The 144,179-nt window shown below is 33.1% G+C and overlaps 6 protein-coding genes, 1 long non-coding RNA gene and 1 pseudogene across 10 annotated transcripts in view; 4 read left to right on the top strand and 4 right to left on the bottom strand.

Moving 5' to 3' along the window:
• The window catches only part of LOC133180746 (F-actin-monooxygenase mical1-like), a 4,255-nt gene extending 1,474 nt beyond the window's left edge, over positions 1–2,781 (top strand). The window contains exons 3-7 of the mRNA XM_061315216.1: positions 358–471; positions 794–892; positions 1,405–1,919; positions 2,142–2,347; positions 2,436–2,781. Coding sequence (XP_061171200.1) covers positions 358–471; positions 794–892; positions 1,405–1,919; positions 2,142–2,347; positions 2,436–2,511 — 1,010 coding nt within the window. The 3' untranslated portion in view covers positions 2,512–2,781. The remainder of the gene's footprint in view (positions 1–357; positions 472–793; positions 893–1,404; positions 1,920–2,141; positions 2,348–2,435) is intronic.
• A 9,786-nt stretch (positions 2,782–12,567) lies between these two features.
• On the top strand, positions 12,568–20,946 carry LOC133180661 (CARD- and ANK-domain containing inflammasome adapter protein-like). The gene is made up of 6 exons (XM_061315132.1): positions 12,568–12,583; positions 12,971–13,024; positions 13,639–13,665; positions 14,285–14,308; positions 14,476–17,862; positions 20,834–20,946. The coding sequence occupies exons 1-6, from the start codon at positions 12,568–12,570 to the stop codon at positions 20,944–20,946; spliced, it is 3,621 nt and encodes a 1,206-aa protein (XP_061171116.1).
• A 5,161-nt stretch (positions 20,947–26,107) lies between these two features.
• On the bottom strand, positions 26,108–31,701 carry LOC133180751 (phosducin-like protein 3). The gene is made up of 6 exons (XM_061315224.1): positions 31,536–31,701; positions 30,547–30,676; positions 30,185–30,275; positions 29,564–29,707; positions 28,585–28,793; positions 26,108–27,479 (listed from the first exon to the last, which is right to left on the bottom strand). The coding sequence occupies exons 1-6, from the start codon at positions 31,539–31,541 to the stop codon at positions 27,337–27,339; spliced, it is 723 nt and encodes a 240-aa protein (XP_061171208.1). The 5' UTR covers positions 31,542–31,701; the 3' UTR covers positions 26,108–27,336.
• Positions 31,702–31,969: 268 nt separating this feature from the next.
• On the top strand, positions 31,970–52,516 carry LOC133180742 (inhibitor of Bruton tyrosine kinase-like). 3 transcript variants are annotated; one of them, XM_061315213.1, is made up of 27 exons: positions 31,970–32,107; positions 34,371–34,972; positions 35,326–35,422; positions 35,705–35,829; positions 36,717–36,827; positions 37,038–37,123; positions 37,350–37,434; positions 38,480–38,597; positions 38,965–39,136; positions 39,423–39,546; positions 40,622–40,808; positions 41,078–41,243; positions 41,524–41,629; positions 41,993–42,417; positions 42,661–42,750; positions 43,135–43,255; positions 43,686–43,782; positions 45,080–45,181; positions 45,367–45,484; positions 46,039–46,099; positions 47,087–47,401; positions 48,686–48,891; positions 49,181–49,339; positions 50,980–51,062; positions 51,096–51,138; positions 51,279–51,504; positions 52,030–52,516. In XM_061315213.1, exons 2-27 carry the CDS (start codon positions 34,649–34,651, stop codon positions 52,171–52,173), a joined length of 3,891 nt encoding a protein of 1,296 aa, XP_061171197.1. In that variant the 5' UTR covers positions 31,970–32,107; positions 34,371–34,648; the 3' UTR covers positions 52,174–52,516. The 3 variants fall into 3 exon arrangements, with proteins under 3 accessions (XP_061171197.1, XP_061171195.1, XP_061171196.1); XM_061315211.1 differs by having other exon boundaries at positions 50,980–51,138; XM_061315212.1 differs by having other exon boundaries at positions 47,087–47,380; positions 50,980–51,138.
• Positions 52,517–53,755: 1,239 nt separating this feature from the next.
• LOC133180662 (uncharacterized) lies at positions 53,756–77,496 on the bottom strand (annotated as a pseudogene).
• Positions 77,497–79,267: 1,771 nt separating this feature from the next.
• On the bottom strand, positions 79,268–80,998 carry LOC133180663 (uncharacterized). Its single transcript, XM_061315133.1, has one exon. It carries the CDS (start codon positions 80,996–80,998, stop codon positions 79,268–79,270), a length of 1,731 nt encoding a protein of 576 aa, XP_061171117.1.
• A 15,859-nt stretch (positions 80,999–96,857) lies between these two features.
• Positions 96,858–97,552, bottom strand: LOC133180758 (uncharacterized). Its single transcript, XR_009720371.1, has 3 exons — positions 97,487–97,552; positions 97,130–97,226; positions 96,858–96,911 (listed from the first exon to the last, which is right to left on the bottom strand). It is a non-coding gene; the product is annotated as an uncharacterized LOC133180758 (long non-coding RNA).
• Positions 97,553–120,704: 23,152 nt separating this feature from the next.
• LOC133180747 (uncharacterized) lies at positions 120,705–128,095 on the top strand. Of its 2 annotated transcripts, XM_061315220.1 has the most exons (6): positions 120,705–120,807; positions 122,697–122,774; positions 124,933–125,059; positions 126,434–126,588; positions 126,931–127,144; positions 127,514–128,095. In XM_061315220.1, exons 2-6 carry the CDS (start codon positions 122,699–122,701, stop codon positions 128,004–128,006), a joined length of 1,065 nt encoding a protein of 354 aa, XP_061171204.1. In that variant the 5' UTR covers positions 120,705–120,807; positions 122,697–122,698; the 3' UTR covers positions 128,007–128,095. The 2 variants fall into 2 exon arrangements, with proteins under 2 accessions (XP_061171204.1, XP_061171205.1); XM_061315221.1 differs by lacking the exons at positions 120,705–120,807; positions 124,933–125,059 and having other exon boundaries at positions 122,678–122,774.
• Positions 128,096–144,179: the final 16,084 nt, after the last annotated feature.

Raw genomic sequence — 144,179 nt, forward strand, 5'->3', positions numbered from 1 at the left:
CAGGATGATTTATTCGCTTCCTCTACCTTATAAAAGGCCAGAGAGTATTCGAAATAAATAATTTTATGTTACATAGACCATACATAGGGATAGACAGATTTGATTTGTTTTACAGCAAGTAAAAAAAAACGTTTAGTGTGCAACTTTGCCACAATGTAAATGTTTTCAACTGGGAAAGAAGAGGGGGGTGGGGGGGTGTGCGTAATGTATCTATTGAATTCAAAACAAAGAACGGGGTGTATGTAAAAAGGGTAAGGGAGGGGTGTCCACAGTGATCTGTGAAGTTGAAATAATGTTTATTGGTTAATTGCAGTAGTTTAGTTTCGATAAGTCCTAAGATATTGATTTCCCTTTCAGGTATCCGGAGACTACAGAGTATATTACTTAAAGTAGCGCTGTTACTTGGGGTGGAAGTGCACACAAATGTGGCGTATGATGGTCTACTGGATCCGCCCCTAGATAATCCGGACGGTAAGTGTAGAGTCGTGACTAAATTTAAAGATTATGACAAGATAGATGTGTAAACTTTCTTTCCCATTCGCATTAATTACAGATGCAAGCTATGCTCCTATTATGTTCAGATTTAAGAAGAACTTCGTTTGTATGAAATTCTGATGAAATATTGAATGATATACTTAAAACATTCATTAATATGAATATTGTTGGCACCATGTCTGTGGTCTCATCCCCCGCAGGGAAACCGTGTTCAGAAAATTCAAAGTGTAGACATGGTTGTCAAGAAATGCAAACTACGAATAGAAATGAGGAGTATAATTTGTTTATTTCCTTACAGTGGGTTGGCGGTGTCGGTGTACACCTGAAGACCACCCCTTATCTGATTATCAATTCTCCGTCATTATTGGAGCAGACGGAAAAGGCGAAACGCTACCGGGTGAGTTCCCTAAAAAGATATAGTTTACTATAGTTTACTATGGTTAACTATACTTTACTATAGTATCAAAGTTTTGCTATAGTAAATCAAAGGATTTTTTACTATTGATTTCAGATTGTAATATTTTATGTTCTCGAATTCATACATGCACGTTTTTTATATTCAATGATTGAAACTATTACTTTATATTCACGTTTTATTTACAAATTTTTACATCACTGTTACCGAACTTAAGAGATTTGAGGCTTTGAAATCTTGAGAAAAATTCCAAGAGTAAATTTTCATAGTGAATCAAAGTATCAAATTATTTACTACAGTTAACTATAGTAAACTATAGTAAATTTTTGTAACGGTTCTAATAAATATATAAAAGTATATTTTACAAATTCATTGTCTGGATTTATAATCCATTGATATCAAAATACATGTATGTTCCTGAAACATTAGCAATATTTTAGATAACTTTGGTTCAAAACTGTACTTATCTAATTAAATTATTAAATTATCTACAGGTTTTGTTCGAAAAGAAATACGTGGTCCCCTAGCAATAGCAGTTACCATAAATTTTAAACGGAAGTATACCAGTCAGGAAGCCAAGGTTCAGGAACTGGGAGGATTAGCCGTGTGGGGGAAACCCGAGCATTTCCACAATCTAGTAAATAAGAAAGACATTCTGCTGGAGAACTGTGTTTATTATAAAGGAGAAACACATTATTTTGTGATGACTGCTTTAAAACAAAGCTTAATTAAAAATGGCGTTTTAAAATCAAACCAACCAAATGCAAAGGCATTATTAGCTCCGGACAATATAGACAAAGCTAAACTAACGGAGTTCGCCTGTAATGTAGCGGAAGTGTGTACGGACGGTCTACTTCCGGATTTAGAATGTGAAACCAATTATCGAGGTGAACCTGACGTCGCCATCTTTGATTTTACTGCTATGTATTATTCCGAGAGTGCGTCACGTGTTCTGGTGAAGAACGGACACAAACTGTTAATGGGACTTGTAGGGGATAGTTTGTTAGAGGTAAGTAGAATGTTAACTAATTCGATGTTAAGACCTGGGAGAAATTGATTTCTGAAGGTTTCAACGCTAGACATGGAAATCATTCAATCTTGAAATGGGGAAACATTTGTGGGCATCATTTGTTGGAGCTAATTTTCAAGTAATAAGTATATTATTTATCAACTCTTTTATTGTCTTCATATTAATTAATTCACCAAATATTTTTGTATCATTTTATAAAAGCCTTTCTGGCCATTGGGAACCGGATGTGGTCGAGGCTTCCTCTCGTCGTATGACGCTGCATGGATGATTCGTCAATGGACTTCCGGTGAGATGTCGCCACTTGAGGTCTTAGCAGAAAGGGAAACCATATACAGTCTTCTGAGTTCCTGTATGGCTGCCTCCGTGTGCAGTGATTACAACCATATGACGGTGGACCCGAAAACCAGGTTTGTTAAATACGTCCATAAATTATCGATAGTTTATATCATTTTTATGACAGTAATCTATAGACCAGCCTTTTTTGTTGTATTTTAGATATAACAATTGGAGCGATCTTGTAGCCAAAAGAAAAACACCCGAAATGGTTCGCCATTTGTGCAATACAGAATAGAACTATAAAGTACTAGTAAAATTGTGCACAGACGTGTTCGAGTGGAAATCCGTCCAAAGGAGACAAATTTTCCTGCTTGTAATGTTGAAGTGAGCATTATAAATTGAATGGCTTATTCACTTTTTATATCCCCAGCCGACCGGTCACACCTGCCGTGTTCTCCTTGTCCTTATCGGGCAAACGGAAAAATCCGTGGACAATTCAGTGTGAAAATATATGCCTAAAAATTTGTATGAAAAACATTTAACTAAATGATAAATTGTATTTGCTGATAAGGTCATTGTATCGGCCATAACATTTACAAAATATTGACATTAAACTGTTGATATTCTTGTTTCATGAATTTATTTGTCAATAGCTTGCCTCCTTTAAGAAATTGTTCAAACATAGAGCATGCTCTGGAGTATCGAATCAACCGGTAGATACAAACTCCATATGCAGCAGATAATGGTTTATTGCTACTTAAATAAGGGATGTTGACGATAGAAAAGTTGTAGTCATCACGTTTATCTAAAAGTTTTGTTGTTAGGTTGCAATTAACGTCTTTTTCTAGTAAAATATCCAAATATGAAACAAATGTATCAGATTCTGCGGTATCTTTTATTTCGAACTAAAAGGGATATGTCGAATCAACGTAGGAATGAAAATGAATAATGTTAATTAATAAAACGTCGTCGATATATCTAAATGTTGAATTAAAGGCCACGACAAGAGACTTTTTCTTTCCAGGACGTTTTTGTATAATTCTGCTTCATATGAATACAAAAAGAGGTCTGCTGATTATAAGCATGGGCACCATTAGTACCCTTGGGAATTCCGACAGATTATTGGAAGACTTGATCTCCAAAAAGTACATAGATACTGTCAATACGAAACTGGAGCATCTTTTTCAATATCAACTTCGGAGTACTTGTGTGTCAATAAGAATTTTTTTTAACAAAATGATTTTGTAAATAACCAATGACATTGTAAGCAAATTATCGAGTTCCGTTTTTATTAAAAAAGGAGTTGTCTACTGTGTATGATGTTAAAAAAGCCTGGACTTTATTTTATCGAGGGGGGGAATGGTTGCATAAAATGTTAAAAAATTCGTACATTTTAATGTTATTTATTTTGGTAAAATTTTGTGATCTCAATTTTTTAAAGTTTTTGGAGTTTTCAAGAATTCACATCTGATTTTCACCACTTTTCGAATATATTGTTGTACAGTACTCCTGAAGTTTCTCTTTCACTGCTGTTGTCTTTTGAATTATGAAATTGAAAATATATGAAATGTTTTTTTTTTTCTTTATAATTTTTTCCCCATGAAAAAATCCCTACTAGCTCCTCTGCAAACTTTACATATAAATGTTACACATATACAAAGCTTTTTCCAAACACGGAAAGAAACATAATCAGTGCCGCGTTTTGTTGGCCATATACCTTAATTTAGTTGAAACTTTTCCATAAGGCATTTTAGCTCGTCCAATTTCCATAAAATTGACAAAAACTTCAGACCGTCGTCAAAAGGAACAAAAAACTGAGGAGAGTTGCATGGCTAAGAGACAGCGTAATGTAAGGTTGTTATTGCCTCGCAGGAATGTAATACAAAAGATCCACAATCTTTTAAAACATGTTGTTAAACTATACCATTTTTTACATTCCTACATAAAAATACTGGGCCTTTTATAAGGTACACAAAGTGTTTTTATTTGTGTTCAGACAGTGGTTTCTGCTTAGAAAATTTTATATTTTTGTAAATTATGAAAACTACCAAGCTCCATTTTTTTTTTTTTGGAAGAGTCAGTAATTGTTCATATCAAAAAGCCTAATCTTTGATTTTTGTGAGGTAAATGGCTGTACAGTGTTGAAAAGTCATACGTTTTAAAGTTACTGATTTTGAGATTCGAAAAATTCTTTGCCTTTTGTGAAATCCACATTCGATTCACAACACTTCTTGAATAATTTTTGGAACTGTACCTTTACAGTATCTCTTTCACAGAAATAGACATTTTTGTGAATAATAAAGAAAGAATTTGTTAGAATATTGAATGGATCCTGTCTGCGAGTAGCTTTGTTAGGAAGCATTTTTATGTAGATCAGGAATCCAGTATAAGATAGATTGATTGATTGATTGATTGATTGTATGTTGTTTTACGTCCCATTCGAGAATTTTTCACTCATATAGAGACGTCACCATATACCGGTGAAGGGCTTCAAATTTTGACCTTTACTCGGCACTCAGGGCCATTGAGCAGTGAGGGACCTTTATCGTGCCAACGTCCAGTATAAGAAGGATAAATCAAGTATCTGACTGGAATGATAAAAATATTGAAGACTGAAATGGGATTTTGAAGAATTTCATCTTTCGAAAGTAAATTGTGAGTGTAAATTATATTGGGTAGACCTAAAACCAAGTTCTTCTAATACATTGTTGTTATAATAAGCCTCATAAACAAAACGATATTGTTACAAGTTTTGTCAGCTGGAACAATAGATATTGTTCTTGTTGTCTCTATATCACTAATCTCTTCCGGTTTAATAAGATAGAAGGATAGATAGTTCGTATTCGACCCTTTTAACTCTCTAAAACGTTTCCTTATTATACCTCTTAAACATTTTATCCATTCAAAGTGATCAGGGTTTGCCTTTTAAATTTTGCCCATCGTGTGACGTATTCGTCGACAGATATCATACAAGAAAGAACAGGACATCCTACGAAGAGGGTTCAAGGTCGCAAATGTAAATTTACAGCGTGTTTTAATGCTAGCACAGAAGACCTTTAAAGGTATTTTAAATGACTTTTCTGAATAAACGAGCTCCGTCATAATATTACACCGCCATGTTAGCGATTAACCACCAAAAATTAAAATCGGTGAGTACGTATTTTTATTCCATTTTTTATAAATCTGTACACCGAAGCAAACGAAAGTGTGTATGTTTATTTTTTTTAAATATCATATCTGTAAAAATATATAACAAAAGACATGATATTGAGTATCTTCCTGCTACACATACAAATTGCTTGGGCATCTAATCAGACAGGAATAATAGTCTATTTATTTTAAGTCTTAGTGGAATATGATATCCCAAAGTTGTTTTAGTTTACGATCTGTGTGTCGTTCATCGAAAATGAAATAAGTCCTGTAGGATATTTATATACTAATACTCATTTTTGTATGACCTAACTTGTTCATCGGAGACAGGGTCAAAGGAAAAGAATAAAATTCACTGGAAAACGAGATTTGCTTTCAACTTTTAATGAAATAAGCGTATGTAAGATTTTTGCAGCACTTTTAATTGTTTTTCGTGTAATTTGCAAATGGATATTTTTTTTTAAATGATGAATACATTAACTGCTATTCATCATTTATTTGACAGTTAAATATGCAGTTTTATTTGAGCAAATCAATTTTCAATGCTTTAAACATAGAATTTAAGCTGTGCCATATATTTTTTTTCTAAATCGAGTGTTGCGATTTGGTCCTTCAAAGTGTTCGACAATATTTATATATATATTTATATATATTTATATATATTTAAACAAACATTATATATCGATTATCTTCTGATATGTTACGCCCAAATAAGTTTCATTCAAAGTTTGAACATTCTGCACTGGATGCTTTTTTTTAGAGTAAGTTATAACAGTTTTAAAAATTTTTGCTTAATTTTAAAGCATAAATATAATATTTATACACGATGGCCGATGTTTTTAGATGTGCAGGTTCACGTTTGTGTCTTTCAAGATAAGTGCTGAAAAAATTGCTGAGACACTTATGTGACAGGACAATAATGATTTTTCTTTTCCTGATATAATTCTTGCATTCCTTGTTTTGTTTCATTTCAAATTTGTAGAGGTTTTACATGTAATATACTCATATAGCTCCTCGTGTCTCATATTATCAGATATTCAAATGATTGATTGTATCTTGATTTACGCTCCATTCGAGAATTCGTTATTCTTATAGAGACGTCACCATATACCGGCGAAGGGAATCAAATTTAGACCCATAGTTGGCACTCGGGTCTATTGAGCAGTGAAGGTTTTTCATCGTGCCAACGCCTGTCGTAACACGAGGCCTCGGTTTTTAAGGTCTCTTCCTGCGAACGAGATCGAGAATTGAACCCGGTACCTCCGTATCACGAAGCGAACATCCTACAATTAGGCTTCCGGTAATATTCATGTTTGAAAGAAAATGTTTCAAGGTATAAAGCAGTCTCTGATCTTGTAATTAGTAATGCTTTAAAAGAATCATTATTATATATCAAATTCCTAAAACTTTAAATACAAACACAAATTAACGTAAATATTTAAATAAGGTAAAATTCATTTTCATCCTTTCAATTCTTTTACATTTTTTTTATTTCAAAAGGAGTAATAATATCTTTATTTTATAAAAACCAGGTACAAAACCTGAAATCAATGACAATAAGACTGGCGTTTGCTTAACAATATTTACTTATCAAAAATGAGAAATATGATATAGTCATAATTTACAGTGCTTTCTTTTATATATTCCGGTTCTTATAACTATGTTTACACTCTGTATTTTTCTTAAAGTGTTGGCTAAGTGGGAAGACACCCTTTGAGCAAAGCGATTATAAATTGGGCCGTATTTTAAGTACTAATGTTTTTTAACGTTTAATATGGGAACCCCTATTGATTCGTCTGCATAAAGAAATTTGCAGTTCTTTCAATGCTCCATTTGCAAGTCAAATAAGATCTGCTCTAAGTTCGTCTGTTTTGCACCATGGTACACCGTAACTGCTTGATAACGAGATATCTCCCGGTGTTTTAAATGTACACTACATAGCTAACTAACAAAAAAGATCTATATCCATAAACCTTGACAGCATTTATGGGTAATTTGAGCTTCAAAATATCTGTCTTTTTGTGGGTCCTTTACGTCACACCCATTAATATCTTGATCGAACTGAACAATGATAAACAAACATTCTTGGATTGAAAAATTAAACCAAGATAATTGTATGTTAATATCCAAAAGCTTATGCGAAAAATCATGAAAACTCTCCACAAGCAATTTTCAGGTAAATTATAGATATTTTGCATAAAAAGCATACTAGGCTCAAGGATTCCAAATACGAAATATTTTTTCTTGATATCTGAAAGTATGGGGTCATACAAACCGCAACCTTTTTGTTTCTGCTGTCAGGCATATTGATCATTTAAAAAATCAGTTTTAGGCTATTTTTAACGAAAATTACCGCAATTTGATAAGATTTAGAGGATTGGAAAATCTTATATAGGGAAAATAAAAACTTTTGTACCCAAAACATCTTACATTCAAATCTTTAATCCCCCCCCTCCTCCCCCTTATTGGCCATCTGCAATATTGACTTTCCATAAATGGCTGATTTAGCAAGAGTAAAAAGTCTTCTAAAATATAATAAGCGCTTATAATGTCCCTATAATATTTTGTAACCACTATTCTAGGTTAAGGAAATACTAAAATATCAAGCTCGGCAAAAAATAGACCTATAATAATTAAGGTGTTCACAACATAGGCATTCAGCAAATGTTTTCATCCTTAAGACGTAACAAAATGTTTATATGCATGTATCTGATTTACACGGACTTTCACAAAATAATCTTTTATATTCCTTTTAAACATAACACTAATATTTACCGTTCTAACATTTTTTTGAAAGTGCAAGCTTTACAAAGCTCAATAGGAGACTGTCATTTTAATGAGAGAGGTAACAAAGAGGGCGGTGCCCATCCAAATGTTGACAACTATTAGAGGAGAGTTACCAAAGGGGAATAAACTCCTTCTTGTATTGCAGAAAGAAATTAAAAAAGAAAAAAATTATGGCTTCAATTTTTATTATATGTACTATTTATCTTTTAAAAAAAAAATATTTTTATAATATCGGAGCACAATGTCGCCCAACTATGCAATTTAAATTCATTTACAAGTTTCTTAATTTATTTAAAAAAGTTACCAAATTCCGTGTATTTCACCAACATATTCATTACTCCTACTTATTTGTCAAGCTTGAATTTTTAAAATGTAACTAAACCAAGGCTTATCTGAATTATAAAAGCAATTTTTGAACAAAATATTGTATATCTTAAATGAAAAGACATCTGAAAGTTTACCTAAAAATGTCTATCATTTATGTGCAAATGACCGAATGATAAGTTGTATTTACTAATAAGGTCAAACGACCATATTATGTACAAAATGCTGACTTTCAACGACGTTGTTGAAATCCATGTACCATCAACTTATCTGTCAGTAGCCTGCCTCGGTTTAAAAATTGGTCGTACTCAGAGCATGCTCTTGAGTATCGAATAAGTTGGGAGAAGTAAATACCATGTGTATTAGCAGACTATCACTTCATAAATAAGGAAAGCTGATGATGGAAAAGCTGAAGTCATCTCGTGTGTCATACAATTAAGTTGTTTGTTGGTCCTTATCCTCTATAGTCAGTACCTCACGGTAGCTCAGTCGGTAGAGCGCTCACTCCGTGATCGATCGGAAGATCAAACCCCGGCCACGACTGACTTGAGTCGATAAAAAATAGGTAGCATCCGTTCCTTCGCCAAACGCTCTACACTTTGAAGTGAGAAATCTTTTTCTTTGAGGGTCTTTTATATGGGACCTTAAAAACCGAGGCCCCGTGTCACGGCAGGCGTGGGCATGATAAAGGTCCCTCATTGCTCACTGGCCCTGAGTGCCGAGTACAGGTCTAAATTTGAAGCCCTTCACCGGTATATGGTGACGCCTCTATATGAGTAAAAAATTCTCCAATGGAAGGTAAAACAATGCATAATCCCTCAATCAATCTACAGTCAGTAAAAATCCAATATGAATAAGATTTCGCAGACTACGTGGTGTCTTGTCTTTGGAGTTCACTTGGATAAATCAAGTCTAGATATGAATGAAATTACTATTGTTAATTGATAAAACATCGTCGATATATCTTAATCTTCAAATATCTTGAAGGCCACGAAACTTTCTTCTCAAGAAGAAGTTTTTTAATAAAGTCTACTTCATGGAATATAAAAACAGGTCAGCTAATTAGGAAGCACAATTAGCACCCATCGAATTTTCAACACTTGATAGACTTTGTCACCAAATACTATATAAATGTTGCAATTGCAACATTTACACTAAACCCCTGACCCAGGGGCCACGAATTTTACAGCTTTTGATGGGGTATCCTTGCTCATCTTAACCATGCAATTAGTTTGTCTGCTATATACCCATGGACAGAGAAGAGTGTTTTGTACGAATTTGTGCTTTTTACTATATGATCAAGAGAGCCCCACCGTAGCACCAAAAGCCCTGACCCAGCTCAAAATTTTGGAAGAGGTATCCTAGCTCATCATAACCGTGCATAACCATGCACTCAGTCTATCTGTTTAGTACGCACACACAGAGAGGAATGCGGTACAGTTAACGTGCGCAATGGAATTATCGGCGATTTTTTTTTTTATGAAAAATACCTTCTTAATTAGAGTGGCGATTCTTTTTTGTACCTTACTAATGTGGAACAAGATGTAATACGGTTATTAACTATACATCGCGGACGATTACATTTTCTTTTTAGACTCGTCACATGATGTGGCAGTCATGTGATTTTGGTTAATATACTGGAAGTATAGAGGTCATCAATGAATTCCAATAGTTCAAGGGGAAAACTAATTAAAATTTAATTTATAAATATTTTCAACAGCCATTGTAGTTTATTGAAAGTTTTGCGATACTATATAAAATCAACTATTCAATTGTTAAAGTTATATTTATGCATGTTGTATATTTTGCTGGTCAATTGCATTAAATATATAAACAATTTATTCATTTGCAAGATTTCACCAGGTTTGGAGCACTTCTTGAAATAGCTTAATACTCCTAGAGTTTTTATGTAAAAGCTTAACATGAGTGTATGCTCTTGCACCATATTGATTTATTAGGACCCTCACATTACCCATCTATGTATCAGCATACATATTGTACGGGATCAGTTTAACATGGAATGTACGGATATGTGGATATGTGGGAAAAAAATCTTCTAAAAAAAAAATAATCATCGAATCCAAGTTATTGGTCTGTTAAATACCTTCAAATAATATCTTATTTAATTATGTAAATCATATACGGTCCGAATTTTGATGCACCAGATGCGCATTCGACAAATTATGTCCTTCAGTTATGCTCATTCCGAAAGGTTGGAAAACCAAAACATTTAAAAAAAAATTGAAGAGCTGAAAAAAGTGCCAAAAATTGCATGGAGCCAAATACGTCGAAGGATTAGAGTTATGCATGAGGGAGATTATCCTTAATTTTGAAATAAATTTCTAAATTTTACCACAGCAATTAAATATATGTCCGTATTTTTAAACTAGTACCGAAGTACTTAGCTATTGGGCTGTAGAGACCCTCGGGGACTAACAGTCCACCAGCAGATGGACCACCAATGCAATCTTCGTTGTGAAAAATTTACTTTGGTTCACCTCTCTCTCTCTCTCTCTCTCTCTCTCTCTCTCTCTCTCACACAGAGAGAGAGAGAGAGAGAGAGAGAGAGAGAGAGAGAGAGAGAGAGAGAGAGAGAGAGAGAGAAATACAAACTGTTTCAAATTTTACAGAATGGCCTCGCAAGTGAATTGCGATTGGTGCATTGGTTTGAACTATTTACGTGGGGCTAAAAAAAAAAAACGACAAAACAGTACGATATAGGAAGTTTTTATGCAGTTTAATGCAGTTTTATGCAGCTTATTGCTTTCCTACAGTTTAAAGTCATTTAATTTTATGATATTTTTAAGAATTGTTTGTTAGTTGTTGTTAAGAATTGTTAGTGCATCTTCACTATATGAGCTATACAGACGGCCCTGATCCTGTGGCCATGACAAATTTGGTAAAGGGCTCAATGTTTATTACAATTATGTAACATTTTGACTTCTTGATGTCAAGGAGTAAAGAAGAGTTTTAAAGACTGCATTAATTTTGGTAGTATTAGCCCCGACCCTCAGCTCACAGGAAAGGGGAGGACCACAAAATTCATAATTTTTGTTTCCCTTCACCCATGGATGATATATGCCAAAATTGTTTGAAATTGGTTAAGTGGTTACAGAGAAAAGGCTGAAAATGTTCAAAAATGTTCAAATATAAAAATACGAAGACGGACGCAAGCTGCAATAGGTCACTTGAGTGACTCAAATGTCCTAAAAAGATATTTTATATAAACGAAAATTTCGTAGATAATTTTTAAATAATGGCTTAACAACAAGTATATCAGATGGCAAAACGTTACCAATTGTTTACATTTTACACTACATTTTGAGTTTAGTACTTTCACAATGTTGTTTAATTTTCCAGTTAAGCCTGTCATTTGGAAATAAGATCATTAATTTTAATTGTATCATTTCTTTCATTTAATGAAGACAAGCAGCCGTTCAAATTTTCCTCTGACATTCTTGATATAATCATATATTGCGAATATAAGTAATAAACAACGTTATTCAGAGAACATGATGCTATGAACAGCATGCATTTGCTCTTCAAACATATCTAAAATGACTTCCTGGGCGTCATGCAGAGCAAATATTGTGCGTTACACCATGCTCAATATAGCAAAAGCTTTGGCATTCATACGCCATATTATTATACCTCATTATATTTATTCTACACAACGCGTTATCTGATTGGTTCTAGATTATCACGTGATCGGGCCATAAAACTTCACATTTCACGGTCGTCGGCATGCTTTTCATCATATTTCCCCGCTTCGGATACCTAGTGCATTTTCCCGTAATAGTTATCGTTCGTTGAAAGAAAACTCCCGAGAGTAGTAGACGTACGTCACAATAGCCTGGTTTACGTTACAAAATTGATGATAAGTAATGCGTCAAAGAGTTTCAGTAATTTTCGTTAAAAATGATAGTGAATTTGCGAGTAGTGCCGAATTTGAAAGTTTATGTTTATTTCAAAGTTTTTGCTTGTTTCGGTATAATAAACAATTCATTGCATGAATGTTCGGGAAGTATCAAGATTTATTCAGTTTGTTTAAAAATACCAAATTTATGCAATTCAAATTTAGTGTACAGACATGTCCGCCTCAGAAGGTGGAAAGTGCTGCACTGTATGCGTAAATTCAGTTTACGGGCGAAATGCTTGACTTATATTGCACTCTTCTAAACAAAATTTCTGACTTTAATATTTTTCAAAATAGTCTAAGTCTTAATCGGAGATTTTTGTTTTGTTTTATTTTACAAAACATAAGTAAATAGCTTAGTTTATCAATACTTTTAATTCTACTTATTTTTTCCTTTGTCTACACTATTGTACGAGCACAATATATTTACAAGAGTTATGACCCTGATGTGATGCGGGGAGAAAGAGCTCTTATTTGAAAAATGTTCAGATATATGTCTATGTAAATGATATACAATGTTCAAACACAAAGAATTTGATACATGCAATAAATAATGTTGGTACCTTTTTTGGAACAGATTCACTGGCTTCAGATGTAGAACAGCGGAAAGAAGAAATAAACGAACTGAAACGTAAGTCGTCAATCTAAACTTCGAGTTAAACATTACCATTTAACATTTGACTTAGAAATTAGGTGTACAATATGTAGATTTGTGTTCCCCTTTGTAATGTTTGTTTTTAATTGGAGCACCGATCTGCGGGTACGCTGTAGTGATCAATCTGTCTATCCATCTCTCTAATAATTTTGCGTAAAATCTTTGTCCGGAGGACATTTTCTCTCCCCTTGGCAAAGTCCTGCTAGAACGTCAGCACACAGTGTCTATGAATAAAGAGTGTGCAATGACTGTGAACAAAAATTCTTTCGAAGCTCTAGATGAGAGTAAAATCATTGTTACAAGCATGCTTCTTCCCTCGTTGTCCAGTTTGGCTTATACTCTAACCATAGAGTGCTTGTAGTTTGATGGTTTGCAATGAACCGATTTTCTTGATGTGAGGTCAAGGGCATTGTAGATCACTGTATAAAATCTTTGTCTAAAGTATATATTTTGCCAACAGCCCGATCTGCTCATTCTTCATCCATTTAATACCTGCTTGTAGAGGGTGAATATTATACTCAATTAAACTCAAATTAGTATATAATGTATTTATATTTTTTGTTAAATTTGTTCAACTTTGCTCATTTCAGGTAAAGTAGAAAGCATTGAAACTATCGGTAAGTTCAATTCTTATTTAGAAACAAAAACTGATATTATTTCAAAATTATTTGCGATTCTTAATTTCCATTAAGAGTATAAAAAATTATCATTTTTGCTTCCTGAATTAACAAACTGTTCAGAACCAAAACAGTTCATTATATTCAAATAATACTTTACTTTGAATTCCTATCTCCTGCGAGCTCATGCCGACAAGCATCATCATCATGCAGAATCAGAACAGTGGGTGCTTTTACGCTCTTGGATATTATTTTATATATTATTTCTTATTTCCTTTGTACGAGTAAAGTATTTTTCAGTAAACATTTCTGTTACAATGTAAGTAGCAGCCATAAGGAAAAGACTGTTTGACAATGAAATATAACTGAATGAATGTTAAAAAGTTTTCAAGGCATATTAAACCCTACTGCAAAAAAAACAGAGAGAGGAATAAAGGATAAACATTTGAATGAAAGTTTGTTTCCCACTTCGCTGAATTTAAATGTCTCACTCGACGTATTAAAGACTATATTAAACTTGTAATTGAACAGAATATTTAAATCATAAGAAATAATTGAGCAGAATTATAAAATCATAAGAGATAACCATTAAAAATAAAAATATATGTTTTCTTTTTAGATATGAGTATCAAAGCAAAGATAGGTAAGGGTTTGATTTTTATTATTTTGAATTTTATTTTAATACATGTACATACAAAAAGGAGCTTTTTAAAATATCAAAACTTAACAGACAGAAAGTCTGTTTTTGTAAAAGTTTGGCTTATTTGACCTGATACTAGTAAACCAATCTGAACGTTTTTCTTTATTTAGATACAACGAGAGTTGCTTTGGAACGTCAAGAACGTCAGATCAGTAATGTATTCGTTCACACACGTGCAATGAAGAGAGTGTTTGATATTCTAGACACAAATAGGTACGTTGTTATCAAAGGTAACCTGGGAGCCGGAAAGACCACGATTGCCATGCACGTCCTAACAGAATTACAGAAGAAAGGAATGGCTCCACTACAAGTGACTACGGTTCAAGATTTATATGGATCCGTTTCACCATTTTCAAACGTCGCTTTATTTTTAGATAATTTATTTGGAGAGTTCATATTGTCAAATGAAATAGATAACTTTGACTCAAAATTACATTTAATTAGGGCAATTTGCAGTAATGACAACACTGTCAAGGGAAACGTTTTGATTGTAACAATTAGGAGTGATATCTACAATGAAGCAGCGGATAAGCGTTCAATCGGAGATTCATTTTTTACAAATTCTGTGGTTGATATATCTAATGGAGATTTTCAACTCCAAAATTTAGAAATGATTGAATTCTTCACAAAGTATGGTCTTGATAAATTGCTAAAATCCAATACTACGTTGGATATTGTTAAGATTGGGAATACATTTGGAATCCCCCAATGTTGCAGACTTTTGAAGAACAATCCTACTCTTTCTGAAGACATCTTTGGTTTCTTGAAGGATCCAATTCAAAGCTTAGAAATGTATCTTAAAAACATTTTAGATAGAAAGGAATGCAAAACAGCAGTTTTAGTCTATATTCTTCTTTGTGGGGGAAGTGTGGAAGAAAAGGTTTTGCAAACAGCACTACAAGACGTACCTAGAAAAAACAAAGCACTTGAAATTATTGGAGCCAAAAACTCAACCTTAATGGATTTTCAAAATTCTATTTATCATTATCGTGATTCCTTGATGACCTACGACACCATTGAAGAAAAATATAAATTTAGTCATAGCTCAGTACAAGAGAGTTTATTCAAATGTCTAGTCAATTTTTACCCAAAGGAAATTATCAAGAGTTGTGATCATGTCCTTCTAGAGAGGTTAACAACCTGTAAGAATCTGTCCTGGAATTCTGTTGTAATCACAGAAGAATTTTTTCAAGACATAATTAAAAGATTGCTGGAAATGTTAGAAGAAATGTCAATTTCTGCATTTCGGACAATCTCTCGTCTACAAATATGGAAAGATGAGAAGATTTTGTTTGAGTGTGAAAAAAATCAAACCTTGTTAAATGGAATCAAACAAAATACTGATAGTTGTGGGCAAACAATGTTAGTTCATTTTTGTGTATCTGGTAACATTAGATGGGTTAAGTATCTATTGCTCTCATCTTCTCAGGAGCAAAGATATATGTCTTTAAATGAAGCTTGTGCTCACAATCAGAAGGATATTGTTGACTTGATTCTAACTACTGATGTTAATTATGACTTAAAAACTTGCTTTCATGCTGTGCAAAGTGGAGATCTGGATATGCTGTATCGATTTACTGACACTGTAGACCTTAATGAAAAAACATTTTCTAATCATTTTAGATGGAATCAAATAGAATGTGGTTTACTACACGAGATTTGCTTTTTTGGCCAAAATGATTTAATACAGCCAGTTCTAGCACGTTACCCACATTTATTTGATGTGCAAAATGATCAGGGCGAGAACGCTCTACATTCCGTTGCCTTTGCTGGGGATGAAACAATCTTTAAAAATATGATTAAGAGTGGTTGTGACCCTTACAGTAGGTCTAATCATGGTTCCACGGTGCTCCACTATGCGTGTCAAAACGGCAAACTGAACATGGTCAGGTATATTTGTGACACTTTTCCAAATTTACTTTCTCCGGATTATAATGACAACGAAGGTAGGTCTCCTTTACACTGGTCAGCTGAATCAGGAAACATAGAAGTGTATGAATATTTCATAGAAAAGGGTGTAGAGCAAACATTCACTGATGGTCAGAGTACACCATTACACGAAGCTTGTAAAACGGGAAAACTAGATATGTGTAAGTTCTTAGTCATTACTTATCCTCAATTAATAGACCTCAAAGACAATAATGGAGAGAATGCCTTATATGCTGCAGCATGTATGGGTAACATTGAATTATTCAATTTCCTGTTGGGAAAAGGCTTCGATATCGAAACTAAAAGAAATGATGGGAAAACTGTGCTTCACCAATGTTGTATGAACGGAAATTTAGATATGTGTATGTTCTTAGTCAATACTTATCCTCATTTACTAGATATCAAAGACAATGATGGAGAGAATGTCTTACATGCTGCAGCTTGGGAAGGTAACATTGATTTACTCAAATTTCTGTTGGAAAAATCTTTTGATATCAATAGTACAAGAAATGATGGGAAAAATCTGCTACATATGTGTTGCATGAACGGACAACTGGACATGTGTAAATACCTTGTCAGCACTCATCCTCATTTACTTCATGTTAAGGATACTGATGGAAATAATGCCTTACATGATGCAGCCTCGGGTGGAAACATTGATTTATTTAAGTTTCTGTTGGAAAAAGGCTTTGATTTCAAAGTTTCCGCAAATGATGGGAAAACTGTACTTCACATATGCTGTATGAACGGTAAACTAGATATGTGTAAGTACTTAGTCAACACTTATCCTCCTTTACTAGATGCCAAGGATGACTATGGGGGAAATGCCTTACATGCCGCAGCCTGGGGTGGAAACATTGATTTATTCACCTTTCTCTTGGGAAAAGGCTTTGACATCAAAGTCAACGCAAATGACGGTAAAAATGTAATTCTTTTATGTTGTATGAACGGAAACCTGGAAATGTTTAAGTACTTGGTCAACAAATATCCTCATTTATTATATATCAAGGATACTGATGGAAATAATGCCTTACATGCCGCAGCCTGGGGTGGGAACATTGATTTATTCAAGTTTCTGTTGGGAAAAGGCTTTGACATCAAAGTCTCCGCAAATGATGGGAAAACTGTGCTTCACATATGTTGTTTAAACGGACAACTAGATATGTGTAAGTACTTGGTCAACACCTATCCTCATTTACTAGATGTCAAAGACAAGGACGGAATGAATATCTTACACGATGCTGCCCGCGGAGGCAACCTTGCTATGCTAAAGTTCGTGTTGGAAAAAGGTTTTGATATCAAAACCAAAAGAGGCGACGGGAAAACTGTGCTCCACTTTTGTTGTTCGAATGGAAAACTAGATATGTGTAAGTATCTAATGGAAAATTATTCTCATCTATTATACATCAAGGATAGCATTGGAATGAATGTTTTACATTCGGCAGCTTGGGGTGGTAACATTGATTTATTCACCCTCCTGTTGGATAAAGGTTTTGATATCAAAACCACAGGAGGCGACGGGAAAACTGTGCTCCACTTATGTTGTATGAATGGAAAACTAGAGATGTGTAAGTACTTAGTGAACACTTATCCTCATTTACTTCATATCAAGGACAATAAGGGTAACAATGCGTTATATGATGCATCCTGGGGTGGAAACATTGATTTATTCAATTTCCTATTAAGAGAAGGCTTTAAAATTCAAACTACAAGAAATGATGGGAAAACTGTGTTACATCTGTGTTGTATGAACGGAAAATTGGATATGTGTAAATACCTAGTAAACGCCTTTCCTCATTTATTGAATGTCAAAGACATATATCATCGAACAGCATTAAATCTTGCCCATCTGCATAAATCCAATTGTGTATCAAATTTTCTAGAGAGCGCCGTTTCTAAATCCCAAAGAGGACAAAAGCGGAAAGAAATGCATCTTTAAATGTTGCATGCAAAAGAAATGGTTATTTATTTTCATTTTCATTTTTTTTTTACTTAGGAAGAGGTTCTGGGAAAAACAAATTATATCAAACATTTTGATCTAAGGTTTGCATTTATTAAATATCTTTATTTTTAATAATGTTAGATTGACATTTTGCCCTGGCATGTTTTTTTTTTTATACTTACATTCTATTTTCTATATGCTTGTTCACTTCTTGTGACATCATTTTAATTCTTTCATGCAACTCTTTACCAAAAAGTTAACATGTCTTCATGCATTCAAATTGTGAGTAATTCTTGCTTCAATGTTATAATTATTGTCTAAAAAAGCTATTTGAAGTGTTTTGATATACAGTAAAACTTGTTGAATCCGGATGTTGTGCATTCCGGCATGTTGTTCAGTCCGGCGTAATATTTTAGTCCCCTGAATTTTCTTTATAATTTATGTTCAATAATTGTTGTTCAATCCGGATCTTGCCTATTCTGTAAACCGGCCGCTATTTAAAGAACTAACTGATCATAATTAGTACAAATTATCTCCTCTAATCCGGCCACTTATTTTTACCTGTGCCCGCTGGTCATTAGAGAAGTCTCGCGTGGGGTAATTATTGTCCCGTTAATGAACTATCCTGCATCGACAGTTTAGATTTTAACAAACGTGATAAAAAAAATCATTAATGGCTCAAGTAAGGCGAGGAAATTAACTCGCAAAAGAACGAGTGATAGTGATGGTTGCGTGTAGCATGTTTGCAGAAAAACTTGGAGACTTGTTCATGACCTCCTTTCTACTTTCGTTTTGCGTGCACGAAGTGCAATTCGAATTACTTCCCTTTGTGTCGCTAGTTTACAACGACCATAACGACAGAAGATTTTGGTTCAAAATTCATTAAAACATTTGAAATTAAGTGTCTAAATATTCAAACATATTACTTTTAAAAGAAAGAAGTTAATGAGGAATCTGTCCCAAACAAAATAATGTTTACGATGAGGTTTTGGGGTGTGTTTAAAACATTTAACGATTTTCAAATTTAATAAATGACCGAGAGATATTATATTTCGTTACTGAATACAAAAACTTAAACAGAAATGAAAATTCTAAAGAACAAGCAGAGTTTAAAACAACTGGAAATAGACGATTTTTTTTTCAAGTGAAACATCAAAAATGACACATTGGATCAAGTATTTATTTACCACTCTTTGATTTTTAACTTGCTATAATGGTTCAATTTTCTCCAATCCGGATGTTGTCTAATCCGGCCAAAAATTTTGGAACCACTGGTCGCCGGATTAGACAAGTTTTACTGTATATATATATATATATATATATAGAGAGAGAGAGAGAGAGAGAGAGAGAGAGAGAGAGAGAGCAAAGCTTGTTTATTTTATGTACTTATGTATAACTGTCATATTTACTCTTTTCCTAACAAGTATTGATATGAAAAGTATACTGCTAAGTAAAATATAACTTTTCAATATCTAATGCAGAAAATTTGTGTTATAAAATATCGTGAGATTCATAATAAATGATATTCTCCTTACACTGCATACATTTAATTTTTGTTATCAAAGTGTCGGATTCTGTTAACAAGACTGCAACCATCATAGTCTTTGAAACACTTAACTTAGTCCAATTTTTTTTTGCAAATAAAGTAACAAAAAAAAAAAAAAAAAAACAATTCTGTTAAAAGACAAATTATCTCAAAGTAAAACAAGGTATATAATTCTAATTGATGTAGTAATTTGCCGCATCACCTGCATTTAGTGCTTATGTCTCCCAACTTATTAGATACTCAAGAGCATACTTCTAGTACGATCTTTTTTTAATCGAGGCAGGCTACTGACAAATAAGATCATGTTACAGAGATTTCAACGACCTTGTTTAAATCAGAATTCCGTAAATTCTCTGGAAAATTAAATATCTGTAAATACCTAGTAAACACTTCTCATTTATTGAATGTCAAAGACATAAATCATCAAACGTATTTTATACCAATTGTTAGGCCCTTGTTTTTATACTGTACTAGGGTTGTCTGGTAAAATCGTGGACAAAGTGTTTTTATCGAAAGTTAATAGGCGCACCATGCTGAAATTTTCAACAAATGTTAATTTATCATAATTAAGTACATCTTTTTTTTTTTTTTTTTTTTTTTTTTTTTTTTTTTTTTTAATAAAATATAGACAACAATAAAGATTTTATTATGCATGAAAGTGCACAGAGTATGGTCCTATGGCGCACGAAAAAAAAATATCAGGGTTTCATTAAAGAATACACGAGTATTATTTCGAAATAAAAGTATTAAATAGATAACTTTGGGGTAAAAATTATCCTATTTTAAATTCACTATCTACATGTATTATGTCGTCTTTTGGAAAATTTCAAGGCAGTTGCTAAATTTTTGGCAGTTTCCCGAGCATTTGAAATGGGAAAGTGGTAAACACGATACACGAAAAATGGCGACATTTCATGACGTTGCGGCGCACCGGAGAGCATTCAGTTTGATTTTGATGTAGTTTTGATGCACTAAGAGACTTTAAATGACTACAGAAGAAAAAAAGTAAAAATATCACTAAATCTTTAGTATAGAAGTGAAATGTTTCTAGGCGGAAACTTTTTGATCGAGTCCCCACGTAGAACAAAACATACGGAGAAACAGCTACTGGCAATAGCGAAAGACGCTGTCACTGAAGACCCTAACCCTACCCTGTCGACATAAGATTGCCTTTTTAGTTGAATGATAGTGATAGTACTGTCCATAAATTACTAATAAAGCTTCAGAAGGTGTGATCGAGATTGGTTCCTCAATTGTTTATTGAGGAATAAAAGGAAACACAAGTATGTATATCAATGAAATTCACGAAATTAAGGACCCTCTATACACTAGAGGAAAATATTTTTTGGACATTGAGAAAATTATAGTGTGTAAAGGTGTAAGTATTGAGCTTATCTATCACATTTTCAATATAGGGTGCCTTGAATTTACCCCCAGGAAAAATGTTCAAAGACAATGAAGTACTGATGAACATAAATCACTGTTGTTTACTTAAGTGGGCAAAATATCTGCAAATGAAGTGTTCTATCTATTTATCTTGGCTTATTAAAGTGTTATGAATGCTTGATTTCATCAAAAATTAAGTAATAAACTGTACATTCAATTTATTTTATTCTTGATCAAAGGGCAGATCACTCTATCTGCATAAAAATACCACAAAATCAGAACTGTCTAGTGTGCAGTGTATAGAGGGCTCTTAAGTGGGGCTTATCCAACTTTCTTTTAGCAAAGAGGAAACGTGACGCTTCTTTAGATATTTTGACGTTATCATCCTTGCGCCGTAAGGCGATTCCACACGTAATATAAAATCTCATATTTTGTTTATTTGAGAATATATCGACTTGAAATTTGCTATGTATATTGATGAAGAATGTACTAAAGAGTAGTGAAAATTTTAGAACGCAGTAATGATTATTTTTCGCTCTAGACAATTTGTCCAAGATTTTACCGGACAACCCTCGTATTTGACTAAGAAATATTCCATCTATCTGATTAATACATAAGACTCTTGGTGGGTGAGTAACGGTCTGCAGGGGATGCTTACCCCTCCTAGGCTCCTGATCCTACCTCTTAAATTTTCTGGGGTCCGTGTTTTACGCCTTGTTTAGAGATTTAAAAAAAAGATTCCATTGTTTTCAAGTTTTTTTTTTTTCTCGATTGATCACTGATTTCTTCACCATTTTCATCTAGTTAATAATGGTTAAAGAGGTATCTGACCAAAAACGAAGGTGCGTGGCAGCAATTGCTTTAATATGTTTTTTTTTTTTTTTTTCAATCTTACAAGTGACGATTTTATTTATCAAAAAGGTAGCTTCAAGAATTCCTTTACTTCATTGATAACGATTTTTGAAAGATTTTATTAAAGCTTTCATAAAGTTTAAGGGAAGTCCTGAACATGCATCATATTATTAAAATATTTGTACTTAGATTTTAGAAAATTTATGGATGTCAGAAAGTAAAAATTTTATATAAAATGGGTTTAAAAGATGGTTTTGAGAGAGAAAAAAAGAATTGAAATTGTATATTTACATTTGCAAATGTTTCCCTTACAACTCTTCGATCCCAAGATACACTGTTTCAACTTAATGACATGGTGATCATGTCGATCTCAAGATACACTGCTTCACTTAATGATATGATAGAGTGATATTTTAATTTATTTTAATAAGTGAATATTATTTATTTATTTATTTCAGTCACTTAATATTCACCCATATTTTATTTTTTTTTAGTATCGCGCAATGTTTTGTTACGTTATTCGCTGAGTTTTGCGTGAACCGTTAATAAAACAACATTATTTGGTTTTTAATTTTAAATACTTATGTTCTAGAAGTTTTTACTTTCCCTGAGGGTACATAATATTATTGGCCAGTTTTAATATCCATGGTTTCGATTGGCTATAGGGACGTTTTCCCGCCGATCAACAGTCTCGTTTGAAGTCACCTTTTCGCAAGTTTTCGGTCGATACAATGATCTTGTCAGCACACACAACCTATCATTGAGTCAAATGCTGACTGACGTTTTTCATACTAATTGTTAGGCCATTATCTATACACTGAACTGTCTACGGATTTTTCCGGTTTTTGTTTCCCGATCATGACAAGGAGCACGCGGCGGGTGTGACCGGTCGGCAGGGGATGCTCACTCCTCCATGGCACCTGATCCCACCTCTAAAATTTGAGGTCCGTGTTTGCTCTGCTCCAAATTTGTATCGTTTCATTGGACTTTCGAGATTGAATACTGTTCGTTATCTTCATATTTCAATAGACATCGATAGACCGTCGAGAAAGATATACATATTTTGGCCATTCTTAATTATAAGAAAATTAATACTGAGGCAGACCTCAGGGCAGAGACTATAAGTTAACTGCTATTTCTAATTCTAATTCCTATACTTTCCGATAATTCATGCATCTTTGATTTTTAATGTTATATTATGAAGATATATATATCAACTTTATCACCGTTAACTGAAGCTTAAAGTATAAATTCTTTGAATATGTTATTAAAATACCAATTATGCAGAAGTGTATTATATAGAATATATCTGTTGTTTGATAGGATTATATCTATTTAAAACATTAGTATAACATCATCTTTTGTTCTTTTAAAACTTTCTGTTTCTTGAAAGACCAAAGGCAATCAAATAAGTTACCTGTAACTGTCCAATAAGTTAAAAATCTGTCTATTACTAAAAATAATGGACAGTATTTAATAACTTATTGGACGGCTACAGGTAAGTTATTGGGTTAAGAAAACACAACAAAGACATATACATATACATACATATATATATATATATATATATATATATATATATATATATATATATATATATATATATATATATATATATATATATATATATATATATATATATATATATATATAAAGCAATGAATCCTCCAACATGTTTCACAATGTAATGAAATATGTATTTCAAGTCACAGAAACAAAAAATGAAAGTTTGTAATTGTTCCAATAAATGATGAAATGTATTCCAACAATGAATGTCAAAACTTAGATTTGAACGAAATATCTCTGAATGCTATTGGAATTTAAGTGCACCAACAACACAACGGGAATATAACTTCTTTTTAATGCCTTCATGGCAAGAATCAATCGCTCCTTCTTCTTTCTCACTAGTACTTTGAATAATTTTGTACACTCTCTGCAGGAGCACATCTTTCATTTCTTCTTTTATAGGAATGCAAGGGTGTTCGGTCAATAGTCTTCGGCTCTTCTTCCGATTCGTTTCTGACTTCAGCGACAAAAAAGCTTATAATTTTGTTGATTTCTTTATCACTCAACACCTTGACGTCCTTAAGCATGAAAACATCAACATTGGGTACTGTGTAACATTACCTCTGTCAGTTAAAGAACAGTCACTGCCCACTTACATTTCTGCTCCGTTTTCTACGATAAGCCTCTTCTAAATCATTTAAAAATATTGTTCATTTAATTACGGAAATCTTTCTACATTCCCTTTTGCTTTATTTTTCATACTTGAAAAGCCTTGACCAAAAGTTGAGAAATATTTTTAAAAAAATCCACTTTGAGTTCGAAGTTCATTATCTTGATAATCCTAAGCTCAAAATCCAAAATATCACTTGAGAATGAAATCTGTATTATTACTAGATTGCCCATCATATCTGAATATCTTTTGCATCAAAAATATGCTTTCTCGCTCGGAAGCTTTTTAAGAAGACGTGTTTTTAACATTCAGAATCACACGAAAATGGTGTTCGAATCTCACACCTTGAGATTAAATATTCTTTTAATTAGTCAGTTATTTAAAATTAGCACTTACCTGTAACTGTCCACTAAGTTAACAATTACACTGAATGTAAGTTTCTTTTGATTGTCAGCAACCTTTACCTGAGACAGTCCAATAAGTAGACAATGCTTACTTAAGGTATGTCACTCGTCAGCTTTTTAGAAAATTTCAGGCAGAACCTCTTACTTCAAAACTATTTATCAAAATTCAATTTTCCTAACATATTTAAATGAAATAATGTAAATTGTTCAACATTCAATGAAAAAAATGCTCAAAAATTCATAGAGAACCAAGATTTATGAGGGACTATTTCTTGTGGTGAAAGGATATTTAGCAGAAAATTCTGCAAACCTGCACATTTATTAAATTTAATATCTTGGAACTTTAGCCTCACATACTTTTACTTAGAGAATATTTTCCGTTATGATATGCTAGGAATATTAAATATAGGTCTTAATTTATATTTTTATAACAAATTTTACACCTTCCCTCAACAAACTTTGCCGAGAAATGAAGATATATTAAAGAAGTCAAGATAAAATTTACACCGTTTTTGGCCTGAAAATCGCATATTTTGACCAATATTTCAAAATTTACATCACTGACCCCAACTTTTTCTTTCATTATTTAAAACTACTCGATACTTGTGACTGATCAGCACTTAAGTCGTAAAAAGTTTGATACAAGAAAATATTTATTGCCTATTTAGATTTTTGATACCCCAAATATGTTACTTTTTTAGTGCAAAAAGGTCACACAATAATTTACACGCATTAATTTGCAAGATTTGTTCAATGATAAATATTATTCAAACTATTCTACGTAAAATAAGATTATATTTATTGCCATGGTTACATATGATAAAACATGATAAGGGTTAAAGTGATTAACCAAAGAGTTAAAATTTAAGTGTAAAAAGGTCAACTTAATTGCACCGTAGCTCAGTCAGATGCACACTGACCCCCTGTTTTCTCTGCGATTTTGAGTCATACTATATGAGTACATATCCAAAATATACTTCTCAAAAAATCCTTGATATAACAAATTTCACGAGTGACATACCTTAATTAATACAATGGATGAGAAACAATTCTAAGAGAGTACATTATGAACACAATAGAGTAAATTTTTTAAGTAGGTTATAGACTGAAAACTGCCCATTCTGGACATTGAGAATGACATCCTAACGGCCCTCCAACAGTTCTTTCTTCTCACACAATTGTCAGTTTTCGGCCTATAACCTTTACATAAAGGCCCGTTATTTTGATTGGGTGATCTATTGTTCGAGCCTTGATCCACAATCAGGTATATCTGCTATTATTTTCTATTTATTGTGTATATATTATTGTAAATAGATTTGTGAACTAATCATTTTATTTTAATAGTTCTTTTTGAAATAATTCGATATATATTCTTGTTTTGAATCGTGATAACCCACCACCCCAACGTGCAACTATTCTCCAGACATTTTTAGACACAAACCAACAATCAATTCCTGATCAAGCTTGGCTAGAGAAGACAAGAGGGAATAAATTGTAAAGTCACGTCTGGTTATTAACACATTTTATTGGAATACATTAAGCATCAGGACTTATATAATTTCTGAATGAGTTAGAAACCAGTTGATGAAAAATGTTATTCATGACAAAAAGCTGCAACAAACATATATATGTTTAACAAGTACAAGTATGAATACAAACTGAGCATTAGCAAAAATAGAAAATTATTAAAATTAATTTAATTTTCTTTCACAAATTAAAACATGAAATTACAGATATTTATTAAATATCAAATAATATGTCAGCCTTTCCCCAAATCTAGTTCATCTGGAAAAAGGACATATCTATTCACAAGGGAAAAAAATTGTTTTGTAATGCCAAAACAGATGTGCATTTTTTAAAAATCAAAATATGCATTTCCTCCAAGTCTTTTCAGAATCATCAATATGGATATCAGATGTTTCCTAGTGTCTTACACATACATACACTTAACTTATTTCTTAGTGTCTTAAACATACACTCATTTCCTAGTGTCTTACACATGCACTTAACTTATTTCTTAGTGTCTTAAACATACACTTATTTCTTAGTGTCTTACACATGCACTTAACTTACTTCTTAGTGTCTTAAACATACACTCATTTCCCAGTGTCTTACACATACATACACTTATTTCTTAGTGTCTTACACATACACTTAACTTATTTCTTGTGTCTTAAACATACACTTAACTTATTTTGCACATTTATGACTGTCTGGTGATGTTACTATTCATTCAGAAAATGTCTGAAATGTAAAAGCTCAAATGATCTGCAGAATACTATAACAATCTAAAAAATCTTAGCATTACAAATCAAAACACTTTTAATATTATGAATTGTTTACACTGTTTTTGTTTCATTTAAATACATTCAATATATTACAATTCAAAATATAAGAAAATCAAATGTAAAATACATGTACTTTGGTGCTTTATCACAAACTCTCTTCAGTTCAACTCTCATAAATTTTATCCCAATCAGTCCTGATTTTTTTTAAAGATTTGATTAGAATGACAAAAACATACCCCGATCTTAATAGTAAAAAAAAAATTATTTTATCAATATCTTTTACAGTTCTGTTTATGCCAAATAATTTGAACATTTTTCTGTTTATATCAAATGTATATTTTTAAATGTTTAAAAATTTGGCATTTTTTTCATTTCATGTTAAAGGGCACTTAGAGATTAAGGTCAGTTTTTTATTTTATTTTATGCTGACACGTAGCACACATTTCCATCACCAGTCGTTTTCATCACTGTCGTCATCGTCCAGTCTACTTTGCCGTACAGCCGAGTCCATGACGTCACGGATTTCACGTTTAGGTGGACCCTCCAATTCTGTCTTCAGGACCCCCACCTCTGATAACATCCACTCCAGTTCTACAACAAAACATGAACATAAAAGACACTTAAATTGACACAGATATCATAATCTTTTTCTCGATGATGTTATTTCATTTTTAATACAGTCAGACCTTGTTATATGGAACTCTATGGGACCAAGGAAAAATCAAGATATACAAGGGTTTGGAATATCCTGGATATGAATACAGTCAGTATTTTCAACATAGAAAATGAGTTATCTGGATACACTGCCTGGAGGGCAACAATGCTCACCAGAGTCACAATTCTCTTTCTAAGAAGCAGCTATGTACAATCATGTAGATAAATAAAACCCCTCCTAAAATCACAAACCAATTGGTTTTACTTATATAAATAACAGAATATTGTACCTAGTAAGTGTCACTTTTACAAACTGTGGCATCCTCATTTTAGCAAATGTCATAATGATCTTTCTGTGTAAAACTTTGTTCATTAATTGTGGCCCCACAGTATTGGTAGCCCTGAAACTGTGCTTTAAACAAACTTGAATCTATATTACATGGGAATAATTGCTTATCAATATGATTAATGTGTCCCTGTTTTCTTGAGGGGATAATTTTCAAATTCTTTCCTTACTACTTGTGAAAAATGCAGTCCTGACCATGAAATGACTTGACAAATCTGCATTTACACTATGTAAAGATGCAAAATATTTAGGTCCTGTTGTTTTGGAGTAGCTTAAATGGTTGTTACTATGTCCATTCTAGCCTGGAACTATGTTTAAACAAAACTGATTCTACATAGAGATGCTGTATATTGAAATCACTAAATGTCCCGTGCTGTTCTTGTGAGGATATTTATTTGAAAAATTTTTCCTATTTGGCTCCCCTTTATAGCAGGGGGCAAAATTTGATGAGTACCACATTAGATATGGAAGCTGTATATATTTTTGTAAACAGATTACAGGTAATACACCTCAGATGAATGCCAGACACTCACTGCTCAGAAATGGCTCATGAGCTAAAAATAGTAACACTTTCTTAACACTAAACATATAGTCAAGTGCAATTTATAAGAATAGCAAGGTACATGTAAATCATAACTGTTGCTGAGCCATTTTGAATATATTAATTCACAATTATTACATATCAGTTATTCATACCATCCTGTTTAAAGTTCATGCCACCAAACACTAGTGGTCCGACATACTGCTTTTTGAGGTCCCCCTCAAAGTATATAAATATCGTAGGCAGGTTCTTATCTGGGTAGTTAGGAATGCATACACTAGACTCGCTCCGTAGGAACTTTACATCAGGAAATTTCTTTGCTAATGTTGATATGTGTTGATTTAATAATTTACATAATGGAGTTCTGAAAGCAGAAAAAAAAATGTAAATAATGATTAATGCATGCCATATACACTGTATATAAAATATTTATTCCTCTCAGAGGGTCAATTATTTTGAATAGTAATTGATTAATTATTTGAAATTTTATGATTACGAATAAAATTAAATTAATTCTTATTTGGATAGTAATTGATTAAATAAATTACAATTACTTTTTCCTAAATAATCTGGACTGCTCTCAATTTCCACTTTTATGGAATAAATAATTATTAGTTTGCTATCTTTTGTACATGTTCATTGGCAGAATATCTTTCGGTATATACAGATGTAGGGCTTAGGATATCTGTGATGCTTAACTTCTTGCTACCCATTCTACCACTCTCCTCCAATCATTATTGGGCAAATTTTAAACACAGAGCTCATTTGGCAAGGAGAATATTAGAATGGGGGATCAATATACCTTTAGGTAAATTCAGAACTGCATTTTTTTCCTCACTTTTGAGAAGAACAACTGGGATATGGTAAAAAAAGCTTTGTAGCAAGATTTATATTTATCTTCCCAATGCTTGTCTGAAGACAGGACCCCCTCCCTCCCCCATCCCCCGAATATAACCTACAGATTATCTATAAAGAAAAGGCAAACAGTTGAACTGCCCTTTATTCTATATATAGGGAGACTGGGGATGTCCAAAGTCCTTCACAGCAAAATTTCTTTATCAACTGAGCTGTAATACACAAACAAATATAATTGTTTGTTGATGTGCAGAACTTGTTCTACATGGAGGTACTTACGATTGTTTGTAGACATGTAGCACAACCCAGACACCTTCCCCGGCTTTGTTGACCTCCGTTACATAATCGACCTTGGATATTTCCTTGACCTCTCCGTACCGAGCCTTCATTTGAGCCTGTCGCATCTCCGCCATTCTTTGTCTCCTAGCGACAATAAACAACAGCATACAAAACATAAACAATATTAACAAAATCTGAACAATCACAGTAGACATAAAACACTGCTATCTACGTCGCACATATATTCAAAGCAGTCTGAGATTATAAATGATACAATTTCTTACAAACTACTTAGTTTCTCAACAAAATCTTAAAGTATTTAAAATCTATCTTTATTGCTTTCTCTATTGGAACAAGTGAAAGAAAGTTCAACTCTCTATAGTGTTTCTAGTGGAATAATTTCATTCAGACAGACAGAACAATACATTATCAGGTGATAATCATCACTAAAATTGCCAAGCATAGAATAATTAGAATTGAAAGTTATACTGAATACAAATTAAAGTATTCAATCCCAGACTGAATCCTTCTTTTTAATAAAAGGGACTAACTGAAAATGTTAGTGTTAAACCCAAACCCTGAATACTGACCTGTAAACATTTACAGGTATAAAATACTGACCTGTAGGCCTCAAATATCCTCTCTTCCTCCTCATCAATTTCATCTTCTCTTTCATTTAACTCATCTAACGTCATATCATCTAATGATTTATCTACATAGAAATTTCATCATTTTAATAATTTTAGTACATGGGTAAACAATTCCTATGTGAAAAAAACATATATTTTTCAAAGCATTGGAATTATGACAGCCCTATAAAGAACTGCTCAATGTTCAGACTCTCAGGATCTCGGCTTTAACCTGCTGAGTCTTACATTGTAAAAAGGTTTTATTTTGCCTGTCATTTTAAAACTTGTATATAAACATAATTGCTTATAAAAAACATTTCAGATACTGAGATAGTATGTTTGAAGAAAATAAACCTGTGGTTTTGCTTTGGATAGTGGCTTCCATGATATTAACAATATCCTCCTCTGAGACTTCTTTTTCTTTGGGCGGAATGATTCCCTTTGCTCGTAGAACATCATTCCACTCGGTGTCCGCATTAGGGTCCTATCAAAGGAAGACTCAGCATTATTACTCACAAGAATCCCTGATTATTTTAAATTGGTATGACTGTTTTTTTTTCTCTTTTAAAATCAGTGAAAATATACAAAATAATTAGATATTATGACACATTACACACAATAAATATTAGAATACTGGTATTTACTACAATTTTTGATATTTGGGATGAATGTATCATTAAACTTAACAATCAAGTTTTTTTTTCCCCTCTTAACACATAAGATATGGGATATGACAGAAAACAACCAAAAGCCAGGATGTAACCTTTCAAACAACAGAACCTTGCCTTGAGATAAACCAGAAGACGCAGAGAAGTAAGTATTCTCCAACTCTCTGCTCCTCATTTTTAAATGAAAAGTTTTGAACCTTGCCTACAAAGACTGAACCAACATGATTAAATATGAATTTGGGTTGGCCCTACTAGTAATCAGGTAATTATCTCACACTTTCTCAAAACATTTCAATAACATATGACAATGCAAATTATGGATTCCACCCAGACTTTGTCAGACACCAGTGGTATTCTGATTGGCATAATACAATAGGGGGCAGTAATTTACCAATATTACCGAGATTCTGCCTTAAATTTTAACAAGTGCTCGCCTAAGTACAAGTCTGGGAGTCCTGAGCATACATGTACAAAACTTAAGGATTCTCCCCACCCCCATCCCAGGGTCAACAATATTCACAAATAATTATTTGAGAAATGGCTGAAATATATCAAATAATTACTTACACCATCAAGTAAAAAAATACAGCAAGAGAATAAGAATATAAACAAGACTTTTTGTTGAATCCATCAAATTTTTCAATTCCTTTCAAAATAAGTTTGAAGAATTTTTACCTGCATTTTTACGATTGTCCTCAAAGTTCGTGTGAATTTTTTTGGTAACAATATCTTTAACCTCCTTTCAGACTGATTTAATATCTTAAATTATCTCAGTCTATCAGATTGTGTTACTCATAACATGTGTTTAACCCGGAAGCGGCTATATTCGAGTGTTTTCATTTCCTTATTTGGAAATTTTACACGATGAAGCTTAAAATATTTATGAACAGATTTACTATTTCCGAAAAAAATTAGACCGATTTTGAAATACTTTGGTAATATACCTGCTTTGCTTATTTATCTAGACGTTAACCTACAATACCGCTGCAGTAATCTACTTTGATATTCAGTTCAAAGAATTGTCAATTGCCATCCGAATTGATAGAATCCGGAATGTATGCAGTTTAACAAAATTGCTTTAAAATTACTTTTCCAAGATTACTTCCTGTTATGAAATTGGGCGAAAACTCCATCAATTGAACACGTATGATACACGTATGATAGCTGTTTTATCATCATGAAGTCATTTTCCGAGGTCTCAAACACCAGGAATTTTATTTCTAGTAAAATATCTTTCAGCTAACTTGGTGAGTTCCGTAGCTTAACGGAGTAAGGAATCAATTTTCCTATATGGTGCAGACGATTTTTAATAAAATTTTGAGAAAATCCATTAAGGATTTTTTTAAAAAAGAAAAACAATTTTTTTTTTTACTAAATATGGCCTAAAGTTTGTCACAGCTGTAGAACTGTTGCTCTATATCTGCGGGAAACAAAATTTGGACAAACATTCCCAAAAGTGTCAAATGTTCAATCCACACTTTGCAAGATGTAAATTGAATTATGTCCCTTTGGGGGATCATCACAAAGGTTGAAAGAGAAAGAAATAATTAGCATACTTGATTGTGACAATCTGATGCACCCTGATAGAAAATCTTAAAGCTGAACACGACTCATAATTAGGCATATGCATTGTACTATCTATGATATCGGCACTGGGGTTAGGGTTGGATACCGGTACTCGGTACCAATACCGTACCGAATAATTACTTCAAAAATACCGGTAAAATACCATTTCATTTAATACCAATACTAATAAAGGTACTATTTCTTAATCTTAGAAACATTTTAATACATTCAAAATGATTTAAAACTCACTAAAATAGAATCTCCACACATTGAAAGGGTAGGCTAATTAATGAAATGGATGCTATGTATGACTATACGACACTTGCTTTCAACTGCCGATATTCGAGGTAAATCAGTACGTATATCTCTTTATTAAAAATATTTAAATACATTAAAATGAATTGTGTTTTAACTTAATTCATAAAAATTGATAATAAATGTAAATTAAATAGGCAAAATGTCGCAAAAATGTGATATGCATTTCTATCCATCTAATGTTTCGTTGTTTAGTGCGACCAAACAAAATGGGTCCTAGCAACCACGGAAGTTGTGTATACTTGTGATTATGTATCTATTCAAGTTAACTTGTTTGATATTCAATTTATTCGTTTTGTTGGTCATTTATTAAAAGGTTGAAATATAAACATAGTTTATGTTAAGCTCATTTTAGGTTATAACATTGAAAGGTTGATGATTTGTGAAGGTATATTTGTTATGAAATGAACCCCTATTCTCATTTATCAAGGTATAGTAACGTATCGTTAAAAATACTGTATGGTTTCAAAAATACTGGTATGGTATCGTACCATTTCATCCTTAACGGTATCCAACCCTAACTGGGGTATACCCTTTGCATTTGTTACACTTGACTGCTTTATTGTCATGGGTATCGCCATAGAATGGTGACACGTGCTCGTGCTGGTTATCTTACATTGCCTTTGTGTACATCTTATTGTTTGTTTTTGTTTGTGTACTACACTGAACTATGCAACTGTTGTAAGTTTCTTTGGTATTTTTCTTTCCTGCCATGGAAGAAGTACACGGTTTATTTTTTTCACTACCCATTGCTATGTAGCATATGTCTTACACAGGTATCATTACACTGAACAGTGAATGTGAACGGCTTACATACAGGCTCTCAGATATTACAACTCAAATGAAGGAATATTGGCAGACAAATTCCTTTTACAAATTGTGTTCAGTTTTAATTTGGAGCCAGAATAGTGCACTGATAGAGTTGGAAAATTTTGAAAGTGCAGACAGCACAACCAATTTAAAAAAAAGATAAATGACCCTTAGATCAGTGGACAACAAAACACTGAAGGCAACAACAGACACTTCCCCCCATCCCCCAGAAGACCAGGAATCCTGTGTCTACTTTTGATCTTGGGACCTCAAAAACCTTAATTTGTTTTATTTTATGCACAGTTTCTCTTATGGAGAAGCACCAATCATATTTGGGGTTGCACAAGTTTATATAAAGTATACAGAAAATAAGTTGTTGACACAGCCTTCATCTTTGATAGCCAAGGATTTCAGAGGGTTTTAGAGTAAATTCTGGATCGGAAACCCTTGGCTTGTGAAGATGGACACTTTTATGCACATGTTACTTGTTGTTTGTCTCCAAATGGCTTTAAGTGACTGGTTAAGAAATTAAAAAATCTGAATTTGTAATTTTCATAAAAGACGTCAATGCAGTCAGCCTGTAAGAAATTGAATAAGTTTGTCAGGGGTTCCACGGCGTGAGTGAACCTGGGACTCCTGATTTTTTTAGGATGACTTTGTGTTGGTATATATTTTTGTAAGACCCCTGGATTTACATTTATCTCTGTATTATTTTATGTTTTTTTAATAAAAGTTTTGAAGATATTTGTAATGAAAAATATTGTTTTACCTATTGATTATCTGTTTATTATCATTGAACAGATTCAATTTTCATTTTAGGTTCCTCTGATGCGAGTATGGCTTTCTGAGGATGAAAACAACAATGGCTGCCCTGTGTGGGCATCCATTATTTAAAAACTTGTAGCTGGCATCCAGCGTTACTATGTAACTACAACCAGCCACCTCAGTGAAGGGAACTGTGCACACCTGTCCTGTTTATCATACATTATTACTATTATTTATTTTATTCATTTGCTTGTTTTCATTTTTCTTGTGAAAGAAACATTTCCTCGACATTTTTAAAGTTTAATCTTATTTCTAAGTCAACTATTTAAACAATGCCTATAACCTTTGAACCGGAATGTGGCCCCAAGTGCCGCTCTAAGAACCACGCCTATGAATTGGTGGCAGCTATCACCAAGGGAAACCTTCAGGAGGTCCAGGCTTTTGCTCGTTTGTGTTACGCCTCGGGTCACCATAACGACATGTTTGGAAGATCTGCTCTCCACATGGCTGCCTCGTGTGGAAAAGTTGAGATTGTGGAGTGGCTATTGGAGGAGAAAGGTGGAGATCTGACTCTGAAGGATGTGGAGTCGGGATGGACCGCCCTCCACAGAGCCATGTTTTATGGACAGTTGGCCGTAGCTAGACTTCTTATTCAGGTATTTATCATACCTACAGGTTGTGAAAGTTGAATTTGATGTGATAAACTTTCTAAGATAGATTCTTGTACAGTAAAACACAGTAAAACAAAGGATGAACAATTTTGATTCATCATAAAGAAAACTCATTATATCTGATAAGATCAAAATGCATTTGAAATGTTTAAAAAATGAAAAGTGCAGCATTTTAAAGAATAGAATAATATCTCTAAAAATTGTTTGTTTATTTAATGGGGATTAAATCTAACTATTGCAGCATTCTTAAAACAAACAAGGGCCACCAGTAAAAGCCTGTTTTATACACTATGTATGAAACCATTTCTATCAACATTCCCTTTTTTCTTTGATTTCAGTATAACAGTGATTTGTACACTCGTGATCACCTAGGACTGAGTCCACTAGATATCGCTATGAAGGACCGCCCACCTCATATCTCATACGACAAAGGAGGTATCGATCACATCATATATTTATTGCATATAATTTTTGAAACCATAAATTTTAATTTGTTTAAAACCCTGACAGGTAAAACCCCAAAAAGTCCATTCTGTGACAGGGAAGATTATAGGCAGTAATTGGTTTCTAAAAATAACGTTTTGAACTCTTTTAATTGAGTTTAGGAAAAAGTTTCCTTCACAGTTGAATTTCTTCTTAACTTGACGTACTTGACAGTTTTCTATTATAGAAGTATAACATTGTGAATGATAGATGGATTAATTCTTTCTAACACAGATCTCTCTGATGTCTATACTTGGGGAGATAACACCAATTTGACCCTGGGTCATGGAAAGGAGCAGAGGAGAGGTCACCCAGAGGTCATTGAAGAGTTCAGAAGGAATGGTGTCTCAGTGAAAGAGGTAAGAATGGTGTCTCACAGAGATGAGGAAAGAGTTTGTGGGAAAATGGATTCTTGGCAAGGTGCCATTTCAGAAGGAAGAAGGTATACAGCTAATGAGTAGTTTCTGCATTGAAAATTTCTGCAGTTTTTAAATAAAATGATTAAATAAATAAGAGGAAGCAGAGCTTAGGCTTTGATGATCTTTTTTCAAAATATGTTTTAAAGCCTCATCAAAATAAAAAAATAAATACCTAAAATAAATAATATCATATTTACTATTATTTTAAAGAGACACTGTGCCAGAAAAGGGGGAACATCGACAAAAATAGCATTTTTGCGTGACACATGCAAATTTTGTTAAATTCTTGAAGATACTAGGTTTCAGAAAATTACACTTTTCAGAACCTAAAAAATCTACTTTTATAGAGAATATAAAATTAAAAATAATTTTTGTTTGCCCCCACACAAAAATATTGCTTCACTTCTTCCTCTTTATTCTATGCATGCACAGAAAAATTGAAGAATTTACTATGGTGTCAATTCCATAGATGATATAAATGTCGGATGACCGAGGGTTTTCATACAATCTTCAATAAAGATGATCAGAACCTATTCCTCACTTTTGTTTGCTCCAGTTCAATGTTGTTTACAAGTTTCACACTAAGAATAAAAGAATGTGTGACCTTGACATTGTTGACACTGACGATAACAACTATGCGATAGATACAACCTTTTTTTCCGGCACGTACATTTTGCAGTTTTTTTCTTTCTTTACAGTGCAGTTGAGTTGTCAAAACTTCGCTTTATTCATATTTCACATAAATCTTTTTTTTTCTTATGATTCAATTATCTTAAAAGAAACACATGATTTTTGACTCGTTATGTAACTTTAATTGCTTATGACAGGCTGTGTTGTGTAAATACCACTCAGTGTTTCTGACCACTGATGGACAGGTGTATACCTGTGGACATGGTCAGGGAGGGAGATTAGGTCATGGAAATGAACAGACCTATACTGTAAGTAATGCATACAGGTTAATACAGGTACTAACACAGTATAATCTTACAAGTAATTACAGATGTACACAGTATAGTAATTATAAACCACACAGGTATGATAATAATTTACTATAACTTACAGGACACTACACAGTTTAAATAATTAAAAACCATATAGGGAAATCAACAATTACCTTTATATCTGAGTTATCTTCCCTTTGTGTTTAGGTTCCTAGGCAGGTGGAGACACTGAAAGGTCAAATCTGTACTCAGGTCGTGGCTTCTAGAGATCACACAGTGTTCCTCTTGACTGAGTAAGTAGGTCATATATTGTAAAGCTTGTGTTATTACATCATATGGATTGAATTTGTATCTTTAATTGGCTCTGAAGTATACAATACAATTTTATCATAACTTATCTTCAGTGCTAACTTTCCTATTTATGCACCATACAATGGTCCTATAACTGTGATAGTAATTTTGAAGGTTGCATCAATTCTTTAATTTTTTATTCATATCTTTGAATTATGGTGTTTTCAGTGGTTCAGTATATTCCTGTGGACTGAATGATAGCCATCAACTAGGACAGTCATCTACCATTCCTAAATCCCTCATCCCTAAACAGGTAACTGATCACTAAAGAAAAGTCAGTTGATCCTTAAACTGGAAAAATCAGCTAATCCCTGAATATGTAAAATCAGCTAATCCCAGAACAGGCTAAATCAACTGATCCAAGAAAAAGTTAAATCAGCTGATCCCTGAACAGGTTAAACCAGCTGATCCCTGAATAGGGAAAAAATCAGCTGATCCCTGAACAGGTAAAGTCAGCTGATCCCTGAATAGGTAAAATCAGACTAAGTGAACACTGCACATCCATAGACAGGTAATGTCTACTCATTCTAAGAGGTGTTTTTTTAAATTCTGATGTATCATTACATGTAAAAGCAATGAAAAATATGGAAAATAAAGAAAATTAATGAGTATGATGATGAACAAGGGATTATCTTTTTTTACTTTACATGCAATCTGATTAAAATCAGATCCTTTGATCCACTCTTGTGACCTTTCAATTATCCAATCAAACATTTGCTGGCAAGAATTTAGAAGTACATGTACTGTATCTCAGAATTCACTTACAGAAGTATAAGTCTAACTCTTGGTGATATACGAACGAAAAATTGTGACCTAGTTTCCATAGCTTCTCAACAGAATGACCACAGTCATTTCTGTACAGAAATATATTTAGTATTTGCTTTTATCTTGTTTTCTTAGCTCTTTGATTCGTATGAAACATTTTAAAACATAAGATCTTCTCCACAGCTACTTTCACTTCTACACTCATTTTCTGAATGTCGCTTTAGTACGAGCTCTTTAACTGGTAAAAATTTTAATGAATATTTTAATTAGAAAGTTCACCAGGAGATGACCCTGATGAGCAGGGTTTCTTCAGATCCTTGTGTAGCGATCTACGTGCACGGATCAAAGGATCTGAATTTAATCAGATTGACCTTACATGTTGTATGTTCATTTATTTCTTCTAGTAGAATGTTGTAGTTTACAGAGTTAAATGTAACTTGAATGTTACATGTAGATCTGCTTATGTTTTACAGATGTATGTAAGAGATGAAAGAAATAACCAAGACTGAAAAATTTTTCCTGTGTGTTTTTAGGTGACTGGTAAGAACATTAAGGGGAAGTCTATTAAGGGTGTTTGTGTCGGCAGATTTCACACTGTCCTCTACACCAGTGATGCTGTGTACACGTGTGGGCTGAATGCTGGACAGTTAGGTATAATCCATCATGTTATTATTTTAAAATCAATATTTTATCTGAACTTGAACAAGAAGAAGACGTAATTTTAACAGTCCTCAGTAAAATTTTGATTTAGAAATGTGAAAAATCTTGTGTTCCCTGGTTTACTTAACCATGGTCTGTTAATCTATCTTTTTCAAACTTATGTCTTTGAATCATAAGAGGAAAGATTGAATTTTGGCAAGAGTATTCATTTGCTGGTAAATTATTCAGTAAGATTAGCAATTAGATGACCTTGACCTTGATATGTAGCTTACCATAAAAAAGTTTGCCTGAAATCTTTAAAACGTTGGATGATTCTTGATATTCATCAGGTACTATGAACTTTTGTTACTATTTTTAGGTCAGCCTAAGGGAGCAGAGAAGCAAACACAGTTAAGACAAGTGTCCAACCTTAATCACCCAGATATCTCCATCGTCATGGTGTCATGTTCTGACGCGGCGACTGTGTGTATGACGACGCGTGGTGATATCTACGTCCTGCATGAGTACCAGTGCAGGAAAATTGCTACCAAGTAGGTTGTCTAAAGAAAATTCGTCATACAATAATCCAAAAATTTATTGATTTTAAAACTAGCCTAGACCAATGCTGCTTTTAAAATTATCAATTTGAAAACATTTACAACTTTCAGTGTTAAGTACACAGTACCTGTGTTAAATTTTTAGAAATTTAATTGTGGGATAAAAAGAGTGTGTAATATGCAAATACATGTAGTATATATTTCACGGAGAAAAACTTCACTTCTATGGTTTGAATATAAGTTTTGAATGTATGTATAAACTAAATATTTTTTTTTACAGATGGCAAGAAATCCAGAAAATTTTGGTGTCTGGAGGAAATTTGGACCACATGTCTGACCTGGATGTTCTGAGAGAAAGAGGGGGAACAGAGCTACGCATTCTACTCCTCAATACAAGTGGAAAGGTGAGCAAAAATGTCAAGTAAATGTGTGACCGCTTATAGATAGTTTATCTTGCTACTCAATAGAAGTGGAAAGGTGAGCTAAAAATGTCAAATAAATGTGTGACTGCTTATAGATAGTTCATCTTACTCCTCAATACAAGTGGAAAGGTGAGCTAAAATGTCAAATAAATGTGTGACTGCTTATAGATAGTTCATCTTACTCCTCAATTCAAGCGGAAAGGTGATCTGAAAATGTCAAATAAATGTGTGACCGCTTATAGATAGTTCATCTTACTCCTCAATACAAGTGGAAAGATGAGCTAAAAATGTCAAATAAATGTGTGACTGCTTATATATAGTTCACAGGAATTTTGATTCAGTATTTGCTTTTCACTTTAAAGACCACTGAATTAAGGCTGGTTCATTGCAATTAATCCCATGTAGTTAATCTCATGCAATTTTATTGTATGCAGTTCTCTGTTCACAGACTACAACTCATTGCATACATTTCTTGTATTTTCCTTCCTAAATTGTAAATTTACAACAAAGTTGTATTGAAGAATGCATCCTAACATTCAGACAAGTCAAGCTAAGTTGAACCATACACTTTTTATGAAACATTTGAGCACTTTTATTGTATATATTCATGATATTACAACTAAACAAAAATGTTTAGGTGGTAGTAGTACACATCATTTTAATAGTATAGGCTTTCTTTTTGCTGTCAATTTTACAGGTTTTAGAAATAACCTGCACATTCTGCATATCACAGGCACCAAACTCACTTAGGGGTAAAAAAATAAAGTTTTTGGTGCCTGTGTCCCTTGTTTTAATTCTGATTTGTTACTGCAAAAATATTGCATGAAATAGAGCAGTGCTCTTATATGCATGAAAACTGTTACATGCAACTAATCTTTACCAGGTACACATGCCTCAATTTATACCAGGAGATTAATTGTATGGTATTAATTGCAGTATGTGTACAAGCCTTAATGCAGGCCCATTATCTAAACCTTGATATCTTGTAAATTATTACATGTATTTCAATTCTGATTCAATGATTATACATGTATTTCACCATTTACTATTGTTATAGGTATTTGTCTGGCATGCAGCAAGTCCCAGTCTAAAGAGGTGTCGCTGGGCCATCCGGCGTCAGCTGACCGTGACAGATGTCGCACTAAGTACCAGTAATGTTGCCATAGTAACAGACAATGGGGAGGCTTTCTTAGGCAACTTTGTGGTAAAGAAAGGAGGAAAGGAGACCACACAGACAGCCAAAGGTGAGGAGCAATAGTTAGTAGTCACAGAAATTTAACTAAGATTAGATTGTCTTTTGATATGTTGCAGTCAAAGATGTAAATGTGAAAGATCTAATTTTTAATAAGACTGTAGTCACAGGAAATGAGAGTGTTGAACAGGGGTTTTATTTTAATTTGATATTTTTATTGTTGAGAAAAATTCTCAGTTTAAAAGTTTTTGTCAATCTTGTGAAAAGTAAAATAGTATTAACTTTACTTTTAAATCTTTGATAAATTTTGCTTATTTTCAGACCATGAGACAAATGACTTTGAGTTACGGTTGATTGACCTCCTTCTGAAGGATGAAGCTGAGGATGTCATGCTTCACCGACTTCCTGAAATCCATCGAGGGACACGTATCTTCATGGATCCAAAGGGACATAACTTCTGTGTGTTGCAGTCCCTCCCTAATTCATGGTATGAATTTTGTCAGTGCTAGCAATTGTAGATTTATATTATCTTTAATTACTAAGACATGTTTGTGACAGTATAAGGTTAATTATAGTCAAATTAAATGCAGTAATATGTCACTTTTTTAACCAACCAAAGTGCAACATTTAAGTCAAAGGAAAAAATAAAGAAAGTTAATGCTCTCTAAATGTGTATGGTGAACATTTCAAATACAATTCTGATAGTGGAGTCAGAATTTACTACCTATCCCTGGATAATACAGTGTTCTATGATTTTTTTCCTGCAGTTTAACTGATGTTCCTAGTACCAGCCAATCAGAAATGGTGTTACATTTCAAACAACTTCTAGAGGAAGCTGATGAGTTTGATATGATTCATGACATCGTTCTTAAGGTGAGACTGGAAAAAGTTCACTGACAAAGAAAACCTGTAAGGAAGATTGCTCGCATTTGCAGCTTTATGAATAGTAAAATTTAGATTGAAATTTTCAAAGGGGTGCTTCTCAAGAATTTATATTTCTGATTTGAATTCAATTTTCTTTACTGAATACTGTAAATTCTTTTTTATTTGCAAAAATTTCATTCTCACATATATCTATATGTGATTGAGTATAGATTTTTTTACAATGACCAAAAATTGTGAAAATTTTGTCTCACAAATAAATACCAAATACCTATCTTGTGAAAATAAGTGTCAGAAAAATTTGGTAATTACAGTATATACGTGATCATTGTTTAATTTTTTTTTTCGCCGTAGGTGAAAGGTAGGAGCTGGGCAGCTCACAAGTTTATTCTACTCAGTCGTAGTGACCTTTTCTACAAGCTGATAGCAGAGGTCAAGCGAAGGTCCACAGAGGAGGATCAGACCACCCTGGAAATCCCAGATGAGAACCCCGAGATTTTCCAGCAGATGCTTAACTACATATACACTGACTCATGTGACCTGCTCCAGGTCGGGACTGTGTTTGACTTCAAGTCAGTCCTTACAGAAAAAGATTGCAATGAGAATGACTTTGATGGAGATTATTTAAGCTCCTTCAAGGGTAAATCAGCATTTGAAGTGACACAGAAGAAGAAAGGAAAAGAAAAGAAAAACATGAAAACGGCAATGTCTGAAAAAGATCCAGTAAGACTACTTCAAGACAATGCTAAGAAGTTTGGAGTCAAGGGATTAGCCAAAAGGTGAGTCTTTTAAATTCTGATTCATTCATTAATAAATTGTTTTATTTCACTTTGAATTCAAGCCAATTGCAATAAGCCTGTCCATTAATGTCTTGTATCTTTAGTCAAGCAGTTTGGATTCATAAGCGTTTTATGTACAGATTATTGTAACATTATGTATTTGTTTTTTCTCCTTTAATTGCTGTACAAGAAATGTGACACTCTCCCCATTACCTGTTATTGATAAGATTTTTGTCCTGACAGATTGGACGGTATACAGTGGGTGAATGGACAGATACAGGGAAAATCTAAACAACAGACCAAGGCCCCCCTCAGATATGACCGCTCTAAGCTGTAAGTCTCTTCCCTCTGGAGTGCTACTTATATCAAACCTTCTCTTTAATAGTAAATGAAGTACAAGTACATTGTATTGTAAATTATTACCTTTAGTATGTGTACATGTATTGTACATTTAATGCCTATCTGATATACTAGTTAGTAATGTAAAGTTAAAAAAAAGAACATGTACAGATATATATAGAGAAAATGGATACAGTGAAATCTCGAGTCTTTCGTCCTGACTCGAAAACAATGAATTGTTAACTGGGTATTGTTATTGATATATCAAGCAATATCAAATTTCCTAGGCAGATTTATAAGTAAACATGTTTCACTATAAGTGAATTCTTGTTTGGTTTTTCATGCGATAAACAAAGTCTTATTCTTCTTCACTTGTAGCCTGGATCTCTGTGATGTAACTATTGCTTCTGACGACAGACTCGAGATAAACTGCCACAAGTGTGTGTTGGTAGCTCGACTGGAATACTTCAATAGCATGCTGAGTAGTGGGTGGGTTGAGGTGGGTACAACATAAGTATCTAAATAGAGAGCTGTCTAGTGGTATGGTTATAAAACATTATAGCTATTAGTCTCCTTTAATTCATTGCAAATGTGTAGAAAATTGTTTTATCATAATAATTGTCTTTTATATTTAATGCAAAGTCATTTTAGTTCTTAACATTACTAATCTAGTACGTATGTAATGTATACCAGAATACTACAATTAAATCGATCTAAGGTTTTGTTTCTATGATATGATTATGCATAGGTGAGTAAGACATTTACATGTACATGTATGTTACTTGAATGTTTACCTGGTATTATTGTAGACATGCTCTTTCTATGCCTGAAAGTTACCTGAATGTTTATTTTTATCTGGTATTTTGTAGACAAGCTCCACACAAGCCCTGAAGTTACCTGAATGTTTATTTTTATCTGGTATTTTGTAGACAAGCTCCACTCAGGCCCTGAAGTTACCTGTACCAGGTGATTGTCTGAGAATCCTCATAGATTTCCTGTACACTGACGAAGCCCCAGGTGTGACAGGTAAAATAACTATTAATAGATTATTATCCCCTCGCAACTGTGTATGTTGTAGGGCATATAGTAACATATTACTATAGTATAGTAAAGTGTGTTAGTGGGTGGATGAGTTCATCTGTAACAGAAGTATTTAAATTTTATTTTTATCTTTTACAGGCAGTGAAAAGAAACTGGGGGGATAAGCCGAGCCATATGCCTACATAACGATCGATAAAAAATCAATAAATTCATTTTACAAAAATTTCACTTTTTGTTGAATTAATGTAATGCTTATTACCATTTGCATACAAATTTGACAAAACCTGAATACTGTAACAGTGAAAATGATTCTGATTAACACAAAAAAATGGCATCACGCTCAATTTTCACAAAAACTGACATAAATTGGATGATATAACTACATTTTTTAAATAGAGTGGGTCATCGTACCATTTTTTTCAGAACGATTAATGAAAGGCAATGGAAAGATGTTGCTTTTTACACTTGCAAATATTTGGTACGAAGACCCACTCTACATAAAAAATTAAGTTAACTTACTTAAATTTTCACCGTGGTCTTAAAAAATTCTAAGTCCAAATACGCTTGCTAAATATAGAGAACTGTATGCTATTTAAATGGGTATGTATGTGTGACTCCGTGGGACAGTGGTTAGCGAGGAGCTCTTTAAAGGGACTTTTATTGAGGAAAGTGTTCGAGTCATGCTCTGATTTTTTGATTTTGTTTTTTTTTTGTTTTTTGTTTTTTTGTTTTTTTTTGTTTTCTTTGGTTTTAATTTTGTTTTACTTTATAAAAAATGTCTATAGGAATAACATATTTTTCACTGGAAATAAAATATATACATGTAGTAATGAACTTATTTACAGTAAATTATTTAAAATGCCGGATAAAAATTATAATAGATATTTGAATACTTTTATTCCCGTTCTTATTTATTTTAAATAAAAGCGCTTCTAGATCACCATTATCATTATAAACGATGTTAACATTTTTATAATATCTCCACAATAAGTGTAAACACTCAATATGCAAATTAATTAATAGAAGTCCTTACCCATGTTAGACATTTGTGACAGTAAATGAAAGTCAACTGTTTAGCTTGTTTAGAATATACATATCATTTTGAAAACTACGGTAAACGTTAAAATGCTTAAGTAAACTCGAACAATTGAGAGATTTTTTCCAATAAATGTTCTTGCATAGCCGAAAAATGGGCATGGGCACATGGCACGTCTTATCCCCCCAGATTCTTTAGAGTTGATCTTTAATGTAGTTTTATGGTTGTTATTTTTATGTTTTACAGGCAGTGAGAATTTAGAGTTGATCTGTAATGTTCTTGTAATGGCTGATCAGCTGTTGGTGACCAGACTTGTCCAGATCTGTGAGGTCACACTGAGTGTACTTGGTAAGCTGTTAATCAATTAAACTTACAACTACTGTAGACTCTAAGTATTGAATCAATTGGACAAATTAACAAACCACATACTGTAGACTTTAAGTATTGAATCAATTAGACATAAGAGCAGACTTAACACGTAACATAGACTTTCACACTAAGTATTGAGTCAATATTTACTTTAATGTTTCCAGTGACTATGAAGAATGTAGGTGAGCTGTTGGAGTTCTCCACTCTGTACAACGCTGAGCAGCTTAAGGCCGTGTGTCAACAGTACATTCTCATCAACTTACCGGCCATACTGGAGGGAAGGTGAGTTTGTCCCCCAAAAAGGGTGGATTATTTGATCAACCTACCAGTCATATTGAGATTGTCCCTCAAAAAAAAGGTTTGATTGCTCATGCTACATGTGCCATAATTATAATGTCTGCATTTTAAGTAAATGTGAATTCACTCAATAAGATTCCAAGGGGAGAGGAATGAATTTTGATTTTAATTACTGTTTGCTTTTGTTTGGTAGAATTTTGGACATTCACAGATGTGGCAATTTAAAATGTAGAAATAAACCTAAAACAGATTACATGTAGATAGGAGCTTGACCTTGAATCATAATCACATTTATCATTACTTTTTCTTCTTTTTACAAATCAGTAATTGACATCAACCTATAGACATCAACCTGTAGACATGTACAGGTTCCATGTAACACTTATCTTTTTATATATGAAGGTTATCTAAATCCTGTGAAGTTTGTTTGCCATGAAAAATAATGTGTTTAACAAGAAATATTGATTACTTGTGTGAATTTCTCCTCATGTTGTACAATATGTGTCAGAAAATACAATAATCACTTTTTTTTTTTTTAGATATTTAGATATGATAAGTGATGAAGTGATGGCTGAGCTTACAAGATATTACCATAACAAGGTACAGCTTACAAGATATTACCATAGCAATGTACAACTTACAAGATATTACCATAACAAGGTACAACTTACAAGATATTACCATAACAAGGTACAGCTTACAAAATATTACCATAACAAGGTACAGTTTTACTAGATATTACCATAACAAGGTACAACTTACAAGATGTTACCATAACAAGGTACAACTTACAAGATATTACCATAACAAGGTACAGTTTTACTAGATATTACCATAACAAGGTACAACTTACAAGATATTACCATAACAAGGTACAACTTACAAGATATTACCATAACAAGGTACAGCTTACAAAATATTACCATAACAAGGTACAGTTTTACTAGATATTACCATAACAAGGTACAACTTACAAGATGTTACCATAACAAGGTACAACTTACAAGATATTACCATAACAAGGTACAGTTTTACTAGATATTACCATAACAAGGTACAACTTACAAGATATTACCATAACAAGGTACAACTTACAAGATATTACCATAACAAGGTACAGCTTACAAAATATTACCATAACAAGGTACAGTTTTACTAGATATTACCATAACAAGGTACAACTTACAAGATATTACCATAACAAGGTACAACTTACAAGATATTACCATAACAAGGTACAGCTTACACGATATTACATGTACCATAGCAAGGCACAGGACATTAAAAAAGATAAGAAACTTGCAGTGTTTAGTATCAGTGTGGTTGATGGATCCTTAATGTCACATAGTAATTGAATATTGTCCACACTCAAAGGTCTCATGACTAGCTCTGTATTTGGGACATCTTTTTAATATGAAATAGTTGAAGGAAGTTCACCAAACATTATGTATATATTAGCATCATACTAATGAGTATGTTTAAGTAAGTAATGCATGTTTTAGAAAAAACCACTGCTTGGACTATATACATGTATGTATGTGACAGAGTTGCATGTACATAGACTATCCCTATTATGTGTTTTGACAGGTTCCCTCTATGAGCAGACGTGTCATCACCCCATTTTCAGATGGTCCCTCTAAATCCTTCCTGGAGGAGCTGACAGAGGACACATCACAGATCACCGAGGGACTGATGGGGGATTCCTCAGGGAAAAAATCAAAGCCCAAAAAGAGACGTAACAGGGTCAAAAGTGTGTCGGAGGATGAAGGATGGAGAGATAGCCGAACAGATGACAGGAGAGAGAGAAGGACAGACAGACAGATATCCATCAGCTCAGAGAAAAGTCTGGCGTCAGATGAAGAGGAGGAACAAAAGCTGGCAGTCAGTCCTCGTGATTCCCAGGTAATTAAACACTAATTATTCTACCTGAAGAATATAATTGTAATGCTGTGAAGTGCACTGTACGACTGATGTTCAGGAACAAATTCAAAATGCTAAAATCCATATCCAAATAGTAATAAACCATTTTCACAGATAAATATAGATTTGGTAATTCAAACTTCCAATGCAGCAGTGAAATACATTACAGAACTTAATACATTTAAGTAGGGGAATCATTATTCTACAGATCTCTGCCATCTTCTAATTGCTTTTGGAAGAAAGGGTGACTGCACTTAAGGATATGCGAAATTTGCAAGAATGGTCAACATCCAATTTACAACTTTATGTAATTACGTTTTATAAAAGTGTGTATTTACGAAGTTCGAATCTGTTTTCAAAGGCAGGGGTCATCACAATTTCTTGAATCTCCGTTCGATAATGAGAACGCCCACTTTTTTCCTGACTTCATACATAGTCAGCGCATGTTTGTCTATTGTTCTCCGTTTAACAGTAGTTGTATATTTGCATAAATAATAATGTGTCAAAAGGAGATTAATAGACAAACATGCGCTCATGGTTAAAAAGAGAAAAAACTGCTTCTTCTTACATTCGCTCTCTGTGTTGTAACCAATGGTTGTGACATGTTGAATATTATAATTCACCACGTGATTTCGTACCTCAGATAACTTTGTGAATGCTAAATTCCGTCACGTGACTTGTAAGGTAGCATGTTTTGTGCTAACTAGGACATTGTGTTCAAACACGTTAAGTCAACTGGCATTGATATACAATCTGCTTTAATTACATTGATGTGCTCCTATTGTTTATTTCGTTTTGAAACCTTTGTCAGTAGTGTTTTTGTGCCATGCAGAATAGAGAGGGAGATTGGAAAGAGTGATCACATTCTTTTTTTCAAACAAGTCATTGTTATTTATCAGTCTAATTTTAGACCCATTCATACAATGTTAGCTCCACCTCTCATGCATATCTTATGATCAATCAAGGGCAGGTAAGTGTAAATTCACTATATTTGGAAAGCAGTAAGGACAAAAAACATTGAATCATTTTATTGTATCACAGTCTAAAATCATTTTAAGATTTAAATTTGGTTCCAAATTGACAGGATTCTTTTATAAACATACAAAAGTGAGATCAGGTTTAGATATAAAAGTAACAGAAGCAACCGAAAAAGACCCAAAAACCAGCGTTAAGTGCAGTCATCCTTTATGACTGATAAATAAGGAATAGTGATAGCTTTAGGATAAATGAAATATCCAGGGTAAGAGACTAAGAATTTCAATTTAGGAGTTGACAAGCAAACCCTCAGAATCAATAACCATTCCAACAACAAAAGGAAGTCAACAAGAGTCACATCATGGATCCTGGACAGTTGCACCAAAAAGTCCACTTGTCTCCCCTGGGAGTTTCTCAGAAAAATCATTTGCTACATCACCACCAGGCATTAGTCTCAAAGAAATCATGGAAGAAGAAAAATCTAGTCAGCAACAAAAGTCAGTATCTTATTGAGACTTACAGCAAAAATATCTTTACACTTATCATTTACCAAAAGAATGTATTTTTTTTTATGGTAATTCAACTTTGATAAGAAAACTTTAATGTTTGTTTGCATCACATTTACATTAGACAAAAAGAATGCCTTGCTTTTGTTTGTGTATAGATTTATGTTCAGTTACCAACTCAGTTCCATAATTAAATATTCAAAGATACATCTAGAAATGTTCTGTAATAATACAGCAATGGTCTGTTCACTAATACAGGATGATTTTGATTTTATTTTAGAGTTCAGCTTAAAAACAAGAAGTTCTCTTGGAAAGATGTAAAGAGACAGCAAAACCAGGAGAGGAAATCTCAGAGTAGAATCAGAGAGGGGGGTCAGGACCCCCAGACCCTCCCCACCACCCAGGGGACTCCACAGACAACCTCAGCCAAACCTGCCTGGTACTACTTATTCTTGTGTGTTTGTAATGTGTGGGGGGAAATGTGACAGAGCTTAATTTTTAATTTAAAATGAGGGATAGTTGCACCATTGTGGGGGCAGTGTTTTTGTATACTGTGTAATCATAAAAATTCAAGGGGGCCTATTTTTGTAGACTGTTTAAATTTTACAGGTTTGTGGGGATGTAATTTCGTGTATTCTCTTACATGTAAAAAAGGAAATATGACTTTTAACCCAGATGTATGAATTCAAGTAGGATGCTAATTCGTGTATGAGAGGTACCCACAAATTCCACGAAAATTCAGCCACCACAAGATTTAATGATTCCACAGTAATTGTGCAAATTCACCTGGAAAACATTTTTAAGACTCCATTTTTGAGTTCATTTTATGGGATAAACTCTGAAATAGGGAGGGTGTTTGTATATGTGTTACACATTAAGAACTGACATCTGTTTTAGGGGAGATGTTTGTGTGTGTATATATATATATATATATATATATATATATATATATATATATATATATATATATATATATATATATATATATATAGGGATGTCAATTTTGTCAATAATTCATATTCGAATATTCAATGAAAGTATTCGAATATATTCGAATATTCGATAAAATAAATAAAATTTGGTTTATTTTAAATATGCATCATCCTATACTTTCAGGAAAGGTTTAGCGTAGGTATTTTTATATTGGAAGTAAAATCGTATGAAGACTTTTGTAAGTGTTCAATAAGGAACTCCATTTAATATTTGTCAATGTTTGAAATAAGTAATTGATTTAAATGTAGAAAAGTATAACTTTAACAAAAGATACGTGTTTTGTAGTAGCTCCAACTAAGGAACCAGTCGTTTTACCAAAGGCAGGATAGTCGTATACTGTTCAGATTTCAATATGTGTAATTAATTACAATTATCAGCCTAATAAGTGATATGATTGTAATGTTTGATACAATGTTTTTTTAAATATATACAAACACAAAGACAATTTCCCTGGGTAATTAATTAATTTCCTGATAATGAATATAAAATTCAGGATTATATACAACCCGAGATAATAATTTATTCTGAAATTGAGCCCTTTACAATATTAATAACAGACTAATTCTATCGGACATTCATTTGAATGATCAATTAAATTTGTTTTGATAAGTATACTCTTCACGTCTTTTAAACATTCGAAGAACGTTTAAAATAAACTTTCATTTTGTTGCCCTCGATTCTAGATCTGATCGTATTTAACTAATAAAAACTATGAAAGCACGTTTTGTATTATACATAAAACATTATTGTACAATTCTTTAACTTAATTCTTTAATTTAGTACATCTTTAAGATAAGAAAGTAGTGAAAGAAATCAGGCGATCGAAATTGATCGCTAGTAAATTAAACAGGGCTTATTTCAGCACTGTTCTAATCAAAATTTATTATTCACAGTACACCTTTTTATGAAATCTGAAAAACACCGAATATTCGAATCTTAAATTCATATTCGAATATCAACTCATCGAATGAATATTCGAATGTTCGAATATTCGTTGACATCCCTAATATATATATATATATATATATATATATATATATATATATATATATATATATATATATATATATATATAATGGATTTTAGGGGAGGTGTGAGTCAGACAGTGACTTCCTTCAGAGATCTGATAACAGAGGACAGGAACCAGAGCTCTCAGACAAAACAACATGCTACAATGACTACTCCCCAGACAAAACAACACCCTACAATGACTACTCCCCAGAAAACACAGAAACATGTCCTCAGGTTCATTGTTATTCTCCATTTTTCAATTAAAAAAAAAAAAGAAATAAAAATAAATGCATATATGTCCTCGGGAATCAGCTTTCTCTACATATCTCTATAATTGTCAGTTAAGAATTAATACCTTAGATTTATGATTGCAGATGGGGACTTCCCCAGGCCTCGGGCCCACAAAAGCCCCCCAGTCAGAGATCTTTGGATGAGTCCCCTGCTACAAGTCCCCAGTCTGTTGATAACCCCTGGATCAGGGCCCCGAGTGTCCAGTCCCCTACAGGGGCCTCTGTTAGCTTCTCCGACATTGTCCAAGACGAGATACAGAAACGAGAGAGTCTAGCTCGAGTGACCAGTAAACCACTTGGGCTAATACAGGTAAAGAAGACTATTGTTGTAATTCTTTTTTTTTGTTTACGGTATCTCTATTATTGATGTAAAGAAAAGTTTTGTTATTAGCATATGCATTTAATTCTTTAATTTTAGAAAACCATTAACATTTTTTTAATTCAATTTCGTATGAAATTGTTTACTGTTAAAAGCAGAGGGGTAGAAGGTACTGTTTTGTTAGCATTTTCAACAAATTGTTAAAAAATATATTTGCAATCAAAATACGTAAAATTTGGATTTATGTGCATGTAAATTACCGTTTAAATTTTTTTCATACAAATAATTCCTTAAACAAAATTCTGATTTCCATACATATGAAAAAAGACATGGCATCTTGCTCTAAATATCAATTTTTTATGCATGTATTTTAAACTCATGGATAATGAGTATCTAGAAAATGTACAAAACTTGATTCACTTGGGACATAATAACTTCAAATCATCTGTATTGTCAGACAACCTAAGACTGGAATTCAGTAGATATGTATAGAATTTTCTTTTTTTTTCTGAACAGATAGAGGAGCTGGCCATACAGGAGTTACTACAGCATTACAAGGCCTCAGACAGCACAGAGGAGCACATCACAGTAGAGAGGGTACCCAGGGAAATGGCCACACCCCTGTGGACCTCCAAATCCAAATCTGTTTCACTCCAGTGACTGTGATACAGCATAGGGGTACACTTTACAGTAGAGAAAGTACCCAGGGAGATGGCTAGCCCTACTGTTGATCTCCTTATCTAAATCTGTCTTGCTCTAGTGAATGTTCTTGAATGTTTGTTAAAACTTGCCAATGAACTGCCAATAAAACATAAGTGCTACATGTGTATAAAGTGCTACATGTGTATAAAGTTCTCAATCTGTGAAAGCATACATTAAAAGATTTTTTTATACTAGTATCACCATGAAATATATTAAAAAGATAAATTTTAAATGATGTTGATATAAATTTTCCTTTATTATTTTAGGTCTTTTTTTGCCATACATGATACGTTTTCAGATATTTATTCATACTGGAAAGAAATCATCATGAATGTGGTCTTTTAAATTAAATATTGAATAATGCTGATGAAGATTTATTCTTTGCACCTGTTACAACACTAACACATCTACAAGTCCACTTAAAATATGGATGGATTCAAGTCAAGGTGTGTAACAAAGGAAGTTTTGTTATTATATTGTTTTAGAATTCAGTTATCTTAAAATCAGTTTTTGCCACCAACTGAAAAATTAAAAATCGAAATTTTAAATCGTTTAGGTGAGAGAAGACGTTTTAATTTTTATCCCACAAAAATTCTGATCACACATTTCATCTTTTCTTAAAAAAGATGGAGAAATTGATTTTAAGAAGTACATATATTCTCAAGTTGTGTAAGTTTCTTCAAATCTTGGTTTCCAAGATTAAGGTTACATGTAGTCATACTGTGATATATGATACCTATAGAACTAGTTGTTCCCTTTATCAGGAGACTTGTTTTTGTATTCTTATGAAGTAGAGTTCATTTAAAAAATCTCTTAAAACATCTGAAAGAATTCTCTTGCTGTGACCTTCAATCCAGCCTTTATAAATACAATGTATATTGGCACCGTTTTAAAAATTAACAATACAATAGAGACATTTTATTCATATGTTTATTCATTATATTCATTTGAATTCTGCACAAGACACCACCTTCTCTGAAATATTTTTTTTTATATTTAGATGTTTTACTAGAAAAACATGGATGAAAAACTACTTGACTTTTAGGTAAAATTGATGACTTCAACCTTTCTTTTGTCAACGCTATACATATGTAATATGATAGCCTGCATATATTTTATTTCTGTACTAAGTTGATTTGATACCCAAAAAACATGTTCTATGTGCGACCAATTTCTAAAACAACACAGGCTACTATCCACTAAGTTGACGACACAAGGGTATCAACAATCTTGAAGACCACATTTAGCGACTGCTGTGGACAATTACAATGATCCTGTTATCAAAAACAACCTCTTATTAGTTGAATGCTGACTGACGTTTTTTTTAATACACAATGTACATATTGATTGGCCAAGACTTTCTTATTGAAAGGGCTACGTATTTCTTCTATACTTAGTGTAGACAAAGTCTAGACGTGTGACCAGTCGACATTGAATGCTTATCCCTTCCATGGTACCCGATCCGTTCTCTGGTTCTACTTTACCCTCTCAATCTGTGTTAAGTAATTCAATTTTTACGCATGATTAGTATTCGTTATCTTCACATACTAGAATCATAGACCTGTCTGCTGATATATCTATATACACACACTTTGTTATTATTCCATGATCCAACCCAAAAACAGTGAGTTTTGTCATCATAACTCAGACTCTGTGGTCTGTACAGCTCCTGCTGTTGTGTCTCTATCAGTGACAGAAAGTGACCATCCTTGTCAATCATTTGTACTGTGTGCGTTTTAAGGTCACATACTAAGATGTGTGACAGGGCATCCGTACAAATTCCACGTGGTCGTATCTTTATTCGTGATGTTGATGGAGTTCCTGTGTAGGAGAAGCGATGTCTTCCTCCACGCTCTGTCACCACTACACCACGATTCCAGTCCGACACAATAACATCTCCATTGCGGTTCTCTGTGACGTAGATAGGTTCTCTATACAGTTCCTGACTTCTGTTGTCATATTGTATTGTCTTTATGTGTTGTCCTGTGTTTTTGCAATGGGTTACCTTGGCTGTATACTCATCAGTGTTATACATCACAACCAGTAGATCTCCATTTGAGGGAGAACAGTAGACACAGCGTGGTATCCAAGGCTTTGTTTTCTTTGTTCTGTAATCTCTAGAAATTTTGCTGATGTTATGGTCCTTGTCGATATTAATAAGGTCACCTAAAATATTCACTGTATGCACTCCGTAGTGACGACTTATATCTGTTAGATGATGTAGTTTGTCACCCTCTTTGTTTGACAAGATGAGATTATTATTCCAATCACTAATCCAGACCTGGTCTGATGTCACATGGGAAATGTGCTTTACATCACTAATACCTGTTACTGTGACAGATCTATGTAATATGGGTGAAGACATCTGTTTCAGCAGTCTCACGTTTCTTATTTGTCCTGTGATTTGGATTTCACTGAGTAACTCATTCACATCCTCCTTGCTGATTTCTTCAGTCAGGGGGAGTTGGATGTGTTGCAGAAGATTAGGAGTATCATTTATCTTCGAAACAAAGGGTTTCTTTTGGAATGAAAGGAATTGTATTGGTCTGTTTGCGGACTGTTCAGATCTTTGTTCATAATTCTCTATACTGACAAGGAGTCTGTTCATTTTTCTGAACTGTTGATTTAATTTAAGAATAAAATGTTGATGTCTCATTTTGATGTCACACATCATATTGTTAATAAGACCCTTCAATCTGTGGGCTTTTATAGTCATTTCTTTTTGATAGTTGTAGATCTCTGTGTGACTAACTTTTACATTAGTTTTGATTTCTGATAGAATAAAGCAGCTACTATAGAGAGTTTCACTTCTGATTCTGGAAATAATTTTTCTGCATTGTTTACGCTTTGTTTGATACGATTTTCTGATGTCCAGTATGTTATGTTCCTTCATTTCTGTACTTTGATAACAAACAGGAAATAGTATGCGTTCCCTGTGTTCGATACACTGCTCACAGACAGGCAATTGACATGAAATACAGAACATTTCATAGATTCTGCCTGGATGTCTCTCACAGATCTCTTGTTTTAAGAAAAATTCGTATTTCTCACGATAAACCACAGCATCATGGTATACAGTATCTAGGTCAATAACATGTCTTTCTTTACACTGTAGACACAGGTTATGTTTACATGTGTTACAGTAGAATTCTGTGTCTTTCTGACATTCAGAACACTGTCGTACTTTAAACACGGTGCTGAATCCCAGAATGTCCATGATGAAGACGGTCAAGATCTTTATGAACAATCTTCTAAAATAAAAGATTATACAGAAAGTTGAAGTGTAGAAGCTTCTCAAAAATATAGTCTCTTTTCTGATATAAATTCATTTCTTCTTTCTTTTTCATTCATTTATTTATATAAATATCATACAATGCATTCAAATATATAAGGGTTCAATAATTTTAGCCATAATATTTTCACACATCTTGTAGATCTGATATCGTTTACTAAGAATCTTTAACACTACCATAACATGCATAATTTCAATATAGGTTTGAATAAAGAAAAATTACGTCATTAATAATTCCGAAACATCTGTAAAAATCTTGTACATAATAAACAGTGATGGATGTTGTAAATGACGGAGCTATTTTATATAAGTATTTAAATTAAATACCAAAAAGAAAACAAGCAATGACAAAAGAAAAAATAAATCAAAAAATCTTACAGGATGGCATTTTTACTATGTAATTAATTCCTATGTTTCTATATTTCATATAATATTATTCACATTTGTATACTGTAGATAGCTAAATTTTCGCAACGCCATATTTTCGCGAGATAAACATGTACTCTTTATGAGCGAAACAAATTCTCAAGAATCGTGGTTACTTCTCTCTATACTCTTTAGCAGTACCAATATACGCGAGAATTATATTTTCACAAGCACGCTGTTTCGCGTAATTACGCGAAAATAAACTCTCGAAAAAAAGTGATTTACAGTATAGTGTTGGAGTGAGAATTTGTATTTAAAAAAGGACCCCATCAAATCCCCCGCCACTTTTTCTGGGGGTCAGGTCACCTCCAATACGGGTAATTCATTTACATTTGTGAAATAATGTAAGAGTATTTCAAAAGGAAATAAAATTACAATATGTATTGTCAAAAAATCAATTCCCTTACCCTTATGTGTGTGTTTTTATCAGCCTTAAAAACAACAAAAAATAGGGAATTGTAGATAAAAAAGTGTATTCTTTACAAGAACAGAAAATGATTGTCAATGTCTAAATATTAAGCTAAGTACATGCAAATTATAAATCAGCATTTGCCATACGAGAAATTTTCTACAAAGTTAATTGTTTGTTTAAAAAGTTTTTGTAAAATATCTACTTTAGTTTCTCCCTTTGATTAGCGATCTGGAAAGTCTTATTATATGTACATGTAAATATAAATTATGTGGAAATATAAATTCTTTTCAAAATATTGACCCATTATCATGCAGAATCTTGATGCTGATATTATATAGGCAATCTTTACCATTCATGTTTCATTTCTGTTCTTAATGAGGGCAGTTCAAAAATGATTCATTTGCAAGCAATTTTATACTAGATATAAAAGGTCAGCATTGATCTATATGATGTTTCTTTCTAATCCCAATAAAATGGAAGAAAATAAAACAGGTCTATCCCGAATATTTTTTCGATATCATGAAATTATCACTAGTTCTAAAATTAAAAAAAAAAAATCAGTTGTATATGTACATGTGTAGTAAAATTTAAGGAGTGACAATTAAAACATGAAAAAGTAAAAGTAGTTTTCTTACCGTCAGATTTCACTCTCGTAACAGTTTGATCAGAGGAAAGTTTTGGTTCTTCTTGTGAGAAAAAAGTAACTTTTAATTTCAAATGAATGATTTTATAAACCGTATTTTCAGAAAAGGATAACAAAAATCATAAATATTCACGAGAAGACGCTCTAAAACAAACTGCTGAGGAAAAAAAATACAAAGCCATTTTGGTGAACAAACAATTCTTCTTACTCGGATATACATGTATCTAAAATATAACAACAAAATTCCAAACTCTGTCTTCCGTTACAAAAGCTCACAAAGATCGTAAATAAACATGATATCATGATACAAAGCGACCATTTAAATCAGGATTAATTTAAATAAAGTTCCCAAAGAAAGTATTAAAGTGTTATTTTTAATCTTTGTGGACATTTAAAGAGCAGAAAGTAACAACAATAACCTTAGTTAAGACGGATCGGAGGTCCTGGCCATTTGTAGGCTATTTATACCTTCTTTGAATTAAAACCTTTAACACAATCCAAATCAAAAATAGAAAATCAAAATTCCTTTTTTTTTTACCCAGTTTTTACAATCTGAAGTCATTTTGGTCTGAAAAACCTTATATGTGTCTGGACAAGTTCACTTTTTGGTGATTTTTTTTTTTTTTTGGTTTTTGAGGAACGTTCCTCTCTATACATTTCAAATTATTTGTTACAATAAGGCATTTGAGGAAGTTCCTCTCTCTTATAAACTCGTATTTTTAAATATCACGAATCTCACCACATCAGGCAGAGAGAGGAACGTTCCTCTCTCTTATAAACTTGTATTTTTAAAAACCATATGAATCTTACCACATCAGGCAGAGAGAGGAACGTTCCTTTCTCTTATAAACTTGTATTTTTAAATACCTCATGAATCTTAACACATCCGGCATTTGAGGAACGTTCCTTTCTTAAGTTCACATATATGTACACACCTAATGAATGATCAAACATAAGGCATTCGAGGAACGTTCCTGTCTGAAATTTACCTATATCTTTAAACATCTTATAGACATTCACATGCGAGGAACGTTCCTCTCTCAGATTTCTATCTGTTGATACCTTATTCATAAAGTTTATTACAGCAGGCATTTGAGGAACGTTCCTCTCACAAATGGTTGCATTGCTGTTGAGTACTATATCTTGTAAAGCTTAAGACTTGCATTTGAGGAACGTTCCTCTCTCAAGTTCACAAATCTGTAGACAACTCATGCATGATCAACATCAGGCATTTGAGGAACGTTCCTCTCTCAAATTTTCCTACATCTTTAAACATCTTACACTGCATGTTTACGTATGACACATTGGAGGAACGTTCCTCTCTATGCATGCATAAAGCATTGAAGGAACGTTCCTCTTTAGTACATGAAATGCAGTATATATTTGTAGAAACTTTTTTTTTGTTTTTTATCCACAAACACTATTAAAAATATAGATATGAAAAGTCATTTGACATTTTAAAAAAGTATATTTAAATAAAGCTATGTTAAAGCAGTATATCAATCATGCACAAAGAAATATTTGACTTAAGTATAAGTATGTGCATTGTATCAACACGAATGCAAGGGACTAGGATGACATATGATGCATTTGAGATTAGTTCTAGGAAAATTAATTGCAGAACAAATGAAAGGGCTTCCATATTTAATATATTTAAACTCCAAAATCCCCAAAATAATCTTCCTCTCTGAATAATTGTTCTGTCATTGCACACATTTTCAAGAACATTTAAAATTTAACATGATGTTAAAACTTATTACAAGAATTCCAATGTTTTGTTGTACTTGATTTTATTGTATGTTTAAACTATTCAATGTTGTAACAAAAACTCTTGCCTTAAGTACATACTAGTATATTAGGAAGTTTAAAGTGCCATAGTTACAAAATACAATTCAGGAACTTCAAAATTGTCATTACTACTTTTAGAAAGCATTTCAAACAATATGCTACCCTTTTCACTGAATGGCATTCACATTACTTTCTACAATGTCTACCTGGGATAACACCCATGGTTTTTTTTTAATTTTAAACCACGAAACTAAACCATTTCACTGAGGATCACCATGGTTCTTTCTCAGTTACATCTTCCTTTATACCGGTAATAGGGAGAAAACCTGTATCCAATTCCTTGGTCTCCAAAGGTTTATAACTGCTTTTTTCATGAACAAATTCTTTAGTGTCATCATCTGTAAGTTGGAAAAATGTCACATTCAGTATCACATTTTAAAATTTAAATAAAGTACATGTAATAAATTAAGGGCCCTCCAGATTTTCAAAATTGTGATTTAAAGATAAAGTAGCAGAGATAGAATATTATACAATTATGGACTCTTTTACTGGTGAATATGGTTTGTTATTCACCAGAAAAATATCAATATTGACCGATGCGAAGCCGAGGTCAATATTTGATATTTTTCTGGTGAATAACAAACCATATTCACCAGTAAAAGAGTCCATAATTGTTTTATTATATAGTCCGGAATAATAAGACATTGAAGACTGCATGACGATACTCTTTTTCATTTACGAACCTCTGTCGTAAAATAATAACAATAAAAAAAGACGCAGATTACAACTTATAACTTCCGTGATTTCATTTCGCTGTGTGTAAGACATCAAAATGTTTGGAAAAATAATCATGCGATAGGCTTGCCTAACATTTTTCCTGCTCAGACACACAGCTGGCTCCGGCCGTTGTAACCATATTGTTTTCAACGTTGGGGTATTGATTGTGACGTCACAATGCCGCTGCACACGCACTTACCCTCCGGTGAATAGGGCTTCAAAACCAGTAAATATGTAGTGTTATGAACCGTTTGCGTTTGTATAGATTATATAGGGGCTATTTATAGACTATATAATAATAGAAAATATTTGTATAGTGGTAATTAGATAATGTATGATGTCTCATCTAAAATGAAATTTTAAAAAAACAGTGAAAAATGAAGAACTTGGATTAAAATTTTGAAATTTTATTTGCTATGAATTATGAAAATACATGTATAATCTTGAAAAACAAAAGGTAATGTTCTCAGAGAAGTGTTTATTTTGTGAGGTCTTAATTGAGGCCCATACTCCTCACATAAATTATCTTGATTCATCCTTTCTTTGAAATAGATATTGTATCTTAGACATCACATTAGAATCTCTCTCACAAGTTTTAATTTGTTTTCTGTTATATATGATAATAATTATAAGGTCATAATTTGGAAAAGTTTCATTTATCCTTTTCCAAAGAAAAGTGCAGCTGTCAAATTTTATTTCATGAGTTTTATATATGTATTCTACTTTAATTTACAAGAGCTTACTTTAATTCTGATTCTCATTTTTACTTTGCATTAGTAATCTTTCAGATAAACTTCAAAAACTGATATCTGTGTCTTGAAGTATTGACTCTACGTGTCTACAGTGATTTGTCTTTTAACACCCCCCCCCTTTCCAGATCATTCTTTATACAACTGATTTTGACATATTGCTCATGCCCTGTTCACAGATTACTTGATATCAATCACTGTCAATCATATATGCTAGGGAAACATTATGAGATATGCCTTAAACCAGCTCTTGCTACTATATCCCCTATCTATCCCCTGAGACTGCAGGGGGACAGGCTTCATGGACAGTGAAGACCAGTGCTGATAATATGATGATATCTGATTACTTGCTGAAAGTTTATATCAGTCAGGGTCTAATAATAGATAAAGATCTGCAGTTAGAAGCAGTTAATTAAGAGAATTTAACATTCTGTAATTGAACTGATTAGACAATTTCAATTCCAACTCCTTAAAAATTAGGATAATGTCAATATATTTAAAAAGACAAAAGGAATGTAGGTAATGTAGCTTACAATTGAAATTCATTGAGGCAGAATTTAATTCTTTTTAACTAACTAAGAGTTTTTTTTGAAAATTATTTTTACCACTTAAATTCTTAATCAGAAACTATATTTCCACACTGCTGTTTTAATTGTCCTTTGACACGAAGCAATCATAGTATACTATATTGTATCGCTAGTAAAACATTTTAAAAAATAACCTGCTAAGCACAGATAATATATATATTAAGGCCCATAGGTGGCAGTTATCCTAAAACACGAAATCAAATTGCCAACTGGTGACAAAAATTAAAGCACTGCAGCTATTCTTAGCTATGCTTAGCACTTTAAACAAGAGGCCCAAGGGCCTTAACAGTCACCTGAGTATAATACAACAATTTAGAGGATCCATAGAGTATAAAATGAACTGAAAGGTGAAGCTTTGTTGCCCAAAAGCAAGAAAAATGATGATCAGGATCAACAAAATAATTAGTCTACTGTTCATTAACAGTTCATAAATTAGGTTCTAATCTGTCCCCCATTTATCACTATCACCATACAGTATATGAACAAATTATCAGTGATTCTGTACAATTTCAATTCCTTGATAAAATCCCTTACATTGGACTCTCTTGGTCTTTGATGAACATTGAATAAGACAAGTTATTTTTGTCTCATTTTTATTTATCTATTACTTACAAGTCTACTTGATCATTTAAACTATAAAAGTACTTTTTGTATTATACAATAAAAATCTTGCATAATTCTCCTCTTCTATTAACCTTTCAAGTACATTATTTACAGTGATTAATTATCAAAAGTAAATAGCAAAGGGGAATAACTCCTCTCAGTTGAATACAAATTAATAGAGCTCTGGCCAGGACCAGAACACTTGACCAAATGGTCCAGATGTTCAAAAGTCTTTTTTATATTAAAACTTTTACTCTTTTTGCCTCTGATATGTCCAGGTGCAGAGAAGATTTTCAAAGAAATAATGCATTTTTTCTACAGATTCTCTATATTATCAATAGAGCCCCCCCCCCTCCCACCCCCAGGCCCAGAACCCCTGACCTTGGGGCCATGAATTTCACAATTTTGGTATAGTCACCCTTGCTTATCATAACTATGTATTCAATTTGTTTCAATAATACCCAGGAGTAGAGAAGAAGATTTTCAAAGAAATAATGCACTTTCACTATATGATCTATATAGCCCCCCCCCCCCCCCCCCAGCGCCAAACCCCTGACCCTGGGGCCATGAATATCAAAATTTTGGTAGAGTCACCCTTGCTTATCATAACTATGTATTCAATTTGTTTCAATAATACCCAGAAGTAGAGAAGAAGATTTTCAAAGAAATAATGCACTTTCACTATTTGATCTATATAGCCCCACCCTAACACCACAACCCCTGACCCTGGGGCCATGAACTTCACAATTTTGGTAGAGTCACCCTTGCTTATTATAGCTATGTATTCAATTTGTTTCAATAATACCCAGGGGTAGAGAAGAAGATTTTCAAAGAAATAATGCACTTTCACCATTTGATCTATATAGCCCCGCCCTACCACCAGAATCTCTGACCCTGGGGCCATGAATTTCAAAATTTTGGTAGAGTCACCCTTGCTTATTATAACTATGTATTCAATTTGTTTCAATAATACCCAGGAGTGGAGAAGAAGATTTTTCAAAGAAATAATGCACTTTCACTATAGGATCTATATAGCCCCGCCCTAGCACCAGAACCCCTGACCCTGGAGCCATGAATTTCAAAATTTTGGAAAAAGCATCCTTGTTCACCATTACTATGCACTTAGTTTGTTTAAACAATATCCAGGAGAAGAGAAGAAGATTTTCAAAGAATTAATGCATTTTCACTATATAATTAATAGAGCCCTGGCCTACCACCAGAACCCCTGACTCAAGGGCCATGAAATTCACAATTTTGGAAAAGGCATCAATGCTTATCATAACCATGCACTTAGTTTGTTTATATAATATCCAGGAGCAGAGAAGAAGATTTTCAAAGAATTAATGCATTTTCACTATATAATCAATAGAGCCCCACTCTAACACCAGAACCCCTGACCCTGGGACCATGAATTTCACAATTTTGGAAAAATCATCCTTGTGCATCATTATCATACACTTGGTTTGTTTAAATAATACCCAGGAGCAGAGAAGAAGATTTTCAAAGAATCAATGCATTTTCACTATATAATCAATAGAGCCCCACCCTAACACCAGAACCCCTGACCCAGGGGCCATGCATTTCACAATTTTGGAAAAGGCATCAATGCTTGTCATAACCATGCACTTAGTTTGTTTAAATAATACCCAGGAGAAGAGAAGAAGATTTTCAAAGAAATAATGCACTTTCACTATATGATCTATATAGCCTCACCCTAGCACCAGAACCCTTGACCCTGGGGCCATGAATTTCACAATTTTGGTAGAGGGCTCAATGCTTATTACAATAATGCCAACAGTTTGACTGCTTGGTGTCCAGGAGTAAAGAAGAAGATTTTTAAAGATAGCACTAATTTTGATGGTTTTAGCCCCACCCCTCAGGCCCCAGGGGGGCAGGGACCATGAAATTCACAATTTTTGTACCCCTTCACCCGTTGATGCTATATGCCAAAATTGGTTGAAATTGGTTCAGTGGTTCAAGAGAAGAAGCTAAAAATGTTCAAAAGTTTACGACCGACGCACGACGCACGTCGCACGACGGACCACGACGGACGAAAACAGATAGCAATAGGTCACCTGAGTGACTCAGGTGACCTAAAAATTGAAGTATTCCTAGATAGCAAATCAAACAGCATTCTATGGTCAATGTATAGAAGTATATATTCCCAGTCCCTTAGGTTAATAGTGCTCTTATTGGTAAAACATTACACAATTCAGAACAATCTTTAAAAATAAGACAGATATAAAATTCATAGATAGCATAAGAATACTTATCATTTGGCCTCAAAAAAGTGTTTTACATTTTACATTATCTCAACCTTGTAAGTGTGGTAGATGTAAATGTTAATGACTACAATGATCTAATTAGGTAATAAGATCTTGACCGCAAATCAAGTTGGCTGGATTTGGAGAGGGTATCAAGTTTGTACATTTATTGCTGTGTTTCAGAACAGGATAAATATCGGAATAAATTGACAATGTTCACTGCCAGTTATTAAAAGTCAGCAAGTTGAGCAGTTCCAATACTGAGTGCAGAATTTTATGTTCAATGAATAGTTTCTAAGTCACATCCTTTATGTAAACTGTTACATGGTAATACAAAATTAAACTTTGTAAAAAACTTTGGACATCATTTTTTTGTGTCGCCTGCAGAGCAGAGCGGCACCTAGGGATCACTTTACCCAGCGTCTGTTTGTCTGTCCATCCGTCCGTTCGTCTATCACACCTTATATCTCGAGAACTGTAAAAGGTATGGATTTCATATTTTGCACATGTATAGCTTTGCACGATGGCTTTTGTATTTTACAATGGGTACTGACCTCCTGACCCTTGAACTTGACCTTTGACCTACTATTTAAAATAGTTCACAGTGCCAACATTCAACTTATTTTTGACATTTAAGAGCTAGTCTAGGCTATTTAGCATAAGCACTGTTTGTAATAAAATATTTTGAAAAAAATACCAGCGTAACAGTCCACTTGACCTTGACCTTTGACTTTCTTTGCAAAATATACTGCAGACGGTTTAAATTAACGTATGTCTTTTGAATTTAGAGAGACAGGGATTTGATAATTAGTATTTTTACATGTTGACAGTGTACTTTGACACTGTATAATATACACTAACCTCAAAAACTGAAATTTTTAAAGTACTTTGAAAATACATTGGGATCGGTATTCCAAAATGGATGATGTAGACTGACAATTGCGGTAATGACAGACTGAAGTCTCTTTTGAAGGACATGGTGTTGTTTGAGATAACTAATGATAAATAATTATTTCTAATAATTTAATTTTTTCTAATATTCATTTTAGCTTTGAGGGGTTGGAGATTTATATTTCTATTTGATTGTTAGACTCCATGGCAATCCGGCTTACTGTCCATGGATTTTTTTTCTTTGCCGCCAAAAATGCATGAACTATAATCGCGGCTATAGTAGCAAATAAATAGCTGACCACTCTTGCATATATTAACATCTTCAATGAAGCTAAAAGCAGGCGACACATGCCTTCCGTGGAACACTCTAGTTTAAAAAAATACAAAACAAAACAAAACAAAAAAAAAAAAAAAAAACAAAACAAAAAAAAAAAAAAAAACATATGTATATCAGTCATTTGTAAGTGACTAAATAATGATTATTTAAAAAAAGGGGCCATTTAAGTAACTTAAATCACTAAAACATCACAAAAAAATAGCAAGAGGAGAATGATATATGATCTACATGTTTGTTTGTTTGTATGTATGTTGTTTAACGTCTCTCTCAATAATTTTTCACTCATATAAGAATGCCTGTACTAAATACACATTCAAGCAACATGTGAAATTAATATTTGTAAAACGTGAAAACAACATCGCCTGATCTAGAGGGGGAAGAAAAAAAAATCCAAATTTCCTTGGGAATACTTTCTAAAATATGTATTGATTTAGAAGATTCTATAAAACTAACATTTAAAGAATATTTTGTACTGAGTAATACAATCATTCTGTTTTATTAACTGGATATCGATCTAGCCCCCCCCCTCCCCTCTCCTCACCTATTTCCCCCTTTCCAAATTGCTAGATCCGATTCTGTCTCTGTGATTTATTGGCAAGTTTGCAGAAACAAGCGAATTAAGATACACTGTATCTAGGATTGCAGAGTGGGTCATTTGGGATTGATAATCTAGTGATCAGCTACAGCAAGATTAACAGCCCATGTTATCTGTTAAATTACAGGTCAATTTATATAGCCTTTGTCTTATCAGCTTTCATTATGGAGAAATGATATTGGAAGATTTTCTTTAACTCTTTTAAATCATCAAGAAATCTCTTTATGGCTTGACAAGTACTATAAGAATACATTAAGATATTTAATCAATGGTCACAAGAACCTTTGTATGCATATCAAGCATGTGATGTACATGTAAGCATAATGCTCTTCTACTATTTATTTTTACTCCGTTTTTACATAAAGAATAAATAAATACAGAATCGTGGTTAAGCATCGAATGATGTGAGTATCGATTAGTTAAACTGTTACTCAGAATTGAGTAATTATGTATGCTACCTGCAGCAGACTTTTTTCAAAGAGTACATTATTGAAGATTTAATTGGATTTGTCTTTTTTCCAAAACATTTCAAGTAAACAGTAAGCAAAACTATCAAGAACAAGTTTCTATATGGCTGAGTAAGATTTTTGACAAGGTCACTGTTGCTGGTAATTAAAGAACAACACTTGATTCCAATCTAAGTACTAATTCATACACAGATAAGCGTAATTAAATACAAAATAGCAGAGTTATATGTAATGATATCTTGGGAAAGTGTTAACAATTGATCAGTGAACACTATGTGAAGCCGTTTAGTATGGGGATGTATAAACAAACTACAGGGCTCTTTTTAGTTTAAACACATTACTTCTGTGACATTATTCCCCTGAGCCTGGGTGAATTGGCATGCTCTGCTCTCTAACTCCATTGAAATTAGCAGTGCAGAGCACCTAGTGAAGCACGGATGACATATGGATGGAACTGGGTGAATCAGAGCTTTAGCATTTTCTTTATCAAATCAATGTTTGATAAAAGAAAGCAAATACAGCTTTACTTTAAAAATACTGGGTCTTTCCAAATAATTCAAAATGCAAGAAAAAAAAATTGGAAAATCTTTTTGAAATAATGTACCTCTTCAATACATGTACATGTCAAGTCATTCCATTTTACAAAAATATTATACGGAGAAAAAACTCTAGTATGTTTATTATGAATATTATTAAAATTTTATATAGGAGTTCAGTGTTTTTAATGGGAGATGGGCAATTATTTTAAGGAGAAAAATATCAATAAGAATTATTATCAATTTTACTTTTGGAAAAAAAATGTCAAAAGTGGTGTCCCAACACAAAAAACTCCTACTAATTTACATGGGTTAGGTATTTTGACTGCATAACATTATCATGAACAACATGAACAAGGTATGTTATTTCCCAAAAACTTTTATTGTTTAGGCATGTTACAACGCACTTTGAAAAATTACGCACTTTGAAATTTTTTTTTAAAGTGCGTTAATTTTGGGACCACGTTAACGCACTTTGAAAAATTTTACTTTTTTTTCAAAGTGCGTTAATATCGACCTTATTAACGCACTTTGAAAAAAAAATGTGCACGGCTTGGTCAATATTCTTGCAAATTTTAGGTATGATAAATAATTATTTGAACCTGGTTTAATAATTTTTCAGTGATGATGTCACTTCAGGATCTGAGATATAGACGTTTTAAAGATTTTAGGGGTTGTTTTCTTTCCGACAGTTCTCGTAAATGTTATAAAAGGGAAATAGGTCTTTTAGAAATGATTGCATAATTTCGTTCCTTTTTTATTTAATCCATTCTGTAATAAGTTCATTGGATGAAGGAGTCGATATGTGACTTAAAGCATGGCATTTTTCTTTGGGAAAGAGGAGCAATTATGATTTTTCTCTACCATGAAAATTCTCTCTCTCTCTCTCTCTCTCTCTCTCTCTCTCTCTATTATATTCAATATGAACATACGCTAGACGGATTAATTTGATAGTAATAAAATAAAATATTAGCCACAATACTCATTCGACTGGAACTCTTAAATTTTTGATATCATAATAAGGCTAGATATAATTATATCAAATTAAAAAAAATTCTAAGATTCTGGTATATAATATTTGCCCTGTCCGTCCGTCTGTCTGTCTAGCTGTTTGTCTGTTTGTCCGAAAAAAAACTTTAACCTTGTCCATAACTTTTGTTTGGGCGGAGCTTTGACTTTCATGTCCCACATGCGTTTTTCTTGTGACCTTTCTCTGGGTAACAACATATTTGAACTTTTAACCTTGACCTAGGAGTTTGACCTAATTTGATTTTCCTGAAAATGAACATAAATAGACTTTCAGTTTTAAAAGAACTAAATTTCGATTAACAAAAGACTTCCTTATACAGTGCTTTTTACTGTATTTAAAATGTTCTATTTTTTCTTGAAATATGACCTTTAGATGTACGAGTTATGTAAATATATATATCTGGGTAGGAATGATAAAGAGTTGAGCTGAGGGACCTTCAACCCGTCTTTTCTTCGTTGTCAATGAGGGTTGATCAATTAATCAGTTTTTAGAAAGAAATGCAACAAAACAAGGGCACCGCAAAGCGGAGCATTCCTTCCCAAAAAGCATATTCTATAACTTAAGGCAGCATTTGACATCGATCCCGATGCAAATTGCGTCACTTCCGTTTCGCACAGGAAAAACTAACACACACACTAACACACAATCGCGTTACTATATCCCCTCAATCATTGCGAGGGGATAATAATGTTGTTTATAACTTAAAATTTAAGTCCCAAATTTTTGTTTTATACATATTTTTTTCAAAGTGCGTTAAGTGTGTACATGGTTAAAAATTATGATGTACACTTTTAACGCACTTTGAAAAAAATTTTCAAAGTGCGTTGATTTGGTCTCAAATTCACCGCACTTTGAAAAAATTTTTCAAAGTGCGTTGATTTTGTCCCAAAATTAACGCACTTTGAAAATTTTTTTCAAAGTGCGTAATTTTTTCAAAGTGCGTTGCCACAAGGCATCAGTTTTCTTATTAAAAATATTTGTGTCTTTCTTACGTGTTTGTGTTTTTTTAGGGCTGTATCAATATATCGAATAATCAATACGGATCAATATTTAAGAATATATTGTATCGAAAAAAGACCTTCCAATACATATCGACAGGCAGATTTCCTTTTAATTCTGTGAAAAAGTTGGGAATTTCAATCACCAAAGGTTATATTTTTCACTGTTTTGAATTAAAATTGATCAATAATTAAGGAGATAGCACATCTTAGATAAATATATTACAAAATACATAGACAACATAGGCGTCGGAACGGGGGGGGGGGGGCTTAGCCCCCCACTTTTTTTGCAAAGATAGACATAATATAAGCATTGAAAATTGGGGCTTACCTTTTTTCGTTGGGTTAGCCTCCCCCCCCCCCCTTTTCAATTAGCCAGCCCACTTTCAATTTGCTTCCGACGCCTATGGACAACTTTATTTAACATGTTTTTTTCACATTCATTAAAAGCTTGAATTTTAAGTGTAATTTGTTATGACAGTGAGACAAGAACTTCGAAATGGGATATAAAACAATTAGTTTTTATGAAATTCATGCATTAAATGAATTATAAGACTTCTTTTATAGACTTGTTAAAGAATCCAATATATCGGATATCGCATAATAAAATATCGTATCGTATCAATTTTTTTTTTTGCTCAATTCTAGTGTTTTTCTTAAATCATGGACATGGACCCCCCTCCACCCCAACAAAATAAATAAATAAAATAAAAACAAGCAGTCTCATTGCTGCTATGCATAACATTTAAAAACATGCACTGGATGTCATAGAATTTCTAATTTTCTCAATGATAATCATGACTACATACTTGATTTGTTTAGGATCCTTCTCTCAGTAATGAACTGCTGCTGCAACAGGTGTCAAGACCGGATAGAATACACTGAAACCAAAGGCACATTAGTTTATTTATCAAAACAATAAATTTCTCATTCATAATTTACTGTTATTTAGAAGTGTCTAATCTAGCATTTCAATAGGCTATAATAACTTTGACAAAGTTATTGATTAAATCTTTTATTTCCATTTTTTATGCAAACAATACATGGTATACATAAAGATTTATCATACATTTAAATAAATATTTGCATATGTACCTTGATACATCCTTAATAGTGAGGGACTGCAACATCCTGTTTTTATCCAGCAAAGTAGTTTTTCTGTTTTTTTGACTATACTCAAAGTTGACATCGAGAACATGGGTTTGCTATGTTTGAGAGATCCCCATGCCCAAAGTCTGATAACACACCCACAATCATTTCAGTGTGGAGTGTCTTGATTGACATTTCTTCAAATAGTGGCACCGTGTTTCCATTCAGTAGGTCAATTGCACATGAAAAGCTTGCTTTAATTGACTAGCAGGAATAGTATTCATCAGAAGACAATGTACTGTAGTTTGATTGAATGGGGAATTAAGAAATGGAGAAATTGACAATGATGTACCTGTGTATTATAATGTGATACGGACAAATAATTATTCTTGTTCAAGCACTTGATGTATGCGATGAAGATTTGTATGAACAAACCCGGCCGGGATACATATCAGTAGAGACACATCTTTGTAATATTATTTGATTTTCCATTAAATGAGTGGATGTTCAACCGAATAGAATTGATTGGTCATTTACATTTGAATCTCGGATGAAATAAACTAGAAAAGCTAAGGGTAGGGATACTTAGTTTCAATTTTTATCATTTCATATAGATAATAAATACAATTTTAAATATTTAAGAAAATTGTCATTCTTACATTTCTTTTTATAATTTCTACGTGTGTGTTTTATACGGCAGCTTAATATCAAATCGCTGGTAAATTTATATCTGTTCAAGAGAATACAGTATAACTTTTTGATTGATTGATTGTTGTAGTTCTGTATGTCGTCACTTGTATGAGAGGTCACCTGATGATAGTGAAGGCTTCAAATTTAGACCTTTACTTATTCGCATGATACTCAGGGCAATTGAGCAGTGAAGGTTCTCTGGCGTGCAAACACCTCCGACTTGGTGCGCCCGTTCGAGGTCTCATTTGAAAGACCTGCAACTTAAACTTCAAAGTACCAAACATTTTGTGAAGGAACAGTTTCTACCTATATTCCTTTTACCGGTATCATTTTTGCAACCAGGGCATGAACCCGAGATCACAGAAAGACTTATCGAGCTACATGACAGTACTTTACACACACTGTATTCTCTCCCAGTTCCCTTTACCATATGAAATTAAGGCTCATAAATCATGACCGCATTTTGCCTTACTTAAGTTGCATGTTTGCATCCTTAAAATAATAAATGATATTTATATTTACAAGCAATATGTGCAAATCCTGAATTTTTTTTTCAAGGGGGGGGGGGGGGGTCCACACCTTTACACAAGAATGTACATGTAGGCCTATAAACATTGCTCTTTCTCAGTGTTCCCTTTCCTACAAAAAATATCTATCAATTCATAAGTTAACGGGAATCTTTATTGATAGATGGAAACTAAGTAGAAAAGGTAGATCAGAGGGTCAAACAACCTTAAGTTTTATCAGGAGTTATATATAAGACATGTAAAATAAAGTATAGAAGTTTGTTTAACAGAAAAGGTGAAGATAAAGAACTGTTATCAATGTCGAAAAATCTACAAACAATATAAAACTGTGAACAAGGTATAAAACATGAGGTTGAATATTCTTAGTTCTTGTTAATTATATAACTTTTCAGAGAGACCTGTCTCTCTATATATCTATATACGTTAACTTTGTTTTGTTCCAACGACCCAACCCAGAGAAGATGAGTTTCGTGGTCATAACCCAGGCTTCTCGGTTGATATATGGTCCCTTCTTGTTGTGCCAGTAACACTGACAGAAAATGACCGTTCTTGTCAATCATCTGTACTGTGTTAGTTCTATCATCACACACCAGGATGTGTGACAGCGCGTCTGTACAGATTCCTCGTGGATCTAATCGTGATCCTGTTGGATGTCCTTTGTAGGAGAAGCGATGACTTCCTCCACGCTCTGTCACAACTACGCATTTATTGTCAGACACAATAACATCCCCATTGCGGTTTTCCTTGATCTACCTTGGGTACCAATAGAGTGTCTTACCTGTATTGGTGTGTTGTGTTGTTTGTATATGTGTTCCTTTGTCATTGTACCGGTTTATCTTTCCTTCTGTAAATGTCTCATTATTATACATCCCGACCAGTAAAACTCCATTTAAAGTGGAGGAGTAGACACACTGTGGTTCCCAAGGTTCTGTTTTCTCTATCAGTGTAGACTCTGATCTGTTATCTTTAGAAAGTTTGTTAATGTTATAACTCTTGTCTATATAAATTAGCTCACCTATATCGTTCACTGTGTGTGATCCATACCCACTAAGGATGCTTGTCAGACCATGCAGTATTTCACCTTCTGTGTTTGTCAAGATGATATTGTCCTCCCAAAAATAACTGATCCAAAACTGTTCGGATGTCAAACAGGAAATGTGATATCCATCACTAACACCCACTGTAATAGATTTATGTAACACGGGTGTAGACATCATTTTGACCAGAGATTCAACTTCTACTTTTCTTTTTCCCCTCTCTAAAATCTGGATTTCACTCAGTAACGTAGTCACATCCTCAGAAGCCGGAGATATCAGAAGGTTTTGTGTTATAATTACAGTATTCTTCAGGAAAAGGAGAAAGCTAACGGGTCTCTTTCCTAACTGTTTGGTAACGTGTTCAACGTTGTCTGAGTTGGTAAAGAAACTGCGCATTATTTTCTTGTGTTGTATGTGTCTGGTTTTAACATCACAAATTACAGTGTCAATAATGTCCTTTAGTCTTTGGGCTTTTTTTGACATTTCTGAATGAAGGTTGGAGATTGCAGTGGGACAAGTTTTTATATCCCTTTTGATTCTTGCTAAGAGAAAACGGCTGTTGTAGAGAGTTTCACTTCTGATGTTGTGAATAATATCTCTGTGTTGTTGTCGGTTAAATTTATAGGCTCCTCTAATGTCCACTGAACTGTGTTTCTTCTGTTCTCTAGCTTGGAACCCAAACGGAAGTATATCTGGTTTTTTGTGTTCTGTACATTTGACACAGACATTAAGTTCACATGAATGACAGTATATTTGATTAATCAATATTTCGGGATGTTTCACATTGCTTTCTTTCTTTGGGATGTTAGTATATTTCTCACGGTAAATCACAACATATATGTTTATATATAGTTTCTAGATCAATTACGTGTTTCTCTTTACACTGAAGACACAGGTCATGTTTACACGTGTTACAGTAGAATTCTGTGTCCCCCTGACATTGTGAACACAGTCGTATTTTCCCATGAGTACTGCATTTTCGAGTATGCATGATGTGAGGGATCTGGATTTTGGTGACACAATCTGTTTAAATTAAACAATATGCAGAAATTATTTATATGAATCCTTGAATCTGCAGTCAAGCTTATCTAGGGTTATAATTTGTTAGAGACGTAACTAAAATTGCATGAAACTTGTATCTTAAAATTAAAAATATACGTTGCTGACATAGTAAATTTGTCATCAGGAAAAAAAGACCAGTTTTAACCATATCATTATTAGGAACACAGACATTGGCAATCATTTGATTTGACTCATGATTCTTCATTTCACGAAGGCATTTCCTCAGAAGCCATGGATATTGAATTTCGGGGGGGGGGGGGGTGTTGTTTGTGTTCTGTGCATTTGACTCAGACATAAAGTTTACATGAATGACACTACTTTTCTACTTTTGATAAATTATTTCTGGATTTTTCACACAGGTTTCTTTTTTTGGGATGTTCATATTTCTCACTTTGTTAGAACCGTAATTAAAATTGTGTAAAACTCACTCCTCAATGGCAACTGATCCAACCTCTGATGTTTTAGACTTCCCTGTTTGCTCTGCTTCTGATTTGTATTGTTTGAATGGAGTTTTGAGCTTGAATACTATTCGTTATCTCCATATTTCATTGTATCTGAAAATTAAATATACTTTGCCGACATCAAGATTGTAGATTGCTTTGTATTATTAAATAGTTTATCAGTAGCCTGGCTGACTTACGAAACTGTTCGTACGAAGAAAATTATCTTAACGAGGTTCGCTCCAGAGCTTTTGAGCAGATTCTTATCTTAACCTATATTTCAAAAATTCTGCATAATGTTTTAATTCTTACAATAAATTTGGATTCTACAATGCCAATTTAACTATATTCAGTTAAAACTCCATGATTAAATTCCATACCAAAAGCATAAAGTGAGGAACTATATTTTGTGGCGGAAGGTTTTTTAGAAGAAAATGATCATTTTTTCTCTTTCGAAGATTTAAAAGTATGTTAAGTTTGGATTCCTATTTTTACATGTAGTCTGCACACATAGTTCTTTTGTGCAGTGGACTGTTTTATACTGGTCCTAAATTATCTATTAAAAAAACTGTCATGAATTCTATCATCATATTTGATAAATATAGCAAATATATTGTGGAAATGAAGAAAAAAATAGCCCTAATTTAAGCTTAAAATTAGCACTATTTTAGTAATATCTAAAAATTAACATCACAGACCCCCACTTTTAATTTTCTTTTCTGAATATATATGATACTTTTAATCATTCTTCTTAAATTCAGTAAAATGTCATTACTTTCAAATGATTTTTTTTGCTTGTTAAATTTTAATACCAGAAAAATGAAAATGTTTGAGTGCAAAAAGGTCAAATAATTGAACATGCGGAGTAATTCAAAAATTTCTTCGTTGTTACAAATTTTAATGTGTCTATTTAAGATGAAATAAGACTGTGTTTGTTCACCATAATTTATTTGAACAAAAAATATTGAAGGAAAAACTTTAAAAATTGATTTATGTGTAAGACGTATTTACAGTGCAAAAAGGTCAAACTAAATGCTCTGTAGCGCCAAAAGAAGCGCATTGACCCCCATTTTTTGTTTTGATTTTTAATAAAGCTATGTGTATAAATTCTAAAAATATACTTGATAAAAAATTCTCATTACTTTTGATGGCAGGATCCAACCTCCTTAAGTATACCCTTTAAACCCAAAACCCATAAACCCCATATGCAGGTGATAATGGTGTATTGCACATAAATAAGGGAAATTGCCGATGAAACATCATCACTTTTATCATTTCTTTATCTTTCTTTAGGAGAAAATCCAAGAATGAATCAGACTCTGCTGTGTCTTTTATTTCGAGTTCAATAGAAAACCAGTACTGTAGATCACCATACTTTCGCGACACGTTATTTTTATATATATGTATTTGGTATATTTATAAGCGAGATAAAATATCAACGAATTCTGGTTTTTGTTAAATATAATGTATGTTAACAAAAATTTACGCGAGAGACCGCCTTGCGTAATTACGCGAAATAAGTTCCTCGTGAATAAAAGATGATTTACAGGTATACACACAATTCAATATGATTGAAATTACGCAGTACAGTTAAGGTGCCAAATGGAAATATTGGCGAATTTTTTAGACAGAAAATACATTCTTTACAAGGATGGGCGATTCTTTTTAGGCCTTTAATATTATCGGACAAATGTAATGTGGCTGAAAACTACATGTTGAGGACGTTTATATTTCTTATTTAGATTTGTCATGTAATGTGGCAGTCACGTGATTTTAGCAAATATACCTGCAGTATTGAGGTCATGCAAGGGCATAACCAAGTTAAAAATCGAAGTTTAATTTATAATTATTTTCAACACTCTTTGTAGTTTGTGAAAAGTGCTGCGAACCTATATAGATTCTATTATATAATTGCTAAAATTACATTTGTTAGACCGTATGTTGAATATTTTACTGGTCAAGGACATTAAATGTAGATATAATTAATTCATTTGCAAGATTTCAACAGGTTCGCAGCACTTTTCAAATATCTTCATACTTCTTGAGTTTATGTGTAAAAGCTTGTCGTAATTCATTGAGGGTATGCCCTTGCAATATATCGATTTATTACGACCCTTCTATTACCCTTCAATGAATCTGCATACAAATATACGGCAGTTTCACTTGTCTAGGGAATGTACTTGAAGTATATGAATAAAATCATAAAAAAGACATCGCATCCAAGTTAATGGCCTCTTATATATCTGCAAATAATATTTTATTCAATTACAAAACATATTTTTCATTGTATAAAATATAACTTGATCCGCCTCTCACTGCACACAAACTGCGTCAAATTTTACGATATGACGTCACATTGACAAGTGCATTGCGATCAGTGAATTGTTTACATATTGTTGTGTGGAATTTAACCAACGACAAAAATACAAGCAATAATAAGCATTGATGTAGTTTAAAGCTATCCAACAGTTTAAAATAGCGTATCATTTCATTTTGTGGTAATTTGAAGAACATGTATTTTTGTGTGATGTCATAGTAAGCATTTCCCGTAAAAATTAGGCCACGCCTCCTTATTGCAGCCTTAACTGTGCTGCGTAATTATTATTAATTAAAACACGGCATCGAGTTTTCCTCGAATTTAAGCTAACAACTTTTTTGTTTTACCCCGCTTGCATATGAACGATAACTATTACAGTGCACTTAAACATTAAAACATATCTTATAAATACGACTTTTAACAAACTATCATCACTTACACTTTATATCATAAACCATAAAAAAATAAGAAAAATAGAAGTTAAATAAGGGGTTCTTAGATTTGTTCTCCTAAAATGACATACTGAAAATCAGAATGCCATACTGAAATATAATAAGAATAAATATTTTGATGCTGAATCGATATAACCACTATAGGAACTCCAAAATAAAACCCTTGGAATTTATGTAGTGAAATAGTGTATTTATATGGGGATATACAGTTTATAAACTTTTAACAAGCTCAAGTCTTTCTATGGTCTTTTTCACTGAAGTGTGAAATGTAGCCCGGATGCAGCATCAAATGTAAACACATGAACAATCACTTCAAAAACCTATAATCATTAGGTGTGGTAAGTTACAAGCACATGCCAAAGTACTGGAAGGAAGAAAAAAAAAACAACACTTTGGGCCATTGAGCAGTGAGGGATCTTTTTCGTGCCAGCACCTACTGCGACACGGGACCTAGGTTTATACGGTCATCTTCGAAGGAACGGTCTCCACGTCCCACAGTGGGATTCGAACCCGCGACGTAAGGATCAACTTACTTCGCGACTCTAGCGCAGACGCTCTAACCACTGCGCCACGCGGGCTGCGTCAAAAAAGTATCAATCCGCTTAACGTTACATTTGAAGTATGTACAATTTGAAGCATGTTTGAAGGAGAAATTGTCTTATTTTTCTACACCTTATGATGGAAAATTGAATTATAAGGAATGAATTTCACGGTTTATAAAGCGTAAACTGCCCTAACCCAGGTTTACCAGTATAACTTGGGTAGCTATTAAATTCATTCCTTAAAGAAATCAAATAATTGGAAGACCTTTGTGCAATTTTATGATGCTTGTTAATGCTGCACTCCTGCTCTGAATCAAAGTTTAAGGAAATAAAATCTAAAATTATTTCTTTATTATTTTTTCTTTACATACACGAGGATTTTCATTATTTGATATCTGTTCAAAACACCTGTTAAAGCGCCTGCTATTTTTTTGTTTAAGAACATCTGTTGATATTATGATTTAAATAAAAAATATCTCGGAAAATTTGTATCTAGTAGGAAAAGCTACAGACACTTCTACTTGTTCCCATTTATCCTGAGCATACATGTATAAACACTAAAACTTTGCAATGAAAGTATAAAATGATCAATTGATTAATATTTTATTGTTTAGCTTCCAATTTGAGAATATTTATGGTGCTTACTGCCGTACTAGTGAGTGATCTTTATCGTGCTACCGCCAATGTGATACATGACCTCAGTGTTTGAGGACACATCTGAAAAACCCATGACTCTTACTTCTATGCCAAGCGCCTGGCGAATTACACAATCAATACCTATTTTATACAGCTTAGATTTGACATTTATAAAGCTACATGTAAATAAGCATTCAAATATTATGACTTTCTTTACATTCGCATTTTTCTAAAGTCCCTCGTGGCAGGTCATGAATTCAAACAAGAATTTTACAACATCTCAAGAGGTTTTATTGATCTTATTTGAAAAAATTTAAATGTTCTGTATATATTTTTATTCAAAAAGAGCAATTATCGGCCATCTTTAAATGCCACAATCCTTGCCCTGTTTTTTTACGTCCCTATATTCTTTTTCATTCATTAAAGTGTCTAGATCTTCTAAGCCATATGAGCTGCATTTTTGGAAATTTTATTTCGCAGTTAAAATGTGCTTTTATGATAAATCTGTAAGAAACATAAACTTTTATGATCAATTAGATGAAAATAATGTATTAAATAGTTTCAGAAGAAATATTTCTGTACAATGGAATGTAAAGTATTATCTAATAAATCAATATTGTACAGGACGACCATAATGTGATTTTGCTCCAATCAAAGAGCAAAAAATATATATATAAAAAAAATATAAATAGATCTTCCATTGCAAATATGTACAAAAGAAATTTATAAATTTTCTTTTTTTTTCTGTCATTGCAATAGTTAACTACAATTTTGCAACAAAAATTTCCGACATCAAAGTTGCAGCTCATATTGCTTTGACGAGACTTCTCGTTTTAGGTATCGTCTATACTTAGATGTATATGGGGCCGTGCTCCCAAAAATCTATCAGAAAATTTAACTTTAGGTGATCACTAATACCAGCGTTTTGTTTGACACTCCTAGTAATGTATAAATCAACAAGGCTTGAAGATCCTTGATATCAAATTTCTACAAACAAATAGACGAATATCAAAGCTACAAAAAATTCGCAGTTGACAGTATTTTTGACTTGTGCAACTCTGGCTCGAACTTATATCAACTTTCTAGTTTTGGTGACCCTAAACTGCAAAGTATTCCTTATTTGTATTTTTAAATACTTCCCAATTGTAGAATTGTGATTTATCTTAAGGTTAAAAGTATTACAGAGATCCAATTTCCTTGTCCTAGTTATACGATATTTCTTCGTATCCAAGATGCTAAGAGGACTTGAATATAAAAAAAGTCGTAAAGTCCAAAATTTTCAATGTAACTTATTATAAGCTTTAAATGACGTGAAGCCTCAAAATGCATCAATTTACAGGGTTTAATAATCATTAAAAGTAACAATATCAGAAAGTGAGACATTCGATCCTATATACATCTGCATCTAGACCTCATTTTTGCCATAGTTTGTGACAATTTTCGAACTAAAAGAATCTTACGATGAATAACGATGAAATTTAAAGGGTACATGTGACCTACATGTGACTTAACCTACCCTTAGAGCCCAAGAGACTCTTCACCTCTTAGTATTCAGTATATAGACTAAAAACTTCAATGTACTGTCAGATAGTCCCGTGTATTATATTAATGTACATGAATCTAATAAGCTAATGGAAATGATATGTTAAATAGTCGTATGTGTGCCTGTATCTGATGAACTAATTACAATGACCTATCAGATAGTCCTTTGTCTATACCTATCTATCAGTAACTCCAGTGTTTGTATCTGTACGTGTATCTTATTAATTAAATACAACATCCCATCAGATATTTATGTATCAGCATGCAACTATGCATCTAATGTCCTAGGTACAATTGTCTGCCACACAGTCCCGTGTCTATATTTATATGTATTGATTATAATTTCTTGTCAGATGGTCCTGTCTTTGAATGTATCTATATGCACAGAATTTGTTGCTGTCCCATGAACCAATCCAGAGAAGATGAGTTCTGTCATCATAACCCAGGACCCGTGGTCTCTCTATCTCTTGTTGATCAATTGGTATTAGTGACAGGAAGTGACCGTCCTTGTCAATCATCTGTATTGTCTCAGTGTTATCATCACAAACCAGGATGTGTGACAACACGTCTGTACAGATTCCATGCGGTGCTAGTCCAGTACAAGCTGGAGGACCTGTATAGGAGAATCGATGTGAACCTTCATATTCTGTCACCACTACACGGTCTAAGTCGGACACAATAACATCTCCATTGCTGTTCTCCGTAATGTACCTAGGTCTTCTATACAGTTCCTGACCAGCACCGGTGCATTTTATAGCGTGTATGTATTGTCCTGTGTTATCATATCGGTTAATTCGGGCTGTATACGTATCTGTTTTATGCATCCCAATTAATAGATCTCCATTGGAAGTGGAGCAATAAACACAGACTGGCATCCATGGTCCTGCTTTCTTTATCAGAGTAAATTTTGTTCTGTTATCTGTATGTATTATTTTAATGTTAAAATCCCTGTCTATATAAATGAGATCACCTGAAATGTTCACTGTGTGTGCTGCATAACTCCACATATAGCTGCTTATGTCTGTCAGATAATGTAGTGTATCACCAGATGAGTTTGTCAAGATAAGATTGTTATGCCTATCACTAATCCAGAACTGGTCTGAATTCAGACAGGAAATATGTATCACACGATTCACACCTGTCACTGTGACAGATCTTTGTAGGACGGGTGAAGTCATCACTTTCAGAAGATTTTCCTTTTTTACTTGTCTTTTACCAGATTCTCTGATATGAGTATCTGTTAATAACTTAATTAAATCCTGTCTGTTAATTTCCTCCGTCAGGGGGACCAGGGTGTGTTGGGTAAGATTAAGACTGTGATGTATCTTGGGAGCAAGAGTTTTCTTAAAGAAAGAGAGAAATTCAACTGGTCTGTTTCCTGAACGTTCAGATCTGTGTTCACAGTACTCAATATTAGCAACGTATCTGTTCATTTTTATCATTTGTTTTTGTAATGTATGAATGAAACTATTTTTAATCTCACACATCACATTGTCAATGAGATCCCTTAATCTCTGGGCATTTGTGGACGTGTCTGAATGACGGTTGGAAATTTCGGTGTGGCAAGTTTTCATATTAGTTTTGATGCCTGTGAGTAGAAAACAACTGTTAAAGAGAGTCTCACTTCTGATGCCGTGAATTATTCTTCTGTGTTGTTGGCGGCCTGTTTTATAAGCTGTTCGAATGTCCAGTATTTTGTGTTTTGTGTGATTTGTATATTGGAAACAAAATCTAAGTATTTTATTTTTTCTATGAACATTACATTGGACGCATACGGGAATTTCACACGAATGACAGTACTTTTCATAGATTCTGTCTTGATGTTTAACACAAGTCTCTTGTTTTAAGATGTTTTCGTATTTTTCACGGTAAATCACAACATCATGGTATATGGTATCTAGATCAATAACATGTCTCTCTTTACACTGTACACACAAATCATATTTACACGTGTTACAGTAGAATTCTGTGTCTTCCTGACATTCAGAACACTGTCGTACTTTACACGAACTAATGAACTTTAGCATGGCCATGATGTGGAGATTATACGTCATTACGAACAGAGTTTTCTGAAGAAAAAAAATCTTCACAAGTAATACAAAATAATGAAGTGATTTCTGCAAGGTAATCTTTATCATTCATTTAACATTTTTATCTAAAATTATTTGTACACGTACATGTAAGCTACAGAGTCCCAAGGAGCCATGTCACCCGTTATAGCGCTATTAGGATAGAATGAAGTTTGCTTTAGGATGGGTAATGTATTCAACGTAAGAATTGATTCCGGAAGCTTGCCAAAAAAATAGGTACTGTAGATCGAAGGTTTTATCTATGTATTTATAAAATATGGAGATAACGAACAGTAATCAAGCTCAAAAGTCCTCGAAACAATACAAATCAGAAGTAGAGCAAACACAGACCTCTAAAACATCAGAGGTGGGATCAGGTGCCAAGGAGGAGTAAGCATCCCCGGTCACACCCGTTCCTTGTCATTCCTTGTCATCTGTAGTTGTGTCCAATTTTCTGTCCTGGAGAACTACAGTTCTGCAGATATTTTGAGTTTACATTGGACAAATTAATTCCCATCCTTTGTATCAAATCTCACAAAACATCCTTGGCCTAAATAAATCTTGGGGCATTTCTTCAAATTCTTACACTTAGCTTAAGGTGCAGAATGTCACTCGTCAGATTTTTAGAAAAGTTCAGTCAGAACCTTTAACTTCAAAACTGTTTGTTACAATTCAATTTTTATAACACATTTAAATTCAACAAGGCATATTATTCAACATTCAATTAAAAAACTCTCACAGATTCATAAAGAAGAAAGATGTATGAGGGACTTTTTCTTGTAGTGGAAGGATATTTAGAAGAAAATTCTTCAAATTTACACATTTGTCAAATTTAATATCTTGGAACTTTAGCCCCACATACTTTTACTTGGAGAATATTTTCCGTTATGATATGCTAAGAATATTAAATATAGGTCCCAATTTATATTTTTAGAACAAATTTTACACATTCACTCAACAGACTTTGCCAAAAAATGAAGATATATTAAAGAAGTCAAGATAAAATTTACACCATTTTTTGCCTGAAAATCGCACATTTTGACCACTATCTCAAAATTTACATCACTGACCCTAGCTTTTTCTTTCATTATTTTAAACAACACGATGCTTCCAACCGATCTGCACTTAAGTCATAAAAAATTTGATACAAGAAAATATTTTAATTAGATTTTTTATACCCCAAATATGATACTTTTTTTTAGTGCAAAAAGGTCACACAATAATTTATGCGCATTAACCTGCATGATTTGTTCAATGATAAATATTATTCAAACTATTTTACGTAAAATAAGATAATATTTATTGCCATAATTACATCTGATAAACTATGATAAAGATTAAAATGATTAACCAAAGAGTTACAATTTCAGTGCAAAAAGGTCAACTTAATTGTACCGTAGCTCAGTAAGATGCACACTGACCCCCCCCCCCCCAACCCCCCCCCAACCCCCATTTTCTTTATGATTTTGAGTCATGCTATATGAGTACTTATCTAAAATATACCTCTAAAAAAATCCTTGATATAACAAATTTCACGAGTGACATACCTTAACTCATTTCGTTATAAAAATAAGTTTTTGAAAAATAAACCCCACAAATTGTTTAATTCTGTGACTTCAATAACCATACTTTTCTATACTAACCTGCTCTGAGCTAAGAATTATGGCTAATCTCACACTTCACAAAATATAATCAAAGCTTTTTTTCTCAATTTAAACAAAAGTCAATAAATTCAAAATCAAATTGAATTTCTAACTTCAAATTACATTCTATTTTACAAACTGTGATCCAATGCTTGATTACTGTATCAACTAGCGTATAGCATTTTGTCATATCACAATAGTATGTACTCATAATAAGTGCAAGGTCAACTGTAAACCTTTTCCAAGGAGAAAAAGGACTGGTAGCCATTGTGACGTCTTCCATTGTAATTGTGATGAAGAACGACAAAGGCCTTCCATAAATTGTATTTCTTTAGTTCTACTATTGCAAAATACAGAAAAAATAAAAATATAAATAAACTAAAGCAAAACCGATGATATAAACGATAAAAATTGATTTTTATTATTCAGCTGTTAATCCTCTTTCAAGCACCATTTCTTCCGTCTTTCTACGATAATTTTTTAAAAGACTTTTAAAACTTAAACTTCATTTATTTACTCTACTGAAATGAAAGACAACTATAAGTACAATTAATTTCTTACCTTTAAACTTGAAGCTTTCTCTTAACACATACGCGGAAAGTGCTCTAGTATTAAGGGTTGTGATTTTGACTGCTTTGTGTTAAGATAAATGCTAACATTTGTAAATAAGAAGGCACGCGTTATAAATGAATTTACCTTTAAATCAGATTCAGGTTAAATGCAGAAATATTACTTACAGTCTTCGTCTATGTTTGAATACTTGTTTTTGTGTGTAATATGATACCTCTCAGGTGATTTGACACTTTTAATATATGTAGATCAAACAAAACGGATAGTGACTTCGGTGAAATACGAATGACCTCTATTTTTTTTTAAGTTTATCATAAAAATCCTATTTAAGAAAAGTTAACCTTGTTTGAAATGGTAAATCTAATGTTCAAAATGCCTAACTTAATTAGGTACAAGAAGTAGCCATCCGTAAATGCCACAAACTAGGTCATGTGTTTTCACAGCTCTATTTTTTTTTCTTTTATAAAAGCGTATTGTTTTATTACGGCAACATTCCATTTAACGATGTAAAATATGTTATAATCTAAATCTATTTGACAAGTTTTTTTTTCTTGTTCCATTTAATGGTCAACAGGTCTGGTAAAAAAAACCCACCTCATTTCTATTGTTTAATTTGTTTTATGTCTGTTACGTCGTCATTAGGTAAACGGGCGATTTAACCATTTCCGAAACTTTTCGGAATCATCAATAGCCGTTACTTGTTTTTTTTAGTTTTTCTACATTCCATTTATTTTTTGGTAACGAAATATATACTTATCGAAACATATTTATGCATGACATGATAAAACTTCCCTCAGAAAATAATTTTTTATATCAAATATGCAATAAGTCTACATTAAGAAATAATATTGATATCAAATATTATTTTTTCATATCAAGAATTTCAAATATTATTGACATCAATAATTCTTTTTTTATATTTGACCTGTAGGTAGGATGCTGTAAAAGAAGATTAATAACATTTTTTTTTTGAGTTACAAAAATAGCCTTAAATTAAACGGCGGGGAAAATTTTAAGTTATTTGATTATTTAACAAAGCATTCTAGAATCCTCCTTATAAAATTCTGCTCTGAATTACCTGTTGACCATTCTGGCCCTCTTGATTATCTATTAAAAACCTATCAAATACCCCCCCACCCCCACCCCCGTTGTAAGTTCATCCATATCAACAAGGCGAATTTTTCATCAACGTACAAAATCAGTCCTTTCAAAGATTGAGGACAGTGGCGGGAAAATGTTCATGTAAGTACCTTGCCCACATTTTTACTACTTTTACACGTTTTGTATGACCTCAGACGATTTAACAATAATCCTTACTTTCCTCAGAATAAAATGTGTTCTTTACAAATTATTTAAAAAGTGCGCGCTGCACTCTTCTATTAATTCTCATGTTGTTTTGAAACAGCTCAAATCTAGAATACACTATATACAACAGTTTAATCAACTGTTACACGAATTGGAATGATCTAGAAGGATGTTTCTTAAATATTAAAATGCATCTTATATTTAAAACCCACTCCTTTCACACAATATTTTTTTTCTTAAAATATTTGGCATAATACTGATCTCAGTATCGATGAATAGGTCTAAAATTATATAATGTGTGAATTATGTATATAAAAAAAAAATAAGTTAATATATAAAGAATCATTTAATTCATGAAAGGAACACAGATTTAAACGTGTCTCAGATTAAAAAGTTCAGTAACTGAAGTTAAAACAAATATATACATTTGTGGTATCTTTCTTTTATATAAACATACAGATGGCGAATAGCGCTATCTTAACAATGTAAGCTGTCGACATCATAATAAATATACCTTACTGAAATCGTAGGTTTTATGTTTCTGATCAAATTTTATTCTTGATTTCAAGTTAACAGGTCCGGGCAAGTGTCTTCATCCATCCCTTTCCGATCGAAATTCCTCCAACTTTTTTTTTAAGAAACATTGGACGTGTTTCTTGTGTATTTTTTTAACATCGAATATGGGTTCTCATGAATACAAAAATTTCCAGACACCAATATGCTCACTATTGATCAAAAGTAGCCTTTCACAGAATATTCCCTTCAAAATATAATCCTTTGCCAGATGAATTTGAAGTGTAACCCCTTTTCAAGCCGATTTACATCTTGCGTATTTTGTCAAAATCTACGACGAACAATATTTGTGCAATATTTATATTCGATAATATTCGATTGTCCTTCGGCCTTCACAGGATTTGATCACGTGACCGACCCACTTCATTTCCCAGTGAAGTTTTTAAACTTGTTATTTATTTCTTAAATGCATTGGGATCCAATGCAGGCATACAAAGGTTTTGAATCTCTTAAAAAACGGCTAAATACATGTCATATATGTCATATGTGCAGTCTTCCGATTCCCAGTTTTGATATAAAAACCGATAGTTCATACAAAAATTTGACGGAATGCAAAGTTTTTATTAGAGATATATTTAAAAATTCCTTTTCCGATCCCATGTCTTCTATTTCAAAATGTTCTGCGAAAAACTGTAAAACCTGTGACATTTTGATAACTAACACTTCTTTTACAAGTAATCATACTGGACAGAGCTTCGATATCAAAACTTGGGAAAATCTGAACTGCAAAATAATCTTCTAATGTTGCCTTCGGAATAGAATGTAATCTTTGTGGACTTGTTTTATGTTCGTGAAACCATGGGTTCACGAAATATAAGAATATCAGGACATAGATTTCAAATTAACAATTCTATACAAGCATTTTAATTTACCTGATCATTCTATTTTGTCAATGAAAGTTAGAATTCTAGAAAAGATTTATCATCATACAAACAGTCCATCACTGAGTATACCTTTCCGTAGACAACGAGAAGAATATTGGATTAGAAAACTAGTGATATACAGTGTGATTTAAAAGAAAATTTGAGAAATGTTTTCGGTTCTTCAAAGTTCATGTATAAAAGTCTAGATTTCACAAATAGACACTGCCTTAAAATGACCTGATTTCATAATTCATTCCTCTCTTCATTAAGATTTCTTACATAAATATATATGCAATATGTACTATTTCAAAATAATATATCAAAGCAAATTCTTTTCGTCATCTCAACTTCTGAGAATAATTTTTCCTTAATTTTTTTCAATGTTGAAATGAAAAATAGCAGATGTCTTAATTGGCAGAGTTACTGCATTAAAATCTTATTGGCGCTTTACTGAGGTGTACAGAAACGTATGATCACGAAAGTATCATAACCTTCAATCTCGCCATTGTCCTACTTCATGAGGATAATCCATTATTCGATAATTGTTGATTTCCAGGTCTATATATTCTGATGATTTTTTTTATGTTTAATGTCAATCTATATCAAAAAGTTTGAAGTGTCTCAAAAACAATGAAATATTTAATGAGTCCTTAAACATTCTATTAGATATCATTTAAAAAACACTTAAATATGAGTTTTATTATTGGTCAAGTACAGTACGTAATCATAAATTGTAGGAAAAATAGTAAAATTATGGCATATGAAAAGGTTTATAATTACAAACCTAAATATACATGTACGACCTAGGATAACTTCTTACTTCCTGCACACAATTCACTCCACTTAAAATCAGTGCTTGTTAAAGTTGCATAGATGCTTTGATACAAAAGGATGCGAAAAGATATTTTATAAAATATATGTCAGTGAAGCGCGTCAATTTATATTTAAGTAGCATAGCATGGACGTAAAAAAGTAAAATACCGTACGAATAACATACTCATTCTTTTATATTTGATATCTTGTTGTTATCCTCCGTTGCAATTGTCTTCGCTTTTCTACTTTCTTTTCTACAGGTATCAAATATTTCTAAACTGCATATGGATGACCTGATCGATGCACCTTACATTGTACGTCTATCTTAAGTTTTTATAGTTTTAATTTTTATCTCGAGAATCCTCTAAAGGTAGATGCCAAATTTAAAGTTGTCGTTAAAATTCCTCCTACATTTGAAAGGGTAACACAAAAATCTTCTACTTCTAATGGGAATATTATGTAGATGTGAGAGGAATTTGCTATTGTCAATAGATCCTTAAAAGTATATAATCCTTTATAAACCTTATTTTCGAAATAGTTCTTGGATATTTCTGGTTACAAACATTTCCTTTTGTTGTGGAAAAGTGTTGTTTGGACCATTTTTAAATTTAGCAAATTTGTTTTGAGTGTTCCTAGAAACTAAGATAAATAATTTACGTCTGCGGTGATAGAAACAGGTATTCCGAAATATGCTTAAGATGAGTTCTACCAAATTAATGACTAATTATAGAATCAGATAAGTTCCGAAGTTAATATATTTATATTCATATCAAAATTACATGGAACCACTTAGAATTTTTACTGTACTTCGAAAGCGAACAGTTCTCTCTAAATAGCTTTTTTTTAAATCTACCACTAAAACACTTCATAAAATATATTTTTAATTTGGTTAATTTTCAATTTTTATACCCTCCGCTTGAAAAGTAGGAGGGTATATAGTGATCGAGGTGTCCGTCCGTCCGTCCGTCCGTCCGTCTGTTACGCTTTGGGGTTCCCATCTCTTATCCTCAACTCCTCTTATACCACTGAATGAAATTTAATGAGACTTTGACAGAATCTTTATTACATAGTGCCATTGTGACCTCCTATTTTACTTTTTGATCTGACATATATTTTGGGTCTCCCATAGCAAAACCTCGACTTTGCCATTATAATCATATGGGAGGCGGGGGTATCATTTTGTGAGCTCAATGCTCACATGTACAGTACCTCTCGTTTTTTTTTCTTTTACTCATATTTGCGTAGGCATTTTTTCTTTCCATACCTGTTTGCAGAGAATATAATTCGAGTATATTTCACCTTTTAGAATATAATTTGAGTATATTTCACTTTTTTTTAATGTTATTTAATTCCATGTACGCTTAACAACCGTGAAGTTGTTTGATAGATATAAAAACATTAATTCTTTCAAAGGATGCTTCAAACGTCAACCAATCGATAACAATGAGGAAGGTTAGAACTCCTTTTTACAGAGAATTCTTGTTGTGTTGGGGTATAAAGCATCCTTTTGTTTACTTCATGCACATAAACTGGACTTGAATGGGTATTCATTTTATTTGCTTTATTTTAAAAATTGAAATATTTTCTACTTTTGCACATCTTGAAAAGATCATCTTCAATGTGATTCATATTCAAAAAATTTTTAAGCATTTGTTCAAATTATTTTTTTTTTAAAATTATTACAGTATTGTGTTAAGAATAAATGGTGAGATGATTTTTTTTCTCTCTACCAAAATGAAATTTTGAAGGACTGAAATGCTAATTTACTTTATTGACTTTGACTACTTCATGTTCCGTGTGCCTGATCTATACATAGGGCTCACGGCAGGTGTGACCGGTCAACAAGGGATGCTTACTCCTCCTATGCACCTGATTCCGATTCTCGAATTTCCAGGGGTCCATGTTTTATGCTCTTTCATATACTTGACTTATTTATAGATTTTTGAGATCGATCAATGTTCGTTATCTATAACTTTTTTTTCATTTTTTGAATTTGGACATTATAAAGCAAGCTTCTTGTTTACAGACTTGTCTTTAGGTATTATCCGTGTTCCATAAGATCAAACCGTGCTTTTTTTTTCTTTTTTCTTTTTTTTACTTCAGAAAAGCGTTATTTTATAAGGATTCCTAGGTTGAAAGTGTAAGTTCACATTTCTGTTTAAAATATATTCAACTTCAGTAAGAAAAATTGATGATGAAGAATGTTAATTTATATCTTAATTTGATACATTTGTTAGGACAGTAAGTGGCTTATTATCAGTTATTTTATTCCTACCCAGGGAGGCTTGCTATTCATACACCTTGATATATCCATGTATAAGATATAATACTAGTTATGAAATAATACAATCTGTGATAGAAAATGTGCCATTTTCGTTTTAAAATTCTGCAGTTGTTAAAAAAGATGGTATTATGTGAGGGAATGTCTAAATTATTCATCATCGGACCCGTTCTTCAAACGATTGCACTGGTTATTAACTTCATAGGATTTGCTTCACCCTACTGGATTTATGCTGAAATAGGCAATGCAAAGGTATATTTTGGGTTGTGGAAACAATGCGAGACCATTTCTATTTCTGATGAAGACAATACCAGATGTGACGATGCTCCGCCCCATGCTGGTAAAAACAAATAATTATTGTTTCAATGGACTTTTGAGTTTGATTACACTTTGGTTATCTTGTTATTTCATTATGCATATTTTATAGGAATTTCTTAACTATGAAGAGATTTACAATAATCAGCATGCATTTTTTTTTTACTGATTTTCCTTTGTTTTAACAGATATGCCTAGGGCAGTACAGGTTTTTGCGTGCCTAGGATTCGCTTGCTTGCTAATCGCCGTTCTTGCTCTGGCAATTAAAATTCGCTTGAATAAAGCCTCATTTCTTTATTTGTCGGCTGGGTTATCATTTGCTGGAGGTAGATATTATTTGTGTTTTTTATTATATTAAATTAACATCTAGATTGATTACTTACAAAATTTACAAGTTTAGAAATCAATAAAGAAATCACCTCGTGTTCTTTTTTAATGCAAGTATGTGTCTTTCTTTCAGCGCTTTGTATCTTAATATCCATCGCTGTGTTTGCTGACAAGTTCACCAATTCAGATGTACCCGATCACTTTCACTTTGCTTTTGCTTTTTGTATCATTGCGATGATTTTAGCAATTCCTGCTGGAGTCCTCCTAATAATAGCAGGATCAAAATAATACAAAAAAATGTTCTGTACCTGCATTCAATTCATTTTAATTAAAGAGATATTAGTTTTTTAGACAATGAAAGGCTTAAAAAATAGAAATTTTGCAGGTCTGAGGTCATTTATAAATTTCAATATTGCAAGGACATAAATAACTTAAAATTCTTAATTTGATATATTAATATATTCGATATCATTTGTAGTTATGAACATTGCTGCAAACCAAGATTTATTCTACCATTTTATTGTTGAAAATCATATAAGATAGAGTGATCAATATTCTCTAATCATCTGCAAATAATATCAGTAATGAATAAGCCATTTGAAAGATTTTATGTGGTTTGAGGCACCTTTCTAATTGCATAATGATTTATTGTTTTATGCTTTAAAGCTTTCCGTTAAACATTGAAAGCATGACCTTGCAATAGATTGATTTACTACGACCTGTTCGAACATGTATTTTTGTGTCGCCTGCAGAGCAGCACGGCACTAAGGGATCACTTTATTCGGCGTCTGTCTGTCTGTCTGTCTTTCTGTCCGTCCGTCTGTCATTTTGTCAAACCCTTATATCTCAAGAACTGTAAGAGGTATGGATTTGATATTTTGCACATATATTGCTTGGCACCATGGCGTTTGAAAATTACCATGGTAACCGACCTCGTGACCTTTGACCTTGACCATTGACCTACTTTTCAAAATTGTTCATAGTATCGATATACAGCATATTTTTGACTTTAATAGGTAAGCCTATGCTATTTAGCATGTGCACTGTTTTTCCATGAGAAAATATGAAAAATACCAGCATTACAATCCACTTGACCTTGATCATTGACCTACAGAAATATCTCGGTCAGTTTAATTAAACTGATTACTTTTGAAATTTAAGAGGCAGGGTTTAGATTATTAACATTTATACATGTTTATGAGCTCATGATAGTGTACTTTGAAACCGTATGATATTCAGTTACCAGACAAACTTATATTTAAATACTATGAAAATACATCAGGATCGGTACTCCACAATTGATCGTGTACACTGAGAATTGCAGTAAAGAAAGACTGAAATCTCTTTTGAATGATTATTGGAAAAACGTTTAGCTCTTGAAAAAGTACTTTGAAACTGTATGATATTCAGTTACCACAAACACTTACATTTAAATACCATAAAAAAAACATCGGGATCGGTATTCAACAATGGATCGTGTAGACTGACAATTGCAGTAAGGACAAATGAAATCTCTTTTGGAGGATTGTTGGAAACTCGTAATAATAAAATGATAAATAATTATTTCAAATAATTTCAATTTAATTATTTATTTGAAAGTTATGGGACCATATTTTCTTTGATTGTCAGATTCTATCGCAGTGTTATACTATCCTTGGATGCCATTTTTTCTTTACAGGCAAATGCAGAACTTTCAGTCTATGATGCTTAAGTAAATAAAAAGCTGACCAGTCTTAGATTTTTTTTACACCTTTTAATGAAGATACAAAGCAGGCGACACATGCGTTCCTTGGAACACTCTAGTTATACAAATATTATTACTTAACCAAATGCTAACAAAGGGACGTAGAGAAAATATATTGCTAAAATTGTTTAAAATACATCGCATTTGAACTAATGGTCTATTAAATATCTGCAAATTGTTTCTGTTTAATTTTTTATCAAATATATATAAACATTGCTCTTTTTTCATTAGATATGTTTAAAACCTTTTGATGAGGTCAATCCCTAGATATATAGACCTAAGAGATCAATAATCGACAGAGGGATAAAATACACCAAATCAAAAGGCTTTGTTTTTTGTCATTTCTTTATTACCATTAATAAGAAATGCTTTAAAAATTCATGTATGGCCCATGGGCCGAAATGCCCACTTGAGGTATACTGAGGAAACCTATATGATATTGTAACGAAACCGAGGGTATAAGGTTATTACTTAATCAGTTAATCGTGGGCCGCTGTTGGTTACTGGTAACTGGTCAAGGTTGAAATGGTTATCCACAAAGTTTATATACAATCGGAATAATGACCAATTTTTGGTCCACTGAATAATTGGTGAAATGACCAATTTTTAGTTCACTATAATATCTGCACTAGAACCGTGACGAATAACACGTTGTAAAGTTTATGATATTTATTAAGACGATCAAATGGTTCAATTATAAGCACAATGATAAACTTGGTTGGTACAACGTTATTTGGTTAATACAAAGATGACGAACCAGTGGTCAATCCAGGACGTTTCTACTCTGAATGACTCTTCACTAATGATTTCGTATACATAGACTTGGTACTGTTGTACATACCACTGTCTTACACCCGAAGTATACGGAGTCGCAACCCAATGCAGACTGACTTCTAAACACAAAACAGCTGTCGTTTATAGACAAAAGTTGTTATGATGACGTATAAACGTCAGATACCAATAACGTCACAATCAATATCTAATTTGTAAGTTAGCGGGTTTTGACCACTAAAATTACTTAATAACGTTGTACCTATATAGAACATATACAACATAACGCTTTGTAATTACAATACATAAATCAAATTGATAAAGTTCAAATAATAAATCATTGTTCAATTCTTTCGTTCATTGTTCATTGACAAATATTTTAGTAGTTTATACACATCGGGTTCAGGGTCCGTTTATTCGGAACTTGTCAACAACAGTTAATCCGAATTTCACAGGTAAACTTATCGGAACGTAACAATATGTTGGACTAATTAAATCTTTCGAATAAAATGTTTGTCTTTTATGTTAAATTGGCAACATTAATTGACTTCAATCTACACTATGTGAAAATTCATCTAATTTGATCTGACGAATGTATCATTGTTTTAAAGATCTGTTTTTAATTTTGTCTCATATATTCCACAAATTAGTTTCGGGTTGTCGAAGAGACATAACAGTTCTAGATAATGCTCCTAGTAGAATTTTCATCGGAGGAGGAATAAATACTTTGATGGTATTTACATATATTATACTTTAATATAAATTAGTTGAATCTGATTCGTCGAGAAACATTTGTTAAAAAAACACTATTACCCGCTGAATGATGAAGCCACGAACTCCCAGCGTAGCAGCAGTCAACATTGCTTGACGACGGGTGGTATTCCAAAAATAAGTGACTGCGCAGAATTTATGCGCGCAAGGTTCACTGTTATATGTATTTGTATAAAACATTCAGTATAATATAATAAATATTGCATGCAGATGAGTGTAACATTGAAAATTTTCACCCCTCGAAAACTATTGTCAACTTCGGCTGCGCCTCGGTTGACAATGGTTTTTTTGGGGTGAAAATTTTCAATGTCACACTCAACTACAAGCAATATTTATAAAATAGTATATGAGCAATGGCAATAAGAATGTATACTAATGTAATGGTATGGACCATGAATATCGCCTGGATGGCAGAGTCGTTAAAACGTCTGATTAGTGACACAGGGGTACCGGGTACGATTCCTGTTCTAGCCATACATTTCCTCCTTTCCGGTTAAATAACTTTTTGCCATCAATACCCCTGGAGTTGCAGGTAGAAGGCCTGGCAGAGTCAATTAAAACGGTCTTTGTCTTCGAGGGCAAAGACAGTTTTAGGAAGGAGGAATATAATTGTTTGGTTCGTAAATATTGGCCTGGATAGCTATGTAGGTAGAGCACCTGACTTGTGATGAGTTTGTTTGTTTGTTTGTTTGTTTTTGTTTAACGTCCCTCTCTAGAATTTTTCACTCACATGGCCACCACTTGCCGATGGAGAGCTGCAAATCTTGGCCTATACTCGGCACTTAGGGCCATTGAGCAGTGAGGGATCTTTTTCGTGCCAGCACCTACTGCGACACAGGGGCCTCGGTTTATACGGTCTCATCTGAAGGACCGGTCTCCACATTCCGCAGTTGGATTCGAACCCGCGACGTAAGGATCAACTCCTTACGCCGCGACTCTAGAGCAAATGCTCTTACTACTGCGTCACGCGGGTGACTCTACCATACCTAAAAATATCGCTAATACAAATCTCTAAGGTGATTATAATCGTACTTTTTGCTTGTGGCCAATAAGAAATTTGACTTTACATTCAAATTTTAATACCTACAAAATTACTACCTACAAAATTACTAATTTTGAAAATCCATCGGTAATGTGTGATTCATATCACATTTTAATCCACAAATGATACACAAGATAAGAGAAGAGCAATCGATAATTCGTTTAAGATGAAAAACGAGGAAAGAAATCAAGAAAATAAATTATTTGAAATCAATATCTGTAAAACTTCTTATTTTTTTAACATGAATAAGTGCTTTGTAACTTGTATCGTCATGCCTGTTGCCAAAAACGCTGTATTTATTATTTGTTTTGGTTTAAAAAAAAAAAAAGCTTTGAAATGACCTATTTATTTATGAGATTATATTTTCAGATATTATCACTGTTATCAGGATTTAATCTCAATGGTACCATGAAATTATAATAACCATGCTATATTTTTTATGTACACAGCAAAATGTGCCACATACGTATCACGCACGTTAAACGTATGTGATACGTACGTGACTTCACGTACGTATCACATGAAAAAAGCACCACGTACGTTAAACGTACGTTTTCACATGTATGAATATCATGCGTGACACGTACGTTAAACATACGTATTGACTACCATACATTACACACACGTTGCACACGTACGTTATTCATACGGTTCACTGAATAACGTACGTGTGCAACGTGTTTGTAACGTATGTTTTGAGAAACATGCGTCTAACATGTTTGTTAAATGCACTGCTCATATGATAAATGTATAAGTACCATACATGTTAAACATATGTTTTGAAATTTTTTTTCACATATTGTAAACATACGTGAAACAAAAATGATGTGCAATTAAAATATTCAATTCATGCATTTGACATAATTTTCTTCAAAGGCTTTTCTTTTCATCTGTTGAATGATCAACATTTTGAAGGTACATTTAAGAAATGAATTTAATTTTTGAAGATTCATGAGGACATGAACTACGACGCTTCACGCCGGCATATTTCATGAAGCGCGTTAGCGCTTCATGATAAATGTGCCGGCGTGAAGCGTTGTAGTTCATGTGCCTCATGAATTTTCAAAAATTAAATTTATTTCTTATATTTACATTATTTTCTGATGAGTTACCACAAATAACACCATTCAACTGGCATTTTTTAAAGCAAAACAGTTTGCACTATAGTTTTGACGTCAAGTAAGGCAGCATGACGTTACAATGGAGATATTCATGTTCATCCATGGTAGTTAATGAGAAAATGAACAGTCTTCTAATTTGCAAAGAATCTTAAGGAAAAACTAAACTAGAACTGTCCAAAATGGACAAACCCCCCACTGGGTTTTTCAGAGAAGATGCCAAGTCACTTATTCTAGTATTTGAGAATCTAAAAGGTGTTCACAATTTGTTTAAACATTTAGAGTGAAATATAATTGTTCATTATATTTTTTTAATAAATGAAACTATGGCGTACCCTAATAAAACAGCAATACTAATAATAACATTGTTTTTTATTATGTTAAAAAAAAATAAATAACATTTTTTCAAGTATTTCTTTGTTGGAAAGTATGAATGCATTATTTATCCATTTTTTCTACATTGACTATAGGTCAAGATCATGACACAAACGCAAGTCATAAGCAAACTTTTTGTGAGTGGAAACTCCCAACATCCAAACATTATTCTCCATAGGAAAGATAAGGACCGGACACGAATTATGAACTTTTTCTGTCAGTGACCTTGAACTTGCCCAAATGGTCTTGGATCAAGGTCTTGACACACCCTCAGGTAATAAGCAATATTTGTGTAAAATAGGAACCCACCAAGTTTATCCATAAGAAAGATATAGACCAGGCACGAATTATGAACTTTTTCTGTCAGTGACCTTTAACTTGCCCAAATGACTTTGGGTCAGGGTCATGATACACATACACCCTCAGGTCATGAATAATTTTTGTGTGAAGTAGTAGATTCTAATGTTCCTCCATAAAAAAAAATATATGGACCAGACATGTTTGCACAGACAGACAGACTAATGGACAGACGGACAAGGTGATTCCTATATATCCCCCAAAACTTTGTTGGGGGGTATAAATATAGTGTCGAATAACTACATTTTTTTAGTATTAATAACCTTGATCTTTTAAACTAGACTTTTCACTATCCTCAAGTATCTACCTTATAATTCTCTACATGACAAATTTAAAATAGAAGTGTTGTGAGTGAACTCAAAAAACAAAACTTGTTCATCATAGTCATGAACTTAGTTTGTTTGCTTTAAACTCAGAAGTATTATTTGGATTTTCAATGAATCAATGCATTTTCATTATATGATCAATAAAGCCCTGAATCACTTACCCTGGGGCAATGAATTTCATAATTTTAGTAGACGACTCGATGCTCATTACAATCATGCAAACAGTTTGCTTGATGTCCAGGTTTAAAGAATGCATTAATTTTAATGGTTTTTAGCTTCATCCCTTAGGCCCCTGGGGGAGCAAGGACCATGAAATTAATTATTTTTGTTCCCATTCGACCTCAGATGCTGCATTAATTTATGCCAAAATTGGTCGAAATTGGTTCAGCAGTTTTAGAGAAAATGTTCAAATGGTACCAGACAATGCACAGTGAATGACGATGGACAAAAACAGATAGCAATAGGTCATGACTGACTCAGGTTACTTTTAAATTACTTTCAACATTTTTTGTTATTATTCAGCTCAGGTGAGCTAATACAAAATATTTCTCATCACTGATATAAATAAACAGATAGTTTTAGACAACCATGTGTCCGACAATTATATTCTATATAATAATAGAACTTACCCTCAACATAAATCTTTCAAAGCTTGGCATGGACCTATTTGTTTTTGTGTCTGTTCGAAGTATATACTTTTTGTCCTTGAGGTAAAAAAAAAATATATGTTAATAAAAATTGCATTTCAGACTTGTAAGTAAAGCAAAACCAACAAGATGAAAAATTACTTATTTTACTGATAACATTTAACATTTTCTTCTCTTGTGATTGAAATGTATAATGCACATCATTACATGCTATGTAATCGCAAGTCTAAAAACAATGGGATCAGAAAATCTGATTTCTTTTTTAAGAGTATTACCATAATGCTGGTTAAACTTTCAGAATCTGTTTTTGAAGTCCAGACTTGGCATTTAGGTGTTTACATAGGAGATGAGCTTCTGCCTTCAGCCACCATCCTGGAGTGTACATTTAAAATCACATAAAAAATCACAATCTCAAAATACATTATTTATATTCATAAGGATGAAAAAGGCAAAGACATCTGAAAAATAAGTAATACACCCTAATTGCCCTAAAAGACAATGATTTCTTCTGCATGCTATATAAAGAAATACATGGGGGGACTTTTCCATCAGGGGTTTTATTTGCATCTTATTGGTAGGCTAAAAAAATATTTACAATAAATACTTGTTATAACAGTATGTTTAAACCTCACCTGCACTTTGATATAATGTGCCAGTGTTGATTCACACCTGGGCTGGGATGCTGACCAAGATAGTTGACTTCGTCAATAATTTCTTACTTATTTGGTAAACTTAGTCTATATTATGTTATACACTGAAATAAAAGAAACATACCCGTTAGTTTACATGCAACACAATCTGAAATATAAAATAATTAAATAACTGTTGATGTTATATATTCCTCTCCGTTATCCTAGTCTAGCTCCAGACACTTGCAGACGTCAGACTTTTTTCCAGTGACGTTACCCGTAACGTAAAAAATAAATGGAGGCTTGAAAATTCCGAAATGTATATTTTACATATTTTAGTGTTATACGGACGCTACCTACTGTATATCTAATGTCAATTTAGGTGAATTTCATTTGAGTTTTGTTGTGAAATTATCGTGATTTTGGTGGGTTTTTTTTAAGTTTAGTTTTGCTGAAATGTAGCTCTTGAATTCGGAATGATTATATCTATCGATGATCGAGTTCAATTTTATGTGCGTCTACCGATATACACATTATGAGAACTGGAAGTACTTGACTTGTATGTAAACTATGTTTTAATACTTTAAGAATAAATTATATACCAATGCGAAATGATTACTCCATGTCAGACATGCAAGTGGACGTAAGGTAAACAATGTGAAATAAATTGAAACATTAAAGAACATTAAAAACGCAAAACACGCACAACAAAGTGACAGCACACACACCTGTGAGCTTTCAGAAGTGATTGGGTTTTAATCATAGGTCATAATATTCAAATTATATTTTAAAAAATATTAGTTAAATCTTTACAATATATTATGATGATAAAAATCAATGCAACTTATGATCTAGGTACCCGTTTTAAGAAGTATTTTATACTTAGATCAGGTTGGTCATAATACTCTGATCCATGACTTACAGGTTATTGATTGTTAAACATTATCTTGATTAGTTCTCCAGATTTACTTTGAACTATTAAGTAAAAAAAGTATTTGGTCTGAGTCAGGCGTACATTTGTACAAAACGTTCCTGTATTTGAAATGTCACAAATTTAAGAATATTATAGTCCCAGCAACAATAAAACTTTTAGGGATTTTCTTCCCTTAATGACTAAAATTAAATAATAATTTTATTAATTTATTAATTGAAATTAAATAAAAAAGGACAGCATTTAATGATAGTTGACCAACATTTATCGTACATGTATATAAAAGTACCATTAATATAGAAAAAATACAGCCTTCTCAAACACAGGTTTTCAAACACATTTAAAACAACTTTTATTAACGTACATGAAATATATGGAGAGGAGATAACGAACAGTATTCAAGCTCAAAAGTCCATTAAACAATAAAAAATAGGAGCAGAGCAAACACGGACCTCTAAACATCAGAGGTGGGATCAGGTGCCATGGAGGAGTGAGCATCCCCTGCCGACCGGTCACACCCGCCGTGTGCTCCTTGTCATGATCGGGAAATAACGGAAAAATCCGTCGACAATTCAGTGTGTAAACAATGGCCTAACAATTAGTATGAAAAACGTCAGTCAGTATTTGACTCAATGATAAATTGTATTTGCTGACAAGGTCATTGTATCGATCATAGAACTTACGAAATGATGACTTTAAACGACACAGCTGATATTCTTGTTTCATCAACTTGTTTGTCAAAAATTTACCTCGTTTTAGAAATTGCTCATACGTAGAGCATACTCTTGCGTATCGAATCAACTGAGAGATATATACCCCGTATGCAGGTGATGAAGGTATATTGCTGCATAAGTAAGGAAAATTGACGATTGAAAAGTTAAAGTCATCACGTTTATCATAAAGCTTGGTTGTTAGATTACCATTAACGTCTTTTTCAAGTAAAATATCCAAATATGAAACAGATGTGTCAGACTCTGTGGTATCTTTGATTTCAAGCTCACCAGGATATATCGTATCGACATAAGAATGAAAATAGCCATTGTTAATTGACAATACATCGTCGATATATCTAAATGTCGAGTTGAAGGCCACAGCAAGTGTTTTCTTCTTTTCACGTACAAGATTTTCGACATATTCTGCTTCATATGAATAAAAAAAAAAGGTCTGCTAATAACGGGGCGCAATTGGTACCCATGGGAATTCTAATAGATTGTTGGAAGACCTGGTCTCCAAAAACCACATAGATTTTGTCAATCAGAAACTCAAGCATCTTTTTAATGTCAACTTCAGAGTACTTGTGTGTACAATCAGAATGTTTTTTAACAAAATAATTTTGCAAATGACCAATGACAAGGTACATGTAACGTGTGGCTGATAATACACATACTGTTCATTAATGTACGTGTAATGTGTGGTTTATAAAACATGTAATCTATGCATTTATAAACATAAGTGTAACGTGTGGTTGATAACACATGTAAGCTATGCATTTATTAACATACGTGTAATGTGTGGTTGATAATACATGTAAACTATGCATTTAACGTACATGTAAAATGTGGTTTATAATACATATGTAAACCATGCGTTCATCAACGTACGTGTTACATGTGGTTGACAATGCACATGTAACACATACGTGTATTCCTACCGCACGTTTCACGTAAGTTATGTGAAACGTATGTTGTCACACGCACGTTATCTGTACGTTGTACCACGTATGTGTAACGTGCGGTTGGAATTCACGTATGTGTTACGTACGTTTCACATACGTGTAACATATGGTATGTGCTACCATACGTTACACGTACGTGGCACAATTAGCTGTGTAAACTTCTCTCTCTCTCTCTCTCTCTCTCTCTCTCTCTCTCTCTCTCTCTCTCTCTCTCTCTCTCTCTCTCTCTGTACCGTCATGTAGCTCAGTCTATAGAGCGCTCGCTCCGTGATCGGAAGGACTTAAGTCGATAAAAAAGGTAGCAACTGTTCCTTCGCCAAGCGTACTTTGAAGTGAAAGTTGCAGGTCATTGGGATGAGACCGAGGCCTCAAGTCACGGTAGGCGTTGTCAGGATAAAGAACCGTCACTGCCCAATGGCCCTGATCGAGTGCCGAGCAAAGGTCTAAATTTGAAGCCCTTTACCGGTATATGGTGACGTCTCTATAAGAGTGAAACATTCTCGAACGGGACATAAAATCAACCAATCCCTCTCTCTTCTCTCTCCCCCTCTCTCTCTCCACGGTTTAAAAATAGGTTTTATTTTTTTAATACACTTAAGACAAACAGTAATACTGTGTCCATGATTAGGGCATGAAATAAGTTGTGAATGAAAAGAAATTGGGTAAAATATACCATCATATATGTATTAATCTGTAATTGTTTGTAAAACAGGGCCTCAGACATACTGCAACTAAAAGTTAGAAGCCTTTTATGATAACATCCATGCAAAAGTAATAACAGGAGAACCTCTTCCCAGAAAAAAAATATGAGAATGCCCTCCCCCTCATACAACGACTCTCAACATGTAAATATCTCTTGTGAATTAACTGTACATTAAATATCAATCAGTGAACAGTCCTTTATTTGTTTCAAAGGAGATGTTGGTTGAGAAAACTCGACTCGACCAAAGGAATTTATACATAAAATTTACTACCTAAGTAAATTTAAAAAAAAGATTAGATGCTAGGGCAGATCCAGAGAGCTCATATCCACTTCACATAAACAAAATGATTTTTTTTTCACAAGGAAAGTAAAAACTGATCAAGCGCAAAAAATTATTCGTATGGGTGGGAGGAGCACTTCTCATTGGCAAACCGTTTTAATTCATATATACTTCTATATGATTATTCTAACCAACGAGAGAGGAGCCATGCTTTCTTAAGGGGAGTGCGATCAATTTTTTGTTTATTTTACATTTGATAACCTGACTATCTGAAAATCTCCGCTGGCTGATCCATTACAGAGATTGTGCAATATGTTGCTTGGTCATTAGCTTTCCACATCACAACAGTTGGGGGATGACCCTCAATCTGCTTAATAAATAAAATATAACATGTATAACTGCATTACATACGACTGTTTCGATCTACACTAGAGCGGACTTACCAGTTTCGGATCAAGGAGGGTATCAATCATTTAAAAATGTCAAATGACAGCAGTTTCTTCATACACAAGGTGTCGCAGAAAATATATATCTATTACATGTACTTCCGTTGCCTTATAGATCACAGGTGCTAAGTTTTGACGTTGTGTTGGTTTATTGATTAAACGGCATGTGCAGATTTGCAGCCGATAGAAAGAAGGCATTTTGTTCATGAAATTGGGAATTATTCTGTTGTCAGTGAACAGGATCTAGAGGTATCGATATAAATATGAGAACGTAGGAACTAAATTCTGAAATCTTTTCCGATTTTGTCCAGAGATGTGATCTCTGTTTATCAGGGTCAGATTTCAATATAGAAGGTGAACAATTTACATTCATTCAAAAGTTAACGATGTTAGATTATATTTTCTGATATATTTTTTCTTATATTCTCCATGGCACCTGATCCCACCTCTGATGTTTGGAGGTCCGTGTTTGCTCTGCTCCTATTTTGTATTGTATAATGGACTTTTGAGCTTGAATACTGTTCGTTATCTGCATATATTTCATTTAAATCCTTCATGGATAAATTAGTATCTCATAAGATTTTTTGAAGAAGGTTAAATCTCTATCACCTCAGACATTTACCAGTTCTTGCTGATCTAAATTAATTAGTGAGCATTTCTTCACAACTCCATCAATCTGACCACGTACCTTAATACAATGTGATCTAAAATATAAATCTTAGTTATAGTTTCTTTTTTTAGTTTATATAAAAGTCTAGATTAAAAGTTTTTTTTTTTTTCATTGTGCATTTCTCATTTTTTTCATAAAGATTTCTTAATTTAAATAAATATCTGCAATTTGTACAATTTAAAAATATTTGAAAGACAAATACTTTTCATGGTTTATTCATTATCCTATAATTGCTGAATTGCAGATTCTTGAAATAAATTGTGATGTATATTTTCTTCTTAATGACAGTCGATAAGAATCTTTATCAAATTGTTTGAAGTTTTGTAAGTTTAATCCCTCTAAAACATGGAATGAATATTTTTGAACTTTAATGAGTCCTTAAATTGAAATTAGATGCCATTGCGGGAAAAAAAAAAAAAACTCAATAGGAGTTTTGTTATTAGTCAAGTACATTTTAGAAAAAAAAGTAATTATAATGGCAAATCTAAAATAAACGGCCTTAGATAAAATTCCTGCACACATTGTATTCTACTTAAAAGAAGTGTTCGTCAAGTGGCCTAGAGTGCTTTGAACAACTGGTACCAACAGATGCAAAAATACTTTTTGTAAAAGTGAGTGTCAGTGAAGCGCGTCGTTATATATATTTTTTTAATCAGGATTTAAACTCAATAATACCATGAAATTATAATGATCATGCTTTGTTTTTATGTAAGCTTCTCTCTCTCTCTCTCTCTCTCTCTCTCTCCATGGTTAAAAAATACGTCGTTTATATATTTGTAAATGCATTTTTTGATTGTTTTATTTATATTTTTTCTAGCCCTAAGACACTGTTCGTTAATTTCACCTTTTACAAACTGTAATACTGTTTTCTATGATTAGGGCATGCAATCAGTTGTGAATGAAGAGAAAAAAGTGGCTATAATATACCATTATATATGTATTAAGCTTTAAACGTTTGTAAAACAAGGGTTCAGACATGCTGCAAGTAAAAATTGGGGGAGGGAGGGTGGCCTTTCTAGGATAATATCCATAAAAATAATAACGGGAGACTCTTGTCGGAAAAAGGATATAAATGCCCCCCCCCCCTTCATACAACGATCCTGAATATTGAAATATCTCTTTGATGGGGGAGGAGGGTTGGAAGGCTAGGAGGAGGCATTTCTCAATGGCAAGCCGTTTTCATTCATATATATATATACTCATATGATTATTCCAACCAACGAGAGAGGAGCCATGCTTTCAAAAGGGGAGTGGGATCAATTTTATTTATTTTACATTTGATAACGTGACAATCTGAAAATCTCACCTGGCTGATCCGCTACAGAGATTTTGTAATTTGTTGCTTGGTCATTAGCTTTCAACATCACAACAGTGGGGGATGACCCTTATTCTGCTTTATCATTAAAATATAACATGTATAACTGCATAACATACGACTGTTTTGATCTACCCTAGAACGGACTTAAAGGTTTTGGATCAAGAATATCAAACAATTTAAAAATATCAAATGAAAGCAGCTTCTTCATACACAAGGTATCCCAGAATATATATCTAATACATGTACTTCCGTTGCCTTATAGATCATAGGTGCTAGGTATTGAGGATGTGTTGGTTTATTGCTTAAAACGGCATGTGCAGATTTGCAGTCGATAGACAGAAGGAATTTTTGTTTATAAAATTGGAAATATTTCTGTTGTCATTGAACAGGTATCGATGTAAAAATATGAACATGATATAGAGGTATCGATGTAGATATTTGAACAGGATCAAGAGGTATTAATGTAAATATATGAACAGGATCTAGAGGTATCGAGGTAAACATTAGATCGTAAGATCTAAGTATTCAATCTTGTTGGTCTATATTGAAAGCATCATTTTGTTTTTTCGTGTGTATGTGTGTGTGTTTTTACAAGGAGGCACGATCTCAAAGCGCCCGAGCTAAAATCTTCCATGCCATTTGTAAAGAAAAAATCTAGTGATATTCTGATATTTTTTTGCAATAATTGATAATAACAATCAAATAATTTTTGACTGTGATCGTTTGTTTTTTTTTTTAAATAAAGTTTTACTCAATTAGGATAGATGAGCACTTGCTGAAAATTCCAGCTAATTGTTTACTTTATTTTTCATTAAAAATAAACCTTGTCTACTATTTTACCGGACAACTCTCTAGTTTGTCACTTCATTTAATCGCAGAAATTGTTTTAGGTTAAAAAAGCAAAGACTTGATATTTCTCTCAGGTTTCAGAACTTCTTTAAAAACCTATGATAACATTTTCCTAAATTTTGAAGCAAGGTCTATTTTGGTTGGTTTTATTTAATTAACATAAATCATTTTGCATTCTTTTAAATATGGTTAACATCATGCAGTTAAAGTATTTATGACGTCAAAATCATGATGTTGTAGATTTATTTTGAAAATAATACCAAATTTAAATGACTGTAAAAAAGACTACTAAAAATAAATTGTTTTATAACCTTCAAATCCTAAATTATCACTTGATTAAGTTTCATTTATTTTGGTTACAGGGCCGATTTGGTACTTCGTGGATCTAGCTCTTTACATGGACGTCATGCCTATTAGAAAAAAAATCAATATTTTGTAAATACATGTATTTGGTAAAAAAAACTACATAATCCATAAAAAATCTCATGATAAGAAATGCTAATTTTTTTTTAAATCTCGGTATTATGTAAAACACTAAGCTACGCTAAATAAAATATGAAGATAACAGAAATCCAGCTCAAAGTCCTATAAAGAATACTAATTTGGAGCAGAGCAAACACGGACTCTAAAACCAACAGAGGTGGGATCAGGTGCCGTGGACGAATAAGCATCTCCTGCAGTGTGCTTCGTTTCCTGATAGGAAAATCGGAAAAATCCGTAGACAATTCAGTGTTAAAAAAATCGCCTCACAATTTGTAAGAAAACGTCAGTCAACATTGGATAGGATTTTTGTGGTGTATTTAGCCAATGAATTATAGAGTATGTGGTTTTAAAGCAAATTTACTTCAAATAAACTAATACTGCATGTAAAAGTAAGGTCCCACATGTCCTACCATAACCAGTAATGGATCGATGATATATTTTTGTTGCATTCTGTTACTGATGTTGCTAAATTTGACGTTTACAGGAGGGACTAGGCAGATATATTTTTGAGATTATTTCTAAATCCGTAGAGGTTTCTACTTTAAGATAATTTCCCAAGTGAATATATTTATATTTCATAAATAAAAACTAATCAATTAAAAAGTTTTTGACTTCAAAGACAACTCTTTCTTTAATAAAAATGGAACACTTCAATTTACATTCCTTGTCATCGGTCAGTTGAAAAATATTTTGTTAAAAAACATACTGATTGTACACACAAGAACTCCAAAACTGATATCATGAAGATACTTGAGTTTATGACATTATCCATGTAACCTTTAGAGATCAGTCGATTGATTGATTTATTGTGTGTTGTTTTACGTCCCGTTCGAGAATTTTTCACTCATATAAAGACGTCACCATATACCGGTGAAGGGCTTCAAATTTAGACTTTTACCCGGCACTTAGGGACATTGAGCAGTGAGGGTTCTTTATCGTGCCAACGCCTACCGTGACACGGATCCTCGGTTTAAGGTCTCATCCGAAGGACCCGAAACTTTCACTTCAAAGTGCCGAGCACTTGGCGAAGGAAGAGTTGCTAACTATTTTTATTAACTTAGGTCAGTCGGGGCCATGATTCGAACACACGACCTCCCGATAACGGAGCGGGCGCTCTACCGACTGAGCTACCGTGACGTCTAGAGACCGGTCGACATTGGATGCTCACTCCTTCATGGCATTAGATCCCACCTCTCTTTTAGAAGTCCGTGTTTGCTCTGCTTTAAATCTGCATTTTTTTTTTTACTAGACTTCTTCACTTTTAATACAAATTAACACTGTTTGGAACCACTTTGAATTTTAACTGTACTTTGAATAAAAATAACAATTCTCTCTCAATTCTTTTTGGTCGACTACTGAATTGACACTTTTATAAAAAGTATTTGTGACATGATGAATTTTTCCTCATATTTGTCATAGACACTTTTTACTTTTCATTAAATATAATTTGATTTTTCTCTAATTTTGTTTAATTCCATGTAGGCTTTACTAAAGTTAATTCTTTCAAGGCTGCTTCAATCATCACCCAATTGAAAACAATGCAGAAAGAAAAAAAAAACTATTTATAGGTCAAGTATAATATTTTTTTGAATATTCATAATCATTCATGATTATCAGCCTTTGGAACAATATGAATCACAGTATATAGTCTGTTTAATTTTTTGTCACCAATTCCCATCACTAATCGTCGCTTAAATTTACCTGTGTGACAAGCGGATCTTTTATTGCTAATCGCTTCTCTCCCTTGTTGCGTGACGTCATAAGAGACAACGAGAAATAGAAAGTACAAACTTAATATATTGCCGGTTATTATTGTTGGCGAGATATTGCCATGTGCGCGTTTAACTGTAGCAATAAATTGGGACAAGACATGAGTATATATATATTTCTTAAAGACTCGAAATTGAAGAAAATATTGACATTAAATTTAAGAGGAGAAGGTGTTGAACCCAATCAGCATGCGACGCTGGCGACATTTCAAATGGTCCAGTTAACAGTTTTATTAAACATAAAATGATTCACGAATTTCTTAGTTTTATTTCAAATTTATATTGTATATTTGTTCGTCAGTTTGGGTATTAGCCGCAATACTGTTTAGAGGGAAGGTTTTTTTTTCCTCGTTAGCGTAGAGTAGTAGACAAGATCACAGACACTTGACGAATGGTTTGTGTACAACCCCCCCCCCCCTTCTTACTGAGAATTTAACTTCGATATTTGATATCATTTTCCGTTTTTTGTCAATTTTAGAGATTGCCCGTTTAACAGTATGTACTCGTTATATAAAAATACTAGTTATTAATATATCAGTCATTCTAAAAAAGAAAAACATGCCCAATTCAGAATTTTTTATTGTAATAACTATAATTTTAAAGATCGATTTCAACTCTAAGACTTAACATACATACATGGTTTTGTAAATATTTACCGATATATATGCATTTAAAGTTTTGATATGAACACAGTATATTGTGGAAAAACGTATTCCACCGCAAATCTTAATGTCGTTTGAATCGCTTCATTCATTTACAAATTTCAAGATGAAATTTTCAGTCGCATAAGCGTACCGAGTAGATTGCAATTAATGTTAAAAAGTTTTTTCCTCTATAAAAAGATAACAAATCACTTCTCGCAAAGAAATACATGGATCTTCTTTTCATACGAAATCATATAGCATTTCGCTGAAAATCAATTAACTTCCGTTACCATCCTTTCATGAAAATTTAAAAGTAATAAATTACTTCTAGAAAAAAGTAAGGGTAAAAAGCAAGAAATTAATTCAAGGGAAAAGTCAGGGGACCACCCCCTCCCCCGATATTTCCTGCCTGTACGTAAAACTTTTTTCATCGGGAGCGGCAGGGGGTCGGGAGGTGAGGATGTTAGGCTCCAACTTTCAAAAATCAAAATTTTATTAATACATTACCAAATTACCATGATTTAACTACGCTTCAACCAATGTTGGGGGGGGGGGTGTAATCACCCTTTCAAATAACATTTTCAATAGTAAAAGGTAAGGTTTGGAAATAAGTTGGGGAAGTGGGGTGCCCCCCCCCCCCGAATAACTAGTCCCTGCTGGTGAAGGCACAGAAGCTTCTGCGTTTTAACAGTTATTTCATTCATTTTCTGGCAAAATAAAAATTATGCCATTTAGTTTTTGTTTACAAAATAAAAAAAACGTAGTAATATTTATTTTTTTAACGGAAAAGTTAATACTTTCATGTAAACTTTTAGACATGTAGTATAAAAAGCACGTATATATACTAAATGTTAATTTTTAAATCATATACTAATAGATCATAACATTCAAACATGCGTTTGAATTTTAATTTCTCGATCTTAAAAAAACCCCCAAAAAACAAGGTATTAAAGAACAATTACAAATCGATGAATGATTTAGCAATGGTTTAATAAAGGATTTCAAATTTTATTATAGAGTCATGATAATTTAAAATTCAAATCAAAACAGTATGACACAAAATATTATTTGTTTGTTTGTTTGTTTGTTTGTTTGTTTTTTTTTTTTTGTTTTTTGTTTTTGTTTTTTTTTTTTTTTGGGGGGGGGGGGGTTGATGTGTTCGCACTTGCGTATTTCCATATCTAGGCAGCTACATGCCTGGAGCCTTCAGACGACACAGAACCGGTCGAAGAAGAATAATCATTTTCATGTACTTTCCTTGATTGGCTCAAACATGTAGAGCCTATTCTTAACTGAAAGATCTACCTCTGGTATATCAACATCTCCGTTCCCTAAAATTTGCAATTTTTTAAAGATAATCGAGAGCACTATATTATATTTATATTACTTATACTATATTTATTTTACTAGATATTATCAGTTTCTGATGCTGATTGTCTCTTATGACGTCACAAAAAGGGGAAGTAACTCTATTGATACACCTTATTTTTAGCCATTTTTAAACAGGTAAATAAAGAAAACAACGAGGTTTAAAATTTTACTAATATTGTGATTCCTCTTTTTAACTATTATTTACAACATATATCATTTATAAGTGTTTCTATTTCCTATGAATTTGACCTTTAAAGAGCATTTTTGTTGTGTTGGGATAATACAGTTTTATTTTCGTTACTTAATACGCATGAAGCGGGCTTGAATAGGTAATAATTTTGGTTGCCTCACGCTAAAGATTATAAAAATTCTTCTCACAATTGCATTTTGATTGTAATCTTGAAAAAACCCTTCAAAAATGATGAATAATCAATGTCTTTTCTTTTTAAAATTATTATTATTATTATTTTTTTTTTTGTTATTGTTTTGGAGCAGTAACGTGTTTAGTATTGGCGAGGCGATTTGCCTTATTTGTACCAAAATAATAATTTAAAAGGATTGAAATGCTAACTATTTTAATTTGAACAATACGAAGCTTACCTCTTGTTTAGACTTGATCTATAAAAATATATCATATTTAATAGGAACAAATTGTGTTCTTATATAAATGTTTGTTAGTAAACCTGGGGAAAATATTATTGATTCCTCAGAAAAAAAAAAATATGAGTTGTAAGTTCCCTTTCCTCTTAGAAAAATCAAAACACTTTTTAAAGAAAGGTTAGACAGAGAAAAAAAATCAAGAAAGCATAGTAAGTATTTTTTATGAATGTTTAAGTATTATGCTATTTATGCTAACTTTGTTGTCCAACAACTCAAGCTAAGTATGAAAGATGTTATAGAAGTATATGTTTATTTTTAGTCATTTTTTTTCTACCTAGTAAGTCTAGCTATTCACATATCTTGATGCATACATGAATACAATATATATACTGGTAATTCAATAATACAAACTATAAAAAGAAGCTATTTTGTTTCAGAATCCTTCAATTGCTATAATAGATAGCACTGTGTGGAGAAATGTCTAAATATTCCATCATTGGATTCATACTTCAAACGATTGCGTTGGTATTTGACATCATAGGGTTTGCTTCACCTTACTGGTTTTATTCTGAAGTGAGTGAATCAAAGACATACTTGGGATTGTGGAAATCATCCTTACTCTTATCAAGATAACCCCATATACGTTGACATTCCGGTTAAAGGATTAGATAACAAAAAATGTTTAAGGAAATTGGTAACGCCATATCAGCATGATTTTAACGATTTCAATTTGTTTAACTAATCTAGATTGGCTGATGACAGTGCGGGCTTTCGCATGCCTTGGATTTATTTGCCTGCTGATCGCCGTTGTTGCTCTGGCAATCAGATCTTGTATAATTGAAGCCTCACTTTTTAGCTCACCTGAGCCAAAGGCTCAAGTGAGCTTTTCTGATCAAAATTTGTCCGTTGTCTGTCGGCGTCGGCGTCGTCGGCGTCGTTGTTGTCGTAAACTTTTCACATTTTCATCTTCTTCTCAAGAACCACTGAGCCGATTTCAACCAAACTTGCCACAAAGTATCCTTGGGTGAAGGGGATTCAGGTTTGTTCAAATGAAGGGCCATGCCCTCTTTCAAGGGGAGATAATAAAGAATTAGTGAAAAATTAATAGCATCTTTTAAAAATCTTCTTGTCAAGAACAACAGAGCCAGGGAAGATGAAACTCATGTGGAAGCATTCTCAGGTAGTGTAGATTCAAGTTTGTTCAAATCATGACCCCCGGGGGTAGGGTGGGGCCACAATGGAGGATCAAAGTTTTACATAGAAATATATAGGAAAAACCTTTAAAAATCTTCTTCTCAAGAACAGCAAAGCCATGATGAGTCATATTTATATAGAAGCATGCTCAGGTAGTAAAAATTCAAATTTGTTCAAATCATGACCCCCGGGGGTAGGGCGGGGCCACAATGGAGGATCAAAGTTTTACATAGAAATATATAGGAAAAATCTTTAAAAATCTTCTTCTCAAGAACAGCAAAGCCATGATGAGTCATATTTATATGAAAGCATCCTCAGGTAGTGTAGATTCAAGTTTGTTCAAATCATGACACCCGGGGGTAGGGCGGGGCCACAATTGAGGATCAAAGTTTTACATAGAAATAAATAGGAAAAACCTTTAAAAATCTTCTTCTCAAGAACAGCAAAGCCATGATGAGTCATATTTATATGGAAGCATCCTCAAGTAGTGAAGATTCAAGTTTGTTCAAATCATGACCCCCGAGGGTAGGGCAGGGCCACAATGGAGGATCAAAGTTTTACATAGAAATGTATAGGAAAAATCTTTAAAAAATCTTCTTCTCAAGAACAGCAAAGCCATGATTAGTCATATTTATATGGAAGCATCCTCAGGTAGTAAAAATTCAAATTTGTTCAAATCATGACCCCTGAGGGTAGGGCGGGGCCACAATGGAGGATCAAAGTTTTACATAGAAATATATAGGAAAAATCTTTAAAAAATCTTCTTCTCAGGAACAGCAAAGCCTTGATTGGTCATATTTATGTGGAAGCATCCTCAGGTTGTAAAAATTCAAATTTGTTCAAATCATGACCCCTTGGTGTAGGGCGGGGCCACAATGGAGGATCAAAGTTTTACATAGAAATATATAGGAAAAATTTTAAAAATCTTCTTCTCAGGAACAGCAAAGCCCTGATTGATCATATTTATTTGGAAGTATCCTCAGGTTGTGTAAATTCAAGATTGTTCAAATCATGACCCCCTGAGGTAGGGCGGGGCCACAATGGAGGATCAAAGTCTTAAATAGAAATATATAGGTAAATATCTTCTGATGAAGAACTGTAAAGCCATGATTAGTCATTTTGATATGGAAGCATCCTCAGGTAGTGTAAATTCAAGTTTGTTAAAATGATGACCCCCCGGGGATAGGGATGGGCCACAATGGGGGGTCGAAAATTTTACATAGGAACATATAGGAAAATATCCTCTTCTCAAGAACTGAAAATCATGTTTAGTAATTTTGATATGGAAGCATCCTCAGATAGTGTAAATTCAAATTCGTTCAAATGATGACCCATGGGGTAGGGTGGGGCCCAATGGGGGATTGAAAGTTTTACATAAGAACATGCAGAAAAAATATTTCTTCTCAAGAACAGAAAAGCTATGTTTAGTCATATTGAAATGGAAGCATCCTCAGGTAGTGTAGATTCAAATTTTCAAATATTGACCTCTGGGATAGGGAGGAGCCACAATGGGGGATCAAATTTTTACAAAGGATTATATGGGAAAATTTTTTCAAAATTTACTCAAGTACAACAAAGCCATTTGTTATATTGACATGGAAGCATCATCAGGTATCCCCCCCCCCCCCCGTAACCTATTCAATACTGAACTGATTTGTGCTTTTGTGCTTTTGCCTAGCCAATGTGCTCAGGTGAGCGATGTGGCCCATGGGCCTCTTGTTTATTTGTCTGCTGGATTACTATTTACATTTTTACATGATATTAACATCTAGATCGATTAAGTACACAGTTTTTAGGTTTAACCTTCAGTAAGCAAACTTACTCCTTGCTTTTCTTATTCAAGTATATGTTTCTTTCTTTCAGCGATATGTGTCCTGATATCCATTGCTGTCTTTGCTGCCAGGATCAACGAACACTTTGAACGCTGTCACTTTCACTTTGCATTTGCTTTTTGCATCATTGCGATGATTTTAGCAATACCAGCAGGAATTATCTTAGTACTAGCAGGGTCAAAATAATACAAAAAGACAACGTTCTGTACCTATCTTTAATTCATATGAATAAAGTGAAATAAATCATTTGAGGAAATAAAATTCTAAATATGGAATTTTCAAATATATCTGTTAATGAATTTTCAAGTACAGAATGAGTAATCAATTTTTTTTTTCTAATCTGAAGTTGATATTAAAAAGATGATTGAGTTTCTGATTAACAATATTTATGTGGTTTTTGGAGACCAGATCTTCCAACAACTTATTGGTATTCCCATGGGTGACCAATTGCGCCCCGTTATTAGCAGACCTATTTTTGTATTCATATGAAGCAGAATTTGGCCTTCAACTCGACATCTAGATATATCGACGACGTATTGTCAATTAGCAATGGCTATTTCCATTCTTATGTCGATACGATACATACCGCTGAGCTTGAGATAAAAGATACCACAGAGTCTGACACATCTGTTTCATGTTTGGATATTTTTCTAGAAAAAGACGTTAATGGTAATCTAACAACCAAGCTTGGTACTTTATGAGTACTGTGCAACAATATATTCGAGAAGTGGTGTAAATCAGATGTTGATACTTAAAAATTCCAAGGAACATTTGGAAAATTTGAAATCACAAAATTTTATCAAAATCAACATCAAAACTTAAGACTTTTAAACTTTATATACAACCATTACCCACGATAAATTAATGTCCAGGCTTTTTGATATCATTGACAACTGTTTTTTTTTTTCAATAAAAATAGAACTCCTAAATTAACTTAGCTTGTCAATGGTCATTTGCAAATTTATTTTGTTAAAAAAACATTCTAATTGTACACACAAGTACTCTGAAGTTGATATTAAAAAGATGCTAGAGTTTCTGATTGACAATATCTATGTGGGTTTTGGAGACCAGGACTTCCAACAATCTATTGGAATTCCCATGGGTGACCAATTGCGTCCCGTTATTAGCAGACCTATTTTTGTATTCATATGAAGCAGAACTTGTTCAAAATCTTATACGTGAAAAGAAGAAAACACTTGCTGTGGCCTTCAATTCGACATTTAGATATGTCGACGACGTATTGTCAATTAACATTGGTAATTTCCATTCTTATGTCGATTCGTTATATCTCGGTGAGCTTGAAATCAAAGATACCACAGAGTCTGACATACCTGTTTCATATTTGGATATTTTACTAGAAAAAGACGTTAATGGTAATCTAACAACCAAACTTTATGATAAACATGATGACTTTAACCTTTCAATCGTCAACTTCCCTTACTTATGCAGCAATATATCTCTCTCAGTTGATTCGATACGAAAGAGCATGCTCTACGTATGAACAAATTCTAAAACGAGGTTAGTTATTGACAAACAAGTTGATGAAACAAGAATATCAAGAGTCTCGTTTAAAGTCGTCATTTCGTAAGTTCTATGGTCGATACAATGACCTTATCAGCAAATACAATTTATCATTAAGTCAAATGTTGACTGACGTTTTTCATACTAATTGTTAGGCCATTATTTACACAATGAGTTGTCGACGGATTTTTCCGTTATTTCCCGATCATGAGAAGGAGCACACGGCGGGTGTGACCGGTCGGCAGGGGATGCTCACTCCTCCATGGCACTTGATCCCACCTCTGATGTTTTAGAGGTCTGGGTTTCCTCTGCTCAAAAATTTGTATTGTTTAATGGACTTTTGAGTTTGAATACTGTTCGTTATCTCCATACATTTCATTTTATACATATTAACTTGAAATATATATATATGTTTCGGAAAGTTTGATTTCGTCCAAAAAAGATTTCTGAATTGGAAAAAATCCCTTCCCTGATTAGATGTTTTTGTAAATCTTAATTAAAAAAGTAGCCTTGAACAGAATGACCAATAAAAGACAACACTCATTGCTTGGATGTTTGAAGTTTTTCAATTAATTTGTGTCAAATGTAAGAATCAATGTAATTAAAATTACATGTCCCGAATTCGCTAACTCTACTCAAGCATCTTACAAACCCATGCAGAATCACGTCAGATTACCTTTTGATTAGCCAACGAAATTGCCGCCGCGGAAACTTTGGCTTGTAGTTGTATCTATTTTGCAGCTAAACTTGAACACCCGAGGAGTTTCGTAGTATACAAAACCATGCATGGTAAAAGTCGTGCTATGTTGGAATATCTTGTATAGGCCTAGTTTGTGCATTTTAGATTGCGTTATTCAGGTAAGAATGGCTGACATTCAGTTTATACCACAATTAACCTAAATCATACGGCAAAACTGAGTATTCTGCATGAGAAATGTTAAGATGTAACCATGGTACTATTCTTAGAGTCGTATACAGATGCTTGAATTTGATCAATTTTCCCGATCATGTCAAGGAGCACACGGCGGGTGTGACCGGTCAGCAGGGAATGCTCACTCCTCATGGCACCTGATCCCACCCCTGATGTTTTAGAGGTCCGTGCACGTGTTCTCTCTGCTCCTGATTTGTATTGTTTGAATGGACTTTTGAGCTTGAATACTGTTCGTTATATTCATACATTTCATTGACCAAAGTTTTCATGTTTGTTCATTATTGAAAGGCGGTAGCGGATTTTGCAAATCTAATTATGTACCCAGGGATGGAAGATCTCCACATGAATTTTACATAAAATTACCCGTTTTTTTCAATTGGTTTCCAGTGTCATGTTAATGGCAATTTCCTCATTTTAAAATGAAATTTTTTCCACGTGTTTTATCAAGAATGGCTAAAGATAGGAACTGGAGACATGTCAGAGATAACAGAGCATGAGTTGTAGATGTGTGTTGTTTTTTTTATGAGTCGTCAGTACTTCTAATCGCTACAAGAAGCGAATGTAAAAAAAAAAAACAAAAAAAAAAAAAACATTTTTTAAAAATATTTTTCATTATTCAATATCTTTCTTTAATATCAATAGGGTTGATAGAGACTTTTATTTCAAAATAGTAAATATATAAATTGTTTTAAATTTGATAAATCCAAATCCTAATTATTCGTCATTTTTCACAAGCTATGGCCCTTCCAGTATAATGGTTAGCGTAATTTGTCGCAGACATCTGAGAAAACATTGATATAAAATTCTTGTAAAAAATAGAATTTGAATCCAATATCAAATTTCAGTATTTTTTTCGTCAGATTTTACTAATTAATAATTGTGCAGAAAGGCATTGCAAAAGTTACTCGCTTGCATGGGAGTATGTAAGAGATAAACGCAAATCGAATGAATTTTTTGGATAATAAGCAACGTTGCAAAATTGATGAATAAAATTTGAAATATTTGTAGAAATAGTAAAAATGTTTTGAATATGTTAGAGATGCAAATGACGTAAGGATATTTTCCCCCTACACTTCGCATTTATTGTCTTGTCCATTACTGCGCATGGTCTGCAGAAATCATCGGCATCATCACGTGACAAAAATCCATGAGATCTGATTATGGATAGACTTACATTTTCATTTTGATGACAATACATTCTTATTATTCATAGCTGATTTTCATATCGTTTAATCATTTTGACGAATAAATGCACTCAAAGCACATTTTGTTTCTATTTATCTTGCTATTTGAGATACTTATGAAGAGAGTTTGATTTAAAAATGTTCACTCTTCTTTCGCCTTTAAGAAACTTTCACTCTCCTTGAACGCTTAATTGTTAAAGTACTTTAATAAAAGCCGTAACGCGGGTAGGTTAAGGCTCCTTGAAAAATATCACAGTACATCTTATGAAGTCACTTCCCTGAACTTCTAAGATATGACGTCATAATGTAATATGACGTCAAGTCACTGAGAGCTTGAACAATCATGATGGGGAGAGTGCCATAAAGTTCACGTCTTATTTCAAAGCACATGTTAAGTGTAAAATTCATGTCTTGACTATATTTTTAGCCTGGGGGTGTGTAATTATTGTTAATCATTACGACTTTTTCTTAAATTTCTTTAGATTTAAATTATGTGTATTCTAAAATGTTCCCGTTTACAGTATCATGGTTAGAAGTAGAATGTGTATATGTGTACATATATCAGTCTGGCACAAGTTATTAATGAGGATTATCTTTAGCTTTTGCGGAAATTTATAATAAGAGAAATTTCTCTTCTTGAATCTTGCTTGGGATGGAATTGTAATTGCTTTGCTTTGATATAAATAACGACGAAGAATGGAAAATACTGTCAAATTTGTGGGTAAGCTGAAATTCTTATGAAAAATTTTGTAGACTAATAATACTATGGCAAGTACAAAGCACTTTTGGGATACATTAGGAAACAATAATTTTATTTGTGTAAAAAAAAATGTAAAAGAAAAGAAGTTATACATTTTCGCTGAAGCGATTTATGTGCAACACCTTGAAAAAAATCACGTGACAGTCAAGTTATCAAGGGGGTCAAATGATAGCGTAACAAATGTGTTCATGTGTAAGTGAGAGGTCAGTTTGTTCAAATGGTCTATATTAACTTTCATAATTTATATTGAAATCAAAACCGAGCTGGAAATGTAATGACATGTTTTGAATGCAATTTAATGCTTCGGGCATCCTTAACATAGCTGCGAATATTGTTTGCCGCCGATTTGTTGCTTTGCATCAATCTTAATTGTTCAGACCTAACAATCAGTTTATTTCTTTTTTCTTTTGGATCTTTTTGTATCCTGTATTCTATCTTAAGTTGATTATACACTACTGTAATCACACTTATTATTTTGTTATACTGATTTATGCTACTGTATAAGGATTTTTTTACACGGAGCTGAAGAAGATTAACGTATTCTTTATTCATAACCTTCTTTCATCATTAAGTTACTAAGTAAAACAGGTTTTATATGATATCTGTAAAAAAAGCAATGACATACGTTGAGATGCGTCATTTCTATTTTACTTATATATCACTCATATTTGGACGGCATACCAAACAAAAGGTAAGTGAAGTGTGAGTTAACAATCGCATTACCTATGTAATTATTTAATTGTTTATCCATGTATTTGTATATTCATGAATTCATTTAATCAATTATTAACATTTAAGTTCATGGACTTGAAGCCAGGTCTCAAATATATGTTTTTTTCTATAATTGAATTTAAATTATGGCTCAACCTTAATATAGTGTAAAATACAAAAAAAAAAAAAAAAAAAAAAAAAAAAAAAAAAAAACTCTTCTTGAGGTTTCAAAGTAAAACCATTAAATATCTGCTTATTTGTTAATTAATTGTTTAGAATGAAACGCATGAGATTTTCAAATAAAAAACAAAATGATATTAAACGTTTAAAATGTTTATGTTATGATTAAAGACGTACAACACACTGGGGGAGATAACTCTTGCGATTTCAATTAAACGTTTAACTTGACGTCAAGTTTGACGTTTATAATAAATCGTCTAAATTACGACCGAATCGATCCCGACGTAATTATAAGAAAATGGGATTAGGGGCTTGATGTGGTTTCTTTAGAAATACCAAATCGTATCATTGATTATTTGCGCTTTTGATTTAAAACCCGCCCCTCCTCCTTAAAAAGGGAAGAAAAGAAAGATTATCTCTTAAATTTCTTTAATTTTATATGAAACTCGTATCCGTGATCAATATAAGCACAACAATATTCTTTATCTTTTTATGATATAAATGCTTTCTTTCGTTACAGTTGGCTATGTAACAATCGCATTACCAGATCACGAGCATATCTTCAAATTAAGAATTAGCGATATAAATACTGTTTTGTTCACTGATCAAAGAGGAACAACTCTAAAAATGTGGGAGATTTTCGCCCTCCCCTAGTTGAGTTATTTCCTCCTGTTTGTCGAACAGTTATGAAGACACAATGAATTCTGATGAACTCAGGAACTGAAAACTATAATATATACTAAGTAAGTACCGAAAATGTAATAGAACTGTTTATTGAAATGGTCCGAATTCATGAATATCTTATATGCGGCAAACTGGCCATATCCGACCATCTAGATCTACGATCTACCACTGTCAACAATTTCAGTGCGCATTTCCTCGAATCAAAACAAAACATTTTAAACATGTATCAATGTACATGAATATTTTGACACATGAATAATTTGAACATAGATGGAGAATTTACAGTTTGATAAACTGAAGTTAATAAAGACGACTACGAAATTTCCATTTTATCTATAGAAGCAACAGAAGGATGCATACAAGAGGGGGGGGGGGACTTTTAGACCCCTCTCTTGTTTGAAATAAATTAGAAACAATATATTCCATTTACCAGCCTGTTTACATAATAGAAGAGTTGAATTTTCAACATTGTGCGTTCACCTTTAACGAAAAATAAGATTAAAATTCAATGTAAGTTCATTAGTTGAATTCATACGCAGGTATAGAATTAAATGCATGTCAGCCATGTGTATGGACTACATATTGGACACGTGGACATAAAATCCTTAGAGAATAAGTTTTACTTTTATTCTAGTAGTGGATAGTTTAACTCTTTTTCTAGTTGTCAGAATTTAAATCTGCATGAATGAATTAATTAATTGGTACTTCAGGGATTTAAAAGATTAAATATATATCTCGAGGGTAACCTATGTTTCATCAAGCTCTAATGACAGCGTGCAAAAAAATGGGGGGGGGGGGGCTTCTTCAAAAATTGCCTATACATCTGCATTTCAATGAACTGAAAAGTTTAAGAACTCTGATATATAATGTAAATATTTTTATTTTAAAGCAAACGATAGCTTGGAATTTTTCATGTGTGTTTGTAGATCTAACAATTTCTTCGTCCTACGTCTGAAAGACGCTTGAGAAACGTGACTATAGGGGAAAGGGGGGGGGGATTTTTCGCTATAAATTCAAAACGGCTCGTTTAAAAAAATTACAAAAAATTATCAAGATTACTTTTGTAACCAGTTACATGAAAAAAGTATTATTCCCCAAATTAAACGATAGGTGTTTTTCGTAAAAAATATTAAAATTGAAAAATACGCATTTTCCAAGGCTTAAATGAACCATAGTTTTTCAGTTTAAGTTCTTCGAAAAATATTTTGGCGATGTTTACCTCTACAAAAATACTTTATTTGTGTGGTTAATGCTTAAATGAATGAGTCGATGAAATTTGACAGCCAGACTAGCTGCACTTTTTTGAAAATCAAAGTTTTATAGCTAGCCGATTGGAAATTTATTCTCCGCATGAACAGCCAAAGGGGGGTAACTTTTGGAACTTCCTGTCCAAATACGACGCGAACGATTTTGTCCAAAATGTGCATACACATTGTATATATAGTCATGTATAAAATATACAAAAATAGCGAAAATTAAACGATAGGAATTTTTTGGTGGTGGGTGTGTTGTACGTCCTTAAATATATAAATTTGCACATTGTAAATCTAATAAACACATTTTGAATACATATTGGGCTGAATTCTATGACCGTTTACACGTATGATGAAATAACTCGACTTGGTTTTAGCCTATATTAATGAATTTCACACCAAATATGAAGTTTTGAATATTTATCTACATTAATTTTCCCTCATGAAATACATTAATCGGTATTGACAGATCTTCATTTGTTTTCAGTTATACAAAACCTTCCTTACTAAGTCTCACTTCTAAAGTGTAATTTCCTTTTTCCGTTCGAATCAATAAACCTGGCCTTATTCAAACTCTTTTTATTTTTTTAAAGCTTCAGAAAACGATTATATTTTTTTTATTCACTCGGAACTGTCCCCTCATCCTGTCAAAAAATATTTTAAATTCAATATTTGCAATTCTAAAAAGTAAAAAATATCCCCATTTTCCGAAGATATTTTTTTTTTAAATCCTGAGTCGACAGAGGGCGAGCAAACATTTTTCATTTTAACAAAAACTCAAATGTATTTCATTGTTTTAAATAATTAGAAATAATTCGAGGAAAGCGCAACAAATATTATTGTACATAAAAACCTAATATAGCCTGTTAATCAATTGAAGAGGGCGGGGAGGGGGGTGGGGTTAAATTCAGTTTAAAATGTCACTATATATAGATAGTAAGAATATATCAAGAATATATTAACCGATGTTATTGTAAATGAGAACCAAAAATTAGATTTGAAATATTTTCAGTGTGTTAATTTACGAGAATTTATTCCTTATAACAAAAACAAATCGCCCTTTGTGTCGCAGTGGTAAGAGCCAATGACTAACCTACATCTATAGTCACCGAGTAAGGCGTTGTTTGTATCGTCGCAGGCTCGATTTCTAATCGCAATACACGGAGCTGAAGAAGATAAACGTATTCTTTATTCATAACCTTCTTACATCATTAAGTTACCAAGTAAAACAGGTTTTATATGATATCTGTAAAAATAGCAATGACATACGTCGAGATGCGTCATTTCTATTTTACTTATATATCACTCATATTTGGACGGCATACCAAACAAAAGGTAAGTGAAGTGTGAGTTAACAATCGCATTACCTATGTAATTATTTAATTGTTTATCCATGTATTTGCATATTCATAAATTCATTTAAACATTTATTAACATTTAAGTTCATGGACTTGAAGCCAGGTCGCAACTATGTTTTTTTTTCTATAATTGATCTTAAATTATAGCTCAACCTTAATATAGTGTAAAATAAAAAAAAAAATAAAAAAAAAAAAAAAAAAAAAACCTCTTCTTGAGGTTTCAAAGTAAAACCATCAAATATCTGCTTATTTATTCATTTATTTTTTTAATAAAACGCATGAGATTTTCAAATAAAAAACAAAATGAAATCAAATCAAACGTTTAAAATGTTTATGTTATGATTAAATATATAAATTTGCACATTGTAAATCTAATAAATACATTTTGAATACATATTGGGCTGAATTCTATGACCGTTTACACGTATGATAAAATAACTCGACTTGGTTTTAGCCTATATTAATGAATTTCACACCAAATATGAAGTTTTGAATATTTATCTACATTAATTTTCCCTCATGAAATACATTATTCGGTATTGACAGGTCTTCAATTTTTTCAGTTATACAAAACCTTCCTTTCTAAGTCTCACTTCTAAAGTGTAATTTCCTTTTTCCGTTCGAATCAATAAACCTGGCCTAATTCAAACTCTTTTTATTTTTTTAAAAACTTAAGAAAAAGATCATATTTTTTTTAATTCACTCGGAACTGTCCTCATCCTGTCAAAAAATATTTTAAATTCAATATTTGCAATTTTAAAAAGTAAAAAAAAAATCCCAATTTTCCTAACGAAGTTTTTTTTTAATCCTGAGTCGACAGAGGGCGAGCAAACATTTTTCATTTTAACAAAAACTCAAATGTTTTTCATTATTTTAAATGATTAAAAATTATTCGAGGAAAGCGCAACAAATATTATTGTACATAAAAACCTAATATATCCTGTTAATCAATTGAAGAGGGCGGGGAGGGGGAAAGTTTTTAAATTCATGTTAAAATATCTCTATATATAGATAGTAAGAATATATCAAGAATATATTTACCGATGTTATTATAAATGAAATAACAATCAAAAATTAGATTTAAAATATTTACAACGTGTTAAATAACGAGAATTTATTCCTTATAACAAAAACAAATCGCCCATGTGTCGCAGTGGTAAGAACCAATGACTAACCTACATCTATAGTCACCGAGTAAGGCGTTGTTCCTTTCGTCGAAGGCTCGTATTCCCCTGCAGGCTTTGGAAACATGTCTTTTTTGATTATTTAAAATGAATTTTGGAAAAATATCGTTGCGGGTTCGAATCCAGGAGACCAGAACTATCCGTTGAGGTCTTTGTTGCCTAGGATACTGGCGTGACAAATACCCTCGCTGCCCAATCTATAAATACCAAGCACATGCCGAAATTCTCAGGCCCTGGCAAGTGTCATTGGCAATTGTTGGCATCTAAACATGAGTGCAAAACAATGAACCAAAACTAAAAACTATACGTTCAAAATGTACTTCCTTCAGTACATAAAGTTAATATTCTACGTTTAAAAAATTGCCTACTTAAATATATAGACCGTGCACCTATTTGGCATTAAATATCTCAATACTTTAAAGACTTTTGAGCTCTATCCGCTACAGTTTGATATATCAACATTGATTGATATAGTAATGACATGACACCATGTCAGATTAAAAAAAATATACATATGTGTTCCGCTACTTGAGTATGAAAAAAATTGCTATTGTATTGCTTTAATTTAGATACCTGTATATCCCACTGCGAAATTCATCTTCTGTCAGAGATTATATTTTCATATCATACACTACATTACTATGTAGCCAAAACTATAAAAAAATCCATCTTTTCTATTTAGATATGGGGCAATTTATATCGACAGGACCAGTTGTTTGCAAAAGGAAGGAGGACCTCGTCCGTTATGCATGGGACTCGGGTATATAATCGATTTATCTTTTAATTTTTTATTTATATTCTTGACCTTCATGAGCTAGGTTTTACACCTAACATATCAACCTTGTGTATTTCAATAATTATCATTTAATAATCAGTTTTATTCAGCTAAATTTTTTATAACATACAAGTGACATCACATGTTTTGGGACAATCTTTTGGACAAAAAAAACATGCTAAATTTTTGCAAGAGTTTTTGAAGGTGATGTTTGGCCATCATTTGTTGTTGAGACTAACGAGTCATGAAGAACTTTAAGTAGATTTGAAAACACACTGACATTTTAAATATTCAACTTAATTTTTTCCCTCCAGTAAATATTTTCATGCAAACTTAAATTTAAAATCAATTGCTTTTATCCTACACATTTCATGTGAAAACAAAACAACATTGTATAACATCTGTTAGATTACATGTAATTAATTCATATACAGGTAATTAGCGTTAAAATGAATTACCTACAAATTGTTTTCAATGGAGGAAAGTTAAAACAACTAAACAATTTACCATCACCTTCACCAAAACTGCTTCCACATTCACAGAATCTTCTCCAAAAATATGTTGTGATTTCTTTTTTCTGTCTGATGTTCAATTTCTCAGGGTCAATGCTTCTGGCTGTCTCCGCAACCTAACGATGTTATTGCCTTTCTGATTCTGGTATACATCCTGTAATTTGAATTAAAGATGATAACAGACACGGATAAATATTAAAACCTTTCTCTTTAATGTTTGCAAGCATTTGCAGCTATATCATTACTGACTTCAAGATATTTCTATTGGCAGTTACTTTTATTGTATGAATCATGCAGTGGAAATATTTACATATCAAATAATATTTGACACATTTAAAGTTGCATAACAAATTTGATAAAAATTCAATGTCCTCACTTGTACATACAAACGACAATTTCCCGAATTAGTCTTGAGTATTCTAGAGTGTAAATAACCTGTACCATAAATTTCCAAGCTAAGAGTATCTTTTAAACAGGCTAAATAAAATCAACCTTTGTTACTCAAATAATATAAATACGTCTCAAAATAGTAATTTAAAAGTTAATTTAAGCGTACAGCAAAAGTTAAAAGAAAAGTGAATGGGATTTTTAATTTCTTTATTTAATTTTCAGTGTTGTTTATTATATTTTTGTTTTCATCGCTGTACAATTTACAGCCTTTCACACGTAATGCTTTTGTGTGACACAGTCCCGAATTGAAGTAATATATACACGCATTTAATAACAACCTCTTTTTGTTCCTCTTTCTTAATTGCTAAAAAAATTTAACAAATCCCTGCTTTTAAATGTGATGGGAATTGGGTAATGCATGTACATTGTTTTAGTTAATATGAAAGATTCCCAAAAGTATTATATAAAATCATAATCAAAATAGCTCCTCTTATTACTTAAAATGTGTGCAACTTGCATTATCACCGTAAAAAAATCAGTTTATCATTACAAATATTATTGAAACATATATATGAAATACTTATATTCCTGTTCCAATTTCAGCTTAACTAGAATAGGTTGGTCGTTATCGAATTGTACTATACCAGTTGGAAAATTATAACGCATTTCAACGACCAGGATGATCGTTTAAAATCAAAGCGCTTAACTATGATGTAAGCATATCTGATGACGCGTGTGTCAGGAGTTAAAAATAAATTCTTTTAGAAGTTGTGAAGGAATACATGAGACGTTCTGGAATCAGATTATATCAGTTTGGAAAACTTGACACATTTCCACGATGATGTGGACCATTTGCTGTAAGCAAAGCGCTTGATAAATATAATTTACTTGATTTTTTTCTTTAGTTCATTTTGTTCTTACATTGTTTGTAAAAAAGAAATACAAAAAGAACACCATAAATGTCTTGTGAAGTGATACATGAGAATAGTGGAAAGTCTTATCATATATGTAATATGGGATATATCACAAAAGGGAGGTCAAAGAAAAAAGCCACAGATATGTGACAATTTAGAATAGTTCCATTAGTCTTCAGTCTTTGTCCAAGTTGTATTTGTTGTGATGGAAAAATTGTCAACCCAAAAGGTGTGCATTACAACAAATATCTTATTAATTTAATTCCCATAAAAGAGGGGAAACAAGGTTTTTAATAATTCACATTATTGTTTTTTCATATTTTGCAGTGAAGTCTAATTCTGTCAATGAGACTATTAAACTTGAAGTTGGACCGCAGGTTCACGGTTTCTTTGGATATATAGACACCAGAGAGAAGGAATACGTAGACTATACACCCATTGTCATTGCCTGCATGTAAGTTTCATAAAACTTTTTATCTCTCAATGTGGAAATTAAAATAAAATTGTATCGGTTATTTATCCCCTTGTAAGTAACACGCTTGTGAATGTTAGCTTGAGTGATTGCGTAACGGAAGTAATAATTGACAAACGGATAAATATGCTATTTTGCGAAGGGATACCACGCTTTGTGTTGCCTTTGTTTATTTTGACTCTCCATTTATTGGTAAAATATGAGATTCCAACAGCATTTCTTCTAAAATTCTATAAAAGTATAACCCTCATGACAACAAGGTGTTCAATTTATAAAGACTCAGGGTTTTTTTGGGGGGGGGGGGTAATAAAAAAAATGCCCCGGTAATGTTGTCTAGTTGATACGTCTATAGAAACCATTATATCTATGACAAAACTGTCACAAACAATCTCATTAAACATGTATAATAAAGGTGCTTTACAATGTCTTTTGATAAGGCATGTGCTCCCCTAGTCCGTCTACAAACTTTAAAATATTTCCTAAGTATTCAAGTTGAGAGATATAATTGGACCAAATCGAAACTTTCAGTACGTGAAGAAATAAAAGATAGAATGTCTTAAGATAAAGATAAACTGAATTTTTAGAGTCAAATTTGAGGAGACTGGTGGATAAATGGGTTAATCCTTGAATAATTGTGGTATGTAATTGGACACCAAATGCTTAACAATTAAAGAATATTTTTTTTTTTAAAGGGAGAAAATGTAAAGATAAAGAACTAAAGCGAATGTAAAGTGATATGGCCGATTTGAAGATAAATATGCCGGACAGATATAAATCTCTTTCTTTTACAAAGAAAATACAACTTTAAGGACCCTCTATACACTGCACACTAAAGAGTTTTAATTATGTGGTATTGCTATACAGTTAGAGTGATCTGCCCTTAGATCTAAAATAAAGAAATTAAAATGTAGAGTGTATTACTTAATTTGTAATCAATTAAGTATTCCTTATAACTGAATAGGCCAGGGTAAATTAATTGAAGGCTTTATTTGCATGAATTTCCCCCACTCATGTAAACAGCAGTGATTTCTGTTCATCAATACTTAATTGTCTTTAAACAGTTTTTCTGAGGGTAAATGCAAGGCAACCTATATTGAAAATGAAATATATAACTTCGACATTCATTTCTTTATACAATATAATATCCAATGTCCAAAAAAAAAAAATGCTTTGGTGTAGAGAAGTTTCTTAACATGACATGATTGTCAAAAGCACGACAACTATTCAAAAGCAAAGTAAATAATTGAGGTATTCATGACTCTACGGAACTTCAGGTTGTTTCGGATAACGGGATTCGAGATTTTTTCGCACATAACAGGTGTGAACTGGAAAAAAAAATTATCTTTTCTGTTTCAGGTCTGGAGATTTCAAGCTAGCTAAGAAGCTAATTGATGTTGGGGCGGACATTAATTTACGTGTACGGAGTTATGAGCAGCAGGAGGCGGTTCCACCTTTGTATTATGCTATAAGAGCAATGGATGCAGACATCGTAAAGCTATTGTTAGATTCAGGTTTGAGATGTTAGTAATTCAACAAACAATGTGCATTTTTTCTTCCACGGTATAGTGTAAACTTAATTATGTAATTAATATGCAACACTTTTAAGAATACAAGTTGTATCCATGGTTGTAAGATTGAAAAGCTCATGGATTAATGAAAATATGTGCAAGAAAAGTATATATGGATATGGGTGACACTGTTAAAACAAGTTTTTCTTTAGGTGTTCTTAAATAGAGTCGAACATAATATATATCGAAATATTTATTTAAAGTTATAATGATTTATTATAATATATCATTATAACTGTAAATAAATGTTTTTATTTACAAATGAACATAAATTTTCTTCATTAGGTGCGGATGTGAACGAATATAAAGGATATAGGCAATGTATTTGTCTTCAAAAGCCAGAGATAGAGCGATACAGTATTATTCTTTCGAAGTATTCAATAAATTTACAAGCGACTTCTGATCGTACATGGTCGCCAATGACAAGAATACTCGAACTGTACTTGTCAGCCGGGGCAAAGTTAAACACCACTCGCTGGGGTCACTGTTTCTTTTATGGGTGAGAAAAAAGTGGATGCAAAAATAAATTTCAAGTGATTTTGACGATATTTAGCGTTGCATTATCGTTTAATTTAGACTTAGGTTATTATAAAATAATATTATAATTCAAATAATTACAGTTGAATGAAGATCTGACAGACATGATTACTAATAAAAACCTTTGGATAATATACTATAGCTTATTATCAAGTGTCATTATAGTTTCACACAAAATAGTACACCCAAACTGTAAGCGAATCTAAGCAATATTTATTTATTTTTGTTATTATATCTAGTAGAATCTAAAATGTATACCAACATCTATTAATTGCGAAAATTAGAATACGTATTTATTATATGTGCTGCAATATATCGTTGTCGTTTTCAGGAGAGGAAAAGTCTACGAGGCAACTCCAAATCCACTGGGCATTCCTACTCCGTGCTTTTCCTGTGATACGGTTGTTTTACTTCTACAACACGGTATTGATCCAGACCAATATAAACTCAGCGACGTATTGCTACAATTTTCTGACCATTATTACCACTATCGTTATAGATTTAGAAGAGACTGTATATGTGTGGGTTTTCATATATTGCTGCACATATTCATTGCAGCCGGTTACCACTACACACATGACGATCTAGATTCTCAGGATATCCAGATAAAAATGAAAGAATATGGCTTTACTATGGAAGAACCGCTTAGCTTAAAACACAGTTGTCGTTCGATGATAAGGAAACACTTGCGGATACTAAATAAAGATACAACAATTTTCCCTTCTGTTGACAAGTTACCTATCCCACTTTCGTTAAAGGATTACCTGAAATTGTACAATATCATTGACTTAAACAATTGTTCAATAGACTGTTACATTTATTGACAAGTTGCTTAAACTCTTGGGTTTAATAGGTATAAACTCTCTCCAGATTGTGATCAAAATACCCTGCAAATGTTGTGTGTTAAATAATTGTAAACCTTGAAATTGAGAATGATTTATATATAAAGTCAAATATATGAAAAAATATATTGTTGCTAGTTGAATAGTTGACATGTTTATTTTTAGTGCTATGGATAGTTTGACCTGTCCCCAGGAACATTATCCAAATCTTTAATGATTATTTAAAAGTAGATTTTGTAGTATTGTGAATAGTTAATGAAAGTAAATAAAAATGCAAATAAAAATTCAGCATTTGTATGCAGAAATCTCTTCGATTCTCGCCAATCTTAAGATGCACTTTTCTCAATATTTTCATTTGACAAACAGACGGAAAAATAGCAGACACCAAGGAAAACTTATAAACCTTGTGGGCGGAGGTAAAAATGTTTGTAAGCAGAAAAATAATGTCACTTCTAGTTGTTCAACATGTACAGTTTGTATTTCACTTTATCGGAGGTCTTTTTTACTAAAGTCGATAACATCAAAACGTACGACTTTTCTTCACTTTATACGACTATTCCTCGTAATATATTAAAACTAGGCATTTTGATATCATAAACAACTGCTTCTCCGATATAAATGGGACTTGGAAATTTTCGTATTTTGTAATTGTTTAAAATCGCTCTGATTCTACACACAAGAACTCTGAAGTTGTTATTAAAAGGATGCTGGTGTTCCTGATTGACAGCATTTATGTAGCCTTCGGAGACCAAATCTTCCAAAACACTCTTAGAATTTCGAGAGACACTAACTGTGCTCCTTCTTTAGCCGACCTAATTTTATATTCCTAAGAAGCAGAATGTATTCAAAAACTTCTACATGAAAAGCAGAAATCACTTGCTGTTGCCTTCAACTCGACATTCAGATAAATGGACGACGATGTATCAATTAACAACAGTCACTTCGATTCATATGTGGACTCGATATATCCAAGTGAACCTGAAATAAAAATCCCCCCAGAGTCTGCCAAATCTTCCCTTATTTGGATGTTTTACTGACTATAGACGATAACGGCCAACTAACAACGAAATTGTATAACAAACGAGATGACCTCAGCTTTTCAATCGTCAGTTTTCCTTATTTATGAAGTAATATTCCGCCATCACCTACATATGGATTTCACATCTCCCAACCTAATCGAAACTGAAGAGCATGTTTTTAGTCCCCAAACAACAAAAGGTTGAACTCATAAAAATATTTGAATTTACGATATATACTCGCGTGAAAATCCACTTAAATTGGAGAGGTAAGGCGACACTGATAAGATCGCTTAAGATAAGATCGCTTAAGATACACCCTAATCCCAACCTATGACTCCAACCATAAAGCCAGTAGAATAAAGGCATCCTGTCGGTATGCAATCATAGTGCACGGGATAGAGTTCATGACATATGTGATATGCACAAATGCAACATCCAGAAATATGTGACAAGAATCGTGATCAGCAAAACACTACCTCCTCGCGTAGTTTCCATTTCCCAATAAATGAAAGGGAGTTTTCTAACTTTGCGCGTAAACTTGCACAACTAATGTAATATGCATATCATACTGACATTTCCACATCTGTAAACATGATTCCAAAATCTGGTACAAAGGAATATTTGTTTGTCTGGGTTTTTTTTTTTATATAGAAATCGAATGATTTTGGATTTCAGATATAGTTCTGATCCTAGCATCAAAGTTCCAGATTGAGCCTGTATAGTAATACTTAGTAAGAGCGGCAATCCTTGGGAGCACAATATAGCACCGAACAGGTAGCTCCGGAAACCGAGAAGTACCACCGAACTCCGAGAAGCACCTACGCATCTACGTTAAGGACGCCCATGGGAAAGACGCCTTGAAATATTCCGAGAATATGAATACAGTTATTGTGTTTTTTTTAATCAGCATGAGTTTTGATGAATTGGAATTCTGATAATTGCATTTGTATATATCGGGTCTCTGCTGGGTTCGGCCAAAGCGACGTCAATTGCATCAGCTGTTTGTCACGTGACAAGTTCAAAATTCGACAGAAAAAAATTATGAACGGTTATTAAGTTCGTAAAAGTTCAACGATATACGGATATCTTTTCGCTATGGAATTGATCATGTTTTCTTCGAGACAAATTCCTTGGCATGAAAAGTGCTGGGATTAACTTCCTCATGCACGGGAAGTATGTAAAATTTAGGCGTCTTTCGATAAAGTTCTTACTTGGACGTACTACGCATTGAAATAATGTTAAATTACGGATTAAAGCAACAGCGCACAACTAGCTCCCAGCACTTTTCAAAATAGTAGGGATTATAGCTACATGTGTTTAGAAACTCATTATTTATAGTGAAGCAGATATTGTTAACTTTGCGATTTTCCAGGGGGTGTGCCTGTCATTCTAGTACGTTACTGTACAAGTGAACCTTACTGCGGCTTTATGTATGATCTATACATTTTCAATTTAATTAGACTATAAAATATTGATTAATACATCGAAAAATATGTCTCAATTTGAGGCAGATAACGCTTGATTTATTTTCATTTTCTTATTTATAGGATACGATAATAGCTTGATCCACGCCTCAAGTACAGAGATAAGTCAGTAACATCATCTTAGTAAGTGCAGCGAGATCAAGCTGGCATTCATTCTACATTCGGATAGTGTTAATAAGGCAAGATAAGTTGCACATAGATTTATCTCTACATTATGTATGAGGAAAAAAGTATTTTGGTGTGTATGAAAACATCGAAATTCATTTGAACTGTTTTAACGTGAGGTCGTAATTGTTTTCCCGAACCTCTGCTTAGGCTGATGTAAGTACGGGAGTCCTTAACATAACTACGTAATACCGAGAAGCATTGATCCATTCCAAGCTCAGTGGAAGATCGCCAGTTTTCCTATAATATTTATTGAAACTTATTCATTGTCTTTGAAGCTATGATAAATATTTATATAAACTGTTTTTATATACTTCTGTTTTTTATTAATAAATAGTCACCTTTGAACCCAGTCATTGTAACGTGCCTAATAGGTGCCAGGTTTATGTAAAATTACAAGTTTCAATTGGTGGCAGTAAATTTATATGCATGAATATACTTAAAACCAAAACGTGATATAAGGCAAACGTGAATCAAAAGAGACATCATGTAAATAAGGTCTAATTATACGATCGATGTCCATGACTACGCCTACGTCTAGGTGAATTGTTGGAAAGTCCCATCACATTCGTTTTTATACATTGTGGGCTTGAAAGATTCCCTACATTATTTATGTGGTCGTTGCAACCACATGGGAAGGCCGTGCCTAGTTTCCTGATCCAGATTCTTCTCGTTGTCTACGGAATGGAGTACTTAATGTGGGACTGTAAGTTGAATGATATATGTTTTCTTCAAAATTCTCTCCCTCATTGACAGAATAAAGTGATCATGCAAATTGAAATATTTTTAAAGATGCTAATTATATATTTCAAAAATATGCCCCGACATTCTCTTATGGAATGAACCCTTGTTTCCCCAATATAATTCAGTCCGCAAAGAGTACATTCAATTTTATAGACAACGTTTGAAGTTTTGAAAGTAAGTTTTCACCAACTTTAGCATAAAATCTTTGTCCAGTTTGATTCCTATAAAACGAAGTATTGGTTATCAGAATATCAAATTTTGCACTTTTTTAGTAGAAAATTTGGAAATAAAACACATGGGATCCGAAAAATAATTGTCAAAAATATATCTGATTGAAACATTGCAATCTTTAATTTGAGTAAAGGTTTGGTTTGTTATATACAAAAACTGGTTATCTGCTGACTGCATATATGATGTATTGTTCATGCCCCGAAAGAGAATCCGAGGGGCACCAACCATTCTGCCAAGCCTGTGCCCCTTATAGGCTCAACAGATTGACATCTTTTTATACTGGGCGCGAGGTCAGCCAGTATTGAATCGTTTTTCTTTGCAATATCCATAGAAGAATATATACCAAGCGACAAGTATCCGCGAGGACAGACTGTCCTCCAGCAGAGATACATGTTTGATGGTTAAAACGAAAAAGGTGAAGATAAAAAACAGTGATCTCGAAAAATGTACAAACAATACAAATCTGTTAACAGTGCAAAAAACACGGACCCCTGGAAATTCCAGAGGTGGGATCAGATGCCTATACCTAGGAGGAGTAAGCATCCACTGTTGACAGGTCTCACCAGCCGTGATCCCTATGTATAGACGGGACATTTCGTTAACAAATCACACTGTAAGTATAAAAACAAAACCTAACAATTGCTAAGAAAAAGAGTCAGCCAAAATACAAACCAAGGATACATATATTTGTTGACAACGACATTATAATGACCATAAAATTTACGAAATGGTGACTTAAACGAGGTTGTTGAATTCTCTGCTACATTAACTTCTCTGTCAGTAGCTTGATTCGGTTTAAAAATTGATTATATTCTGAGCATGCTCTTCGGCATCGAATGGGTTTGGAGACGTAAACACCATATACAGGTTATAGCAGAATATTACTTCATAAGTAAGGAAAGTTGAGAATGTAGAAGCTGAAGTCACCTCATTTGTCATACAATTTGAAATTTTCATTAGTTATAGATATGACACCACACAAATAAACAGAATAAATATGGCTATACAAAGAAGACCAAGATTGGAGCTCGGAAAACCCTAAACTACAGTGAAACCTGTCTTATCCGAAATATACTGGGGGACAAACTTTGTGTCGAAATAGACAGGGTGTCGGAAAACACAAGTGTGAAAAATATGGAAAAAAGTAAAATGGGAATGAAAATAAAGGTCAGAATTTGCAGCGAAACGGATTGCACAGGTGTCGGATTAGACAGTTTTCACAGTACTACCGGAAAGCAAATTTGCTTAAGCACCACACGAATTAGGATTTTTTTAAACACTTAATATGAAAATTCTAAATGTGATGAAAATGTTTTCCTCGATACTTTTGCCTAGGTATTATGTAATTGCGGCAATGAAACATCTACATTTCTTGCTAATTAGATTTATTGATCGATCACTGTTTGTTTTCGTCATCTTTTTAGCTCACCTGTGCTGAAAGCTCAAGTGAGCTTTTCTGATCACCCGTTGTCCGTCGTCCGTCCGTCTGTCCGTCCGTCCGTCTGTCCGTCTGTCTGTAAACTTTTCACATTTTCAACTTCTTCTCAAGAACCACTGGGCCAATTTTTACCAAACTTAGTACAAAGTATCCTTGGGTTAAGGGGAGTGTAAATTATTAAAATAAAGGGCCAAGTCCCCTTACAAGGGGAGATAATCAAGAAAAGACAAAAATAGGGTGGGGTCATTAAAAAATCTTCTTCTCAAGAACCACTGGGCCAGAAAAGCTGAAACTTATGTGGAAGCATCCTGGGATAGTGTAGATTTTAAATTGTTAAAATCATGACCCCCCGGGGTAGGGCGGGGCCACAATAGGGAATCCAAGTTTTACATTGAAATATATAGGAAAAATCTTAAAAAATCTTCTTCTCAAGAACCACTGGGCCAGAAAAGCTGAAACTTAAATGGAAGCATCCTGAGGTAGTGTAGAATCTAAATTGTTCAAATCATGACCCCCGGGGGTAGGGCGGGGCCACAATAGGGAATCCAAGTTTGACATTGAAATATATAGGAAAAATCTTAAAAAATCTTCTTCTCAAGAACCACTGAGCCAGAAATACTGAAACTTATATTGAAGCATCCTGGGGTAGTGTAGAATCTAAATTCTTCAAATCATGACCCCCGGGGGTAGGACGGGGCCACAATAGGGAATCCAAGTTTTACATTGAAATATATAGGAAAAATCTTTAAAAATCTTCTTCTCAAGAACCACTGGGCCAGAAATACTGAAATTTATATGGAAGCATCCTGGGGTAGTGTAGATTTTAAATTGTTAAAATCATGACCCCCCGGGGTAGGGCGGGGCCACAATAGGGAATCCAAGTTTTACATTGAAATATATAGGAAAAATCTTAAAAAATCTTCTTCTCAAGAACCACTGGGCCAGAAAAGCTGAAACTTAAATGGAAGCATCCTGAGGTAGTGTAGAATCTAAATTGTTCAAATCATGACCCCCGGGGGTAGGGCGGGGCCACAATAGGGAATCCAAGTTTGACATTGAAATATATAGGAAAAATCTTAAAAAATCTTCTTCTCAAGAACCACTGAGCCAGAAATACTGAAACTTATATTGAAGCATCCTGGGGTAGTGTAGAATCTAAATTCTTCAAATCATGACCCCCGGGGGTAGGACGGGGCCACAATAGGGAATCCAAGTTTTACATTGAAATATATAGGAAAAATCTTTAAAAATCTTCTTCTCAAGAACCACTGGGCCAGAAATACTGAAAATTATATGGAAGCATCCTGGGGTAGTGTAGATTCTAAATTGTTCAAATCATGACCCCCGGGGGTAGGGCGGGGCCACAGTAGGGAATCCAAGTTTGACATTGAAATATATAGGAAAAATCTTAAAAAATCTTCTTCTCAAGAACCAATGAGCCAGAAATACTGAAACTTATATTGAAGCATCCTGGGGTAGTGTAGAATCTAAATTCTTCAAATCATGACCCCAGGGGGTAGGACGGGGCCACAATAGGGAATCCAAGTTTTACATTGAAATATATAGGAAAAATCTTAAAAAATCTTCTTCTCAAGAACCACTGGGCCAGAAATACTGAAATTTATATGGAAGCATCCTGGGGTAGTGTAGATTCTAAATTGTTCAAATCATGACCCCCGGGGGTAGGGCGGGGCCACAGTAGGGAATCCAAATTTTACATTGAAATATATAGGAAAAATCTTTAAAAAATTTCTTCTCAAGAACCACTGGGCCAGAAAAACTGAAACTTATATTGAAGCATCCTGGGGTAGTGTAGATTCTAAATTGTTTAAATCATAACCCCCGGGGGTAGGGCGGGGCCATAATAGGGAATCCAAGCTTTACATTTATATACATAAGAAAAATCTTTAAAAATCTTTTTCTCAAGAACCACTGGGCCAGAAAAGTTGAAATTTATATTGAAGCATCCTGGGGTAGTGTAGATTCTAAATTGTTCAAATCTTGACCCCCGGGGGTAGGGCGGGTCCACAATAGGGAATCCAAGTTTGACATTGAAATATATAAGAAAAATCTTAAAAAATCTTCTTTTCAAGAACCACTGGACCAATAAAGCTGAGACATATTTGGAAGCATCCTGAGGTAGTGTAGATTCTAAAATGTTCAAATTTTGTTCCCCGGGGGTAGGGCGGGACCACAATAGGTATATTAAAAGGGGAGAAATCTGGTAAAGAACAGCATGGCCAAAATTACTCAGGTGAGCGATGTGGCCCATGGGCCTCTTGTTTTCATTTGTTATGAAAAATGAAAAAAATTAATGAATATTTAGAATGAAATATATTACACAAATTGAAATAATTCAGGTTAAGCTTAATATATCTCATAAAATATGTTAGTAGGAAAAAAAAGAAAGAAAGAAAAAAAAACATGGCATCGATTTCATTGTCATGAATTCTTTGTTCATCAGTCTTTAACTTTTTGTGTGAACATTTTGCCCCATTCATATATTTTGACCCTTAGGATACATACCAAAACATATATTCTTATCTCCCTCACAGAAGAGTTTCTATTTTTTCAATATTTCTTTTTAATGGAAATCTATTCAGGAAAATTTTATTTAATTAAACCGTAAAGTGAAATTTTCTCATTTTTCACTAACTTGTATAACTTGGCTAAAGTGGTTTATCTAAGCAGATATCACTTTTTTAGTGACAGAGGCGGGGAATTAAGCAATGATATTTGAATTTTGGGGGGAAATCATAACAGGAATCATGCTCAGTAGTCCAAATCAACAAAACAAATTATGATCAGAGCAAACATGGACCTCTGAAAACGGAGGTGGGATCATCAGGTGCCATGGAGAAACGAACACCTTTGCCAATGTTGCATCATTACCTTTAACCCGCAAGCACCTAAACATACAAAGTTATTTCAGCAAAAACAAGCAAAAAACCCTTTCGCTGATTTTTCAGTAATCATTTTCAAAAATGTTTTTTTTAACTTCCTTGAATTATAACTACATGTATAATGGTTGATCTAAAAAAAATATAAGAGTATCTGCGGTGTCCTGAATTTACAGTAGAAAATGGAAGTAATATTCTGCTATAACCTGCATTTTTTTTAATGTGACTTAAACCTTTCGAGAATATTTTACTTGTTATGTCTGGATACACATTTTTTTCTTGATAAGTAATATTAGTGACAAATACAAAACAGTGTTCCTTTATAAGAAATTATGAAATGACATAAAGTGTACACTTTATTCTGACTGTTACCTTGACATTATCAAAATTAGTTTTAACACAATGCTGTCATACCATACTTTTATTCTTGCATTCCTAAATTTATCTCTAGTAGACCGATACAAATATTTCTCTGTCCAACAAAATATTTTTGAACTGCAGCGATATTACTTAATCAGATAGTGTTTTTAAAAAGGAAACTAAAGAGTAAAATCAAAGGTACTTTTTCCAGAACTTTTTAAAAAGAATTATTTTCAAAAAAGAAATCAGAGAAACATCGTCAAAATTTAAAACAAACGCATACAGATCAATTGCTTAGCTATCAATTTGAAAGTTTTTTGAAATTCCATTGAAGCGTTTCCAAGAAATCCTTTGCCCAAAATCGCATAGGATATAAAGGATAAGAACAATAATTCTGAAAAAGAAACAACAGAATAATAAGGACATCCACTGGAAACGGAATACCCTAATAATACATTGGGGAAAACAAATGCAATTAAGGAATTTGATTTTCTAATCCATGGACGAGAAAATATTTAACCTGGCTGACCACTAATTTTTCGTTGAGTGTTTTCGATACAACTGTTAAAAAAAAAAGGTTATTACCCATTTAGACTAAAGTTTCCTTAGTTAGGTTTGGTTTGCTCCTCTGGCTGTTCTTTCGAAATCACGGAATATCATTTTATCGCCCAACTGAATTTCAAAATAAGAACACACATTTTCACGTGCTATGGTGATATCATCCAACATTGTCTGTATCGGAACCATATACAAAAAATCTTCCGAGTCTCAACGATTTCTTAACAACCTGACCACCGCATATTATTTCTGCAAAGCTAAAAGACTTTCATTGAATGAATGACGAAATTTGAAAATAGCGAACAGTAATCATTCTCAAAAGTGGAATTAAACAATACCAAGCAGAGCAAACACGAACCCCTGAAAACAGAGGTCGGATCCGGTGACATTGAGGAGTAAGCATCCCGTTGTTGACTGGTCATATCCGTCGTATGCTCTTTGTCATTCGTATGAAAGACGTCAGTCAAGATTTGATTTGTCGATCAACAAATAAACAGCGAACAAGGTCACTGTATATAGCACATATAGAAATTTGCGAAATTTTGATATTAAACGAAGATGCTAATATCCTTATATCATCAACTTATTGGTTAGTAGCTTGCAATAACTATTTTGTTAAGGTCAGACGACACGTTCCTCAAAGATCTGCTTTTCTGTCTCTTTGTAATTTAACAAAAATATTTATAACTATTGTTATCTTGCTATTTCTGAACTGTTTTTAAAATATCTTTAAAAAAAATAAAGAACAAAAAATTGTGATATAAGCAATTCAAAATATTTCCAATAGGATTATATAGAAAACACCGTCCTCCGATACCTTCCCCAAATCCCTGGTAAGGTACCTCAATTTTTTTGCGAGGAAACTTGTTTAAGTAGAAATATTTCAATGACAAAAATCTTAAGAAAAATTACATATTATTGAGGAATATGTCGTCTGACCTTAAAACATTCTGATCGTACACACAAGTACTCTGAAGTTGATATTATAAAGTTGCTCGAGTTTCTGAATGACAATATCTATGTGGTTTATGGAGACCAGGTCTTCCAACAATCTATTCGAATTCCCATATGTGACCAATTGCGCCCCGTTATTAGCAAACCTATTTTTGTATTCATATGAAGCAGAATTTGTTCAAAATCTTATACGTGAAAAGAAGAAAACACTTGTTGTGGCCTTCAACTCGACATGTAGATATATGGACGACGTATTGACAATTAACAATGGTAATTTCCATTCTTATATCGATACGATATATCCCGGTGAGCTTGAGATAAAAGATACCACAGAGTCTGACACATCTGTTTCATATTTGAATATTTTACTAGATAAAGACGTTAATGGTACTCTAACAACCAAGCTTGGTACTTCATGAGTACTGTGTAACAATATGTTCGAGAAGTGGTGTAATTTAGATGTGAATACTTAAAAATTCCAAGGAACTTTTGGAAAATTTGAAATCACAAAATTTCACTAAAATCAACAACATCAAATCTTATTACTTTCCAACTTTATATCCAACCATCCCCCCCCCCCCCCCATAAATTAAAGTCCAGGTTTTTGATGTCAATGACAGCTGTTTTTTCAATAAAAATGGAACTCGTAAATTTACTTACCTTGCCATTGGTCATTTGCAAATTTACTTTGCTAAAAACATTCTGATTGTACACACAAGGACTCTGAAGTTGATATTATAAAGATTCTTGAGTTTCTGATTGACAATATCTATGTTGTTTTTGGAGACCAGGTCTTCCAATAATCTATTGGAATACCCATGGGTGACCAATTGCGCCCCGTTATTGGCAGACCTATTTTTGTATTCATATGAAGCAGAATTTGTTCAAAATCTTATACGTGTAAAGAAGAAAACACTTGCTGTGGCCTTCAACTCGACATTTAGATATATCGACGACGTATTGTCAATTAACAATAGTTATTTCTATTCTTATGTTGATACGATATATCCGGGTGAGCTTGAGATAAAAGATACCACAGAGTCTGACACATCTGTTTCATATTTGAATATTTTACTAGATAAAGACGTTAATGGTAATCTAACAACCAAGCTTTATGATAAACGTGATGACTTTAACTTTTCAATCGTCAACTTCCCTTACTTATGCAGCAATATACCTTCATCACCTGCATACGGGGTTTATATCTCTCAGTTGATTCGATACGAAAGAGCATGTTCTACGTATGAACAATTTCTAAAACGATGTTAGTTATTGACAAACAAGTTGATGAAACAAGAATATCAGGAGTCTCGTTTAAAGTCGTCATTTCGTAAGTTCTATGGTCGATACAATGACCTTGTCAGCAAATACAATTTATCATTAAGTCAAATGCTGACTGACGTTTTTCATACTAATTGTTAGGCCATTATTTACACACTGAATTGTCGACGGATTTTTCTGTTATGTCCCGATCATGACAAGGAGCACATGGCGGGTGTGACCGGTCGGCAGGGGATGCTCACTCCTCCATGGCACTTGATCCCACATCTGATGCTTTAGATGCCCGTGTTTGCTCTGCTTCAAAATTTGTATTGTTTAATGGACTTTATCTCCATACATTTTTTTTACACATATCAACTTAAAATATACATATATGTTTTGGAAAGCCTGATTTCATCTAAAAAAAACATTTCTGAGTTGGAATAAAATCCATTCCCTGATTAGATGTTTTTGACCAATACAACACAACACTCATTGCTTGGATGTTTGAAGCTTTCTAATTAATTTTGGAAGATATGTGTCAAGTTTAAGAATCAATGTAATTAAAATTACATGTCCCGAATTCGCTAACGCTTTTCAAGGATCTTACACACCCATGCTGAGTCACGTCAGATTATCTTTTGATTAGCCAATGAAATTGCCGCCGCGGAAACTTTCGCTTGTAGTTGTATCTATTTTGCAGCTTAACATAAACGCCCGAGGAATTTCGTAGTATACAAAACCATGCATGGTAAATGTCGTGCTATGTTCGTGTGACTGATGAAATATCTTGTATAGGCTTAGTTTGTGCATTTTAGATTGCGTTATTTAAGAAATAAATAACAAGTTTAAAAACTTCTCTGGGAAATGAAGTGGGTCGGTCACGTCATCAAATGCTGTGAATTTAAGGCCGAAGGCCTTCTCAGAAGATCTGATCACGTACCGACCCACTTCATTTCCCAGCGAAGTTTTTTAACTTGTTATTTATTACTTATATATACATTTGAGACGGACATTCGAATATAGTCGAATATAAATATTGCACTAACTGTTCATCGTAGATTTTGACAAATTACGCAAGGTGTAAAGTGGCTTGAAAAGCGGTTATGCCTCAAATTCATCTGGCAAAGGATTCTGTTTTGAAGAGAATATTCTGTGAAAGGCCACTTGTGATCAATTATAGTGAGCATATTGGTGTCTGGGAATTTTTGTATTCATGAGAACCCATATTCGATGTTATAAAGACACAACAAACATGTCCGATGTTTGATAATAAAAAGTTGGAGGAATTTCGGTTGGAAAGGGATGGATGGAGACACTTGTCCGGACCAGATAACTTGTAATCAAGTATAAAATTTGATCAGAAACGTAAAATCTACGATTTCAGTAAGGCATATTTATCATGATGTTGACACGCAGACACTGGCGACAGCTTACATTGCTAAGACAACGATCTCCATGATGGAGGTGTGCCTACTGAACTTCCGAAGTGCAGTGTTTGTCAACTGTTTGTTGCGTGATTGCATTACATTGATATTTTCCAACAGATTTTCAAATTTATTGTGAGTAAAGTTTAATGAAAAAAAATTATAGCATTCAGAGGTCTACGAGAAAAAACAAGGGTAAAAGTTGAGACTATACAGCTCAGACATGAAAATTATAACACGTACGCAGCACAGTTAAGGCTGCAGTAAGGAGGCGGGGCCTAATTTTTACGGGAAATTCTTACTATGACATCACACAAAATATATGTTCTTCAAATTACCATTAAACTGTTGGATAGCCTTAAACTACATGAATACTTACTTTTGCATGTATTTTTGTTGTTGGTTAAATCCTACACAGCGATATATAAACAATTCACTGATCGCAATGCACTTGTCAATGTGACGTCATATCGCAAAATTTGACGCAGTTTGTATACAGTGAGAGGCGGATCAAGATATATTTTATACAATGAAAAATGTATTTTGTAATTAAATAAAATATATTTGCAGATATATAAGAGCCCATTAACTTGGAAGCGATATCTATTTTATGATTTTATTCATATACTTCCCGTACATTTCCTAGACAAGCGATACTGCCGTATATTTGTATGCAAATTCATTGAAGGGTAATAGAAAGGTCGTAATAAATCGATATATTGCAAGGGCATACCCTCAATGAATTACGAAAAGATTTTACACATAAACTCAAGAGGTATGAAGATATTTGAAAAGTGCTGCGAACCTCATGAAATCTTGCAAATGAATTAATTATATCTACATATAATGTACTTGACCAGCAAAATATTCAGCATACGGCCTAACAAATGTAATTCTAGCAATTCTATAGTAGAATCTATATAGGTTCGCAGCACTTTTCACAAACTACAAAGAGTGTTGAAAATAATTATTAATTAAACTTAGATTTTTAACGTGGTTATGCCCTTGCAATATTGGAATTTATTGGAATTTATAGATGACCTCAATACTGCGGGTATATTTGCTAAAATCACGTGACTGCCACATTACGTCACAAGTCTAGATAAAAAATCTAATCGTCCCCAACATGTAGTTTTCGACCACATTACATTTGTCCGATAATAGTAATGTCGTAAAGAGAATCGCCCATCCTTGTAAGGAATATATTTTCTATATAAAATATTCGCCGAAATTTCCATTTGTCACCTTAACTGTACTGCGTAGTTTTCTATTCTCTACAGAAAAAACGATCAGGAACTGTATCAAATACTCGTTTACATTGTAAATAAAATGATTATTTTACTTGCGTATTTTATACATTTTTATGCATGAAAAACATACTTTGTTGCTAAGTTGAGTAAGTCTTTATATGCAGATATTACTGCAGTTGTGTGAATAAGTCACGTAATGACCTTTGACCTTCGAAAAACTTCATACAGATATTTGCTCTTTGCATGTTTATATAATAAAGAGATACCACAAATGTATATATTTAGGTAAGAATGGCTGACATTCAGTTTATACCACAATTAACTTGAATTATAAGGCAAGACTGAGTATTCTGCATGAGAAATGTTAAGATGTAGCCATGGTACTATTCTTAGAGTCGAATACAGAAGCTTGAATTTGATCAATTTTCCCGATCATGTCAAGGAGCACACGGCGGGTATGACCGGTCAGCAGAGGATGCTCACTTCTCATGGCACCTGATCCCATGCACCCCTGATGTTTCAGAGGTCCTTGTTTGCTCTGCTCCTGATTTGTATTGTTTAAATGGACTTTTGAGCTTGAATGTTCGTTATATTCATATATTTCATAGATCAAAATTTTCATGTTTGTTCATTGTTGAAAGGCTGTGCTGACCAGACCCTGTATGGGATGTTGTAAGGTGTTTGAAGAGCGGTAGCGGATTTTGAAAATCTTATTATGTACTCAGGGATGGAAGATCTCAATATGAATTTTACATTTAAAAAAATTCATATTTTTTTTATTGGCAATTTCCTCATTTTAAAATGAAATTTTGTCCGCGTGTTTTATCATGAATGGCTAAAAACAAGAACTGGAGACATGTCAGAGATAACAGATCATGAGTTGTAGATGTGTGTTTTTTTATGAGTCGTCAGTACTTCCGATCGCTACAAGAAGCGAATGTAAAAAAAAAAGAAAAAAGAAAAGAAAAAACATTTTAAAAAAAAATTCATTATTCAATATCTTTCTTTAGTATTAATAGGGTTAATGGAGACTTTTATTTCAAAATACTAAATATATGAATTGTTTTAAAATTGATAAATCCAAATCCAAATTATTCATCATTTTTCACAAGCTTTGACCCAGCCAGTACAATGGTTAGCGTAATTTGTCGCGGACATCTGAGAAAAACATTGATATAAAATTCTTGTAAAAAAATAATTTGAATCCAATGTTAAATTGCAGTATTTTTTTTTCCGTCAGATTATTAATAATTAATGATTGTACAGAAAGGCATTGCAAAACCTACCCCCGTACATGGGAGTATGTAAGATATGAACGCAAATCGAATGATTTTTCTTTTATTTTTTTTGGATAATAAGCAACGTTGTAAAATTGATGAATAAAATCTGAAATATTGGTAGAAATAGTAAAAATGTTTTGAGCATGTTCGAGATGCAAATGACGTAAGGATATTTTTTCCTATACTTTGCATTTATTGCCTTGTCCATTACTGCGCATGGTCGGCATGGCCTGCAGATATCATCGGTGGCAAAAATCCATGAGATCTGATTGTAAATAGACACATTTTCATTTTGATGACAATACATTCTTACTATTCATCACTGATTTTCATATTGTTGAATCATTTGTATGAATAAATGCACTGAAGAACGTTTTGTTTCCAGTTATCTTGCAATTTGAGATTTCTATAAGAGAGTCTGATTTAAAGATTTTGACTTTTTTTTTCACCTTTAAGAATCTTTCACTATCCTTTAACGCTTAATTGTTAAAATACTTTAATAAAATGTCTAACGCGGGTAGGTTAAGGCTCCTTGAAAAATATCACAGTGTACAAATACAATGTAAAAACAACAAAGATCATGGCAGAAAATTTGAAAGAAAATTCAAAAAGAGCGAGAAAATATATTAAGGAGGACAATAGCATGGTAAATTTTAGGATAAGCATACCTAGTTTTTCAGGATATTTCTTTTTTCGTTTTGGCTTGACGTTCCATGATTTTCATAGCATTCGGTCTGTGAGAATAACAATTGTTTCGGTAATTCTAGAATATATTGAAATTTATCAGCAAATTGAGTATTATTACAGTGTGCACAAATTCTATCGAAATGTGGCAAACCTAACAAATCCTTACAAACAAAGATAGGTAGTGGTTTCCAGTAAATGTTCTACCAAGCCTCTTTCTTTACTCCTTACTAAAATAGTAACAGCAGTGAAGAAGGAACTCCAGAAATAATGCACAACGGTACATTTCAGAAGTGGTGTTAATAAGATGTGGATTTTTAAAGCTCAAAGGAACTTTATGATTACCCTTATCACCTGCATATGAGGTTTTGTCTCCCAGTTGATTCGATAAGAGAATACTC

The sequence above is a fragment of the Saccostrea echinata genome, unplaced genomic scaffold, assembly GCF_033153115.1.
Source record: "Saccostrea echinata isolate AGI-Se365-2 ecotype Australia unplaced genomic scaffold, CSIRO_AGI_Sech_v1 ptg000007l, whole genome shotgun sequence".
Classification (NCBI taxonomy): Eukaryota; Metazoa; Mollusca; class Bivalvia; order Ostreida; family Ostreidae; genus Saccostrea; species Saccostrea echinata.

What these genes read in the sequence shown, in the direction of transcription:
- LOC133180661 (XM_061315132.1), top strand. An exon ending in GAGTATCAAAGCAAAGATAG is followed by an intron (nt 14,309 to 14,475) that starts GTAAGGGTTTGA and finishes TTCTTTATTTAG; the next exon opens with ATACAACGAGAGTTGCTTTG. An exon ending in GAATGGAAAACTAGAGATGT is followed by an intron (nt 17,863 to 20,833) that starts GTAAGTACTTAG and finishes AAATGTTTCTAG; the next exon opens with GCGGAAACTTTTTGATCGAG.
- LOC133180751 (XM_061315224.1), bottom strand. An exon ending in AGGATATTTGAGGCCTACAG is followed by an intron (nt 29,708 to 30,184) that starts GTCAGTATTTTA and finishes TATTGTCGCTAG; the next exon opens with GAGACAAAGAATGGCGGAGA. An exon ending in CATGAACTTTAAACAGGATG is followed by an intron (nt 27,480 to 28,584) that starts GTATGAATAACT and finishes GTTTTGTTGTAG; the next exon opens with AACTGGAGTGGATGTTATCA.
- LOC133180742 (XM_061315211.1), top strand. Translation starts at nt 34,649, where the DNA reads ATGCCTATAACCTTTGAACCGGAATGTGGCCCCAAGTGCCGCTCTAAG. An exon ending in GCTGAATGCTGGACAGTTAG is followed by an intron (nt 38,598 to 38,964) that starts GTATAATCCATC and finishes TACTATTTTTAG; the next exon opens with GTCAGCCTAAGGGAGCAGAG. An exon ending in GGTCACACTGAGTGTACTTG is followed by an intron (nt 45,182 to 45,366) that starts GTAAGCTGTTAA and finishes TAATGTTTCCAG; the next exon opens with TGACTATGAAGAATGTAGGT.
- LOC133180663 (XM_061315133.1), bottom strand. Translation starts at nt 80,998, where the DNA reads ATGACGTATAATCTCCACATCATGGCCATGCTAAAGTTCATTAGTTCG.
- LOC133180747 (XM_061315220.1), top strand. Translation starts at nt 122,699, where the DNA reads ATGGGGCAATTTATATCGACAGGACCAGTTGTTTGCAAAAGGAAGGAG. An exon ending in CCGTTATGCATGGGACTCGG is followed by an intron (nt 122,775 to 124,932) that starts GTATATAATCGA and finishes CATATTTTGCAG; the next exon opens with TGAAGTCTAATTCTGTCAAT. An exon ending in AAAGCTATTGTTAGATTCAG is followed by an intron (nt 126,589 to 126,930) that starts GTTTGAGATGTT and finishes TTTCTTCATTAG; the next exon opens with GTGCGGATGTGAACGAATAT.